Source organism: Eretmochelys imbricata, chromosome 5 (genome assembly GCF_965152235.1).
Source record: "Eretmochelys imbricata isolate rEreImb1 chromosome 5, rEreImb1.hap1, whole genome shotgun sequence".
Taxonomy (NCBI): Eukaryota; Metazoa; Chordata; order Testudines; family Cheloniidae; genus Eretmochelys; species Eretmochelys imbricata.
Window position 1 is genome coordinate 30,103,495 of NC_135576.1, and position 134,973 is coordinate 30,238,467.

Here is a 134,973-nt window from a genome sequence, read left to right on the forward strand (position 1 = left end):
GGCACACTGTTGACTCATATCCAGCTTCTCGTCCACTGTCAACCCTAGGTCCTTTTCCGCAGAACTGCTGCCTAGCCATTCGGTCCCTAATCTATAGCGGTGCATTGGGTTCTTCCGTCCTAAGTGCAGGACCCTGCACTTATCCTTGTTGAACCTCATCAGATTTCTTTTGGCCCAATCCTCCAATTTGTCTAGGTCCCTCTGAATCCTGTCCCTACCTGCCACCGTATCTACCACTCCTCCTAGTTTAGTATCATCCGCAAATTTGCTGAGAGTGCAATCCACACCATCCTCCAGATCATTTATGAAGATATTGAACAAAAACGGCCCCAGGACCGACCCTTGGGGCACTCCACTTGATACCGGCTGCCATCTAGACATGGAGCCATTGATCACTAGCCGTTGAGCCCGACAATCTAGCCAACTTTCTACCCACCTTATACTGCATTCATCCAGCCCATACTTCTTTAACTTGCTGACAAGAATACTGTGGGAGACCGTGTCAAAAGCTTTGCTAAAGTCAAGAAACAATACATCCACTGCTTTCCCTTCATCCACAGAACCAGTAACCTCATCATAGAAGGCGATTAGATTAGTCAGGCATGACCTTCCCTTGGTGAATCTATGCTGATTGTTCCTGATCACTTTCCTCTCCTCTAAGTGCTTCAGGATTGATTCCTTGAGGACCGGTTCCATGATTTTTCCGGGGACTGAGGTGAGGCTGACTGGCCTGTAGTTCCCAGGATCCTCCTTCTTCCCTTTTTTAAAGATGGGCACTACGTTAGCCTTTTTCCAGTCATCCGGAACTTCCCCCGATCGCCATGAGTTTTCAAAGATAATGGCCAATGGCTCTGCAATCACAGCCGCCAACTCCTTTAGCACTCTCGGATGCAACACATCCGGCCCCATGGACTTGTGCACGTCCAGCTTTTCTAAATAGTCCCGAACCACCTCTTTCTCCACAGAGCGCTGGCCACCTACTCCCCATGCTGTGTTGCCCAGTGCAGCAGTTTGGGAGCTGACCTTGTTCATGAAGACAGAGGCAAAAAAAGCATTGAGTACATTAGCTTTTTCCACATCCTCTGTCACTAGGTTGCCTCCCTCATTCAGTAAGGGGCCCACACTTTCCTTGGCTTTCTTCTTGTTGCCAACATACCTGAAGAAACCCTTCTTGTTACTCTTAACATCTCTTGCTAGCTGCAGCTCCAGGTGCGATTTGGCCCTCCTGATTTCATTCCTACATGCCCGAGCAATATTTTTATACTCTTCCCTGGTCATTTGTCCAATCTTCCACTTCTTGTAAGCTTCTTTTTTATGTTTAAGATCCGCAAGGATTTCACTGTTAAGCCAAGCTGGTCGCCTGACATATTTACTATTCTTTTGACACATCAGGATGGTTTGTCCCTGTAACCTCAATAGGGATTCTTTGAAATACAGCCAGCTCTCCTGGACTCCTTTCCCCCTCATTTTATTCCCCCAGAGGATCCTACTCATCAGTTCCCTAAGGGAGTCGAAGTCTGCTTTCCTGAAGTCAAGGGTCCGTATTCTGCTGCTTACCTTTCTTCCCTGTGAACTCGACCAACTCATGGTCACTGCCTCCCAGATTCCCATCCACTTTTGTTTCCCCTACTAATTCTTCCCGGCTTGTGAGCAGCAGGTCAAGAAAAGCTCTGCCCCTAGTTGGCTCCTCCAGCACTTGCACCAGGAAATTGTCCCCTACATTTTCCAAAAACTTCCTGGATTGTCTGTGCACCGCCGTATTGCTCTCCCAGCAGATATCAGGATGATTAAAGTCGCCCATGAGAACCAGGGCGTGCTATCTAGTAGCTTCTGCGAGTTGCCGGAAGAAAGCCTCATCCACCTCAACCCCTGGTCCGGTGGTCTATAGCAGACTCCCACCACTACATCACTCTTGTTGCTCACACTTCTAAACTTAATCCAGAGACACTCAGGTTTTTCTGCAGTTTTGTACCAGAGCTCTGAGCAGTCATACTGCTCCCTTACATACAGTGCAACTTGCCCACCTTTTCTGCCCTGCCTGTCCTTCCTGAACAGTTTATAACCATCCATGACAGTACTCCAGTCATGTGAGTTATCCCACCAAGTCTCTGTTATTTCAATCATGTCATAATTCCTTGCCTTCACCAGGACCTCCAGTTCTCCCTGCTTGTTTCCAAGGCTTTGTGCATTCGTATATAGACACTTGAGATAACCCGCTGATCGCCCCTCATTCTCAGTATGAGGTAGGAGCCCTCCCCTCTCAGATGTTCCTACCTGTGCTTCCTCCCGGTATCCTCCTTGCCCACTTACCTCATGGCTTTGGTCTCCTTCCCCCGGTGAACCTAGTCCAGCTTCACTGGAATGGGAGGGGTTCAAATTAACCCCTCCCCCACCATGAACTGTGCAGGGGAGATGACCCTCCCCCCACTCTAAGAACCCTGCAGCCATGTGGCCTTTGGGAAAGAATTGCAGGGAGAAGCAAGTCACAACCTGACTTGCCATTTGCCATCATCACTTTACATGTATGTTTTGTGCCTTTCCCCTACCATTTTCCCATCTTGTCTGTGTAGACTGTAAGCTCTTCGGGGCAGGGACTGTCTCTCCTTGTGTTTGGACAGTGCCTCGCGCAATGGGACCCCATTCTCAGTTAGCCTCTAGGCACTACCGTAATAAATATGAAGAATAATAAAAACAGCAAATGAGCAAATTCGCTCTGTGGAATTTGTATTTATTTAGTGATATGTAAGTGATATATTTCCAGGAAAATTGACTGGTTGGTTGCCAGTTATTGCAACACAGATTGAGACATCAGATGGCCAACTTTCCATAGCTGTCACTATTTCATTTACCAAGAAAGAAGAGTGGGGTATTGGTTTGGAGGTGTTCAATGTATAAGGCCTATATATATTGCCACTGAGCATCTAGGAAACAGTAACTCTGGTTTAGGGATGAACACAGAGTCTAGATGAATCAATCTTAGAACTGCAAACTTACCATTCAGCTGTGAACACGAAGACAGGTTTAGAACAGAAAGGCACGGTGGCTTTCGTTAAAAAGTCATCATTTGCCAACAGTTACAATGGAGTGGTATTTGAGATACTAACGATTCTTCCTGTCCTAGGATAGGAAACAATTGTGGTTACCACATTGTATCTGATGGCAAACTTTTATGTATTTGTGACAAAATGTTAAAATGTGGACTTTGGCAATGTCTACAGTTACAATCACAGACATCTTGCTTTAAAGTGTTCACTCTTTCTATCTAAACTACTGCGATCATTACTTTACGCTCCCAAGAGATGTTTTTAAGCTGACCTAAACCCAGTATAGACATCTTGGACCTAGCTGCCGCCTCTTGAGAGGGCAGATTTACTACAGCTATGGAAAAACCCCTTCCGTTGCTGTAGCAAGTGTCTGCCCTACAGCAGTGTAACTGCAGTGCTGCAGCTGTGTTGATGTAGAACTTGTAGTGTCGACATACCCTTAGTTTAGGGGGAAAAAACACTCTCAAAGCAACTGACAGAGAAGTACTAGAAAAACAGCTGTGGGAAAGGCTAGACAAACCAGGTTGTATAAGTATCAACTCCAAGCTTTGCCCAAGGTTCAATCTGAATCTAAACCCTTTTTGGGTAAGAAAATGTTTGGATAAATAGCCTCTACTACTAAACAAATTTACACAACCTTTTATAAAATAAAGATTTATCTAGAATACCCATAAAGTCTCAATGTTTGCTCTCTGAACACTCCTATTGTATGAACAGCACCATAACCGAACTAATTACAGAAGAATGTCCAGACCATTCTGTTCCCCTCATTCATCCCCCTCAAGCATGCAAAATTACCCCAGTCTCCCAGTTCCTCTACTGTAGCTTCCTAAGAAGTACTAGCCTTAAACCCTAATTTTGGCCTCTAGAGTAAGTACTTATTAACATCAGGCCATGTTCCTGTTTCACAGCAGGCAGCAGCTGTCAACCCTAATCTGGAAAAGCTTTTATTTTCAGGCAATAATTTTTCTAATTATTGCCCTATTTCCACCCTCTGTTTTTGGAGGGGGAGGGTGAAGCCTTTGGTGGATGTCATGGCACCCTACTTATTGGACTTAAAGGTAATCGGTTTTATGAGATGCTTCAGTCAAACCTTCAGCCATGTCATAGCTCTAAAACTGCCCTTTCCCTAGGAGGGTAACGACTTAGTAGTTAGGAAGAAAGCTTTTGAGCACTAATTGGCTTAATGCCGACGTAAGCAATGGAGGCAAGAGTGTAGGTATCTGACTTTTTCCTTTTCATTGTTTTCTAAATGTATGAATCTTCTAATGACACATTGGAGGGGGAAATGTAAACTACTTGTACACCTTACAGGGTTCTAAATGAACTGTATCAACTCAAGAGAGCAACCTAGGCATCATTGTGGACAGCTCAATGAAGATCTCTGCTCAATGTGCGGCTTCAGTCAAAAAAAAAAACCAAAAAACCAAGATATTAGAGTGCATAAAGAATAGTGTGGTGAGCTGGAGACTGTTATCATGCCTTTATATAAATGCCTAATCTGCAATCCTTTGTGCAATACTGGTCCCCCCATCTCAAAAACTAGAGAGGGTTCAGAGAGTTGTGGTGAGAATGATCAAAGGACTGGGAAAACTCTCCTCTGAAGAGCGATTGAAAAGACTGGGATTGTTTACTTTAGAAAGGAGACAGATAAGACGGAACATGATAAAAGTATATAAAATAATTACTGGATTAATGAAAGTAGATTGGGAATTTATCTTCTCCCTGTCTGATAACACAAGACCAAAAGGACAAAATTTCAATAAAAGTAAAAGGTATGACATTTAAAACTGATAAAAAGAAATACTCTTTCACACAATGTGGAATTAAACTGTTGAATTTATAGCCACTGTAAGTCCTGGAGGCCAAGAATTTAACAACATTTAAAAAGTGGATATTTCTGTGGATATCAGTAGTATCCAGAGTTACCATAAAACAAAACAAATTTTGGGGAAAATATATTAAATCTTATGCTTCAGGTCTTAAGACAATCTCTAAATATGAGAGATTGGGATGATGATAACTAATGTAGAGGACAAGATTACTACACAACTATCTCCTATTGTGGGTTCTTACATCTTCCTCTGAGGCATTTGGGGCAGGCCATTGATGGAGATGGGATACTGGATTAGATGGACCTTGGGTTTGATCCAGTCTGGCAATTTCTGTGACCCTACAAAGCCAATAATGCTTGCCATTTATATAGTACTATGCATTCAAACTGCCATAAAGGCATCATCTAATTCCTTACTAAGTAAATAGCAGAATGTCTGTGGAACTAAATTCATCTGGGCTGGGAATGATCATTAAGAAGAATCACACTGCAGAGCCAGTTTTCTTACATTTTCAATACCTCTTGGAAATCAGTGCCTTTTTTTAGTCTCTCGTTCAGTTTTACTTATCTCATTGGCCTCAAATCTAGACAGGTGGAAGAATTCAGACCCAGGTGTTTTTAAGACATTTCCATCTGAAGATCAATGCTTTGATAAATCAGGTGGGAGCAAACTTGTGAAACTTACCTCTTGAGTGAATACTTCAGAGGGTCGTGTGCTGGGATCTGAGCCCTGGCTGGGGATGGACTTTTGAAATCAGCTGTTTGTTTGCTGCTATTTCTGTAGCCTGGAGTGCCACATGAACGTTTCTGAAAATCTGATATGAACAAGGAATGGGAGGCTGTCAGCACTTCTGCTTTGGTAAAAGGAGCTAGACTATAGCGATGACTTATAATACACTGGATCGTGAGATCAATGACTGAGAGGTGTCCAAAGATACTGAAATCTAACAATGGTTTGTGAGAACTGGGATTTAAAATCATTGGTAAAGACCTTAAGTAATTCCTCAGAGCCTGAGTCTCCTCTTTATTTAAGATGGTTTTTATATCAGTGTAACCTTTTGACCACAATGGAGTTACTCCTAATTTACTCTAATATAAATTAGAACAGAATCAGACCCTTAGATTTAATTCAGTCCTTAACCAGGTGAACGCCCATTGACTCACGGGGCCTGATTCTCTTTTCTCAGTGGTGTAAATTGAGAGTAACGCCTGTAAAATCAATGGATTTACACCTGTGTAAAACTGGAGTTAGTGAGATCAGACTCAGGACAGTGAGCTCAATAGCTGAAGTAACTCCTGAATAAAGCAAGTGTCAGTGTGATGGAGCAACGACGCTACAGTCCAGGAGATCTCAGCCACAGGTCTACACCCGGCGAGGTGATAATTAAACCATGGCGTTGAGGCAGCTGCACTTGGAATGCTGCGTGCCGTACAAGAAAGATGTTAAAATACTGGAGGGGATCCAGAGAAGCGTAACAAAGGTAATCCAAGGACTGTAGAAACTGACAACTAAGAAGAGTTAAAAGAACCATAATCCTCAAAAATATTTAGGTGCCTAACTAATGGGGCCTAAACACCTGGGAAGGTCTTGGCCTAAGGACCTGATCTTGCAAGGTTCAGAGAGCTGTACACTGCTGCTACATCTTGCAAGATCAGGCCATGAATGGACCATATTTGTCCACAATTATATGCACACAACTCCCATTGGAGTTCATATACCAGATATTTCTCGTCTCTCACTAGGTTCTCCTTGAAGAAGAGCTGAGCTGTGATGAAATATCAGCCTACCTGGTTTCTGACTCTAAACGACCACAAAAAAGTTTTTTTTCTTTATGAATTTATTTGTCTGTTACCTCAGCCCTCATGCTGCTTAACTTTCCTAGGTGCACAACCTCAAACCAAAAGTTCACCCTCTGCAATGGAGACTGCAGACTTTAGGACCAAATCTTCAAAGGGTGCAAACTGGAGCTTACATGTGAAGTTAATGGAGCTCCATTGATTTGACACCAGCTGAGAATCTGCCCCATATGCCCTCTCTGTTGGATGCTGGTTTTGATGGTGTTTCCCAATGAACTGAATATGTCATCATCTAGAAGGCTGCATTCATGCCAGAAACGAGTTCTGTGTGCCTTTTCATAGGGTAAAAGTATGCGCATCCGCAAGCAGCACGAGCGATGAGGCCATAGCCAGAAACAACAAGCCTTTTGGAGTCATCTGTTAGTCATGGGCAGTTCAAGAGTACCTGCTGCTTTGGCATCAAAACACTGTCCAGCAGCAAACTATTTGTGCTGCATCGTGAGCTGCTGAACCACTTTGTGGATGGAGCACAAAAATAAATAAGCCAAAATTAGCTATCAAAAGCAGCACTCCATGCTAGTGCAATGCTCATCCAACAAGCATGGACCCACAACCACCTATTCCAGCTGTAATTAAGACAGACCTCCTAATACCGTGATGGCCTCTGAACTTAAACCTGACATGAATGGTAGAGTTCTGCTGTGCAGAATCAAGGACAACTCAAAGATTTACTCTACAGTTCAGACTTACAGTGGGAACATTGAACTGTGTGTTAAAGGGAACACTTTTAACCCATAGACCCCTGCTTTTTAGAGCACACGAGTTCGCAGGCTCACTTCACGGAAGGGTAGAATTTGAGCAGATTGAAAGAGGCTTCTGCTGCCAATAGGCCAGATCTTGAGAGTTGCTGAACACCTGCTGAGCAAACTTGGTTGTGACAGACCCTCAGCTCATGTAAATGAGCATACCTCTACTGCCATCATGGGAGCTATGCTGATTTTCACCAGCTGACTTACAAAACCTCAATCAGAGCTGTGGTGCTTAACATTTCTCTGGATTTGGCCTGAGTTAACAAAATAATCTTGCCTTATACACTTTACCTCTGATGGCAATACCCTGGCAAAAACACAAACAAACCCCAACAATTAAAATATGAATCTTTGACAAGTGGCTGCATGGTATCTGCATTTTTCACAGCTATCAGCACTTGTAATACAGAATGGGCACCTCTTTAATCAGATAGATAGATAAATATTTAACATTTTTACAAGGTGTGCTATTTATCTGATAGAATGCAGTAGCTCTGCCTTTTGGGTACATAATACATATTTAATAAGTTTGTACCGAATAAGTGACTGATCTGAATCCCTGTAACAAGGCTACCATGGGCTTCACTGGGCTTTGGAGTAGAGCCTAAATCAACAACTCCAGATGGTGGGTCTCTATTGAATAGCTTGTCCCTGGTCCTACTGGAACTGTTAACTAATGTGTATTTGTTGAAAGCAGTGGATGTATTGTTTCTTGACTTTAGCAAAGCTTTTGACATGGTCTCCCACAGTATTCTTGTCAGCAAGTTAAAGAAGTATGGGCTGGATGAATGCACTATAAGGTGGGTAGAAAGTTGGCTAGATTGTCGGGCTCAACAGGTAGTGATCAATGGCTCCATGTCTAGTTGGCAGCCGGTATCAAGTGGAGTGCCCCAAGGGTTGGTCCTGGGGCCGGTTTTGTTCAATATCTTCATAAATGATCTGGAGGATGGTGTGGATTGCACTCTCAGCAAATTTGCGGATGATATTAAACTAGGAGGAGTGGTAGATATGCTGGAGGGCAGGGATAGGATCAGAGAGACCTAGACAAATTGGAGGATTGGGCCAAAAGAAATCTGATGAGGTTCAACAAGGATAAGTGCAGGGTCCTGCACTTAGGACGGAAGAACCCAATGCACCGCTACAGACTAGGGACCGAATGGCTAGGCAGCAGTTCTGCGGAAAAGGACCTAGGGGTGACAGTGGACGAGAAGCTGGATATGAGTCAACAGTTTGCCCTTGTTGCCAAGAAGGCCAATGGCATTTTGGGCTGTATAAGTAGGGGCATAGCCAGCAGATCGAGGAATGTGATTGTTCCCCTCTATTTGACATTGGTGAGGCCTCATCTGGAGTACTGTGTCCAGTTTTGGGCCCCACACTACAAGAAGGATGTGGAAAAATTGGAAAACATCCAGCGGAGGGCAACAAAAATGATTAGGGGTCTGGAACACATGACTTATGAGGAGAGGCTGAGGGAACTGGGATTGTTTAGTCTGCAGAAGAGAAGAATGAGGGGGGATTTGATAGCTGCTTTCAACTACCTGAGAGGTGGTTCCAAAGAGGATGGTTCTAGACTATTCTCAGTGGTAGAAGAGGACAGGACAAGGAGTAATGGTCTCAAGTTGTAGTGGGGGAGGTTTAGGTTGGATATTAGGAAAATCTGTTTCACTAGGAGGGTGTTGAAACACTGGAATGCGTTACTAGGGAGGTAGTAGAATCTCCTTCCTTAGAGATTTTTAAGGTCAGGCTTGACAGAGCTCTGGCTGGGATGATTTAGTTGGAGATTGGTCCTGCTTTGAGCAGGGGGTTGGACTAGATGACCTCCTGAGGTCCGTTCCAACCCTGATATTCTATGATTCTATGATTGTATGTTTTGTTTAAGTGTTTAAGATATATAAACTGTAGAGAATGTAGAAATATTAGCCATATTTTGATGGTGCCCCTCTCTCCTATCTTTCACATGTCTCCGATCTCCTGAGTCCTGGGGCTGTCCATGGACAAGTCAGAGAAGTTCCCAGTGTGCGTTACAGCAGTTTTACACTTGGTGTCAATGGCTCTCTGTGGGGCTGCAAGAAATTCCAGAAGCAAGGCCATGGTGTGCACATGCCTATATTCAGAGGAGGCAGCTGTGGTACTCCCTCTAGTCAGACAGGGAGGGAGACATTTAACCCCTTCCTGGCAATCTTTGGTTGAGGTATACACATGCCATCACACTTCCCCATGGGACTCACTAACCACTCCTACACACACACCACTGTGGTGGTTAGTAATCACCAGTGCTCATCACCCCAGGTACATAGCCTTTCTTTAAAATCTTGAAACACTTAAGTGAGCATTTTAACTTTCCTAAGGATTCCGAGTGTGAGACTGTCTCATATCCTCTCCTCTGCCTACAGATGAGTAGGGTGAATGCCTCTATTAGATCTGCTCACCAACCCATTCCCATGGCATCAGCTCAACTTGAAGAGCTTGAACAGTAGCTGATGTCCTGCCCTGAAGAGGAACAGCAGCAGCATGGAGTACCCTCGCAGTGTCAATGGCTACTTCCATAGCTGCCCACCAATCTTTCCTGACCCAGTCAGACACAGGAGCATTTATAGAGCTGTAGAAGATGCCTGTATAACTTGCTGGCCTGAAGAAAACAGCAGTGCCATAATAAGCCCTACTCTGCTCATCCCATTCTAGTTTTCCTTCCAAGTACACACAACCAGGAATAGAGTAGGGATGCTAGTTAGAAACATTCACTTGCTATCTCTATAAGTATCAGGCATATAATGTTCTTTAATGTCTCCCAGTCAACTGGTAACCGGCTTGTGTCTGCAAAAAGCCCCAAGCTCACAGCTGTGGTTTTGAACTAGTTTAAAGCTGCATTTCTCTGAACTTTTGCCAATCAGCAAAGGAAACAAACGGAACACAATTTCTGCTGATCCTGCATCATGGGGTCTTTGCCAAACTTCCTGTCAGGACTTGTGGGAGGGAAATAAAATCTGTCTGTGAAATGAACTGCTTAAACAAACAGTGAGAGTAAAATCACAGGCTGTTTGCGGTACAATTAGCAGCCATCCAAAGGGTGAGATATACCACAAAACTAAGTATATTAGAAATCATATTACTTTATTAATAGTAATAATTGCATTTATATTTCTCCCTTAATTCCAAAAGATCCCAAGGGTCTTGATTCTGAACCCATTGAAGTTAATGATAAAACTCCCATTGATTTTAAGTACAGATCTGGTCCCAAAGTGCATTACAAATGCAAATAATATATTACAAACAGATCATGAGGGAGTTTCAGATTTCCTGATGCCAAATGTATGGTTAGGTCCTGCAGCCTTTATTCAGGCAAAACTCCCTGTGCAGTCAGAGGGAGATTTGCTTAGTGAAGGCTGCAGGATTGGGTGCATACTTCATGTAGTCAGGAACTAAATTCAGCCCAAGCTTAATATCACAGCTCCCATTGACTTCAATGGATGGTGCATCTCCTTTCACCAGGACTGGACTTGGTCCCTGGAGTTTACTGTTCCATGGAAAATTCTGACATTTTGAAAAAAAAATTCACTCTGAATTGTAATGAAAGCCCAAAATGTCCTGTGAAACAAAAATTCTGAAAAACTTAATCCAAAACTAAAATTTTTCAGAATCATTTCATTTTGATTTTTTAAAGAAGTGTTGATTTACTAAGGTAAAATGTCTTATTTCAGAGTTGTATCCAGTGTTATTGTAGCCATGTTGGTCCCAGGATATTAGAGAAACAAGGTGGGGGAGGGTAATATCTATTATTGGACCAACTTCTGTTGGTGAGAGAGACAAGCTGTCTCTATAAGATAGCTTTTGAGCTACACAGAATTCTTCCTTGGGTCTGGGAAATGTACTCAGAGTGTCACAAGCTAAATCCAAGGTTGAACAGATGGTTTGGTGTAAGTAGTTAGCACATACAGTAGAACCTCAGAGTTACGAAAACCTTGGGAATGGAGGTTGGTTGTAACTCTGAACTGTTTGTAACTGAACAAAAAGTTATGGTTGGTCTTTCAAAAGTTTACAGCTGAAGATTGATTTAACACAGTTTTGAAACTTTAGTATGCAGAAGAAAAATGCTGCTTTTAACCATCTTAATTCAAATGAAACAAGCACAGAAACAGTTTCCTTACTTTGTCAAATCTTTTTTTAAACTTTCCCTTTATTTTTTTATAATTTACATTTAACATGGTACTATACTGTATTTGCTTGGAGGGTGGGCAGCAGGGGTTGTCTTTGCTGCTGCCTGATTGCATACTTCCGGTTCCAAATGAGGTGTGTGGTTGACTGGTCAGTTCATAACTGTGGTGTTCATAAGTGTAAGGTTCTACTGTATTCTACGGGATCATTCAAGGTGAAGTGGCCCATTAACTACCGTGCAGTCCTAGGACAAAAAGGGAGCCGATAGTGAGTTATAGATCGTTGTAATAAGCCATAAATCCAGTGTCTTTATTAAGACCATGATTCTGAGTGTCTAGCAAAGTCATTAATTTAAGCTCCCAGGCATGACTTTTGAAAGTGTTGTGCACGTTTTCTTTGAATCAGATACAGAGTGATCACTTTGTGAAAATTATTCACCAACACATGATATGATGTTTTTGTCTTTTATTATTATCCTGTGTGAGTTCATTTGAGAGAGTAGTGATTGTGTGTTTTCACTGACATAGTTATTATTAGCAAAAAAATAAGGCGTACTTGTGACACCTTAGAGACCAACATATTTATTAGAGCATAAGCTTTCGTGAGCTACAGCTCACTTCATCGGATGCATACAGTGGAAAATATAGTGGGGAGATTTTATATACACAGAGAACATGAAACAATGGGTGTTACCATACAGACTGTAACAAGAGTGATCAGGAAAGGCGAGCTATTACCAGCAGGAGAGCGGGGGAGAGGGGTGGGGGGAGAGGAACCTTTTGTAGTGATAATCAAGGCGGGCCATTTCCAGCAGTTGACAAGAACAGTAGGGGGGAAATAAACAAGGGGAAATAGTTTTACTTTTTGTAATGACACATCCACTCCCAATCTTTATTCAAGCCTAAGTTAATGGTGTCCAGTTTGCAAATTAATTCCAATTCAGTAATCTCTCGTTGGAGTCTGGTTTTGAAGTTTTTTGTTGAAGAATTGCCACTTTTAGGTCTGTAATCGAGTGACCAAAGAGATTGAAATGTTCTCCAACTGGTTTTTGAATGTTATAATTCTTGACGTCTGATTTGTGTCCATTTATTCTTTTACGTAGCAACTGTTCGGTTTGGCCAATGTACATGGCAGAGGGGCATTGCTGGCACATGATGGCATATATCACATTGGTAGATACGCAGATGAACGAGCCTCTGATAGTGTGGATGATGTGATTAGGCCCTGTGATGGTGTCCTCTGAATAGATATGTGGACACAGTTGGCAACGGGCTTTGTTGAAAGGATAGGTTCCTGGGTTAGTGTTTTTGGTGTGTGGTGTGTGGTTGCTGGTGAGTATTTGCTTCAGGTTGGGGGGTTGTCTGTAAGCAAGGACTGGCCTGTCTCCCAAGATCTGTGAGAGTGATGGGTCATCCTTCAGGATAGGTTGTAGATCCTTGATGATGCGTTGGAGAGGTTTTAGTTGGGGGCTGAAGGTGATGGCTATGGCGTTCTGTTATTTTCTTTGTTGGGCCTGTCCTGTAGTAGGTAACTTCTGCGTACTCTTCTGGCTCTGTCAATCTGTTTCTTCACTTCAGCAGGTGTGTATTGTAGTTGTAAGAATGCTTGATAGAGATCTTGTAGGTGTTTGTCTCTGTCTGAGGGGTTGGAGCAAATGCGATTGTATCGCAGAGATTGGCTGTAGACAATGGATCATGTGGTGTGGTCACGGTGAAAGCTGGAGGCATGTAGGTAGGAATAGCGGTCAGTAGGTTTCCGGTATAGGGTGGTGTTTATGTGACCATCATTTATTAGCACCGTAGTGTCCAGGAAGTGGATCTCTTGTGTGGACTGGTCCAGGCTGAGGTTGATGGTGGGATGGAAATTGTTGAAATCATGGTGGAATTCCTCAAGGGCTTCTTTTCCATGGGTCCAGATGATGAAGATGTCATCAATATAGCGCAAGTAGAGTAGGGGCATTAGGGGATGACAGCTGAGGAAGCGTTGTTCTAAGTCAGTCATAAAAATGTTGGCATACTGTGGGGCCATGCGGGTACCCATAGCAGTGCCGCTGATTTGAAGGTATACATTGTCCCCAAATGTGAAATAGTTATGGGTGAGGACAAAGTCACAAAGTTCAGCCACCAGGTTTGCCGTGACATTATCGGGGATACTGTTCCTGATAGCTTGTAGTCCATCTTTGTGTGGAATGTTGGTGTAGAGGGCTTCTACATCCATAGTGGCTAGGATGGTGTTTTCAGGAAGATCACCGATGGATTGTAGTTTCCTCAGGAAGTCAGTGGTGTCTCGAAGATAGCAGGGAGTGCTGGTAGCTCCTGAGGAGGGAGTCTACATAGCCAGACAATCCTGCTGTCAGGGTGCCAATGCCTGAGATGATGGGACGTCCAGGATTTCCAGGTTTATGGATCTTGGGTAGCAGATAGTATACCCCTGGTCAGGGTTCCAGGGGTGTGTCTGTGCGGATTTGTTCTTGTGCTTTTTAAGGGAGTTTCTTGAGCAGATGGTGTAGTTTCTTTTGGTAACCCTCAGTGGGATCAGTCTGTATGGTAACACCCATTGTTTCATGTTCTCTGTGTATATAAAATCTCCCCATTATATTTTCCACTGTATGCATCCGATGAAGTGAGCTGTAGCTCATGAAAGCTTATGCTCTAATAAATTTGTTAGTCTCTAAGGTGCCACAAATACTCCTTTTCTTTTTGTGGATACAGACTAATATGGCTGCTATTCTGAAACCAGTTGTTATTAGGGCACTCAGTGCACTGGATGAGGTATACCACATTGTGATAGGCATGTCTTTCTTATTTCATATTTATCATTTTGAATCATTTTGGTTTTGATGTTTATATTATATGAAAATAACAAACATATATGTGAAATATAATATTGATATTTCATAAAATGTAAAAGTCCAAAGGAAATGAATCAAAATGATAAAAATAAACAAAATTGTTTTGACTTTATTGAAACAAAATGAGAAAGATGAAACCATTTGTTTATACTTTTCCCCATCAAAAATGTTGTCAGAATTGACACAGCGCCACAACATTTAGGTGAAACAGCATTTTTCAATAGAAAACTGGTCAGTTGAAATTTTTTCAGCCAGCTATAGCAGAACCAGCACCAGCAAACAAATATCAGGAGAAGTTTTTGTAATCAGGGCATTCAGGATAGCACTTGCATCACTTGGCAGCAGATGGTACATTGTGTTAGATGAGAAGGGACGCTATGTTCAGACTTGTTTTGTTAGTGCATTTAACTGATATGTAGCACTGTGTTACTGTTGTGCATTGCATGATTGACAGATAACTAAGAAATTAGGAGTAAGAAGCACAGAATGCTAAAATAAATGTAGACACTGCAATTAAGGATCCCAATGTAACTAAATGTGGAGTGTTGCCAAGAAAAATCTATGGAGTAGTTACAAGTCTGATAGTCACTTTACTGACTTCAGTGAAATTAGTCAGAGGGAATTTTACCTGTGGATTATAAATCCTTTCTTAACATTAATATCGTAACCCCTTTGACTCCAGTCGGAGCTGCAAGTGCTCACTATCTTTGAAAATTACACCGGGGATCTTAAGTTGTGCACGCTTAATCAGTGGTCACTTTTGGACCTTAATCTTGCATTGTCTCAGTTTCCCCATTGTAAAATGGAAATAATCATATTTTCCACTCCACTCAGGTGTTGTGAGGCTAAATTTACTAATGTTTGTGAGGTACTATAGAAAAACACCTATAAATTATTACAAAAACAACAAGGTAATTAGATGTTTGCATTTAAGCACAAGGTTAGTGCAGTACAAGTCTGAATCTGTGGTCTTTTACATGCAAGGAGCAAATATTAGGCAACAAAGGAAGGGAAGAGAAACAAAACAAAGGGAATCAAGATGAGCAGGACACAGATTAATGCAAAGTGAAGAGAAAGGGACAACAAAAATACGGAGCAAGCTACTTGATGGCTAGACCTTCACTGGATTATAATTTATAATACCTATGATTTAATTTTCTAAAAGTGCAACAGCACACTGTCAATAACAGTCATGTTGCATGGAAGAAGGACAATCTAGTGCCCAGGGGTGGGCAAACTTTTTGGCCCAAGGGCCACATCGGGGTTGCGAAACGGTATGGAGGGCTGGGTAGGGAAGGCTGTGCCTCCCCAAACAGTCTGGCCCCCCACCCCTTATCTGCCCCCTACCACTTCCTGCCCCCTGAATGCCCCCCTCAGAACCCTTGACCCCATCCAATCCTCTCTGCTCCCTGTCCCCTGACTTCCCTGACCCCTATCCACACACACCCCCTGACAGGCCCCCCGGAGCCCTGACCCATCCAGCGCCCCCTCACTCCTTGTCCCCTGACTGCCCCCTCCCGGGACCCCCATCCCTCACTGCCCCCCCAAGACCCAACCCCCTATCTAACTCTCCCTGCTCCCTGTCTCCTGACCACTCGCCCCAAACCTCCACCCCATCCAGCCACCCCCTGTCCCCTGACTGCCCCCCCGCCCGGGACCTCCTGCCCTTATCCAACCATGCTCCCCCAGCCCCCTTACCATGCTGCTCAGAGCGGCAGGACAGGCGTATTGTAAAGCCTGGGAGGTGGGCAGGCACAAGCTGCACTGCTCACATGGCAAAGTGGCTGCAGGGGAGGGGCCGGGGGCTAGCCTCCCCGGCCGGGAGCTCAGGGGCCAGGCAGGATGGTCCCGCAGGCCGGATGTGGCCCACGAGCCGTAGTTTGCCCACCTCTGATCTAGTGGTTAAAGCACAGCATTGGCACTCAGGAGTTAAGGAGTTCCATTTGTAGCTCTGCCACTGACTTGCAAATTGACCCTAGGCATGGCAATTAGCTTTCCACCCTGGAACAAAGGGGTAACACCACCTCCCTACTTCAGAAGGTGGGGATTATGAAGCTTAATATTTAATGTTTGTAAAGCACTGTGCTTTTCTAGAGTTTTCCACAAGAAGATCTTAAATATTAATGATCAAAATAGAAATTTATAAATAATTAGAATAATCACTCTGAGGCAAATCTTAGAAACTGCACACAAGCCAGGAACATGGCTGTGTGCAGGAATCCCCCACTTCCTCCAGGGGAAGGAATCCAGCCCTCCAGGCTTGTGAGCAGCAGTGGGTAGTGGGCAGGTATGTCGAGGCTGCAATTAAAAACCCACAGCTAGCCCATGCCAGCTGATTTGAGCTTGCATGGCTCAGGCTAAGGGGCTGTTTAACTGTGGTGTAGATGTTTGGGCTCAGGCTTTAGGACCCTGTGAGGTGGGAGGATCCCAAAGCTTGGGCCTGAGCCCTGTGAACACAAGTTAGCTGTCACAGGCCAGCTGCAGCGCTTAATTGCAGTGTTGACATATCTGAGGTAGTTAGTTGGCAAGTCATTGAACCAAAACACTTTCCATTCCCCTGGCTTATCAAGTCTCTTCTTATTACTGGGGTGCATGCAGGTGCCCCAGAGCTGTGCTCTGGCAATGTGCATTGGGTGCAGTCCCCCTTAGGAGCTCCCCACATCCTCCTTCTCATCCCAGTTCTGTTGCATTCAGGGCTTTCCGCACCAGCAAGTTGTGGGCAAAATTTGCCCATATGGACCTAATCAGTCCTTATTTGAGCAAATCCAAATTGCTTCCAATGTGAATACTCCATTAATATTAGGTCTGGGCCCTGCAACGTTCAATATAATGATGCCATGCCCTCGTGCTTGTTCACAAAGAGCGCACGATACCCACAACCCTTATGGTATGAAGAATATTTCAGCTCTATCTCCCAGCTCCTCCGCCTCTGTGACCCATGGCTCCAGGAAATGAAAAGTTGTTTTTCTCTGCTGAAAGCAGCTTTTCACTTCTGGCAGCACTGCCCTGGTTGAAAGGTGAATGTTTCCACCTCAAAGTGAAAATGGCAACAGTGAAGCCACATTTACTAAATTTCAGATCAGGTGCAAAATATGTCATTTGTTTGAGAAGCAATTATTTCATGAACGTATTCCTCACCTTTTGGCATGATGCTCATTTGCCTCACTCTGCTTTATACTGAAAGTGGAAAATACAAAGGTATTCTGACTCTCACAGGGAAAAGGCATTTCTCAACTATGTCCAGTATCTTTCTCCAAAAGGATTTTCTGACCTTCACCTCCCATGCAGCATTTTGTTTTATAAATGTAAAATTCAATAATGTTGAGAGAAATGTTATACAGCAATACATATGGATTATAGAGGGGTTTCCTGCTGAATAAATCGTGGTTCTGTTGAATTCACTGTCAAAGCTGCCATTGGTTGGAAATGTTTATTGTTTTGTATGCACTGTTAGGGGGCTTATTCCTTCACCCGTTTACTTTTCTGGTCTTTCTTGCATGAATAGAGAGCAACAATACCTAAAGTCCGAAGGTGCAAACAATTTGATGTTTATTGGGGTGAACTTTTAGTAAGCAATTATTTTAATTTTCTTCCTTAGTATCCCCCTTCCCAGCTTTGACACCACAGAGCCTTGCCTGTGACCCTGTTCCCATTCCCCCCACTTTAGCGAAACATAATTCCAATTCCCCATCCCCATTCCCTGTTCCTATTTCCTCCCCTTACTTTCTGATTGACTGCAGACTATATAGTAAAACTTGAGTTCAGCTTAGCTATACCTTAACCAATCATTTTACTAACATTTAACTAACCAATTCTAACATATTGTGACATAATTTAACCAATTATATTCCACCCTCTTAATTAACACGTTAAAAACACCCAGCAAAGTTAATTATACAGCAAACAAAAACAATCACAAAACCAAACAATTTATACAAACAAACAATAGGAAAATGAAAACTAAAGTAATAAAACAAAACAAAATAAAAATTTCACATCCCAGCTATTAAGAAGTAAGTTTTTGCCAAACAAAATGCTATCAGACTAAGTTTCCTTTTACATCTTCTAGGCTCTTCCCTTTCTCTAAAGGTGATAGGCATTATTAAAACAGAATTGTATTCTTAACAGCCCAATAGCACCTTATTTTAATGTAATTAGTTTAAAATGTAAGAATGTAACCATACACTTCCCAGCTTATGGCTGCTTCTGCTGCTTAGCCTAAGAACAGGGCCTCAAACTGTCACAGTAAAAAAACGCCCTAGAAGCAGGCGAACTATGATTTTAATTCTTTCTTTTATACCTCTATAACTAGCTAAGTAATAAAAATACACCTAAATTCTTAAAGTATAGGCCTTTGCAAACAGACCTGAATATCTATATCCTAATATGCACTACCTGTGAAAACTGTTTAGGTTTCTAGCGTAAATAAGGTTCTCTGTGAACTGAGTCCCTGAGGCGACATCCTGCTCCCCCAAACCCCTCATGAACAACACCCCAAACACTGAAGAGAACATGGAGAACTCCCCAGTCCCCCATCACCACAAAGCAGTGCCCTGGGAGCACTCTCTCCGTGAACCGGTGGAGCGCAAATTTGTGGGCTGGCCAGGGAAAGGGCATGGGCAGTATATCACACAGCACAGATCCACTGGCCTAAAGCCTTACATGTGTGGGAGGAGGCTGTAAATTGCAGCCCACATGTACTGTGGTACAGAGGAGAACTGGGCTCTACTTGAAGCCTTTGGACTGGGGCTTCGGACAGGGAGTTCTGGATTTGTCCTTGAGCTGTATATGTCTACTTCTTATTAATTCCAAGCCAAATCTACTTGTGAAATCTTACTCTGTTGCCTGTCTCCCAAAATTGGAATTCTCAGGTTCCAAAGTCAGAGTTCATCCATAATAGTTATTTTAAAAATGTAGCAGTCAGACTTTATCTCTACTGGTTGATATTAAAGTCCATAGGCCAATGAGTTTCTAGTTAGGTAGTAATGCAGTCAATTGGCCTGAGAGAAAAGGCCGGGATTTAAGATGAACTATTAGGTGTCTGCATGTATAATGTGTGAAATGGCAGAGCTGACAGAGAAATACAGTAACTCCTTGCTGAACTTTGTAGTTATGTTCCTGAAAAAAGCGACTTTAAGCAAAACGATGTTAAGCAAATTCAGTTTCCCCATAAGAATTAATGTAAATGGCGGGGTTAGGTTCCAGGAAAAAAATTTTCACCAGACAAAAAACATATATATACACACACAGAGTATAAGATTTAAACAATTTAATACTGTACACAGCAATGATGATTGTGAAGCTTGGTTGAGGTTGTGAAGTCAGAGGGTGGAAGAGGGTGGGATATTTCCCAGAGAATGCCTTACTGCTAAATGATGAACTTTTGGCTGAGCCCTCAAGGGTTAACCCATTATTGCTAATGTAGCCTCACACTCTACAAAGCAGCATGAATGGAGGGAGGGGAGACAGCACGGCAGACAGAGACACACACCTTGTGTGTGTGTGAGAGAGAGAGAGAGAGAGAGAGAGAGAGAGATGTGCATTGCCCCTTTAAGTACGCTGACACCACGGTAAGTACATTGCCTTTTTAAGTAGATCAGCAAGTTGAGACAGCAGCTGCTCCCAGGAAGCTCCCTCCATCCTGAGCCCTGTCGTGTCATCCCCATCCCCATGGAGATAGGGTAAGTGGGGTGCAGGACCAGGGGGAAGGGGGACACCCTGACATTAGGCCCCCCACACAGCAAGCAGGAGGCTCCTGGGAGCAGCTCCAAAGCAGAGAGCAGGAGCAGCACATGGCAGTGGGGGGAGGGACAGCTTGATAATTGATAGCCTGCTGGGCAGCTGCCGCACAGGGAACTTAGGGGAGTGGGGACCTGACAGGGGGGCTGCTGGTCCACTCTGGTTCCAAGCCCCCACCAGCTAGCTCCAACGGGCTGCTCTTCCTGCAAGCAGTGGGCAAAGCAGGCATCGGCCAAACGACGTTAGAAGGGATCATTACACAACTTTAAATGAGCATGTTCTCTAATTGATCAGCAACGAAACAACGTTAACCAGGATGACTTTAAGTGAGGAGTTACTGTAGTCCAAAGTCTTTCCTGCACCCTAACCTTCACATCATAAAATAAAGTAAATATCATAAGGATTAAAATTCCTTGCCCCGTTATTATCTGAAATGACAAAACTGGAAGATATAAATTTCCTAGTTCAACTACTTTTTTGCAGGCAGTGTTTCTGGCTCTGGAAACCTTTGTTCAGAAAGGGGGACAGCATTACAAAAGTTGTGGTGTAGTCTTACTAATGGTAATTTATCACATTTATCACTATCTGGTCAAATTTTAGGATTTAAAACAGTCTTAAGAGAATCACTTATATAATAACTGATGAGGATTCCTCACAAAACTGCAGATTTCTTCAATTCATTGCAGAGAGAACTATAACAATCTTCATTTCCTAAAATACTTTGTGCAAGCAACCAAGGACAAAACCATTCTGCCATCTCCAAAACTGCAAATCCTGGTGTTGTCAAAGAAGCTCCTTGTGAAAAATCTCATTTACCTCTGAAGATGCAATATTGTATGTTACAATTCATGATCAGGGATTACAAATATACACAGGTATATATTACAGTGAACACACATATAAAAATGCCATGTTATCTATGTATCTTATCTGAATTAGCTATGTCCTTTCTACACTGGGTGGGTTTGCTCTAAAGGTCTACCATCCACACAGTGACCCAGCCACTGCCTGCTGAATTTATAAGATGTGTTAATAAAAGTAAATAACATGAAAATGTTTAGCATTTACTTTGACTTCAGCACAAAAGGCTGCAGACAGCCCTTTTCAAACACTAAAACATTGCATTGTTCCTTTTTTAATGGTTTCATGGTTGTACAGTATTTACATTGTTCTTAGCCTTTTTGTCTTTTTCTGGACTGACAAGACAGAAAAAAGGATCGTTTAAAAGACAATACCATCCTCAGGAGAAAAATGCTAGAATTGCTTCCTCCTCCTCCCTGCTTCGTGATCACAACTGCTCACCAAAGGAAATAAAAATAAGAAGACACAATGTTGACCTCACTTACACCAGTATAAATTGGGAGTAACTGCACTGATGTCAGTAGAGTTAACGAGTGTAACTTGTATATGGGAGATCAGGATCTCGCCCAGAGTTTGAAAAACAGCAGAAACAACTGAGTAAATGTAAATGCATATCTTTGCTAACCACACCTTTCCTTTGAAAAATCTAAAGATAACAAAAGAACATGCTGACTCCTTTGCCTTACAGATGTAGCAGTTGATAATAGCTTTCTCAAACAATTCAGTAAATAAGCCTGGTCAACACTAGGAGTTGAGGTCGAATTTAGCAGCGTTAAATCGACGTAAACCTGCACCCGTCCACACGATGAAGCCCTTTTTTTTGACTTAAAGGGCTCTTAAAATCGATTTCCTTAATCCACCTCTGACAAGTGGATTAGCACTTAAAACGGCCTTGCTGGGTCGAATTTGGGGTACTGTGGACGCAATTAGGTGGTATTGGCCTCCAGGAGCTATCCCAGAGTGCTCTATTGTGACCGTTCTGGACAGCACTCTCAACTCAGATGCACTGGCCAGGTAGACAGGAAAAGGCCCACGAACTTTTGAATTTCACTTTCCTGTTTGCATGGTCACCTGCACCCTGCCACGCTGGCCAGAGCTTATCAGCAGAGGTGACCATGCAGAGCTCATCAGCAGAGGTGACCATGATGGAGTCCCAGAATCGCAAAAGAGCTCCAGCATGGACCAAACGGGAGGTACGGGATCTGATCGCTGTATGGGGAGAGGAATCCGTGCTATCGGAACTACGTTCCAGTTTTCGAAAGACCAAAACATTTGTCAAAATCTCCCAGGGCATGAAGGACAGAGGCCATAACAGGGACCCAAAGCAGTGCCGCGTAAAACTTAAGGAGCTGAGGCAAGCCTACCAGAAAACCAGAGAGGCAAACGTCCGCTCTGGGTCAGAGCCCCAAACATGCCCCTTCTATGATAAGCTGCATGCCATTTTAGGGGGTTCAGCCACCACTACCCCAGCCATGTTGTTTGACTCCTTCAATGGAGATGGAGGCAACACAGAGGCAGGTTTTGGGGACGAGGAAGATGATGATGATGATGAAGTTGTAGATAGCTCACAGCAAGCAAGCGGTGAAACCGGTTTTCCTGACAGCCAAGAACTGTTTCTCACCCTGGATCTGGAGGCAGTCCCCCCCAGACCCACCCAAGGCTGCCTCTCGGACCCACCAGGCGGAGAAGGGACCTCTGGTGAGTGTACCTTTTAAAATACTATACATGGTTTAAAAGCAAGCATGTGAAAGGATTAATTTGCCCTGGCATTTGCGGCTCTTCTGGATGTGCTCCCAAAGCCTTTGCAAAAGGTTTCTGGGGAGGGCAGCCTTATTCCACCCACCATGGTAGGACACTTTACCACACCAGGCTAGTAGCACTTACTCGGGAATCATTGTAGAACAAAGCATTGCAGTGTATGTTTGCTGGCGTTCAAACAAGATCCGTTCTTTATCTCTCTGTGTTATCCTCAGGAGAGTGATATCATTCATGGTCACCTGGTTGAAACAGGGTGCTTTTCTTAAGGGGACATTCAGAGGTGCCCGTTCCTGCTGGGCTGTTTGCTAGTGGCTGAACAGAAATGTCCCCCACTGTTAGCCGGGCGGGGGGAGAGTGGGGGTGCAAAATGAGACCTTGGAACGAAAGCACATGTGCTGTGTATGTAATGTTAACAGCAAGGTTTACCCTGAAAGAGTGTAGCCATTGTTCTAGAAAATGTGTCTTTTTAAATACCACTGCCTCTTTTTTTTTTTTCTCCACCAGCTGCATGTGTTTCAATGATCACAGGATCTTCTCCTTCCCAGAGGCTAGTGAAGATTAGAAGGCGAAAAAAATGCACTCGTGATTAAATGTTCTCTGAGCTCATGGTGTTCTCCCACATGGACATAGCACAGACGACTGCATGGAGGCAGACAATGTCAGAGTGCAGGAAAGGACAATATGACCAGGAGGAGAGGTGGCGGGCTGAAGAGAGTAAGTGGCAGGCTGAAGAGAGTAAGTGGCGGGCTGAAGAGAGGGCTGAAGCTCAAATGTGGCAGCAGTGTGATGAGAGGAGGCAGGATTCAATGCTGAGGCTGCTGGAGGATCAAACCAGTATGCTCCAGCGTATGGTTGATCTGCAGGAAAGGCAGCAGGAGCACAGACCGCCGCTCCAGCCCCTGTGTAACCAACCACCCTCCTCCCCAGGTTCCATAGCCTCCTCACCCAGATGCCCAAGAACACGGTGAGGGGGCCTCCGGCCTCTCGGCCACTCCACCCCAGAGGATTGCCCAAGCAACAAAAGGCTGGCATTCAATAAGTTTTAAAGTTTTAAACTTTTAAAGTGCTGTGTGGCCTTGTCCTTCCCTCCTCCACCACCTCTCCTGGTGCTTCTCTCCTCCACCACCCCTCCCGGTCTACCTTGGTAGTTATTCCCCTATTTGTGTGATGAATAAATAAAGAATGCATGAATGTGAAGCCACAATGACTTTATTGCCTCTGACAACAGTGATCGAAGGGAGGAGGGGAGGGTGGTTAGCTTACAGGGAAATAGAGTGAACCAAGGGACGGGGGGTTTCATCATGGAGAAACAAACAGAACTTTCACACCGTAGCCTGGCCAGTCATGAAACTGGTTTTCAAAGCTTCCCTGATGCGCACTGCGTCCTCCTGTGCTCTTCTAACCGCCCTGGTGTCTGGCTGTGTGAAACCAGCAGCCAGGCGATCTGCCTCAACATCCCACCGCGCCATAAATGTCTCCCCCTTACTCTCACAGATATTATGGAGCGCACAGCAAGCAGTAATAAAAATGGGAATATTGGTTTTGCTGAGGTCTAACCAAGTCAGTATACTGTGCCAGCGTGCTTTTAAACGTCCAAATGCACATTCTACCACCATTCTGCACTTGCTCAGCCTGTAGTTGAACAGCTCCTGACTACTGTCCAGGCTGCCTGTGTACGGCTTCATGAGCCATGGCATTAAGGGGTAGGCTGGGTCCCCAAGGATACATATAGGCATTTCAACATCCCCAACAGTTATTTTCTGGTCTGGGAATAAAGTCCCTTCTGGCAGCTTTTGAAACAGACCAGAGTTCCTGAAGATGCGAGCGTCATGTACCTTTCCCAGCCATCCCACGTTGATGTTGGTGAAACGTCCCTTGTGATCCACCAGTGCTTGCAGCACTATTGAAAAGTACCCCTTGTGGTTTATGTACTCGCCGGCTTGGTGCTCCGGTGCCAAGATAAGGATATGGGTTCCGTCTATGGCCCCACCACAGTTAGGGAATCCCATTGCAGCAAAGCCATCCACTATGACCTGCACATTTCCCAGGGTCACTACCCTTGATATCAGCAGATCTTTGATTGCAGTGGCTACTTGCATCACAGCAGCCCCCACACTAGATTTGACCAGTCCAAATTGATTCCCAACTGACCGGTAGCTGACTGGCGTTGCAAGCTTCCACAGGGCTATCGCCACTCGCTTCTCAACTTTGAGGGCTGCTCTCATCTTGGTATGCATGCGCCTCAGGGCAGGGGAAAGCAAGTCACAAAGTTCCATGAAAGTGCCCTTACGCATGCGAAAGTTTCACAACCACTGGGAATCGTCTCAGACCTGCAACACTATGCAGTCCCACCAGTCTGTGCTTGTTTCCCGAGCCCAGAATCGGCGTTCCACGGCATGAACCTGGCCCATTAGCACCATGATGCCCGCATTGCCAGGGCCTGTGCTTTGAGAGAAGTCTGTGCCCATGTCCTCATCACTCACGTTACCGCGCTGACGTCGCCTACTCGCCCGGTATCGCTTTGCCAGGTTCTGGTCCTGTATATACTGCTGGATAATGAGCGTGGTGTTTAATCTGCTCCTAATTGCCAAAGTGATCTTAGTGGGCTCCATGCTTGCCGTGGTATGGCGTCTGCACAGAAAAAAGGCGTGGAACGATTGTTTGCTGTTGCCCTGACGGAGGGAGGGGCGACTGACGACATGACTTACAGGGTTGGCTTACAGGGAATTAAAATCAACAAAGGGGGTGGCTTTGCGAGAAACTGAATGGTCCCTCAAGGATAGAACTCAAAACCTTAAGGATAGAACTCAAAACTGGGTTTGGCAGGCTGTTGATTTCACAGAGGGAAGGAGGGAGGGAGGAGAAAATGAATACAAAACAAATCTGGTCTATTTCTTGTTTTCAGCCACTTCATCTATCTTTATACATCTTGCTGGCAGCAGACTGTGCAGTATGACCGCTAGCCGTCATCATCTCGTGGGTGCTCGGCAGAAGACGGTGCAGTATGACAACTAGCCATCATCTTCTGCTGGCTGGAGATTAAAAGACAGTGCACTGCCGGTAGGACTGAATCGCCACGAGACGAAACTTAAAAGGGAAACGACCTGGCTGAGTCACTCCCATGTTTGCCCAGGCACCTGATTAAAAGAGCACCCAGGACTACGTCGATGACGGCTACCAGTCATACTGCACTGTCTGCTGCCAAAAGGCAATTAACTGCTGCTGTGTAGCAATGCAGTATCATGTCTGCCAGCACCCAGGAGACATAAAGTGACGGTTTGCTGAGCGGGCTCCATGCTTGCCGTGGTATGGCATCTGCATAGGTAACTCAAGAAAAAAGGCGCAAAACGATTGTCTCCCCTTGCTTTCATGGAGGGAGGGAGGGAACGGGGGCCTGATGATATGTACCCAGAACCACCCACGACAATGTTTTAGCCCCATCAGGCACTGGGATTTCTACCCAGAATTCAGATGGGCGGCGGAGACTGTGGGAACTGTGGGATAGCCACCCACAGTGCAACGCTCCGGAAGTCAACGGTTGCCTCGGTACTGTGGACACACTCCACCGACTACATGCACTTAGAGCACTTGTGTGGGGACACACACAATCGACTGTATAAAACCGCTTTCTACTAAACCGACTTCTATAAATTCGACCTAATTTCATAGTGTAGACGTACCCTAAGTTACAATTTTCTGAACATTTCATTTTATAAGCATAATTTTGACTATCACTAATTCTACACTTCTCTCCTCCTCCAGTGAAACAGAAAGCACAGATGGTGGAGGGGAAAGTGAACTGAGACTGGCCTCCTCTCTCCCCCATCACTAACACGGTATGAGGCATAGCTCACACAAGTCTCTTATTTCCTTCTGTAAGCAATTTAACCTGCAATCTGAAACCTGGAATCTCTTCACTATAAGCTGTTATTGAGGGGGTTTACAAAAAAGGATTTCCTCTTGCTTAACAGCATATGTCTGGTTTGCACTGGGAATGAAAATAAAGCCATGTCAGCCACAAAACAGCAATTCCAAGGTATGCATGAGACTATCTTGAGCTTTCGGATAACAAAAAGATTCATCACAAGTCCCTGAGCTCACTACAAGGCTAACTGAGTAAAATTCTATGGCCTGTGTTATACAGAAAGTCAGACTAGATAATCTAATGCTCCCATCTGACTTTAAAATCTACTAATCGCTGCTGCTGGGAAGTGATAGCCATGAAATTCTAGACCACAAATTGAACGGGGCTTCTAATTCAGCTCATTAATCCCTCACATATCCTTAGATCAGAGAATTTTTGGCAACAGCTACATCAAAATAAATAAGGGGAACTATGGTAACAGTTTTTCTCCCTGTTACATAGATCATACAAGTAGAATGTTTAGGTTGCTTTAAATGTTCATAGTTAGCACATGAAACAAATCAGTGGTGAGAGATATCTGCCACCCAATGGGAAAGGCTGATCCCACTCAATACATATACTTTCTTCAGTGTTCTCAGAATCATCTTGCATCTGGAGGCAAAATCTTTCCTTACTGAGGATTGATATATTTCCAAGATCCAGCTAAGTCCAGCTGCCCAGGAGTTTTAGTGCATCATACAAATGAATACAGCTTTCTCTGGACTTTTGCTGATGGCAATTGTGGAAGGGTCATATGATGCTGTAGTAAGAAAGGAGTGATAGAAAAATATAGAAGTGGTTAATGGTGACAAAAGTAGCAATGGTACTCTTTCAAAAGGAGGCAATGGATGTTGGAAGGGGGTTCAATGAAGTAGGCGATTTTGTTCATATAGGTATAGAATAAACTACTGAGCACAAAGAATAATGAGGTATTTCTCAGAGTTACAGTTAAACTATATTGGCTTCTAACAAACACGATAAAACATAAAATATATTTAAGCACTGGCTCTGATTCTCAGGTGCTGTCAAGCTATAAATAGCCCAGGACACAAGGAGGGGCAAAGGTGGCACAGTGTACCTCAGTTATTCTTGGACCAGCCAGAGGCTTGGCTATTTATAGCTTGACCCCCCCGTGCCAGTTAGAGCAGCTTCAGGGCCCAAGGTCTCAATGGGTCATTGCTACCCTGAGGAACCGCCAGAGATAGGTGGCACTTCAGCCACATCCTCTTTTCCCCAACGATGTCCGCATCGCTGGCTGTGAGCAGGATGGCATAGAGATGTACACTGTCTCTACACCATGCAGGGACTCCCTATGTTAGGAGGAGTCCCCAGTGGCTGGATCCACCAGCTTTATAGGCCCATTGTGCTGATGGAGCCAGTGCAAAAAGATTGCAGCTCAACAATGAATTGTGCCCAATATTGTATATAATAAATTAGTATTTGCTTGTGTCTATGATTTTATGGGCTTTCTAGTAAACTAGGCAGTGGGACTTGACACCTATCCTTTAGCTCTCTGGCCCTGGTTCTCCATCTGGGTCAGCCTCAGTTCAGCCCCTTTCTGGGTGTGTGTTGGCGGGGGGGAACACTTCCACGTACAGTCCCTTCCCTGGGCCTGTCTAAATTCCCTTTTCTCGGGGCATAGCCATTTTCCCAGTGGCTGTTGGGGGGACCTCCCCCAAGCCTGCCCATTACTCTGGGCCCCAACCCAGGGACCCTCTAAATACCAGCCACATGCCATGCCCCTTTAACATGTGTTTCCTTGGGCCACTTCCCCGCAGCCCTTATCTTTGTCAAGTCCCAACAGGCAGCCAGGAGCACCTTCCTTGTTCTCCCAGCAGACTGAATTCACTGTGGCCCCTTTATATGAGCCTGCTGGGCCCTGATTGGCTGCTCCTATAGCCTCTTTTCTGATTGGCTGTGTCCCACGCAGCTGCTCTAGGGAACTTGGAGGACCCTCTCCACTGCCCATTTTCTGGGCCCAGTGGGCCAGGCTGTATTCAACTTTGGTTCCACAGCCTGCCAGGTAAATCAGCTGGCAGCTCCTTCATGGAGCTGCCACGGGCGTGTACCTGGCGCAGTTCATCTGCATCCCCAATACCTGTCCTTTTTGAGGAGTGAGGGAGACCCTGGCATATGTTGGTTTGAAGTGTGCTAGGTACAGCCCCCTTTTCCGACTCCTCCAGAACCTTCTCCTAAGGTTTTCCCCACATTTCCTGATCTATGCATATCCAGTCCGTAGCCCCACGAAGTCATGAGACCTCCTCATCAACCTCCTCCTGGTGTTGGCCAAAGTGGCCATATAATACCAGGAGGGGGATGCTGGGCGAGGGGGGTGCTCTGTGACTGTGGGGCCTACTTTCATTCCTCCTTCGGCTCTTATATCCGGGCAGAGTTCCTCTGGGCAGCATCTGTTGGCTCCCTAAGACACTTTTGAGGAGAGGTGGGTGCTGTCTGAGGTTCTCTATATAAAAACAGCCATACTGGGTCAGACCAAAATTAATAGGCAGCAGGTTTAAAACAAACAAAAGGAAGTTGGTTTTTTTTCACACAATGCACAGTGGAACTCCTTGCCAGAGGATGTTGTGAAGGCCAAGACTATAATGGTTCAAAAAAGAACTAGATAAGTTCCTGGAGGATAGGTCTGTGATGGGTTGTCACCCCTGGGACGCAGTCTTGGCACTGTGGGAACCGCTGGGCCCCTCTAACCACTCAGTTGGGTTGGCCCTGCTCATACCGCTTGGGGACACAGCCAGCCTAACCCAGGTCCTGTTATCACCCAACACAACAGCAGGTGGCGCCACACATCCAAACTGAGCTACCAGCTTCACCCAAGCCACTCAAATAAATGCAACAGACAGCAGCCAATTTCCCCGCTTTCCAGCCATTACTTGGAGGCTGTCTGTAGCGTTTTCAGGGAGGCTTCCCAAGTGGGAGATAAGCTTCTCCTAAGGCCTATTGTTTTTGTCTATTGGCCCATTGCCCTGAATAGGCCCTTCCCCACCCACTATCTAGACTGAATGCATCTTGTCTAGTGGGCATTTCCCAGGTGTAACTACATTTGAAATATAGATGCATAGTCTATATTCATAACTTCAGATACAAAAAAGATACATGCATACAAATAGGATAATCGTATTCAGCAAATCATAAATTTTCCAATGACACCTCACATGACTTATCTTGCATAAAATACATTATAATTATGTCATAATCATATCATCATAATATCACTGCGAAGAACATGGGGTGCAGTGTCACAAAGACCATTAATGGCTATTAGCTACATTGGGAAGAGATGGTGTCCCTAGCCTCTGTTTGCCGAAGCTGGGAATGGGTGACAGAGGATGGATCACTTGGTGATTACCTGTTCTGTTCATTCCGTCTGGGGCACCTGGCATTGGCCACTGTCAGAAGACAGGATACTGGGCTAGATGGACATTTGATCTGACCCAGTATAGCCCTTCTTATGTTCCACCCCATCACAGGGTTCTAAAGGAATTCAGTAACAAAATTAGGCAGCTCTAAAGATAACGCACCATAAAGATAGTTTAAAATTGATTAGCTACCAATAAATAAAATAATTATGTAACGCAAAGATAGTCAAGTGGATATAGCTTCAACCTTATCTGTTATACTCACTGCAAAGGACAAGTACCACCTGCGATGTTCCAGACAATAGTAAGGAACATTTTTTGGAGGACAGTGGGGAGTATTGCAGGGGATGGCAGCTGGGTGGCTTCTGATTTTCTGGAAGTGCTTAGATTTTTTGAACATGCCTGGAAAAAAGTTGGCCCATAACTCTGTCACCAGAGACAAACTAAGACCCTTACATGGAGTAGCACCTTACCTCACAAATAGTCCTATTCATTTCTGTGGGACTATGCCGAGAGTAAGGTACTTCCAAAAATGAGTAGTATCAAAATGTGACCCAAAGTCTGATCACAGTAGCTGATGATGCCTGAGAGTCACAGTAGCACTTTGCGATCTTGTTTGCATATTGCAACTGAATTTAAAAATCAGTATTGGGTGAGTAAGGGTCCTTTCAATAGTTCCTCTACACTGCAGCACAAATGGATAGATTTTCCCTTTAATCCACTCCCCAAAATAAATAAATAGCCAGACAGCATGTCTTGAGAGAGGTCTGTCAGGTCCTAGCCCTGCTCTCATTCTCCTAAATTAAATTCTATCATGTGGGTGGACTGGTATAAACATCCATCATCCAGCTGTCCCCAAATGGGGCAATTAGGAGGGTAATGCAGGAGGTGAGAAGGAAAGAAATAAAAGCTACGAAAGATGGGGAGGAAGAGGAAAAAGATAGGACGACAGACAAAAATATAGACTAATAAATAACAAACAAACCTACCAAGATAGGGAAAAGGTGATGAGATTAAACCCTTTGTGGGAATGGTCAGTACTTCTTAATTGTTATACAGCATTTTGAGCCCACAGTACTAGGTGCCTTAGTTGTATTTCAGTCAGCTTGATTACATGCCATTCAAAATTCTGTTCTTTCAACAAGAATTAGACTCATAGTGATATTGAACAAACCTTTAGCTGCATTTTTGTAAAAACAACTGAGTGCTATCATGAAAGGACTCATCATTCCTAATGCAATTCAGTAAATTAGAAAACAAGAAGGGGACGGTAGACAATTTCTCAACCTTCTAGTCTAACCAGATCTATTAACAAGATATTATTGAATTTCATTGCACCAGGAAATCCGCTGTGCAATAAGAGAGGAAACAGAAGGAACATAAATTTGATTTTGAATCATAAAGGATCCAGGATATCTCTGGATCAAGAACTGAAACTAGCAGTAATTACGAAAATAACTTTATTAAACAAGCTCAGCAGGAGTTTTGGTTTGGTTTCAAGTTTGTAGCAGGGAAAAGGAGAAATGATGAAGAAAAGGGAGGGGTAAAAAATTAAAATTTCTTGGCTGAAGAGATGTAACTGCTCAACAGATGTAACTTGGCCAAATCTACAGTGTATGTGAATTGACACAGCTCCAGTAATTTAAATAAGCTTATGCCAGTTTACACCAGCTGAAGATCAGGCCTTTCTGTTTTCCGCTGACCACATCTGAAAATTAATGAGTCAGAGTTTGATTCTTCACTGCTTTCCACCTTGTCTGGTCATTTATACCTGTGACAAGTGAGTGCCCAGAGGGTGTAAAATACTCCCCAGTGAGAACTGCACGGACACCAGTGGTGGTATTGCACCAGCATAAAGAGGAGTAATTCCACTGAAGCCAATGACAATGATGTTAAATGTATATGGTGAAGTGGTGTTAGATCAGAATCTGGCTGTGGTGGAAGTGGAGCTGCTCTGTAATAATTTATTAATACTGTACTGTGACCAGGTTATTGTAATGTTTACTGTATGAATATGATGATATAACTGTCTGTTGGGAAAACAAGCAGGAAATGGGAAAATATCTTGAGAGAGACACCCTTCTGCCAAAACTTAAGGGACAATGCAAGAGCTATTCGCTTTGATGTTCTGCCACTGATCCTCTGCAGAGCTCACCTATCTGGTTTTGGGCAGCAGGGTCCAATCCTGGGAAAGTGAGAAGACAGAGGACTTCTGAGTAGACAAAAAGGTGACCCTTTCTCTGCAGGGAGGGAGTCTTGGGAAGCTGTTTGAGAGGCAATAGACTGACAACTGCAGACACTGCTGGGAGTGTCTGAAGAACCCTTTCTAGAGTGAGGGCTCCCATCAAAGGATGGTAGGGCTTTAGGTACAATAGATAATCATAAAAAGAAAATGAGTACTTGTGGCACTTTAGAGACTAACCAATTTATTAGACTAACATGGCTGTTACTCTGAAATAGATAATCATGTAGATCTTTTGCTGTGTGAAAATACTTTTATTATATTATGCCTAGTTCCTACTGTTAAGATTAATCAATACTTTGGTTTATGAATGCTGTCTGGTCACAGTATTCACTGCTGGTTACCGAATCCTGAAGGGAAGAACCATAGATACCAAACCCAATTGAACCTGTTAGGGAAGCACAGTTGATCCAGAGTCCGGTGTCAGATGGGAGAATCGTGGGCTTCCACCTTAGGAAAGACAAAGGCATAAGGCCTGAGTAGGGTTACCACCTGTCCAGGTTTTACCCTGACAGTCTAATTTTTTATTTACCTGGACAGTCCAATGGCTTGTGTCCGGGTGCTATTTTAGGGTTGCCAGATGCCCGTTTTTTTACCGGAAATTTCTTGAAGAAAAAAGTCTGGTCGAAAATGGGACCTGCCAGCGTTTGGTCAGATGTATTGACCAGACCAAAAGCCCGGTTACTGAGGGGTGGGCACTAGGTCATTAACCTGTGCCAGCCCCTGCTCAGCTGGGGCTGCTTCCTACTGCAGGCAAGCTCCTTGTCAGGCTGCAGCCACTCCCGTTCCAGCCCCAGAGCAGAGGGAACCCAGCGGGAGCTGGGGAAGGGAGGTGGAGACAATCCAGCAAGCGAGGGCAGAAGAGGAGCGAGCAATGGGGGCAGGACCTTGGGAGAAGAGACAGAGAAGGGCGGACCCTTGAGGGAAGAGGCGAAGCAGGAACGCAGCCTTGGAGAAAAGGTGGGGCAGGAGGTGGGACCTCAGGGGTCCAGTTATGAACAATTAGAAAGGTGGCAACCCTAAGCACTCTGATAGACTAGAGAAGGTACTAGGTAGGCCTGTAACCATAAGACAGGGTAAATTTGTTTTAAAACATCAACAGCCACAGGAAGGTAAGTGGGAAAAAAGCAAACACATTTATTTAGCTGCTGTATTTTATGTCGTTTCTAATTACTCAGGAAAGCAACTACATTTGTTAAGTCATTTCCAGAAAGACTGAATTGTTTTTCCTTGTTTGTACATGTATATGTATAATGTGGAATTGACATATACAAAATAATGGGGTGCTTTTCAAAACTGAATCCTACTTTATGAGAAGTTATTTGTAAAGTACCAGTGTCAATTTAGTTGCAGTCACAAATTGTATACAATAATTTGATCATCTGGAAATGATCAGAGGCCATAAAATCATTTCCTTATGGTTGAACTATTGCTGTTTCACATTTTTCCCAGTACAGTGCCAGGAATTGCATCTCTCCTACTGAAAGTTATTAATTTGACATTAAATTACAATTAGTTGGCACAAATAAAGCTACGGCAGCCATTCTGTGTTTTTATGTTATGAACAAAACAAGCTATTGAACAGCTGCTGGAAGCTTTGAATACCTAGGAATGCAGGTTTTGCCAAGGACTATTTAAAAATATTCAATTGAATTTCACTGAATTTTCATTTTGTTTGCTGTTAGTAGGATTTGTTCACTAACACACACAGTTAAAGTACAAGCAGTTATTCCATCTATGAACGAGAAGCGGAGCCCCAAGATAAGGGAGCCCAGGAAGCTATGGCCCTTGGGAAAGGAGCAACAGCCAACTGGCCATTAAAGATGAGCTCAGTAACATCAATTTTGCAAGTGAGCACATACGAACCTGTCATAATAGTCACAAGTCTGTGGGAAAGCTTATGAATGTGCTCCTTTTTTGCTAATATCCTAGACGTGCGGCATTAATAGCTAGTTTCACATTGCTGGGATTGTGACAGGGTATAGGAAGGTTGGTTGATTGGTGTTGATAGTGCCTGTGATATTGCAATCCCGTGCAGTAGCTTCGGGGACCACTGCAGTACATTTATGAATTATTTGTATATGACTGTGTTCTACTCCAGGGGGGAGGATTACTGCAACGCCACAGGGATTATTAAACAACTCAAGAGAAGCACCACCCTTTGGAGTAGTTTATATATACTGGTTCAGACTGGGTTTTCCAAAACTAGGAAACAAAAAAAAATGGCTTTTGGTATAATAGGATGACCTGGAACTGACTTGCAGTCTTTCTTTTGATTCAGCAGACAGGACCTTTGGTCCTAAGCAGACCTCAACACTGAAGAGCTCGAAGGGGTGTTGGCTTCCCAGATTCCCCACGTGGAAGTTGGGTGATTTCTGGTATGTTTAGTAAGAGTGCAAGAACTTTTTATTGTATTTATGTTTTCTCTGTATGAATAAATATACTTTGCTCTGGAAGAGCTGTGTGGTAACTTGTAATGGCTGACCTACACTGGTCATTGTCCTCAGAAAAAGCACATCCCAGAGCTGGTCTTTAGCAGACTAGCTTCCTGAGGCTATCACAGTGTATGGGAGGGGGGCTGTGCAGCCCTTAAACCCCAGTCAGAAAGGACTGGAACATAGGTCCCCGCTGAGAGGCAAGTGACTGCTGGAGGCTTGAGACCCAACTGGGCACTCCTGGAGGGGAAAATGGTAATACACATGTTCTTACCCTAAAATTGTGACATTGTCGTCTCGTTTTTCCCCCTCCTGGGCATTGAAATGTTATATCCTTTTGAGTCATCTAAGGCCTGGTCTATACTAGGAAATTAGGTTGATATAAGTACATCACTCAGGGGTGTGAAAAATCCACGTCTGAGCGACAGTTAAACCAACCTAACACCAGGCACTAGGTTGACAGGAGACCAAGCTACCACTTCTCGTGGAGATGAAGTACGAAGCCCTGCAGCTGCACTGCTGCAACATTTTAAAGTGTAGACAAGCTTTCTCAACAAGGCTCGTAGTAGACGCACCTCGACTAAAACCTCCTTCTCCTGGAGGAAGGATGTGCTGTTAATGGGTGTGGTGCTACAGGGGGAGGATTAGGCACAGATGCCAGTGTTGGTAGCAGGATCATGGCCGGCCGGTGAACTTGGGGAGACTAGCCCCCTGCCCTGCCCCGCCCCTACCCTGGCCTGAAGGGGGGGCGGGCAGGGTGGCAAAACAAAATTAAAGGTAAAAAACTTCAGAGCAGGACACTTGAAACAAGCTGGAAATACTGATCACGGGGAAGGTTTTCGGCAGTGTAAAGCCTGCGACCCGAGCAGCAGGCCGGAGGCCTGGTCGAGTGGGACTAGAACCGGCACTGTGCCCTGGGATGAGACACGTGGGCCCTCGCTAGGGAGCAGACAGCAGCCTCGGGGGCACTTCTAGCCGCCGCCCCGCTTCCGCAGAGCGGAGACCCCCGGCACAGCGCGGGCCGAGCTCCCGCTTCGGCAGCCGCGGTAGAGTACGCCCGAACTTGGAGAGCCCATCCCGCGGCTCCCCCCAGAATGCAACGCGCCACGCCATTCCTGGCGGAGATTACGACTCCCAGCGTCCCCCGGGTCAGTTGGACCCAAGCGTCCTGTGGTGCTAAAGGTCACCGTGCCGTCACTTCCGGTACGCGGTGCAGGCCGGGAATGCGAGTCGCGATTGGCCGGCGCCCTCCCCGCTTTTCGGCGAGCTGGGGGAGCAGGAAGCGGCAGAGCCGGCGAGACGAGGCGAGAGGCTCCTCGCAGTGAGTACCAAGCGCAACGTCCATCCCCCCTCGGGGCGCGCGCGTCTCCGGGGTGCGACCCCGGCCGGGAGGGGGATTGAAAAGGGATCGATTTAATGCGCGCTTTGATGACGTAATAACGACCACAGGGCCCGAGGCGCCGCCAGGTGCCTGGCTCAGGCTGTTCCTTCCGCCCGCCTCACGGTGGGGGCCCGGCCGCGCCAAGTCCCCGCTCGTAGCAGCCTGGTAACCCGTGGTTCTGTCGCCGAGTTATCCGACACCCGCGGGCGCGCCACACGTCTAGGCCTTCCGCCTTCCCTAGCGTCTGGCTCTTAGCGAACGTCCATTGGCTCGTGTCCTGCCTTGGTGTCACCCACTTCCTTGCAATTGGCTGGAGTGTATTTGATTGGCAGCAAGTTTTCCCTATTGGGGTCGAGAGTTGAGGTCATGTGACCAGCTTGGGCTGGGGCGCTGAAGTTCGAACCCGGAGAAGCTGCGCTCTTTGGGCACGTGGCAGCCCCGCCTGGGCCTGCTGGGCGTAAGGCAGGGGGCGCCACGTGCCCACCCCCACTGTGCTCCATGCTGCAGGGGACGCAGAGGGGACGAGACACTACCCACCCCGCCGTGCTTCTGGGGGTGGTCACGACGTGGAGGGCGTGAGACGTGTCCTGCTCCACCTTGCTCCATTCCTGCTAGGCAGTCACTGTACTGCGTCCCTGCTGCAGGGTCACAACGCCATGGGGACCTAACACATCCCACCCTGTCTCATGCTTCATCCATGCTGTGGGGTTGCCACGCAGAACGGAACATTATGTGTCCTCTTCCACTTCACCATGTTCCATCCCTGCTGCAATGGGACAATATGAAAAGGGAACATAGTGAATTACCAAATCTAATGGCAGATGATGATGCAGAGAGAAAAATAACACCTACCTCTTGGGGAGATGCTGAAAAAAGGAGCTGACTCATGTCATGGAAGGGATATGATCTAGTTTGCCTTGAATGAATGCGCCACAGAGAGAGGATGAGTGTCCTGTCTTGGCACAGTGCTGCAGAGGAGACTGTAATGCATTGCACACTACCATGTGCTTTCTTGAGGGTTTGCAGGAGGGAATATGGCCTTGCATATGATAATGCTTGACCTGTCTTCTGGAATTGAGCCACATACTATGCTCGGATGAGGATGGAACAATGAGCTCAGAGTCATGGTGCTTACATAGGGTGACCAGATGTCCCGATTTTTGGGGCCTTTTCTTATATAGGCACCTATTACCCCCCACCCCCATCCTGATTTTTCACACTTGCTATCTGGTCATCCTATGCTTACATGAGCTGTATGTTTCCATAAAGTAGAGGATGGCTGCAATAAACTGTTCTAGGTTAGCTTGACACGGTTCTTTGCCATTGTGACAGCATACACTGGGCAGTTTGGTGCAATGTTTCCTTTCTGTTGATTAGCATACAGCTCTTGGTGAATGACAGAAGTTCAAATAGATTTATGATTAAAAAATATTTTCTTATTGCTAAAAGAAAAGGAGTACTTATGGCACCTTTGAGATTAACCAATTTATTTGAGCATAAGCTTTTGTGAGCTACAGCATCCAATGAAGTGAGTTGTAGCTCACGAAAGCTTATGCTCAAATAAATTGGTTAGTCTCTAAGGTGCCACAAGTACTCCTTTTCTTTTTGCGAATACAGCCTAACACAGCTGCTACTCTGAAACCTTTGTTATTGCTGACAACTTGATTAATGCTGCACATGTATCCTGGCTTTTGAGCTAATAGATAACATAACAGGCTACATCTTTATTTAGTGATCACAAACTGATTTATCCTGCCATCATTACTTCTGTGACTTTTATTTTAGCAGTTCCTATCTATGTGTATTTATAGATTGCTTATATCCCTGTAGTAGCTAAACCAGGGGTCTCAAACTCCCGGCCCGCGGGCCATCTGCGGCCCGAGAACCTCCGCAATGTGGCCCGCGGGGTTTCAGCAGTTTTGGGGCCGAGTCTCTCCCTTGGCCCCACCTGCCGCCCTGGGCGCTCCCACTCGCCCCCCCCGTCCCCTGGGCGATTTGCAATGGTCCGGGGCCCTGCCCACCACTGGCAAGGGAGTTGAGCGGCTTCCTGCCAGCTTGCTCCATGTGGTTGCCAGCCGCTTCCTGCGGCTAATGGGACGCTTTGGGGGTGGTGCCTGGAGGCAGCAGTGCACGGAGGCCCCCCACCCGGCCCTGTCTTAGAGCCCCAGGTAAGCGCTGCACCCTCCAACCCCTCTCAGAGCCTGCACCCCCTCCCCACGTACCCCCTCCAGCCCCCAAACTCCCTCCCAGAGCCTGCACCCCCTTCCCACACAACCTCTCCCACCCCTCCTCCCTCCCAGAGCCTGCAACCTCAACCCCCCCTGCAGCCCCACCCCCTGTCCCAGCCCAGAGCCTGCACCCGGCACCCAATCTCCATCCCAGAGCCTGCACCCCAGACCCCCTCCCCCACCCAAACTCCCTCCCAGAGCCCAACCTCTCACTCCTTCTGTACCGAAATTCCCTCCCAGACCTCCTCCCCACCCAAACTCCCTTCCAGAGCCTTAGGCAGGTGCGGGGGTGGAGTTTTGGGGGTCCAGGTTCTGGGCAGCAAGAGTGACATTATTGGCCTGCTGGGAGGATTTGAGGATTGGCACTGGCCCTAAGGTAAATTGAGTTTGAGACTCCCGATCAAAACATTGAGTTTCAACTATTTCTTGTAATAATGCTGTCCTCCTATCTTTCAATTTATTGAGAGATTCGTTCTTTGGATTTTTTTTTTATTTTTATTTTTTTTATTCCACTTTAGCGTATAAATATTCTAAAAACTATGAGTCTTAGGGAATGAAGTGAAATATACAAAGCTCTGTTCTTCTGTGATTTAGAGAATTTGCCTTCAGAAAAATGAGCTGTGGATAAGTCCAGTTTGGAAAGTTCTTTGGGGCTTTCAGACATTTTTGAACATAGGAGGCATTCTACCTCTTACCCCCCATTCTGGAGAACAATTACTGTTCTTTGTTTCTGGGGATTCTTTACATATGTTCTGCATTTTTGCACTTTGGTGTCACTTGGGGATATTTTTCATATAGCTTGAACTTCCACAAGAGAAAAACATGGTGCAGCATGTAATGGACAAGAACCTTCCAAAGCATGCAGTGAAGCATGGTTCCTTTGAGGTAAATTCACTGCTGATCTAGGTTGGTGAAACTCCATTAGTTTCAGTGGAGCTGAGATTGCTTATGGCAGGAATTAATTTAATGGAATCATAGACTTTAAGGTCAGAAGGGACCATTATGGTCGTCTAGTCTGACCTGCACAAAGCAGGCCACAGAATCTCACCCACCCCTGCGATAAACCTCTCACCTATGTCTGAGCTCTTGAAGTCCTCAAATCATGGTTTAAAGACTTCAAGGTGCAGAGAATCCTCCAGCAAGTGACCCATGCTGCAGAGGAAGGCGAAAAACCCCTAGGGCCTCTTCCAATCTGACCCCCCTGGAGGAAAATTCCTTCCCGACCCCAAATATGGCAATCAGCTGAACCCTGAGCATGTGGACAAGATTCACCAGCCAGATACCCAGGAAAAAATTCTCTGTAGTAACTCAGATCCCACCCCATCTAACATCCCATCACAGGCCATTGGGCCTATTTACCATGAATAGTTAAAGCTCAATTAATTGCCAACATCATGTTATCCCATCAGACCATCTCCTCCATAAACTTACCGAGTTTAATCTTGAAGCCAGATAGGTCTTTTGCCCCCACTGCTTCCCTTGGAAGGCTGTTCCAGAACTTCACTCCTCTGATGGTTAGAAACCTTCGTCTAATTTCAAGTCTAAACTTCCTGGTGGCCAGTTTAGATCCATTTGTTCTTGTGTCCACATTGGTACTGAGCTTAAATAATTCCTCTCCCTCCGTGGCATTTATCCCTCTGATATATTTATAGAGAGCAATCATATCTCCCCTCAGCCTTCTTTTGGTTAGACTAAACAAGCCAAGCTCCTTGAGTCTCCTTTCATAAGACAGGTTTTCCATTCCTCGGATCATCCTAGTAGCCCTTCTCTGTACCTGTTCCAGTTTGAATTCATCCTTCTTATACATGGGAGACCAGAACTGCACACAGTGTTCCAGATGAGGTCTCACCAGTGCCTTTTAAAATGGTACTAACACCTCCTTATCTCTACGGGAAATACCTTGCCTGATGCATCCCAACCCACTCTAGCTTTTCTTAAGGCCATATCACATTGGCGGCTCATAGTTATCCTGTGATCAACCAATAATCCGAGGTCCTTCTCCTCCTCTGTTACTTCCAAATAATGCGTCCCAAGCTTATAACAAAAATTCTTGTTGTTAATCCCTAAATGCATGACCTTGCACTTTTCACTATTTAATTTCATCCTATTACTCCAGTTTACAAGGTCATCCAGATCTTCCTGTATGATGTCCCGGTCCTCCTCTGCATTGGGAATACCTCCCAGCTTTGTGTCATCCTCAAACTTTATTAGCACATTCCCACTTTTTGTGCCAAGGTCAGTAATAAAAAGATTGGTCCCAAAACTAATCCCTGAGGAACTCCACTGGTAACCTCCCTCCAGCCTGACAGTTCACCTTTCAGTATGACCCACTGTAGTCTCCCCTGTAACCAGTTCCTTATCCACCTTTCAATTTTCATACTGATCCCCATCTTTTCCAATTTAGCTAATAATTCCCCATGTGGAACCATATCAAATGCCTTACTGAAATCGAGGTAAATTAGATCCACTGCGATTCCTTTGTCTAAAAAATCTGTTACCTTCTCAAAGAAGAAGATCAGGTCGGTTTGGCATGATCTACCTTTTGTAAAACCATGTTGTATTTTGTTCCAATTACCATTGACCTCAGTGTCCTTAATTTTTTTCCAAGACCTTGCATACTACAGATGTCAAACTAACAGGCCTGAGGTTACCCAGATCACTTTTTTTCCCTTTCTTAAAAATCGGAACTGTGTTAGCAATTCTTCAATCATACGGTACAACCCCTGAGTTTACAGATTCATTAAAAATTCTTGCTAATGGGCTTGCAATTTCATGTGCCAGTTCCTTTAATATTCTGGGATGAAGATTATCTGGGGCCCCCTGATTTAGTCCCATTAAGCTGTTCGAGTTTGGCTTCTGCCTCAGATGTGGTAATATCTATTTCCATATCCTCATTTCCATTGGTCATGCTACCATTATCCCTAAGATCATCATTAGCTTTATTAAAGATTGAGGCAAAGTATTTGTTTAGATATTGGGCCATGCCTAGATTATTCTTAACCTCCACTCCATCCTCAGTGTTTAGCGGTTCCACTTCTTCTTTCTTTGTTTACTTCTTATTTATATGGCTATAGAACTTTTTACTATTGGTTTTAATTCCCTTTGCAAGGTCCAACTCTACTTGACTTTTAGCCTTTCTCACTTTATCCCTACATGTTCTGACCTCAATAAGGTAGCTTTCTTTCCTGATCCCTCCCATCTTCCACTCCTTGTAGGCTTTCTCCTTTTTCTTAATCACCTCTCTGAGATGCTTGCTCATCCATCTTGGTCTACAACTCCTGCCTATAAATTTCTTCCCCTTTCTTGGGATGCAGGCTTCTGATAGTTTCTGCAGCTTTAACTTGAAGTAAATCCAGGCCTCCTCCGCCTTTAGATCCATACGTTCTTCAGTCCAATCCACTTCCCTAACTAATTTCCTTAATTTTTTAAAGTTAGCCCTTTTGAAATCAAAAACCTTAGTCACAGATCTGTTTTTGTTTATCCTTCCATTTAGTTTGAAATGAATTAACTCATGATTGCTCAAACCAAGGTTGTCCCCTATAACCATTTCTTCTATGAGGTCCTCACTACTCACCAAAACCAAATCTAAAATGGCATCCCCTCCTGTTGGTTCAGCAACTACGTGGTAAAGGAATCCATCAGCTATCGCATCTAGGAGAATCTGAGCCCTATTATTATTACTAGCACTTGTCCTCCAGTCTATATCTGGGAAGTTAAAGTCTCCCATGATCACACAATTCCCATTAGTATTTACTTCATTAAAAACATTTAAAGAGGTCTCCATCCATATCCAAATCAGATCTCAGTGGTCTTTAGCACACTCCAAGCACTGTCCCAGGGAAGGCTCTAGTAGCTTTCTTCCCCAATGTGATTTTTGCCCAGACAGACTCTTACCCATTCCATCACTTCTTATTTCTTTACAGTCTACCTCATCATTGATATACAATGCTACTCCGCCACCTTGCCTTTATTTCTCTTTCCTAAACAGCACCTTCAATACCTTCCTTCAATACCTGTACTCCTGTCATGACTACTATTCCACCATGTTTTTGTTATCCCTATAATATCTGGTTTCGCTTCCTGCACCAGTAGCTCTAGTTCCTCCATTTTGTTATCTAGGCCCCTCGCATTAGTGTACAAACATCTTAATTTTTGCTGTTTGGCTTCGCTCACATTCTTTACCTGATTAGGCACAGACATTCTAATGCCAGTATCACCTATTAGACTGGTATCTACACTACCCTTCCTCCTGATGTCCATTCTCCTATCCACGGCTGTATCCTTTCTTACTTGGTTTTCTTCTCTCTTGATGTTAAAATCCGGCGTGGAGATTACCTAGACATCTCCCAACCATCTCTCCCAAATTCCTAGTTTAAAGCTCTCTTAATCAGTTGTGCCAGTCTCCATCCTAGAAGTCTATTTCCCTCCCTACTCAGGTGAAGTCCATCCCAAGAGAACAGTCCTCTGTCCATGAATTCCTCCCAGTGGCCATACATCCCAAAGCCCTCCTTATAGCATCACGGCCTGAGCCATCTGTTGATCATCATAATCTTGTCACACCTTTGTTGCGGTTCTCTGGGAACAGGCAGAATCCCACAAGAGATCACTTGAACCTCGATTTCCTTAAGCGTCTTCCCCAGCCTGGCATAATCTCCCTTGATACGTTCCAGCGAGAATCTAGCCATATCATTTGTTCCCACATTAAGGACAATCAGTCGATTCTTTCCCGGTCCCGTTAGGATCCTCTTCAGCCTCGGGCCCACATCCCGTATCTTAGCACCCGGCAGACAGCACACCCTTCTGTTCTCTGGATCAGCTCTGGTTACAGGCCTGTCTGTTCTTCTCAGTAAGGAGTCCCTAGTCATGTAGGCCTGCCTTTTCCTGGTGATGGTGCGATTCTCTGGTCTATCCCCTGTTCCCTCTGGCTGCAAGTCCTCTCGATTCCTATTTTCCCTTGCAATCCTCTGCAACCCATCCTGTATCCTCCTGGGGCTCATATTTGGTGTTATCTCCATTGCCTCTTCCCCTCTTCCTATAGGACTAGCTGCTCTTTTCTTCCTTGCCCTCTCACCTTCAGTGACCACCTGCTGTGCCCCTTCTTCATTTTCCAACTCCTCAAACCTATTCCTGAACTCTTTCTCCTTCACTAGCTCGTCTTTTCCTTTGCCTGGTTCTCTTATTCACATGCTTCCACTTTCCTCACCCAGCAGTCTCCCTTCAGAGCTCTTTGGTCCTGCTTCCATCTGCAAGTCTGAGCTTTTCCCTTCAGCCTCTTCATGTCTTTGCTCCATCATCTGCTCGAACCCCCTTCTAAACTCAACCAGAGTTTCCACCTCCATCTCCAATCCTCGGATCTTTTCTTCTATCAGCTCTATCAGGCGGCACTTCATGCAGACGAAACTCTTTTCAGGTCCCCCCTCCAGGATCATGTACATGCCACAGCTTCCACATCCAGTCATCTTCATTGTGTCTTCCACTGCTTGGGTCACTACCACTGCTGCCTCTGTGTCTGTCATAGCCTTCTCACCTAAGTCCTGTTAGTCTGGGAAACACAGACCAAACCAAAACACTACCACCCACAGCAAAACAAACCCCCAACGAGCACCAAAACGCTGCCAGACCACCACACACTCCCTTCACTCACCTGTCTGTTCCTCTGCCTGGTTTTCCTCGTCTTCCCCCCCAAAACTCCCCAACAGAACTTCCACTCAAACTCCCCCGTTTACAGCTCTGTTTGCTGGGTCCTGTGCCGCTGCATTTGTTCCCATCACTGCATTTTTTTCAGTTTGTAAATCTCTGCCGACCTGCAACTATAAAGATAAAAAAAAAATACTAAATGCAAAAAAAATCCAAATGAGTTTTATAATAGTGATCTGATTCCATATGAGGAAAAGAACGTTGTCATTACTGTCCACTCAGGCCAAACATAAGGCATTACTCTTGTGTTCTCTGGAAGTAGTAAAATATGCACAGAAGTAAGGGAGCAATGGTGTTAAAAAGGGGTTATATTACCTGTTATCTGAGTACAGCAAAGGGACCATTTCTTATTCACTTATCAAGCTGTCAGCTTCCTCCTCCAATTGACCCATGATGCCAGCCTATATTGCCCACTTGCTAAATTTTCAAACAAGAATCGCTGTGCTTTCTCCGATGCTGCCCCTTACACTTGAAAGAGCTTCCCAGATCCGTGTGCAAAGTTACTCCATTGGCCTTCAAAACCCTCCTTAAGTCTCTCCTTTTCCATGATGCCTATGGGTGTGAGACCCATCTATCATGCTGACCAATATTGTTTCCTTCTGTTTCCCCATCTGTCTGCATCCATCTTTTGGCTCTTCTTTTAAACTTAGAGTGAATTCTTTGGAGCAGGAATTGTCTGTTCTGTTTGTACTGTACCTAGCACAATGAGGTCCTGATCCATGACTAGGGTTTCTAGTAGTAGTAGTAAATAATAATAATAATAATAATAATAAAAGTGTTTATAAATTTACAACAGCACATATATATTTGACTATACGTATTTACTTACGTTATTCTGAGGTGGATTTGAACTACCAGTTACTACAAAAGATCTTCAGTCCTACTACTTTGTGGTGAGATTTGATCAGATCATACAAGTTAAGCAGTAGGTACTTGTTTGGGAGACTTCCTAGGAAAACTTGGGTGGGGAAACAGAGTAGTTGATACTGATTTTGGAGTCCGTACACAACAACGTGCTTTGGAGTCAGTACTCAACACCATGCAGCTTTGTTGAGGAGATACTGCGCTGCTGGAGAGGCTTCTGGAGGTGATAGAGAAGAGTCATTAAAGATTCCATCATGTGTTTTGTAGCAGGAAGCACTGATATGCACCGTATATCAAATAGGCTAATTTAAATCTTTATTAGCTGCATATGCAGTGCAATGTATAAGGCCCAAGGAGACTCCTGGTAGTTTGACCTGCAAACTTCAAAGCCTTGTAGCGGCAGCCTCACTAATTGGAACTAATTTCAATTTCTGAGATAACAGAGAGAGTAAGGTGTAATCCCTGTGTAATATACACTGCTGCATTTTAATAAACAGTGAGAGGGAATCTTAAGCACTTGAGTCATAGAATTAGAGATGCAACTGCAGCTGGCAGGAAGACAGAGAGCTGCACCCTAAAACAGGGGTGGGCAAACTTTTTGGCCTGAGGGCCACATCGGGGTGTGAAACTGTATGGAGGGCCAGGTAGGGAAGGCTGTGCCTCCCCAAACAGCCTGGCCCCTGCCCCCATCCACCTCCTCCCACTTCCTGCCCCCGACTGTCCCCCTCAGAACCCCTGACACATCCAACCCCCCGGGACCCCACCCCCTATGCAACCGCTCCCTGTCCCGTGACTGCCCTCTGGAACCCCTTGCCCCTTATCCAACACACCCCAGCTCCCTGCTCCCTTACCATGCCACTCAGAGTGGCAGGAGCTCACAGCCACGCCGCCCGTGCTGCCCAGCAGTGCGGCGGGCCAGAGCGCGGGCGGCATGGCTACGGCGGAAGGGGGACAGCAGGGGAGGGGCCGGGGGCTAGCCTCCCTGACTGGGAGCTCAAGAGCCGGGCAGGACTGTCCCGCAGGCTGGATATGGCCCGCAGGCCGTAGTTTGCCCACCTCTGCCCTAGAATAATCTCCATTTACTACATAGACACCCCAAGCTGTATAGAAATAGGATATTTTTAGCACCATTACTTAGCTTTTATAGGTTCTCCATTGTCTCCTTTGAGTCTGGAAAATATTTGTGTCACAAAAACCACTGTCACAATTGGCACTAGTTGGCACCCTTACTGGCAGTGTCAGCAGTTTGTAAGGATTGAAGGGGCATGGAGAATGGACTAATCTCTTACTCTGAGAAGTAGTCTGCCTGATGTGAGGGGTAGCTTTCACTCCCACTATGCTTACTGGACATGTTCTTTGGATAAATCAATGGCTTTTGACTTCCAGGACTATCAACCTGACACCTCTCACATAAACTAAATTCACACTTTTTTCTTTTTTGTAATGTATGAGCTGAGTTTTGCTGATTATCTGTACTTCCTTTCACAGGAGTGGGGACAAAGAGCATAATTTTAGTTTTAGCTTTAGCTAGCATTTTAGCTGTATATTCCCACCCCTCTACCTTGGAAAAATGAATGATAATTTCACCCTGTCAGTTAATTCCATTTCTGTTAGACTATGATCTAACAAGAAAAACTGCTGTTTGGAGAATAAATATGGTATCTTTGGTGTCCTGCCAAAATTTCAGCTTTGATCATTAATTTTGTCTACCTCAATTCAATGTTTTCCCCTATTGGTACACTGAATACTTCATTTCGTATTCCAAAGTTTTGTTGTTTTGCTGTGTGCTTGTTATAGTGTCACTGTGCTTCAACTCGGAGGTAGCATTTCACTGGTATCATTTGGCATTTGGGATCTTTCAGGATAAAGGTCACTCTTATTAGTTTATCTAAATCTTTTCAGGATTCTGTCTGCTATGTTTTTGAGTTTACCTGTGAGACACACAATGATTTATGAAAGCCACAACAGACACATTGTTAATGAGGATTAGGAATAATCCAAGTCCTTTTTCCAAAATAATTTCAAAACATTGTATTACTTTATGATAAGTTAACGCTTGCTATCAAATGCATTTCAACCCATGGAAATAAATCCTTCATAAGGTGTGAGTGTGATCACCTGGCTTATGTAATTCACAGGAATTGGGGCACTCCTGACAACTCTGAGAACTAGTAATGGAAGTATGGAGCTTACTTGTCAGACTGATTCTTAACCGTTGAGGCTTGTACTGTTACTACATGGATGAGGAAAATGCAGCAATGAGGAAAAGTTTGGAAAAAGCAATTTCTGGAGGTTAAACTGCTTTTGAATATATGGAAGTTATAAGAGCTGGGATTTGGGGGGGGGTTTCCTTTGATTTTATATTAGCAGAATCCTTAGGGAATTTTACCTGTAATTCCAAGTTGCCTGTCTATTTATTATGTATCTTAGTTTCTACTTCTTATAGTAGACATAGTGATGGCAAACAGAAATAGATTTCTTTAAGCAAGCATTTTTATTTTTTCTGTTTGGTGAGTTGGACATATTCTAAATAGGACATTTTCCTTAAACAAACATACAAACAAACAAACAAACAACAACCCAAGGAGGGATCTGTTCTATGGAGAAATAGGATAGCAACAGCTTTCCACCAACTTGGCATCTGTAAAATCTAATCCTATGCCTAGAGACAAAATGTCTCCTTATCATAACAATAGAGTTTTTTCCCCAGGCTTCCACTCCACCTTTTTATTTCCACCCCACACCAATCCGACACAAGCATGTTAAATACTTCCTTCCCTCCAACAGCCACATATGAGGTCTTGTCTACACTTGAAATGCTACAGCACTTCAGTGTAGACACTACCTGTGTCAATGGGAGGGGTTGTCCTGTTGCAATAGTTCTCAAACTGGGGGTCATGACCCCTCAGGGGGTCACAAGGTTATTACATAGGGGATCACGAGCTGTCAGCGCCCAACCCCGCTTTGCCTCCAGCATTTATAATAGTGCTAAATATTTTAAATATGTATTTTATTTATAAGGGTGGGGGTCACACTCAGACGCTTGCTGTGTGAAAGAGCTCACTAATACAAAAGTTTGAGAACCTCTACAACAGGTAATCTGCCTCACCTAGAGGCATTAGCAGGTCAATAGGAAAAAAATTCCGTTGACCTAGTGCTGTCTACAAGGGGGGTTAGGTTGGCTTAACTCTGTAACTTGGGTATAAATTTTTTGCACCCCTAAGATGTGTAGCTGAGCTGACTCTATCTTCTTAGTGTAGACCTGAGAGTTAGCAAGCTTGTTAATGTCAGATGGATAGTAGTGGATCGGTTCAAGGGATCGGCTCATGTTCAAAGGAGGAGGCTCTCTGATTCTGGTTGAGGAAAACCAGGCAGTTAGATTAATTATGAAGACTTTGTTCTAATCTTTCATGGAACTCTGTGGATTTCCACTTCGTGCACCCACACCATACGCTTCTGTTACTGCAGCCACCATGATAATGCAGCTGGCAATGCATCTCTAATTTAATGTAAGATACTCTCTCTTCTGTTGTTCTCCCACGTGCTATTCCTCCACGTACTTAGTACCTAAGTACAGATTAATCACTAACTATAGATATGAAATTTCATGAAGGAAACATCTTTGATGTGACTATTGCCTGGCACCCTACCGCGAGCAGGAGAAAAGGTATAAAGATACATTCAACCCTTTCTTTGTCTGGAACCAATTGTTCTTTGAGCTAAATTAAGTTCACTCAAAAGACATTAAGCTCTTGCATTGTTCAGATTTACTTCCAAAGAAAGTTTGGGTCTGCAGCAGAGGGCTTGCTTTTCGACATCCTTCAGTAGTGGGAGTCTTCTTCTGAACTCCATTTTATACAGTTCCACAACTCAGAAGAGCCCTAGGTTAGGTGCAAAGTCTTATTCCAAATTTCTTCGCTGCTGTACCCCACAGAATACTTCTGCTTAAATAGAGCCTTAAGGGACTTAAGAAGGAGAGTCTCCTGTCAGATTCACCTGGTTGAATTGAGCACAAGGATTTTATACTTCTAACATATGAAGAGCTCCTATTGACCTCTGTGTGAGAGCCACACCCGTAGGGGGAATAGAACATCAGAGATGGGTACTGCCATGCAGATCTGAACTTAGGCAAAATTCTTCTTTATTTGAGTGAAATGCTTGCAGTTGTAATTATCTGGACTGTCTCTCCAAAGGTATTAACGCATACCCAGCAGATTAACATCCGTTGTCCATGTTTTTTCATGATTTTTTCTGGTGGTAATCTCTTAAAGTCAAAAACTTTCACAGCCCTCTTCCACTTACTATAAAAGTATCAGATAAACCTGTATGATTTATTTGTGTGTGTGTGTTTTGAGAGGTTGACAGCGACTAGTCGATCCTGAAGGGAAAGGTTGTGCGGGAACTAGGGGAGTAAGATTTTCTTTGCTTTAGATAGTAACAAAATTTTCGCTCCTTTGCAACTCCCCTGAACTCATAGGTGAAGAAACACTTCCTTGGTGGATACCTACTTCCTTCATTCCTCTACCTTCTTTAAACATCTTCTCTTCACTGAATAGAAAATTAACTTAATCTGTGAGAGTATTGAAGAGCCATTCTGTCATCAAATGGGTTAGCAGCGTTCCTCAAAGTAACCGTATCAAGATGCTGATATTATCTTGCCAAATTTTTGTTGAAATTGCAGTAATTAGTTATGTTTCCACCATTTCTGATTGCTTTGAGGGAGGCAAAATTCTTTCCAATTTATAGAATAAAGAAGTAGGCTTGCAAAAATTTTAGTCTCTGTCTATAATAAAGCCATGTTTCTTTTTCGTTTTACTCTAGCACCTCCTGTTAGCTAAATTGAGGTACACCTATTGTTGATCTAATTTAGTATAGTTATTAACAATCACATTACTCTATTTCATGGCCCTTTTTAAACGCTGAATTTAATTAAAGCATTATGCTAATTAGTTAATTTTTTTGTATGGCGTACTGAAGATGTTAAACATTGAGTACTGCAGTATTCTTACTTCATTAATAATCTTTTGTAGACTAGTCCATTCACTATGGAAGCTGAAGAAACGATGGAATGCATTCAAGAATTCCCAGAACATTATAAAGTTATTTTGGACAGACTGAATGAACAGCGTGAGCAGGATCAATTTACAGACATCACTCTGATTGTAGATGGTACGTACTGTCATACCAATTTAGCTGATACACAGATGCTTTGGAATTCTTCATTTTGATTGCCATAGGTCAGACAACTGAAAATAAAGAATCAATGTATTTTATTCTCAATCTGGGCAGAACACAAACTAATGTCTTCCAGTTTTATATAGAAGTACTACAAATTCCAAGAAGACTTTCATCCTGAATGATGTAGAAGATGGAACCTTTCCGTAATTTTCAGATGTTATGCTGAAATAGTCAGCAACATTAAATAATAGTGGTGTTTGTTTACTAGTGTTCACAGCAAAACAGAAATTCAAAATTGAATTTCTTAATGCTTTGTCTAAACCAGCTTAGGCAAGAAGACTTACGCTCACCATCAGCAGATGTAGACAGAACGGGGGAAATAGCAAAGCTCTTGTGACCTCATTTCCCTTCTTAAAAAGGACAGTCTGCTTGAACTCAGTTCTTTTCCTGTCCCTACCAGGTGGAGATAATTCTCTGTTACCAAAGAACAAAGACTTCTTTGTTTTGTTTTTCTACCATCTTTCTTTTGGTGAATTCCCTGCCTATAGCCCAGTCCTTTTCTATTGGGATTAGGGCTTTATAGTGAAGTATTCAGTTTAGGGTTTTTTCCTTGTCCCCCCACCCCCCACACCCCTTTTTCACTCACCTGAGCACTCTGAAGGGAGGAGACTGCCTAGCTTTGGTGTGTTTGGACTCTTAGTTACCAAGCAAAAATGGTCCCACATGTAAACCGTCCTTTGGTTTTGATGTATCCTAATACTCATCATTCATACCTACATATTCTGGTAATTGGAACCAGAAGTGAAGGCCCAGGAAAATGTCTGCAGTAGCATGCTATGCAACAAAGGGCAGGCTCAGATTGCACTCTGCTACAATGTCTTCATGTACTGAATTCTATAGCTTCCTTTATTCTGAACCCATTAGCATCTAGCATGAGCAAGTGTATGTTGACTTAAAACATTTGATTTTTATCTCTTTCCTTTTAGGTCACCATTTCAAAGCTCATAAGGCTGTCCTTGCTGCCTGCAGCCAGTTCTTCTACAAATTCTTCCAAGATTTCACTCAGGAGCCGTTGGTAGAGATAGAAGGTAACCTGTTGATATGACTTGTATGACCAAAATACTTATATTTCTGTAATGTTAGTGATACAGATTGATATGCGGGCTTTAGTGGTACTAATCTCCTTGTCAAGACCTAGCTCCATGGTGGTTGTGAGGTAGCTAATGCCACCAGAAGGCAGCTTCTTTCAAAGATAACATCTGAAGGAACAATTTTGAGTAGAGGCTTTTTTCAGTGGCAGTAGAAACACGATGGAGACTGCTGTCTCTCTAAACTTCAGTACTAGCCACTTTAGCAGAAGGGGACTAGCAGCCTTTCCAGTGATAAAGATGATATGTTTTATATTATGGGACACATAGTTCTACTATTAAAACATGGCACAAACCTGAAGAAGCTGCATGCAGCAGTAGACTTTCTAAAGCCTATGAGAACATCTCATGAAGGTGATCTGCAAAAGCCAATAAGCAGGACATTGTGAACAAAAATCTAAATGGTGAAAGATTTGTAAGCAAAATTTACTACTTATACTTGTAAAATGTAACAACTAAAATCTGAAGAATTGCAAAAAAAAATGTATATTTTCTTCTAAACAGGTGTAAGTAATATGGCATTTCGACACTTAATTGAGTTCACCTACACAGCAAAATTAATGGTCCAAGGTGAAGAAGAAGCAAATGATGTTTGGAAAGCAGCTGAGTATCTACAGATGTTAGAAGCCATTAAAGCACTTGAAATTAGGTAAGCATGCAGATTTTTCATTCATCTTCTAGAAACATGGAATACATTATCTGAGGAAGATTCTTGCCAGGCTTGGTTGTCAATATTGTGCGGAGCTGTTTCTTCTCCTCCTGGAACCTGAGTAGAAGCTGTAGAGTCCTCATCCACTTCTTCTTCCCAAAGTCTGTAGTCTCCTCCAATGACGGTGGGATGGAAACCATAAAGGGTAAAATTGAGCCTCAAACTCTGTGTGCTGGAACTTTGTGTCAGGGGACATGGCTTGCAAGCCTGAGCAGATGTGAGAAAAACAGAGCACAACCCTTGGGTGCCTTTCCCTTCTCACTGCTCTCGGGAGGACCTTCTCTGCCTTCCCATTCTTTGAGTTCTGCTGTAATCTTCCCTTTAGCTATGCAGTTTCTCTCTCCTTATGAGAAGGAAGCCCATGACAGCCACCCCTACTTCCCATTCTGGAATTCACACAGGAGTTTCTGCAAGCTTGAGGAACATGAAGGGAAGCTGCTGTTTCCTTCCTATCCCCTCAAAAGGGCCTTTTCCTCACCAGATAACATGTTCCTTAACATTCAGCATAGTGGAGAGCAGACATAGGCCTATAGTACTTACAGTAGTAGTATAGACTTACTGTATTACTTTGCTTTATTTAAAAAAAAAAAAAAAAAAAGCTTGGTGACACTGCAGACTAGAAGCAGGGTTTTCAATATCAATATTTATTTTAAAATATTTGCCCTATGCTTAAACTTTGCTGCCAATAAATATAGGGGAAAAGTATGGTCTTGTGGTAGTAGCAGGGACTGGAATCAAGACTGCACAACTTCATTCTTGGATTGAAAAGACATGATGAGGATAAAAATACACATTTAAAAAAAGGGCAAAAAAGTTACTTATTGCAAATAGCTGCCGAGTTTATTCACACTGAAAAAAGTATAAAGCTAATATGATTACAGTAAAACCTCAGAGTTATGAACACCATAGTTGTGAACTGACCAGTCAACTGCACACCTCATTTGGAACCAGAAGTATGCAATCAGGCAGCAGCAGAGACCAAAAAAAAAAAAAAGCAAATACAGTACAGTACTGTGTTAAGCGTAAACTAATAAAGGGAAAGTAGCATTTTTGTTCTGCATAGTAAAGTTTCAATGCTGTATTAAGTCAATGGTCAGTTGTAAACTTTTGAAAGAACAACCAGAACATTCTGTTCAGTTACAAACATTTCAGAGTTATGAACAACCTCCATTCCCAAGATGTTTGTCACTCTGAGGTTCTACTGTATTTACAGTTCCTTTACTTATTACAATTCTCTCAGCTTGGAAAATGGAGAGAGTACAGTTTTATTTAAGGCCAGTTTCAGGATCGAAGGTACTAATGTAATGTTACAATGATTTGGGTTGCTAAAGTTGCAAGGAAATAACTATTTGCTTTAAAAAACAAAAAACTTGTTTAGTAGTTTTTCGAAATATTTTAATTAATCTTGGATTTAGTTTCTCCAAAAATAAGCTTTTTACAACATTTTGGAGCTAAATTTAACTGGACAGTGTCCATTTAGTTTAGCTGTTTACCCATCTCTAAACAAGATGTTGAGGCAAAAAGTATATAATGCTACTAAAGAAGGGCAGAATTTTTCAGACGAAATTTTTTTCGCTGAAAAATATAGATAAGGGATCGATTTAAAAAATTTTGAAAAATCGTATACATTTTGGCAAATTGTTCCAGCTAAAATAAAAAAAAAAATTGGGACTGTTGAAACAAACCATTTCAACATCAAAAAGGAACATTTTGAGATTTCAGGCTACATTCACAGGGGGATTTAGGCCTATTGATGGAAGTGACATTGTACTCCTTATGCCATATATTCATTGGAGCAGGGATGGAACATGGATATTCCCCCTCCTCCCAGGTGAATGCCCTAACCACAGGGCTGTTGGTTATAAGGACACCACCACCATCTCCTCCTCTGTTTTTTGAATTCCTTTGCATTTTATTAAAAAGGCCCAAAACAAAATGTTTCTGACTTCCAATTCAATGAAAATTCTGAAAACATTTTAGTTTTCATTCAACCTGAACTGATTTTTTTTCCTGAATTTTCAGAATTGCCAAAAATCCATTATTCGTACAGTTCTAAATGTTACTATGAGCTAAACTCCTTTGGCTCAAATGGGAGGGGATTGTGGAGAGGGGATGCACAGTGAGTTCCTTACCTCACAGATCTGCTAGAACCTGCATTTATTGAACTTCAGGTCATACTAAGAAGCTCCTATTTTCTCAGGCATTTCTAAGATATTGTTTTCAATTTTATATGGATTTTATTAGTTAAATGTTATATCAAATGAAGTGCATTTAGATTCTCAAATGAAATACGCTATATAAATGCATCATATTATGGTTTATGCCCTCATTAACATTTTATATAAAGGGGGAAGGGATAGATTGGCCTTCGCTCTTCACTACTCTGTAAGAGAGCTGTATACTCTTCCTTATCCTGGCTTCTTACTCGCAGGCTGGGCTGCCAGGAACTAGGATTGTGGTAAGGAAGTACCACTTTAACTCTCCACCATGCCAGCACTTACCCTATGTTATCCTTCTGTGGACTTGGAACCAGGACATAACCCCTCTCCTCCCGCCGCAACCAAAATAGTTGAATCGGTATGCAACTGAGTGTGGACCAATCCTAGACACACACAAATCTCACCCAGTTCCTATTTTGAGAACTAAAGTCCTTGAGCTGGCCCTTTGCATAGGGGTGAATTTCACATTTTGTGCTGGAAGGCTTCAGTGCTTCGGTATAGTACGATGGGTTTTGCACTACAGGCCTTGAAAACCAAATCCCACCACCACCATCTCCTGCTTGGTCCTTTTGGCTTCTCCACGTGTGTTCGTCTACAGCAGCCTGATGTTCCTGGGATCCAACACCTTTACTCATGGCCCTGGACTGAGCGGGGTGTAGTTTTCACAAACATCTTACCAGTTGCAGTGTTTTCTTCTCCTTTGGGACAGAATGCATGAAATACGCGCACAACAGTAGTTCTCGTTAAAAGGTGACTTATTAAAATAGAGAGAAAAGTGGAATTACAGTGTTTGCTCAATATCTCTAGATTTACACTTCATATAACCTAAACTAGATAAGGCATTCTCAGCTCAGTTACAGAGGAGATGGACAATCTTTTATGTTTAAGACAGTTCTCTTCTCTTACCACTCTGTCAGAGACTCAACCCCACGTTGTCTCCAAAGACAGACAGAGTGAGTTCCCTCTCCTCACCTCTTTTTCACATATGTGGTCCTGGGGTTGGTTCATTGCCATATCATGTGAGGTGGTCACCTTTTTTCCATTTCCCCCATTGGAGTTTCTCTCCACTGAAACCTCAAGTGCAGCATTTTCCAAGGTCTCTGAATTTCTGTCTAACCAGTGAGGCTGGTTGGTTTTTGGTGGGCCTGTCCATTCATTGTTCTTGCAGATAGGTATTAGATCAGTCCAGAGTGGGTGGAATATTTAAAATCTAAAACAAAACTTTGGTCATCTCACTTAGTTATAAAATAGGGGCGGCGGTCCAGATTCTCCATCCCAGGCCACACTCCATTAGCCCTGATGGTTCAGCAGTAAAGAGTATGGATTAAGGATTAATGCATTCCTGAATCTACAGTGTAACCATCTGCATGGTATTTCAGAACATGCATTCTCTTCAAACACTTTATTACTGATTTATTACCTATTTTGAATGATCTCATGTGTAAATTCAGTATATTGCAGGAATTATTATGTAGGTGGTTTTGGATCCTTACAATGTTCTATTACACACACTTTACAGGAACAAAGAAAATTCGGCACCACTAGAATCAAATAAAACACAAGGTAAAAACAAAACCAAAAAGAGGAAGATAGCCGAAACCTCCAATGTCATCACAGAAACATTGCCATCTGCAGAATCAGAGCCTGTTGAAATTGAGGTGGAGATTGCTGAAGGGACAATTGAAGTGGAAGATGATAGCATTGAAACCCTGGAAGAAGTAGCTTCTGCAGAACAGTCCATAAAGTATATACAGACTACGGATACGTCAGACGAGTCTGCTTTGGCTCTTTTGGCAGATATCACCAGCAAGTACCGTCAGGGGGAAAGAAAATGCGAGATCCAAGAAGAAGGTGACAATGCAACTGATCCTACATGCAAACAGGTAGAAGGTATTGAAATTGTGGAACTTCAGCTGTCACACATGAACAATTTATTCCACTGTGAGAAATGTAACCGTTCGTTTAAATTGTTTTACCATTTTAAGGAACACATGAAAACACACTCCACTGAGAGTTACAAATGTGACATATGCAATAAAAGGTACCTTCGAGAGAGTGCCTTGAAACAGCACCTCACCTGTTACCACCTTGATGAAGGTGGAGCCAGCAAGAAGCAAAGACCTGGCAAAAAAATACACGTATGCCAGTACTGTGATAAACAGTTTGACCACTTTGGACATTTTAAAGAGCACCTTCGGAAACACACAGGTAACGTTTCTGTATTTCAAGTATACATCTGTTCCTTTGGTTTTGTGTTTGCCTGTTTTGTGGGACTGGGGGAAATAAGAGGGGAGAGTGTGCAAGATTTGTTGCAAATATTTTTCTAAAGCTGTATAGTAGTGGTTCCCAAACTTGTTCCGGCACTTGTGCAGGGAAAGCCCCTGGCGGGCCGGGCCGGTTTGTTTACTTGCCGCAACCGCAGGTTCGGCCGATTGTGGCTCCCAGTGGCCGTGGTTCGCTGCTCCAGGCCAATGGGAGCCGCTAGAAGCGACAGCCAGTACGTCCTTCGCCCCACACTGCTTCCAGCGGCTCCCATTGGCCTGGAACAGCGAATCGCAGCCACTGGGAGCTGCCTTTGGCCGAACCTGCAGACACGGCAGGTAAACAAACCGGCCCGGCCCGCCAGGGGCTTTTCCTGCACAAGCAGTGGAACAAGCTTGGGAACAACTGCTGTATAGAATCGTGAGACTGAAGAAAGCTAGAAATGCTGGGCTTCCACTATGACAAAATGTGAACAATTTATTTACATAGCAGTGAATGTAGATCTTAATGAATGCAACTTACTTAAAATACTGACTCACGAATTTCACTTAGCCACCTACTGAAAAAAAGCCTACTAAAGAAATACATGTGTTTTTAAATTTAGTATATTGTATTTGTTTCAAAAAACAACATACAAAGAGTGACACTCATCTGAAAAACAAGTATCCAATTCAGGAATAAACTTGTGGAACCAAATTAACTTCCAGTTCGTCAAACAAAGTGATATTCAGTAGAAAATTCATCTGAAAAAAATACGTCCACTAAGCAAACCTACCACACTCTATCATAAACCAGCAGAAAATTCTTAAACAAATGCCTATTAATGTAGTAGTTTGGGTAAGCAAGTTATGCAAATATAGGCAACATACAGTAGAAAATTAACTCTTTTGATACTTAGTATGTGATTACTTAACCCAGTGGAGTTACACTGATTTTAAAAAACCCCTATGTGACTGAGATCAGAATAAACAACGAGGAGTCCTTGTGGCACCTTAGAGACTAACAAATTTATTTGGGCATAAGCTTTCGTGGGCTAAAACCCACTTCATCAGAGCTTGTGCCCAAATATATTTGTTAGTCTCTAAGGTGCCACAAAGACTCCTCATGGTTTTTGCTGATACAGACTAACACGGCTACCACTCTGAAACCTGAGATCAGAATGTTGCTTTTAGACTACAGTGGATCATTACAGGAGGTAACTTTTGCTTTTTAAATTACACTGCTTCATTTTTCCTCTCCTTATACAGAGATCGTTAAGTGCCTCTACCATGCTCTCTGTGGTCCTGCTGTAAAAAGAGTTACATTTTTATTACTTTACCATATTTGCAGTATTAAGCACCATACAAATACTTTATTAGCCCTGAGAACATGTGACAGTTCGCATGGGCCCTGGTCCTTCAAACACTTAAGCATATTTGTCACTTTACCTAAGTGAGTAGTCCAGTAACACGTTAGTGAGTAGATGTGGGGTAGCAGCACAGGTCTTCCAAGGCTACTATGCTAGGTTCTGAACTAAAACTTCTTTGCACCCATATGTGAGTTTCTTGGCCACGGGAGCAGTGGCCCAGCTCCTGTCTACTCACAACTAATGTAGAAAGGTTTTGGAAAAACCTCTTCCTTGTCCAAGCAGTATAGAGAGGGCTTCCGTTGCATGCTCCATCTACACCCTTTTTGCCTCCACCCACTGCTGAGCAGAGACGTCAGTGGGCTTGTGTAGGTCCCTGTGTAGTGTGGTAGATTTCATCCATTATGACCAAGCTATGTATAAACTTATTATAGGTTTCTCTCTTAGAAAATGTTCATGACAGCTTTAAGGACAATATTTGGTCAGATTGCCAAAGTAGCTGGTATGTCGTTACGCCTAGTTTGGTGTTCCAACAAAAGGGCTTAGTTTAAGGCCATTATATTGCAAGTATGTAGAAGGCAATTCCCATTTATTAATTGCTGCCATATCTTTTTGAATTGTTTCACATTAATGAAATAATTATTAGAAGGAAAGCAAAATTGGAATGTAAAAAAGAGGCAAACAAAGTAAAAGTAGTTAAAACCTTTATGTACGTTGGGCTCAACTGGATAGAGCACTCCACTATTATTGTTCATTGAGATCAGTGAAAAGACTCCCATTGATTTCAGTCATCTTTGGATCAGGCCTAGTATTTGGAGAGTACAGTGTAGCACACAGTGTAAAAACTGAATTTGAAGCAGAAGATGTAATTTTCTCCCCAAGTATTTAACACTAATAATGTTGTGCATTAACAGTGACAAGATAAATGCATACGTAATCAAGTGACAAATTGACTTCAGTTGTTACAAATTAACAAATTTCCAATTAGTACTAATAACTGCATACAACTTAATAATAGAAAAAGCTTTTCCTTTCTAGCTAAAGTTATAAGGCCAGCCATCAGCTGTCTTTGTCATAAGCTTCTAGAATGTGCTCTGTGTCTCTAAACCTAAATTGTTTTTGTTCAGATTAATCCTGTGAAGTACTAACTTCCAAAATTGTCATCGTAACTTACCAGACCAGGAAAAAGAATCCACTCACTCATCTCCTCTTTTATCATGATTTCTGATAATAAAGAGAAAACAATGAAATTTCAGTTGCCCATCATAAATTGCAATGGAATAGAATTTTACTGAGCTAAATTAAAGCAATAGATGTATGTATAGTCGGGCTAGTTTGGTATTACTCAGAATAAGAACAGTAGTTATTTATTTGGATGAAAAAATATAGCGCTTGTAACTAAGAGCAATTAACTCACTGTATTTGACTAAGCATGATCTTGCGGCAAAACATTGGGGTCAGCTAACAAAAGGAGGGACTGAACACCTACAAGTCTTACTGCCTTTACTGGGAATTATGGATGCTCAATGTCTCTCAGCATTGGGGTCTTTCTGAATTTTTAACAAAATAAAATTGGTGGGCGTCTCTAAATTATTTTATCACTTGATTAACAAATGATATTACATTCAGTGCATCTGACTATTTAACTAAGATTGAAAGAACTTTTTGGAGTTATTTTTTTTTTTAGGACCTAGACTATTTGAAAAAACTAAAAGAAATTTTTAAACGAGCCTCTTCATATCCTATATCTATGTACAATAGCCTTCTAAAGGATTTTTATATATAAAACACTCCATAATTTCTAATGCTAATAATTGGGTAGGGCAAAAAAGTTAATGCACAAAATTGGGGAGGAAAGAAAGATAATGCACAAAAATAGGAAATGAGATTCAGAGAAGCTTTATAAACTTCTAATCATGGTGAAAATATTAAAGGCAAAAAATAGGTCCTGGAGAAGTACCAGAAGCTGACTTATTTTGCTTGCTCTGTGGCAGTGGTGGGCAACGTGCGGCCCATGGGCCGCACACAGGGCAATCGGTAATCCGCTGACATGCCGCGAGGGTTTACATTGACCATCCACAGGCACGGCCGTCTGTAGCTCCCAGTGGCCACGGTTCGCCGTTCTTGGCCAATGGAAGTTGTGGGAAGCGGCGGCCAGCACGTCCCTGCAGCCCGCACAGCTTCCCGCATCTCCCATTGGCCGGGAGCAGGGAGCTGCAGGTGGCCATGCCTGTGGATGGTCAATGTAAACAGTGTCCTGTGGTTTTACCCTGACAGACCGCAGGTTGCCCACCACTGCTCTTTGGGGAAATAGATCATATTCAGGGAAAGCTGGTGGAGAGAGCTAATGATACTGTAACAAAAGTTAGACTTATTGAAGTACAATAATCAATTTCTGTTTCTACTTCAGTAGGGAATCTATATAGTAGTCATAGTTCACAAGGAGTACTCTGTCAAACCTGGGTAAGATTGTCCATAAAAGCATGTGGGGAAAACTGACATTTTGTGAAAACTTCAATTAATATTCCTAGAAACTCTACTTTATAAATAGTGTCAGGTATGTTTATGAGAAGTCCGAAATAACTGGGTTTACTAATAACTTTCCACTATCTAGACGTTATTTAAATATTAGTGTAGTAACTTATTGGTTAAAGATGCATTCCTTTGTATTTTGTAATCTTAAACAAAAAGTCAATGTGTATAGCTACTTGCTTGGTTCAGTTTCGTCTTGGTGATGGACAAATATCAAGTGCTGACTGAAATCTATCGGCTGTCTTTGAATGAGAGCTGATTTGCTAAAGCTCAGTCTGGATATGACTGAAGTATGCTTGTGTGTTGGTTGAAGGAATAGAAAGAAATGACAGACAGTCATGTTTACGGAAGTCTGGCCACTGTTTTTGTTACTGAGATTTTCAGCCCTGGGGATCGTGTTGACTCCTTGACTGTACTTGGAGCTCCCGGTAGCAGCAATGAGCAAGAGCACTGTTCTAGTTTCACATGACAAGCAGGTTGTAAACTTTTTAGGGGGGTGAGGGGGCATCAGACTTTGCCACAGTTGTCCATGATGTTGTCATCTTGAGATTATTACTGCAATGTGCTGTACATAAGAATATACCTGAAGACTGTTAAAGAACTTCCCAGCTATAATAGAATGAGACTGCCCACTTATTGAGCAGTGGTTTGCTCCGGACACACGTGTAAATGAGTCCTGGATTCAGATTGGATTACTGATGAAGTTTAAAGTGTGGGTTTGGCCTGATTTGATTTTGGTCTTGGTCTCCACTCTGGGACTTACTCTCCTTTCCCACATACGCTCCTGACATTGCTTCCGCAAAGCCCAGAATTGTTGACCTGCAAGATTGATGGCAATTTGCTGCCAGGAAACTGCAGTGGAGCAGAGGTCTCCCAGTGCAGTCTTGGCACAGGGCCAAGGCATAAGTTATCGCTGACCCCCAACACATCCCCTACAATACATATAGCTCTTTGGGCTGAGGATGAATAATGTGCAGATTGTTGGGGTCAGTTCCTTGTTTCTCTGGGGTTTCCAATCCCCCTGCATAAGAGACTATTTGGGCTAAAATTCATGTGCCCAACTCTTTGTGTCTACTGCCATTCTTGTCTAAATATTAGAGATCCTGGGATTTGGATTGTATGTTGATGGTGAATAGATTCCAACAGTTCCTTTGAATTTTCTATGCTCATTAACATTTTACTCTTTAATATTTCACTATTTTTACTTAACGTTTTCCTTCTGATTATTATTCTATTTTACTGTGGTTCTCAATCCCATTTTCAAAAGTGAGTTAGGCACTCACTGGGACTTGCACGCCTAAGTCACGTAAGCACTTTTGAAAATTTTTGCTGAGTGACTGACGGCCATTTAAATTTGAGTCCTAACTAGAATAACTACAAGTGCTGTTGTACGTGTCAATGTCTTATCCTCTTTGGAATTTTACTGAACAATTTGCTTCAGATATTATAGAATCATAGAAATGTAGGGCTGGCAAGGACCTGTGAGGATATCTAGTTCAGGGGTTCTCTCACAAATTTTTTGGCAGCCCCAGAGTGTGGTGACCAACTCCTGCTGGCGGCTGCGCTGACAATTTTTCCTAAAATACTTAATTAACTTTATGTGGATATTTATTTGTTATTCCTATACATATCCAAATCATTGTAATTTATTTATGTATGGTGGTTGTTTTTTTGAAGACTCAATAATAACAACAATGTGCAGTTTAGCCTCTGAGTGCAACCCCCCCATATAAATTAAAAACACTTTTTAATATATATTTAACACCATTATAAATGCTGGAGGCAAAGCGGGGTTTGGGGTGGAGGCAGACAGCTCGCGACCCCCCCATATAATAACCTCGTGACCCCCCTGAGGGGTGCCGACCCCCAGTTTGAGAACCCCTGCTCTATTCTTTCCTGGATCTAAACAGAATAGAAACATAAATAAGGTGCTTTGTCTTTTTTGTTGTTTTCTGTTGCCTTTTTTGGTTGCTTATTATTTTTAGACTTGCTAGCTAGTAAGTCCGCTGCTGTGAAAAATGATATTAACAAACATACAAATCTAACTTTTTCACAGCAGACTTACTCAGCCATGGCAAGCCCGGGGAGAAATTAAGCCCTGGATCAGGAGGTGGATAGGGAGGCATTGGGGGCCAGGGCAATGGAGGGATGGATGGGAGGACGGGGGACGCAGCAGGTGCCTGGGGTAATGGAGGGGTGAGCCCTTGGCAAGCACCTGCTGCCATGGGGCTGGGGTTGAACCCGAAGCCCCGTGGCCAGATCCTGGGGCCCGATCCCGAAGCCCTGCAACTAGATTCAGGGCCAAGCCTGAAGCCCTGTGACTGGATCCCAGGGCTGGGGCCGAGCCCGAAGCCCTGCTATCAGGAGACAGAGCCTGCCACCACATGGCTGAAACCCGGGGACAGAGAAGACAGCAGGGGCCAGATCAGATGGGGGAGGGGAGGTGAGCTCAGGGTTTGAGCCCATTGCCAAGGCGAAGGATGGAACCTGAAACCCCACAGATGGAATCTGGGGCCTGCAGCAGAGTCAGAGGCCTCTGGCCAGAGCCCAAAGCCCCAAGGATGAAGGATGCTCCTAGGAAGATGAGGAACTCGCCATCTGCCTGCTCCTCCAGAGCTTGTGTCTCCGGGGGGTGGGGAGCAGGGCCCAAAGCCCTGCTGGCAGCCCTGAGGGAGGGGCCACTGCTTTTCCTCCACCCCCCAATCATCACTCAGGAGGCTGTGGCCACAAGAAAAGTTGCTGGTGGACACATGCAGTGGCCATATTTGAGAAGCATTCTAGTTTGGGGGTGGCCAACCTAGGAGAAGGAGCCAGAATTTACCAGTGTACATTACCAAAGAGCCACAGTAATACATCAGCAGCCCCCCATCAGCTCCCCCACCCCTGCTCTGAGAACCTCCCACCCACCAGCAGCCCCGCCGATCAGTGCCTCCCCATCCCTCCCGGATCAACTGTTTCATGGCGTGCAGGAGGCTGGGGTGGAGGGGAGCGAGGGCACGGCAGGCTCAGGGGAGGGGACGGGAAGGGGTGGCGTGGGGGCAGGGCCTGTGGCAGAGCCAGGGGTTGAGCAGTGAGCACCCCCGGCACGTTGGAAAGTTGGCGCCCGTAGCTCCAGCGTCGTTGCCTATACAGGTTTCAGAGCAGCAGCCGTGTTAGTCTGTATCCGCAACAAGAAAAGGAGGACTCGTGCCACCTTAGAGACTAACCCATTTATCTGAGCATGAGCTTTCGTGAGCTACAGCTCATCCGATGAAGTGAGCTGTAGCTCACGAAAGCTTATGCTCAAATGAATTGGTTAGTCTCTAAGGTGCCACAAGTACTCCTTTTCTTGTTGCCTATACAGGGAACCACATATTAACTTCTGAAGAGCCGCATGTGGCTCCGGAGCCACAGGTTGGCCACCCCTGCTCTAGTTCATCCTCCAGCACTGAGGCAGGACCAAGTAAACCTAAACCTTCCTCAATAGGTGTTCGCCTAACCTGTTCTTAAAAACTTCCAATGACAAAGATTCCACAACCTTCCTTGGAAGTCTATTCCAGAATTTAACTATCCTTGTAGTTAGAAATTTTTTTCCTAATATCTATCCTAAATTTCCCTTGCTTCAGATAAATCCCATTACTTCTCCAGGTCCACTAAAGATAGAACAAGAACAATTGATCGCTGTCCTCTATATCAGTGTTTCTCAATGACTAGTCTGTGGGCTGGCACCGGTCCCTGAGATTTCCCTGACACAGTTTAGGAAGGCAACAAGCCAGTGCTTGGTATCAAAAAGGTTGAGAGAGACTGCTCTGTGGAACAGCTGTCAACTTATTTGAAGACTATTATCAGGTTCTCAGTCTTCTTTTCTCAAGTCTAAACATGCTCAGTTATTTTAGCCTTTCCTCATAGGTCAGGTTTTCTAAACCTTTTGTCATTTTTGTTGCTCTCCTCTGGGTTCTCTCCAATTGGTCCATATCTTTCCCAGAGGGTGTTGCTCAGAACTGGACACACTACTCTAGCTGAGGCCTCAGTGGTGCTGAGTGGAGTAGAACAATTACTTCCCATGTCTTAGGTACGACTCTCCTATTAATACACCCCAGAATGATGATATTCTTCACAACTGCATCACGTTGTTGGCTCATATTCAATTTGTATGCACCATAAACCCCAGGTCCTTTTTAGCAGTACTGCTGCTAATGAATTATTCCCCAATTTGTATTTGTGCATTTGATTTTTCCTTCCAAGTGCAATAATATGCACTCCCCTTTGTTGATTTCATACCAATTCTCTATTTGTCAGGGTCGTTTTGAATTCTAATTCCATTCTCCAAAGTGCTAGCAACCCCACCATTCTCCAAAGTGCTAGCAACCCCTCTCAGCTTGGTGTCATCTGTAGATTTTATAAACATACTCTCCCCACCATTATCTAACTCATGAATGAAAATACTGAATAGTCCCACTCCTAGGATATAGACTCCTGCATGACCCCACTAGATACATCCTTCCAGTTTGACAGTGAATCATTGAAAACTAGACTTTGTCAGCAAGTGTCATGGGTGGATTATCTCTTGAATTTCAGAAAATACCTTCTTATTTTAATTTTAAAACGTTCCACTTTTTAACTTCATTTCATGCATATAATTTCATTTCTGTATGATGAGAGAGACAAATAGGAATTCCTGATTTTTACTTTCATTGAGACTGATGTTCTTTTTGTACCTCAATCCTAGCTTCTGTAATTTTTTTTATCCTTTTCATGCTGAATAAAACAGCCATCTTTTGAATCTCTCCTGCTGTGCAAGTCTCTAATCATGTTTTTATTCACTGCTTCTCACTGGACTTTTTTTCTGCTGTATCTGGTTGGAAATGAGCTGACCAAACTGTATGTAGCATTGAAGGTTAGGATGACCCATTGTGGAATTTGTTGCTCTTGTTGTTTTCTCCCCCTCCGCCCCCCAAATGGTCTCTGCTGCCTTCTCAGTGTATCTTATGGTCTTATTTTCTGATTATCGCTGCATGTTGAGAGATGTCACTCAGTGAACTGCCCATGACAGCAGCTATATCTCTTTCCTGGAAGGTTTCAGCTATTTTTTAGGAGGATCCATACTGACTTCCTGTAACTCTAAAACAAAAAATAGTCTTCACAGTTCTTGGTACATGATGAATATTTCTGTATGTTAAACTGGACATGAGTGAGTAATGCAGAGCTCTAGTCATTGCTCTAGTCATTAGTTCCAGTCATTGCTTGTATTTCATCTCAGCAAATCAAGATAATACTTGAATGTAACCAAGCTCTTATCAAAAATGAGTTTTTCATGAAACTAAAGATTCCATTTAAAATGTAATCAGCAGTTATGTCAAAATCATCATAGCTCCCAGCTGTGGAAAAATTAATCTACTCAACCATTGTTTTCTCTGCCCTTTTGGTTTCTATATAAAATGTATTAAATGAAGTGGCTGTTTCTATTGGAACAATCCCAGTGACTGCCTCTTTAAAAGATTATATCTAAATCTTTAAATTATATTTACCAAGTTACTAAAATCTATATACACAACAAAAAACCAACTCCAGTAGAATTGATTTGTTTTCCTATACCTCCATAAATTCTTATCTGTCTTAACAGGTGAAAAACCATTTGAATGTCCAAATTGCCATGAACGTTTTGCTAGAAATAGCACACTCAAATGTCATTTGACAGCCTGTCAATCCGGTGCTGGAGCTAAAAAGGGAAGAAAGAAGCTGTATGAATGTCAGGTATGTAATGGAAGCAACAGGAGGAGAGAGTCTTGGTGGGAGGGAGGGGAAATTTAAAAAACTGTTGGATGCCAAGTAATTTTATTTTTAAAATTACTAAAATTGTTTAGTTTAGCGAAGTAAGAAACGGTAGGCATTGTTTCTCTTACTGCCAACAGAAGGGTGTGGCTCCCACTGTTTAAGTCACAGGAGTTTTTACATACCTTAGTGGATACCATTCATAAGACCAAGACAAGCCATCACAGTTATTAACCATGAATCTTTTATTATTAAAGAAAGGAAAAGAAAACGTTAAATAACTCACGTGACCGAACACAACTGATTAACTGGTTACTTCCATTACAATATCTACGGTATGTCTCTCTGTAGAGACCTTTTAACAAAGATTATGTCCTTGAGAGTGAACCACTTCTGGGGGGTGCTTTTTCTCTTGGTAAGTTAAGACCCATGTATATTGTTTCGCAGAACTATTTTAAATGCATTAGTGATATCATTAAATAGGCAAAAGAATTTTATTTCAGTGCTTGCAGACTTTTTGATTATTAATAAATAACCAGCCTGTTTATAGTTGGTAAAGTAAGCAATCTTAACTACATCCTAGGAAATAAAAAAAAGTATTTAAATCAGTTACTTAGAACAAGCCATTATGAATGTTAAGGATCCTAAATCCAATTGAATCCCCTGTTTCATCTCCTATTCAGGAATACATGATATAAACAAAAAGAAAAGGAGTACTTGTGGCACCTTAGAGACTAACCAATTTATTTGAGCATGAGCTTTCGTGAGCTACAGCTCACTTCATCGTATGCATACCGATGAAGTGAGCTGTAGCTCACGAAAGCTCATGCTCAAATAAATTGGTTAGTCTCTAAGGTGCCACAAGTACTCCTTTTCTTTTTGCGAATACAGACTAACACGGCTGTTACTCTGAAACATGGTATAAACATTTGATTAATGTGAGAAACTGCTAGCATTTTAAGTTACAACAGCATTTCAGGATTCCAACAAAATCATCATACGAGTTTTAAATTAAATCCTTTGACAGTTTCTTAGTTAACTTCCTCTCACCAATCCACACTGAATTCTAGGGGAGCTTTTCCTTGGGTTGGTTTCATCTTTACTCCTGAGGGCATTCTGAGCCAAAAAATTAAAAATTCTCACAATATTTTAAAATTCTGCAAATTTTATTTGTCAAATAAATGTGGAGGCTCCAGCATAGAATTGGGGAGCATAGGCCACTGGCTGCACAGAGATGGGAATCACCCTGCATCACCCCGCAGGACACCCACTCAGTGGTGAGGCTGCACCCAGCCCTGACGCAGCGCAAGGACTGGGCCTGCCCCAGAAACACCCCCGTGTCCTGCCCTTCTGCACCAGGTGCACTAGGTGTGGGGCAGGCAGGCTCAGCAAGGCAGGATCCAAATGTGGAGGGGCTTAGTTTGGAGAGATCCAGGTGTGGGTTGAGAGGGTTCTGTGTGTGGCAATCTGGGTGCAGGCAGCTCAGTGTTATGGGAGAAATCTAGATTCACAGGAGCTTGTTAAGGGGTTCTGGTTGCAATGGTAATGGAACTCTGCAGGGGGGTCCTGGTGAAGGTGGTTTGGGCTCATCAAGATGGGTCTGGGTGTGAGGGGGATGGAGTTTAGCAGGGGGGTCTGGGGTGGTGGGCTCAGTGGGCGGAGGTCCAGATCCAGGAGAAGTGGGGCTCAGTGGGGTGGGGATCCAGGTACAGCTGGTTGGGACTTGGTGGGGTGGGGATCTGGGTCCAGGTGCAGGAGAGTGGGACTCATCAAGGGGGCTTCTAAGTGCGGGGGGTTGAGGCTCCGCAGGAGGGTCTGGGTGGATGGGGGAGCAGCTCCCTGTAACAGGGATCCTGCAGCTGAGGAGCAGTGGGCGCAGGAAGCAGGCAGGGGGAGTTTGCAGAACTTCCTGCTGCTGGGGGAGAAATCTGAGGGTGGGTCTGACCCGGCCCTAGACACCATGCAGGGGAAGAGGAAGCCCTGTCCTCCCCAGCCCTGCTGGGAATAGTAGGTGAGCCCGGCACAGAGTAGGAGCTAGCAGCTGGTTCTTCCCCAGTCCTGGTCCCTGCCCCACAGTGATTTATCTCTCTGCCAGCTGCACACGGAACATACTGCACACGGAACATATCGCATGACTGCTCTTGTGGCTTTCCCAACAGAAAGTCATTTTTCTGCGGAGAAGCAAAGAAATCTGTGGGGGACATAAATTCTGAGCATACGCAGTGGCGCAGAATTCCCCCAGGAGTACATCTTGAATCTTCTCTGTTTTTCTTATTTGTGGGTGGCAGCTTCCTTGTGGAGTACACTGCTGTGCTTGAGTAGGGTAACTGGTGGGATGTGAGGGCTGCTCACTTCCGAGTGTTTGGAGCACTTTGGAGTGCTCTTTCTATTTCTACAAAATTATAGTAGAAAAATCCTCTTTCGGACTTGTTTAAATTCAAGATTGGTTGCTGTCACCCTTTGATTGTCTTGATGCCTTCATTAATGGCTTAGGTGACACATTCAGCTCCTGAATATGCAATGTTTCTTTAATTGCCTTTGTTCTTCTTGTGGTGGAAAAGAGTCAGGTAACTTTTTTTTAAATTTAGTTTTGTCTTTTCAGTCAGTCCATTTTCGCAGAGATTATTTCAATTTTTTTTTAAGAGTTAGCCCGGAAATGAAATTCTATTTTCGAAATGTCCAAACACTCCTGTTCTTTGTATACGAGTTTTTAGTCCTCAAAACAGATTTTAAAATTAAATAACTTTTAGAATATCTTGAACTTGAGTTTTGACCCTATCTAACAAGTTTTGGAATGATTATTTTCTTTTCTTGCATTAGGTAAGGGTTTGTTTGTGCACTGCTATAAATTAGTTCCCTAATAATATAAACATTCTATACTTAAATGGTTTCTTATATTAGCAATTAATTTAGCATCAAATAACCTTGCTGTATTTCTATATAAAACATCTTACTCTTCTACTCCTGGTGGAATTCTGTGCCAAAAAATAAAAAATTCTGCACACAATATTTTAAAATTCTGCATATTTTATTTGTCAAAATAACACAATATAATCACACCAATTTCGATTACTTTTGGTCATTTATTTCAAAATACCTGTTAGTAAGTATGTCTGTAACAATGCAGACAATAAAAAAGATTCAAAAAATGTTTTTTGACAAATAGATTCCTTACTAGGCATATTAATACAGAACTCTGAGTAATAATTTATTTAAACTACAATACAGAATGGTATTTCCCACACCCTTCAGAAGTAGTGCAAAGTCTTGGGGGAGTCAGGGTAATGGAAGGGTAACGGAGAGAAGTAAATTGCTGGGAAGGAGCCTGGGTGTGAACTTGGAGAGCTGTTCGGTATGTGTGGGAAAAGTATGGAACAAGTTTTTTTTGGGGGGGTGGGGTGGAGAGAGATTGTTAGGGAGCTTCCCCCATGCAGACCCTGGCTGACCTCTAGCCTCTCCCATTCAGTCAGGCACATCTGCCCCCATCACCATGTGTCTCTGTGCCCTCACCCAGTCACTCCACTGTCCCTATGTAGCTCTTCCACACCTCCCCCTGTGTCTCTGCATCTCCCTCCCCCTGTGGTCCTGTGCCTCCACTCCCATTCAGCTGCTGCCCGAGTCTGTCCTCCCCCACTAACCCTTATGAGCCCCTGTCTGACCACACCCAGCACCCCACAACCCCTGTCTCCTGACCTGACCTGACAAGCGCTGCAAAGGCAGCTCTCTCGCTCTCTTCCCTCCTGGCGGGTAGCTGCAACTTTGTTCTATCCCCACAGCACCCTCTGGTGGGCAAAAGGCAGAACTGCAAAAGTTATTTTCTGGGCGCTGCTGCTGTTCTTGAACCACATTGCCCTTGGCTGGGCAAAAGGCGGAACTGCAGCAACATTTTGGCAGAAGTTTTTTTCTGCGCAAAAAATTGGAAATCTGCAGGGCTCATTAAATGTGCGCGCGCGCAGTGGTGCAGATTTCCCCCAGGGGTACTATTCATATAACAATGATATCAGGTAGTTACTGTATGAAAACTTTCATTTAAATACAAAATATTTGTAATCTGGAAAAAAGATGCTTATGCCATCTTAAGAAACAAGGAAGGCTTTCATCTTTTAAGTGGAATGATGAGTTGGAAGTATTCAGTATTTTCTATAAAACGCTTCCTACTATACATGTTCTCCAGGTTTAAAGAGTGGAGACTTTAGTGTGTTTACAAAAGAAATCAGTTTCAGTAAGGCAGTTTCTTGAATACCTTGTGTGAGTTTAAACGCAGGTTTTTCTTTGAAAAGAGGGGTGAGGAGAGCTGGTATAGGCTCACTTTACAACCTAGATTTGTGGGTCTTATAACACACCTTACATTCCTTTTTTACAATTCGGTTTCTTCCTAAAAGTGTGTTTGAGGTTTGTGTGCTTGATGTTTGCTTGTCCTTGAGAGACAGAAGCAGAAATCCTCTGGAATTTCTTTGATTAGGTTTAACATTTGGTAATGTGCCTAGCGAAATGTATGTATTCGTTGTATTTCCAAGCATCCTGGCTATAACATTCTAGTAGCTATAGCTTAACGTTCAGTACATGTACAAACCAACTTTGTAACAACTTAATAAAAATAAGTTTTATAATAATTTTATTAATATTTTTGCATCAATATTGAGTTCTCACCCCCCCCAGTCTGAAAACGGTCACTTGGTTCGTGAGTTGACTGAGCTCAGAAGGTGGGGAAGGAAATGGGAGAGGGATAGCATATCTCAAAGAAGTACTTCAAGTAAAATGGATACAGGTGTCATGATATTCAGACAAGAAATGTCTATATCCATAATAGTGTCATTTTAAAATGAGAGTACTAATAAGGAGCTTTGTAAAGATGTATTAATCATCACAGCTCTCACGAGAGGTAGGCTAAGCATTATCCTTTTACTGAAGAAGAGGCAGAGAGATCAAGGCCCTGATCCATCGAACCAGGCCCTCTCCACTTAAGCACATGCCTCACTAAGTACTTGTAGAGTCCTGTTAAACTCATGAAATATTGCTGAACTTTTGTTGCTGTCCTTCCTGTTTTGCTGCTGTCCTCTTTAAACATACAGTTTACTGATTCATTGTCTACTGAGTCTTACCCATGTCACATAAACTTACAATAACCGCATATGCTATGTATGCAGCATAGGTAAAAATGCTGTTAGATATGCTCAAGGGTCTTAGCTACCCATCTATATTACATATGGAAAAAAACACGATAAAGCACTCAAAAGTTAGGAAATGCCAGAATTAAGGTTGCCCATGCTATCTTAATGGGCCCCATATGCATATGCATTATGATGATCACATAATTTTTCCACAGGATCCCTGCCTCATTCAGTGCATAAAATGATTGTTGCTCACTTAACGAGCAGCTATTCAATATTTAGTCTTCTCATTATCAGTGTTTGATACTAGGCCTTATTTACTGCACACTATTCAAATAAACTGCTCTGAATATGAAATTAATACATTTCTTCATGGGGTTTTCTATGGCGTTCACCACTGCAGTATCTGAGTGCTTCCCAAACGTAAATCTATTTTACAGCACCCATGTTAGGTGTGGGGGTTGTATTATCCCTATTTTACAGATGGGGAGCTGAGGAAAAGAAATTAAGGCCAAAAATATGATATCCATTAATTTTGGGTGCCCAATTTAAGACTACTAGGACCTCACTTTTCAGAGTATTTAGTGTTACACAGCATTTTAAATGTTCAAAGCACAGCTCCCACTGACTTCATCTGTAGCTCTGTGTGCTCAGCACTTCTGCAATCCATCTCCAGGATATCAAGCTGGGCACCCAGAAAGTGAGGAACACAGCGACCGCTCATGACTAGTCTGGTTTAAGTGACTTGCCCAGCATTTCATAGGAATGCTGGTGTAGTCAGGGTTAGGATCCAGTTCACAAAGGCAACATTAGACTGCCTTAGACCATCTTTTCTTTTACCTTAACCCCTGACTCATTCAGTATACACCTTCCAACTTCTATAACAGATAAGCTAGAGAGGTCCTACACACAACATTCTCCTGTACTATATGACCCTGATTCATCCCCAGACCAAGTCCATCCGTGGCACTAAATGAGGTTGGGGTCCTGTTGTGAAAATAGTGTGGGATGTAATTAAAGGCCATGTCATAATACATTTGAACACAGGAGCTGAATGAAGGTTGCTTGTGCAACCTTAACTCTGGCATGTCCTAACTTTTGAGTGCCTGACCTTTTTTTTGATAAATTGTGTCGCTAATTGCTTGGCCACTCTTTAGTTTGTTATGAAATCTATTCAAGAGCCCAAATAACCAATATCAGTCAGGTTTATTGGTAATAGCCAATAAGAGGCTAGTACAGGGAAAAGTTTCAGTACGATACCAGTCTCCAGGAAGCTATCTTGTGCAGCATTGTTCTATTCATCTTACATAGGAGGTGTGCTCCCAGAGTTACACCCCTAAAGCCGTCTTTTTATACCCTACATGGTTACAAGTAAAAGGTACTGTGTACATCAGTGATGGGGAAACCTGTGGCCCACGGGCCGCATGCAGCCCATCAGGGTAAGCTGCTTGCAGGCCGCGAGACATTTTGCTGACGTTGACCGTCTGCAGGCACGGCCCCCTGCAGCTTCCAGTGGCCACGGTTCGCTGTTCCCAGCCATTGGGAGCTGTGGGAAGCGGCCAGCTGCAGGGACGTGCTGGCTGCCGCTTCCTGCAGCTCCCATTGGCTGGGAATGGCAAACCGCGGCCACTGGGAGCTGCAGGGGGCCGTGCCTGCAGATGGTCAAATGTCAGCAAAATGTCTCGTGGCTCGCAATCATCTTAACCTGATGGGCCGCAGGTTGCCCGCCACTGGTGTACAACATCGGAAATGAGCTTTAACTTATCAACTTTCAACCATGATTTTTCTGATACTGTGGTCTACCTCTTTGTTCTGAACATAGGCATTCCCAGTACCAAGGGGCATGATGGCACCTCCTAGGTTTGTACTAGGGTAGAATAATCGCATGTCTTGTCTCTTCCATTGGGACATTTCAGTAGTGGCCTGTGAGAATAGCTGCCTGCTTGTTACTCTGGTAAAATAATCATATGTCCTCCTCCTGACAACTTGCCTATCTACTTAAGCCAAAGCTTACTTCAGCTAATGCAAGGTGTTATGGGATAATTTAGGGTATATAATTGTTATCAAATCTGTGCTTAATGTTATTTATGCTTAATGAATGTTAATTTTATATATATTAGTGCAGATATCATACACATTCATAATACGATATATAGATGTATGCTAACCAGCATATATTATTGGTCAACACTTTACAATGTTCTTTTAGTGTAGTTTTTGTGTATATTTTCCTGTCTTGTAAACTAACTGGAAAAAAAACAAAAAATCCACTATATAGCATCAGTTGACACTCCAATGATTCATCAGCAGAGTTGAAACCTTTAGATCTACTGCACAGACCTCTGCCTCTTGAACAAATGGAATAACTGATACCAGTAATAGGTTATCATCCTCTTCTATAGACCAGCACGAGATAGGGATGGGACGCTTTGCCAGTGTGTTTCACAGATATTTGCTGATAGCAGAGGAATGGTGAGACTCAAGAATCTCCTGTCCCATTCTCTGCCTACCTAGTCGCAGTCTCTACCTCTCGGGTTTCTGCTCCTGGTTTACTTGCCGAGCCAGTCCCAGTTGAGAGGGTAGAGCGTGCTCAGATGCCCTGGTGATGGTGCATGTGCAGTCTGGTCAGTTTTAGCAGCTGTGAGAGGCTTTAGTGTGCTCAGTGAGGATAGAATCTTCTTTGATTTTTAGCTGTTAAAATGAAGCCTCTGCTGACCATTGGTGAATGGTGACTTTTTTTCACAGTCTTACAACTTGGCCAAATTTGGGCAGATTTACATGAGGATGACAAAAGCCACATCCTTGACACACAGGCCACCCCCTGCCAAATTTCAAGTCCCTGCTACAAAGCGTGGGGGTGATAGAACTTCTCAAAGGAAAGGTCATTAGAATTTTTAAACCTGGGCAAAACAACATACTTTTCCGTTGCTGCATTCTTGGAAACAGCTGAACCAATTTGGCTGAAATTTTCCAAAAAAGTCAACCAGCAACAGCTACCCGGCATGGAAAATTTTAGCCCAAATGGTTAAAGTTTGGCAAAGTTATGAGCAACTGAAAACAGGATCTTATGATGCAAAGTCTTGGGCAACCTTAATAATGCTGCCAGCCCTGCCTGTAATAGAAAAAGTGCAACATGCTCACTCTGTGTGGTAACTTTCACACATAACGTGTACGTATCATTTCTTCATGCAGTATTATAAAACAGATAGCCAGAGCTCTAACATAAGATCTTTGAAGGGGGAGGTGGAATTCAATATAAGAATTGTACATTTTTTTAAACTGAGGAACATTAAAAACACAGTACCAATCCATAAATGCCAAGGTTGTCTGCATCTTTATGTATATGCACAAGGCCAGAATTAGAGAAGCACTGTCAACTTGAAATATAATCACTTAAAAAAAATTCAGGTACTAGACCTAACTCTGAGTTCTGCCAATTTTTTTTTGTTATTTAACAAACTGGATTTTTTTGGCTGATGTCCATGTAACTTGTTCAGTCATAATAGCAAGAAACTACATGGTAAGCGTTTGTAAGCTTGATCCAGAATATACAATGTACTTTGCTTTATCAGATTTTTATTGACATTATTTAACATATTACATCTTGTTGTTTCAGGTATGTAATAGCGTATTTAACAGCTGGGATCAATTTAAAGATCACTTAGTAATACACACAGGCGACAAACCCAACCATTGCACCTTATGTGATTTGTGGTTTATGCAAGGCAGTGAACTGAGAAGGCATCTCAAAGACATTCATAACATTTCAGAACGAATAGTGACAGAGGAGGTTCTTCCAGTGGAAGCTGTGGAAACTGAACCAGTGACATCAATGACTATTATAGAACAAGTGGAGCAAGTCCATGTTCTACCAGTAATTCAGGTACAAGTGGATCCAGCACAAGTAACTATGGAACAGGTGCATCCGGATCTGATTCAAGATAATCAAGTGAAAGGTGCACAGATGGACGATCTACAAGAACAGGTACAGATTAGTTATGTAGAAGTGGAACACATTCAGACTGAACAGGGTGCTGATGTACATATGGAGGAGCTACATGTTGAACATGTAAATCAGATACAAATGGAAGAGGTACAGGCGGAGCTTATAGATGAAACAGATCTAGAACAAGTGGAGTCTGAAAACATTAATCAGGGAGAGCTAGAAGAGAGTGAAACTGGTGAAACAGGTGATGTGGAGACAGTTAAAGAAGATCATGAACAAGCTGAAGATTTAAAAACTCAACAAATGGTGGACACACAAGATGAGCAAGTGGATGATTAGGACAAATTACTATACTGAGCAGGTTTAGGGATGAAATACCAAATTATTTTTGTTAATTTCTACATTGATTTTTATACCAACAGTGGTCTGCTCTCCAGCATCGCTGTCCTTAGGAAACCAGACAGGTGGACCAAATTTAGGATATTTCATATACAATTAAAATCATCCTATTGTACTTTAAAAAGAACTTTTCCCCGTTCGTGTAATGCCTTGGAGCAAAAACTATCCCAGAGGTCAGCAGCTTTATGAGAAGTGTAATATTTGGTTGAATAGACTGTGTCATTATTAAACCATGCCCCTATGTGTGCAGTTGTCACTGAGAGACTCCTCACCCCCCCCCCCCTTTTTACAAGCCCTTGATATATACTGGCAGAGGAAGAGGGATGGGTGTGTTTTGTGTGTGAGAGAGAGAGAGAGAGAGAGAGAGCGAGATGGTAAAATGCTAGAATATGGGGATTCTAATGTACGCGTGGATATTTGAGGACGGTTGATTGACCCACTTCGAAAAGACACAGATGTTTGTCATCCAGCAGCAGTTCCTTAAAATAGCAGCAATTCTCAATATACTTTTTCCTAATCTGAACAGCTTTCTTTCAGCCTAGTTTGAAAATGTCAGACCGATGGCGACAAGTGCTGTCACTAAAGTTCTTGGAGTGCAAAAAGTCTTGTGCCTTTTCAGAATTGACTAAATTTCCACAAAGCTCCTAGAAAATTTAAGAAGCTAGTGCAGTAAAAGGCAATGTAGATAATGCTATAGTGCTTTATATTTTTGCTTGTAACTGTCAGCTACCAACTCTTGCTTTAAAATTTAGATGCAGGGTAGAATGGAGCAAATTACACATTGTGACAATTGTTGAAAGGGCCACTTACAATAGGAAAAAATTAGCTGAATCCACGGTAAATGAAGCGGCTGAAAGATTGTACCGTCTTACCACTTTGTATTAAAAATGAATGCATTCAAAAACAGAGGAAATGTGTGTATGATATATCAGGTTCCTGTTTTGAAATGAAATTTTCTCTGAGACTTGACATAAAGATCTTTGTGCTAAAAAGATTTAAAGCCATAGGTATGAGTGCTAAACTGTGGATTTAAAAGTAGGAGTGTAAATATTTTAATCAGTATTATTGAACAATAAAACAATACCAACCACGAGCAAAATGTGACATTACTTGCTTCAGTCACTATATAAGGAAACAAGTGTTTTAGTTTGAGTACTTGTACTGTACAATGTACACAGCAGGTAACAGTGCAATTCAGTTTAGCTCTACTGTAAAACATTTCCTCTCTTTGCAATAAATAACTGTTGGCTAGACTGTGATCTTGGTAATGACAATGGAGTTAGTGCAGATCCACTTTGACAGAGTAACCCATAATGTTGGCCTGACTTTTCAAAGGTGATGGATACTTTCAGTTACCAATGCCTTTAGTGAGATTTGGCACTTCTGAAAATCAGACCACTTTTTCTCATAACTGAAAATGAAAACTTATACAGATGATTTCTCACAGAATTCTAGCAGTCCTGCAGACCCCAGACCTATCTTGTTCATTTTCCTGAAAGTGCAGAATTATTCCCTGTAGTATGGCTCTCAAGTGCTTTATCTAGTCTCAGTCTAAATGCTTGCTATCTGCCACCATTTCCCTTGAGCAACTATTCCACAGTAAACATGGATAGATGTAAGGTTCTGAAACATAACTTGAGACAACATATAGTGGGTGTGCTCTTTCTATGTATGCTGCTTTACACCCATAACATTTTAATTGTCTCTATTTTGTTTTTAAAAAAAGAATCAGTGAGGTTGTGTAGATTTAACTGAGGGCAGAACTTGGCTTATTGCGCTTCACAAAAGAGTAGAAACAGGAGTCAAACAAGTGTTAATCTCCAATTTAGGGTTTCTGTCAAATCACTGCAACCAGCTTCTATTAATTTTTAACTGAAAGTATGTCATTGATTTTCTAATGTAAATATTAGGAATATTAAATCTTAGAAACATTAAATAGGTAAGCAGTTAAAACCATCTTCAGAAGTTACCTTCTTGTCAGGATTTGTTAAAACACACAGGTGCAGGAGCTTTTAAAATTGTTTTCTAGTAACCACCTGAAGAAAAAAGAACCACAGTAAAGAGACAAAAATGAATATTTATAATGACAGCCTAAATGTTGATTTGTTTTGTGGATATTTATGTGCTAGTGCCCATGATCATGTAAAAATGGCAAAGTGTTCTACATGATCAGCATGTGCAATCTAAGGAGTCTCCTACTACTGCTAACAAGAATTGTTTGTTTTTAATTAATGACTACAGTAGAGAAGTGTGAAATGAAACTAAAATGAATTCAGGTAAATTGTTGATCCAGTGTAGATTCAAAAGGTGTACAGTATCCAGCAGTGAATTTTGGGGAAAGAGCCTACATAGGTAAGAGTTGTGGGGAGGGGTTTGTCATACACAGAAAGTAACACGAAGTCCAGAGGTAAATTCTGCATGAGAGAGAGTAGATGTGTATCTACCTGTAGCAGGCATCTTATGAACACCCACCAGCAGCAGATAGTTTACTAATTTACAGAAACCAAAGGCTGGTCTTGTATTATTTTGTCGGATGTGTAAAAATGACCAGGGCTGCTATCTCTTCCCCAGATCATATGATGCCACCTACTTGCAGTAACTCCCCACTTAACATCCTCTCGCTTAATGTTGTTTCGATCTTACATCCCTGCTCAATTACAGAACATGCTCCATTTAAAGTTGTGCAGTGCTTCGCTGTAACGTCATTTGGCTGCCTGCTTTGTCCACAGCTGGCAGCCCCCCTATCACCTCCTCCTGCCCGCGGCAATCAGCTGGCTTGCGGTGTTCAGGAGGGAGGGGGGAGGAGCGAGGACTTGGTGCGCATGCTCTCCCTCCCTCCCCTGCCTCTTGCATGCCACAAACCAGCTGATTGCTGTGGGCAGGAGAGGGAGGGGGGAGACTGCAGTCCGAGTACTCACTCCTCCCTCCTGCCCCCTGAATGCCGCAAGCCAGCTGATGAGTAAAGGGGGGGGGAGAAGAGGCGGGTTAAGGGTGGGAGTTTGGAGGAAGGGATGGAGTGGGCAGGCCAAGGGTTGAGCCCCCCACCCTGGTGCTTGCAGAGTAGGGGAAGCTGTGCAACGTGCTTCTCCTAGCTTACAGCACCTTCAGCCTCCTTGCCTGCCTCGTTTCCAATGCCAGTGGGCTGTGCCTGTGTGGGGTAAGGGGGGGGCACCTCCCAACTGTAGTACTGTACTGTATGGCAAAAAAAAATTTCCCTGGAACCTAACCCCCCCTATTTACATTCATTTTTATGGGGAAATTGGAGTCGCTTAACATTGTTTCACTTAAAGTCTCATTTTTTAGGAACATAACTACACCATTAAGTGAGTTACTATATGCCCTTCACTCACTCCTGCTCTCTAGACACACATTGCTCTCATTCCTGTTTATCCCCCAGCATATATTCTTTGCTAATCAACATGCTCCTCCACAGGGTAGGGAGCAGACCTCCAGTGGGACACCCTGAAATACCTGATTCAATGGTGGTGAAGAAGTTCTCTAGCACTAGAAGCAAGAATCAGAGGGGGAAGAAGAAAGGGACTGGTTTGGATGGGGAAAATTTGAGTGTATAAATGTACAGAACAAAGATAAAGATGTACAGAACATAATATAAGGAAGATGCATGAAATAAATGCAGCTAATATTCAAATTAAGAAAAGGAAACACTTATGTAATGCATAACTAGTATGGGGAACGCATTGGCATGAGAGTTGCGTTAAAGAACCTAGTAGAATTCATTCGACGTTAATTTGAAAATAACAGACCACAGTCATATTAGGCTAAAACTAAAATTAAGGATATAAAATCTCATCCTGCAGATCGTAAGCTGCTAATTGAGGGAAGTAGGAGAAGGTTCACTTGAGGGAAGGTTAATCCATCACATCCCTCTGTCAGGTTTCTTGTAACTTTGCAGGAAGATACAAAATATCTATACTGACCACTGTCAGAAATAGGGTACTCCACTAGATGGACTATAGCGTGACCCAGTATGGCAATTTGTGTTACTACGTAGGGACAAGAGAAGCTGGGAGAAGCGAGAGATCTGTCAAGAAAAAAATCTTCGGAGGCTCCTACCTCAGTTTAAAACACAAGTGATTCCCTCCCACTTCCCTCAATCAAACTTAACATAGATACAACAGGAGGAAGGGGTGGAGAATGTATGTATGGAAAAAATAGCAGGTGATCATGTAATTAAAGATCGTAGCACAGAAGCACAAGGAGTTTGAATTAAGATTGCACAGACAACCTTAATTCTGGTATTTTTTAACTTTTGTGGGCTTGACTTTGCATCCTTGATGTTCTTTTAATGTAGGGTTTTCAAGTTGGTTGGTTGGGTTGGTTTGTTTTATGTAACTTCCTAGGTTTTTAACAAAGCAAATAGAAATTCCATCATAGTAATACCAACATGGTTCTACAGCAAGGTTGGAACCTTGAGTTCCACAGCACAGACCATTGCCTCGTGAAATAAGAGTACTGCTAGCAGCAGTAGGCTATTATCCTCTGTGTGGGCCAGTCACTTGAGGGCGAGGAGAGCAACATTTTTCCATTGAGTTTCATAATTGTTTGTTGACACCAGAAGAATGTTGAGACTCAGAAAAACTGGGTTTCAGTCCAGTTCTGAAGGCAGTGTGTTCTAGTGGTTACAGACTCTTCTGCCCCATCCCTCCAGCCTGTCCTTTTCACACCCAGAGCTGTCCCTTCGGTAGGACAAATTGGGGCAACTGTTCTGGGCCCCATGCTTTGGGGGGCCCTACAGGCTAGTGCGATTGGCCAGTGCAGTGGGTCCTGGAAGAGACTAATCCATCGCTTCCACCCTGGGCCCCTAGGGATGGCCCTGCCCACACCCTCTCTAGCTTTTTGGCCCAGCCTTCTCCACAATCCTACTCCCAGAAAAGGCTTCTCACAGCTCTGAATTCTGGTCACGTTGTTTCCTTGCTCTTCGGGCTAAGCAGATTAGCATTGGGAACACAGGACAAAAAATTTCCCTGCTTTCAATTCTTGTGCCCAGTGCTATAGCAGTGCTTGGCTGTTAGGAGGAGCAAGTCCAGGATAACTCCTGCTTGGCCTCTGCAACCATAGCATGGAGTAAACTGAGCTCCGATGGAATCCTCTGCTTATTTAGCTGCCAAACTCTTAAGTCTGAGCATGTGTGAACTGAAATTTTCACAGGGTCACAAATCTGGGAGGATTTTCCTGGGCACGGCAAAAGAGCCATCCCTGACACCAGGGCACACATACCCCTGCTCTTCCACATCACAATCACATGTCAAGTCCCTGCTCCAAAGGATGGAGGCAGCAGGGCTTCTCACCAAACTGTAAGAATTTTTCTAATACGGCAAAACTAATTTTTCCCCAACATTGTTCTGAGAAACAGCTGGCCTGTTTTTGCTGAAATTTTCCAAAAATTTCAATGTGATGCAGACACTGAGCATGAAATTCTAAACAGATAGGAGACTGGTGTATTGTTCTTTTCTTTTAATCTCAAAGCTTAACAAATTTACCAGCAACTGAAAACAAGGTCTGAGGTGTCGGACAACTTTAACTGGAAGCATCACTCCCTGCTTCACCTATAATATATAGGCTCCCACCATTTATAGAGCCTCTGAGCAATTTGGGCTTCAAACTGCAGCCGATGCCTGTTACCAGAACCCCTAAAGCTATGCTAGGGCATATGGCTTTGGGGTAGGAATCAGAGAAGAATGATGGAGTTACAAGACTTCTGCAACATAAAACAGTCACTCTTTTGTGGGTGCAGTCTACACCTTCTATTGTATTGCAAACATAAAGTGAAGTATATGCACCTGTAACGATGTAATTTGTAGTGTTAGTCAATCCTGCAAGAATCCTGATTTTGAATACAATATAATCAATTCCCTTTGCCTGAGTTTCCTTATCTATAAAGGCGGGCATAAATAAATGCCTATTTATTATCCATGTTATGGGATTGTTGCCAGGATGAATTAATATTTTTCTATGAAAATGTATTATTAGACTGTTGGGATGTTTTGGGTTCCCCGAATCAATGCTGATCTTCAGTCCTAGTCTCTGAAACGCTTGATCAAGCCTACCGAGTTCAATGATCGCATTCCCATGGCTGCCGTGTTTCCCCTTGCCGGGAAAACCTTGCCTGTGTAATGTCGAGAGAGCTAACGGAGCTGTCCAAGGTTGTAGAGGAAAACAGCGGCTCGTTGGCTAATTGCATTGTCCTTTTTAAAGCACCTGCCCGCCCAGTAACTCTGCCCTAAAAAAAGATGCCCCTAATCTTGGTCCTTGAGCCCCACGCGTTTCACCAGCTGCCCGCCTGTAGCTAGCGGGCTCCCCGCGCGGCGAGCGGCCCGCAGCCCTGCAGCGCCCAGGCGGGCTGCGTGTGTGGTCGGCTCCTAGCCCCATCTCGCCGCTCCCGGGCTCGGCTAGATCCGCCGCGCCCAGCCCGGGGGCCGCCTCCCGCTGCCGCCAATCAACGCCGAAGGGCCCTTCCCACCGCCGAGCGGGCGCAGAGGCGGCTGGCTCCCCGCTTCCTGGGCAGCGGGGCTGCTGCGCGGTGCCTCGCCGCGCTCCGCTTCGCCATGCCCCGCGCGCGGCCCTCAGCCTTCCCCGGGGGCTGCTGCTCTCGCTAGCCCGGCCTTCCGCGGCCCCGGCGGCCCGCCCTCCCCAGGGCCCTGCCCCCCGGAGCCCCTCCCTCGCAGCCCCTTGACAGCGCAGGTCCCCTCGCTCCCCGCGCCCTGCGAGCCAGCCGGCTGCCCGGGGCTGCGATGAGTGCCCCGCGCAGAGCCCCGCCTGGGGCCGCCCTGCAGCCGGGCACCCGCTCTCAGCAGGTAAGGCGGCCGGGAACGGGGCAGCCGCCGCGCTCCGTTAACCTGAGATGAGAAGGGAGGGAGGCTGGAGGGGGCTGGGTGTGGAGGAGGGGGGCTGGGGGCGAGGGGAACGGTGCTGGGGGGGGGTGTGTGTAAATGGAGGGGCTGGATACGTTTGGCGTAAGGGCAGCAGAGGCTGTGGGGAAGCTAAGGGGTTGCCTGGGGAGATGCTGGGATATAGGAGGCGTAGAAGATTGGGATGGGGGTTGGGGCACTGAAGGGAGAGTTTATGGTGCATCCTGCCAAACTTTCAGACGTATTTTAAACAGTCCGTTGTTATGTGCTAGCATATTGGGATGTAATTTAAAAAAAAAAAAAAGTTTGCTGCCCTTAGGATGCCCAGACATCCCAATATTAGGGGCTTTGTCTTATAATAGGCAGCTATACCGCCGAAAAACAAAGTGTCCCGGTTTTTCACACTTGCTGTCTGGTCACCCTAGCTGCCCTTACAGTGCTTGCTGAGGTCGTTGCCTCTAGCATCCCTGGCTGCAGCTTGTTCCACAGCCTGTATACCAAGCCAAGCATTCCTAGTGTTTGTGGGGTCAGAGGGAGACAAGGTAACATCTTTTCATTGGACCAGTGTCTGTTGGTGAGAGAGACAAGCTTTCAAGCATACACAGAGCTCTTCTTCAGGTCATTTGTGAAGTCATGTTTTGCCAACGGAAAACTTAAAGGAGACTGTTGGCCTGATATTGCTTTAGTTCTACAAAGCATTTTTTGAGACGTTTATTCATCTGCAGTCTAGAGCCCACTTGCTCTGGTGGAGTATGGCAGCTGCTTTGCACTGTCCCCCCAGTACAAAGCAGCCTAAAGCTGGCAAAGCCAACCCAGGCGGGAGGGTGGAATGTCTCCCCAGCATGGGGGAATTCTCTGATGGCATAGAGCTGGCATAGTTGCTGCTGTCCTGTCCTCCTTCCCTGATGCTGACATCAAGGGCATGATCAAGGTTTTCTTACTTCCCACCAACTCCCTGCTGCAGTATGGGATCCATAGAGTAGTTATGGACTCTCCCAAATGGTGACAAAGATTTTGAACCAGCACACAGCCAGCCTAGTATTGGAGGAGTGCAAAGGCCGCCTTTTGCACGCCCTCCTCCTGAGCTGAGCTGTGTGTCCCTCAGACATAGTTGAGGATCTGAGCCTAAAAATGTATCAAAGAAGAAAGATGTGTTTATGTTGTAGCAGGGGTGTCTGCAATCATTAGAATTAGAGTTATTTAATAGTTTTCATTCTAAATCTCTGTCTTCACCTTACCCGTCTCTGTAAATTGAACATTTGGGGCTGAAATATCAGGGCATCACCTCTGCCCCCCATTGATTTTCTGTGCAAACTATTTGAGCAAAAACAGATCAGCTGTATTTGAAAATGAGAATGAAAATACTACTTTCCTCACTGTTAAAATGGAACAGTACTGCATTGGAACCTGAACCTGAAATGTGACATGCAGATAGACCCGCTTGAGCAGAAATGCCTTTGAGTGCTCCTGTGAAATTTGGTTTTGATCAAAAATTGTTTTTTCACGTGACTGAGTTAAAACCCTTTTAAGATCACATCCTGCTCAGGAACATGTTGGCTGTTTCTTGTTTGTTGGCTTTTCCTTTGCTAATCTTGTAAAATAAACATTTGAGGAAGCAGGCTGTGTGTTCTGCATGGCTAATTTCGCTGCCTATTGAAAAGAATATTAAATTTATACATAAACTAAGCAAGGAGCTCCACGTTATCCCTTTCTCCAGCTCCTTGTGCAATGCCTTGCTAAAGTGCACCATAAGGGAGTGAGCTGCTGTGGTCCCTCGCAGCTTTCCCCCTGGAGTAGGATCCTGTCAACAGGACTTGGAACTCCGCTGGACAGGCACTTTCTTGCAAGAGCCGCCCCATTCCCACTGTCTCCTCATTATATCTCACCATAGGGAGAGTTCCTCTGGCATTGGCAAGGTGAGAATTGATTGAGGGAAGGCTTTGGGCACCTTATAAGGGGCACTGGATGAATCCTTGCTCTGCCATACCTTAAGGTTTCTCCATCTGACAAAGGCATAAGGCTCCTTGAATATACAAGGGAGGGGCTCTCCCAGGCTGTATGGGACAGACTGTTCCAGCAGGCTGCTGCTAACTTGTTTCAGATTGTGGATTTTACCCACACTGTTGTCAGTTTTCACTGACCCAATAGAGCTAGTCAGTTTTGAAAATCCTGGCCACAATACATGAGTGCTTATGAAAATATTAATGTAAATACCATAGAAACAAGAGAAAGTATCTTACACAAAGTTTAAGTCAATAATGACATAGAGCAGGATTATGAGAATGAAGCTAATGAAAGAAGAATGAAAAACAATTGCAAGATAATATTTGTGAGAATCTACAATTGGAGGGAAAGTGGCACTATGTATGGTATGTGATGCAGTGTGTGATTTAATCAAAGGTTATACTGTAATGCATACAAGGGGGCAGTGACTTTAGAGTGCTTAATTGTGCGTCTTGAATGGTCTAACACAGTATTTTTTTGTATGTAATAGCAATCCTTCCCCCTACGTTTCTCTTTTAATTTTCTTAGTCGTGTAAAATAACTTAGGGGGTGAACCAAAGCTCCTTGAAACGATTGGAAAGATTCCCATTCACTTAAATAGGCATTGGATCAAATTCCTTTTGTCTGTACATCTGGAGACTCTTGACAATGGAAATACTTTGTTGTTTTTGTAGTTTTTTTGGTGCTGTCATTAAAAAAAAGAAAGATCTGTAGTAAAACCTTTTTTCTAAAGGGTACCTAACAATTTTATGTCAAATTTCTAATGACTCACATAAGACTACCTTACTCCAGAAGTAGTCCTGCTGATTAAATGGAGCTACTTTATGCAATAAGGTGGCAGTCTAGTTCCCAGATTTTTCTTTCACAACTCTGAGGTTGTGTCATGAATCCTCCTTATTAGGCAGAGCAGGATTAAAAGTAAATATTGTCTAAAACAAACTGACAAAAATATATTTCCCTTTGCCCTATGCCAACCTGAGTTTTAAAAAACCTGCTGCAAAGAATCTGGCTATGAGGACTTAAAAAAATCTGTACAATATATTCCCACATGCTGTGCTTAACTCTAGAATCCAGTACTATAATCTATAATAAACACATTTCTAGTTTGCTCAGTTTTCATCTACAATCTAAGTATTTTGGGGTAGCATTCCTTTATCTCTTATAGAATTACTGATCTTTGGCCCCTGTAAACCAGATAAAATGATTGTTCCCCTGACAAGATTTGCCTCTTCTGTTTCTACAAGGTGACTGGTATGTACATTTCCTTTGTATTACAGTACATATCATAATGAAATATTTCTACATTATCCATTTGTATCCACATTTATCCATTTATGATGGTTATACTGTCTCTGCTTGAGTCTTTATCCAGCACTTCAATTCCCTTCCTGCTTTCTTGCCCTTGACACTTTCTGAGTTACAGAACAATTTACGAGACTGACCAATTGCATTCAGAGCATCGCTTCATTTGCAATTGTCATTCTGAAGAGACATCTACGCAGCTTTCTTTGATTGATTACCTTGCTTTTACTGCTGTTCATAAGGAGAAAAAGAAAGTGCATCCCGATCTCTTCAAGCTATCTTTGATGTAATATTCCAGAGAGTTGACAGAAATTCAGGATTTGTCATGCAACTACAGTGTTCTGATGTTTGGAAAAAAAACCCTGCTATTAAAAATGAAGATAAAGGGACAATGTCAAGATGGTGTATATTAAAAATATTTCTTAAACCACTGCATATTATTAAAAACTGAAATATTTTTTTAAATTGAAATGATTCTCCCCGCACTTATGCTGATTGTAAATCAGAAGTAACTGCATTGAACTTAATCAAGTTATATTGGCATAAAAATGATGTAAATGAGGCAGAATAGGGCCCCCAGTTTATGCATTTAGGCCCCAAGCCATCAAAGTACCTATGCACATGCTCAGCTTTAATGATGTGAGTAGTTCCATATATGTTAATGGAACTAACAACATGCTTAAAGTTAAGCACATGGTTAAATGCTATGCTGGATTGGGGCATTATTAATATTTTATATAGTTTAATTGGTGTATATGGCAGCATCTGATAAGTGCAGTTATTTACAAGAAAATAACAAATCCCTGCCCCAAGAATTTTAAAATCTAAGGGCTCTAATCCTGCAAAGACATACACATAAGTTTAACTTTACACACTATGAGTAGACTCATTGAAGTTGCTTGCATCTGTGTGTGTGTGTGTTTAATAATTTAATTTTCCCCAGGGTAAGTAAGAGGGAAGATACAAGAGGGTACAATATTATATTAATACTATACATTAGATACATACAAATAATATAATTTTGTAACAACAAACATTATTCAATCAAATAAAATTTACTTTTAGTCATACATACAGACATCCTCTCACACTTCCTATCAGTACCGATTCAGTGGCATACTTCCAAAAAGCAAGACCTGGTTTCTTGATTTTTTTTTTTTAATATTTTTTCACTTTTCTTAAATGATTTTTTTATTCTTAAATAATTTATCGTCTAACATTTTCTGAGATTCAGAACAGTTTCAGAAACTGATCAGTCCAGCTGCTGAAGTTGGGAGAGAGTAAGTTTCCACTATTTATTTACCCTGACATTTGTAAATATTATGGTCCAAACTCTGGTAGCTTTTCTCCCATTGAGAGTTCTTCAGTAAGGACTACTTTATTTAAAAATAGTCCCACTGACTTCAAGCAACACAAATGATGATGCCAGTCAGTGAGACTATTTGGGGAAGAAGGTACTACTCATTGTAAGGGTATCAGAAAATGGGTTTATATAAAAAAGGTCTCATGAAGGCTGCTATTTCTAGATTTTTATGTACTAGTTTAGGTATTGTGACTTTTTGGAATCTTGTTGTATCGTATTTAAAAACTGCAGAAGTAATCTGCTGCTAGGTTTGTTTAAAGTTTTCTTTAAATTATAAGAGTCCCTGCCCCAAAGATATCTTTTTGTTATGTGTTTGTACAGCACCTAGAACAACGGGGCCATGATCCATGATTTGGACCTCAGCGTGCTACTGCAGTGCAAATAAATAATTATGATAAACTGTGTTGAAGGCAATTAATTTATACCAGGCATGAATTCACCCCACTTAATGTGATAGCATCACAAGAAACTGATTGAATAGCCTTTTGCTTCCAAGGTCAGGCTTTTCTGTGGGTCCTATCCACACTATTGTAGAGTTTTCTGGACTCTAAAATAACATGTCCTCTTGAACAAGTATGTCAGCATTTCCCACTACACAACGTGATGCAAGGCATAGGCATAACCAGATGTGACATGTCATCCCGGGTGAAGTGCTGAGCTGGCAGGAAATAAAAACAAAACAGTGGATTATTCTGAGCTGTATTTTAAAAATGCTTGTTTTCATTGGAGCAAATATGAACAGGAGCTTATAAATTGTGGCCATACTAATAGGGGAGAGTCCCATACAGCTGGGAACAGCACAAACAGCATCTGCATGGACAGTCTTGGCCTCTGGAAGATTACTAAGATTCAAAAATTTGGGGAATTGCCCCCCCCCCTTTTGCATTTTTAGAGGGGACCTAAACCATACCCCTGGTACTTGCCTCCAACAATGGCATGATCTTGTAGAAATTCTATGGGGAGAAACCTACAATTTCTCATTCCCTACGTGGGTTTTCAGTGTGTAGGACCAGAATATTCCTTAGTGCTTATATAGTGCTTTATTATTTCAAAGCACTGTACAGTTATTAATGAATTCAGTTTCTCGACACCCGTGTGAAGTAGGTAAATATTTATTATCCTGTACCAATGTGATAACTGAGGCACAGACATATTAAATGATCAAGATTAAATTAAAGCTCTCCAGGGAGTCAGTGGTGGAACTGGGAATAGAACCTGGCATCCTGACTCCCTTCCTATGGCCTATGAACAAAACCATCCTTACCTTCAAGGAAGCCAGGTTATTGGAAGAATTAGAACTCCACTCTCTAGTTCTCTGAGTGGAAAATAGATACCCCTGTCCCCTTGTTTGAATAAGCAAGGTGCACCTCTTTCCTCATCATTTATGTCAGGAGTACTGTATTATTTCTAGGGCTGTCAATTAATCACAATTATTTTTTAATCTTGTGATTAATTGCAATTATTTTTAATTTGTTTTATGGCCCAATAATTTGTTATTACTAGTTATTTGATTAGACTTATAAAATGATAAGAGCCTGTCTGAATGCTCTATTTCAAAATACGAACAATCTCATGGAAGTGAATTATAAATATACATTTCAAATAATAACCAAAGATCTCTCTTTCCTTCCAGTTTTGATCTTCTCACTGATTGTTAATTGCAGTGCATTTGCAAGTACTTTGCTATTTATTAAGATGTAAAGGGAACTACAGATTATACCTATCGAGGTATCTGAAATAAAATCATCCTAAATATGTCAGTGCTGGTGATAAATCCTGTTAATGCTACATGGAGACAGATCTGTTGAGAGAGGATTAGCAGGATACATTTTCTATTGGTTGTCTTGACAACCATGACTCCATGCAGCTGTAAAGCAGCATGTTAATCCATGCAGGTTAATCTAGTTTCAAGATTAGCTCATCAATATCAAGCCACTAAATAACAGGGGGGTTAAATGCCTTTTATTCTTTTTCTTAAAAAAAAAAAAAAAAACCTATACAGATAAATAAATTATATGATCCAGGAAAGTATTTACACATTGAATTAATTTGTTGATCCAAATTATTATTATTATTAATTAAAGCAGTAACCAAAATGTGCTAGGTATTGTACATATATATATTCCTCCCACCCCCAAGGAGTCCAGGGATGGGAATATGAATACAATCTACTAGCAACATGGTGAGATAAATGATGACTGGTTTATGTCTTCTTACTACCACGGTTGCCTGTTGTTTGTTTTGTTCAGTTATTAGATTTTTCATAAATGAATGTCTGGCTCATATAGATGTCATGGCAGAAGTGGATGTTGAAAAACAATTTGATATCCTGATACAGCACAGCACATAAGCAAATGCTTAACTTTAAATTTGTGAACAGTTTACTTCAATGGGACTACTCACATGCATAAAAGTAAGCATATACTTAAGTGCTTATTCAAGGATGGAATGAGGAATGGCCTGGTGTATAAGCTCTGGAAGAGTGTTCTGTTCATAATGCTAGTGGAGAAAAGGGGGTGGCAGGCAACACAACAAATACGGTCTAATCAATAGGATGGAGCAGAGTTATGCAGCACCTGAAAGGCCAGGACAAAAAACTTCAAGTAAAGTGGCTCAATTTATGTGATGAAAATTGAAAATTAAGCACTTTGTTTCCATGTGATGCAAAAGAAAATAAAAGAGTGTGAGAAAAGGTTCTTAGACTAAATAGTCTGGTGCTTTGGCAAAGTTGCGGGCTTTGGCAACGTTAGAACAGCCATCTAGGAATCTAGATTCTTGGGTTTCTTCCTGTCTCAGTCGCTGGCTTGCTTTTTATCCTTGGACACATCACTACGTTACAGTTGCTACAGCGGCACAGCTCTGGCACTGTACCTATGCCACTATAGCACTGTATTGTAAAGGCACACTACAGCGACGGAAGGGATTTTCCCATTTCTAGAGTAACTCCACCTGACCTAGTGACGATAAGTGGGTTGGCTGAGGCATTCTTCAATTGATCTAGCCGTGTCTACACTGGCGGTTCAGGGTCTTTATCTATGGTGCTCAGGGGGTGTGGATTTTTCACACCGCTGAGCATGGTACCTATGTCAAGCTGAGTTTTTCAACGTAGACCAGGCCTTAGTAGCTCAATTTCCCCATGTGTGAAGTGGGTGTATTAATACTTACTGTACCTCACCGGAGTGTTTTAAGACTTTATTAATGTTTACAAAGCTCTTTGTAATTCTTTGGTATAAAAGACCCTGCAGATATGTACATTTATTATTAATTATTATTATTACTATTATTTTATTAGTTAATAGTCTAATGTAATGGCACTACTTAAAAATGATCTGAGCTATCAGCATGGTCTTGACTATAATCATAACAGTTGGATACAACAAGCATTAATCATTTAGGTTAAATACAACTTAATTTTCTGAAATGTAGCTTACGTATGAGTTTTTCAATGAAATAAAATGCATAAAAAGTTTGAAGTTTGTATAACAGTGCTATTCTGTTATTGCTGGTTTTTTAAAAAAACATTTTTTTAAATGTTTATCATGGAAAAGTAAGAAAGTTTGTCATCCAGAAAATGAATTAGAAAATTCAGTTTTCCTTGGAGGCGCAATTATAAAAAATTTCAAATGAAATTCATTCATTAAACTATAAAGTATGGGTATTTTAGTCCTGCTTCCAGCTTCATGGAGAAGAGGAAAACAAGGGCCCAGGTTTTGTGTGGCAAAATGGCCACTTTATGCCATCCCATTGGTGTAAAGATGCCATAAGGGACCCCCACAGAATACACTCATTGTAGCCATAGGGCAGTTCTCCATACAGTGTAGAGCTGGCATAACAACTCTATGCCAGCCCTTCCCCAGGGCTGCTCTAAATTGTCCAACTGGTAACTGCCCTGTAAGGCCTGTTCTGCCAGCAAAGAAAAGGTGGATTATACTGCCTTCCAGTCACACTACCTTCAGCCCCCTTCTACACTGGCGGTGGGGGACAGTGTAGAGCCATTGTGTCAGCTGTATGCTATATTGAGAACCACCCTTTGATGGAGGGATTCTGCAAGGACCATTTAAGCCCTCCTTTTATGGCCCCTTTATATGGTGGAGTGTCTGTTTTGCCATATTAAAACTGAGCCCTTGTTTTCCTGTCTTCAGACAAAAAATTTCATTTCACTGAAGTGAAGGTTGAAAGTATTGTCAGTCCAGGAGATGCAAAATAGGAACAGAGCACTGCAGAATTTAGAACAAGGTCCCTGCTTGAAAGGGACAACTCACTGTGGATAAGGGTGGCACAACTGTGTCCATCGGGTGTAGATCATTTTGCAACATCAATTAAATTAATTATTACCTTTTTTGACCCAAGTAGGTCTTCTGGGTTGGTACTGTTAGGTGGAGAAATTGATGATGGAGTCAAGTATTTCTTTGGTACAATCCTGTTTATTACAAAGCATGTACAAAGTCCTGTTTCCCTGAACAAATCAAATGCAGGAGACTGTTTCTTTGCTCACACTTTCAAGCCTCCCAAACCAGCACTCTACCCAAAAGCTCTCTCTCTCAGCTTCTTCTCAGGTTCATGGTGCAAGTGGTTCTCCAGGGCTTCCTTGCTTTCTTCTCTGTGGGCTTCTGTGGTGTTTCTGCTGCTTTTCTCCACACACGCATCCAGCCACTCTGCCTTTGCATTCAACCCTCAGTGAAACCCCTTTGCCTGCGTAGCTGAGATTCTTCACCACCCTTGCACGTGGCCTGTATTTTGTGAGAGGGCTCCCATTATCTCAACTGTCTGTTTCATAAAGAAGCTTAATTGTATTTTTACATTTATCCTGAATGACAAGTGGTTGTCACACACCCCAGCTTCAGCAAGGTTTCACCCAACCCTCAGCATAGGAACATAAGGATGGCCATATTGGATCAGACCAAAGGTCCATCTAGGCCAGTATCCTGACTTCTGACAGTGGCCGATGCCAGGTGCCCCAGAGGGATTGAACAAAACACTTAATCATCAACTGATCCATCTCCTGTCGCTCATTCCCAGCTTCTGGCAAACAGAGGGTAGGGACTCCATCCCTGCCATCTTGGCTAATAGCCATTGATTGACACAGGAATATATTTCCGAAGGCACATAACTTAAAGCCATAGAGTGAAATGGGAGTTTTGCCATTGTCCTCAATAGGGCCAGGATTTCACCTATAATTTATTTTTTTGCCATAGGAGCAAGGCTCAATGTTTTGTTTTTTAATGGTTTATGTTTTCATAATCCAAAGGTATTGTAGAGTCATTTTACATACAGTACAGTTCACACTGATTGCATCCGATGAAGTGAGCTGTAGCTCACGAAAGCTTATGCTCAAATAAATTTGTTAGTCTATAGGGTACCACAAGTACTCCTTTTCTTTTTGCGAATACAGACTAACACGGCTGCTACTCTGAAACCAGTTCACACTATATTACTCTTTATCATTTCAGACATGTTAGTATAGAATTTCTTAATTTTCCATCAGTTTTACTCGAACAGAATTGATGCTCAATGCAGGTTTCAATGATAGGTTTGATCTCTGATAAGGTACCTCCTCTCTAAGTGACTGTACCTCACTGGAGTTGTGATGTGCTGGTCAGTGTAGTGGCCAGCCCCTGTGCTTGTGTGCTAGCTGGAAATCCTGCCCTGATGCTGTACTCTTCTCCCTCCATCCCTTCTCCATAACAGGGTAAGATTTAACCCTAGGACTCTTATGTTCTTGTTACAATTAAAGCAAATGTGACTTAAAGGGGCAATCATATTACTACTTACATCTCTTTCCAGTTGCTGTAGGTTATTAAAATTTCATAGCCTTAGGGCCCAGTTTTGTGATTTCCTGTTTATTGCTTCAGGGTAGCACTCTTTGGAGAGAGCTCTGCATGCCTAATTGCTTAAAGAGCAGATAATTTGGGCAATAGTTTTCTTTCCTTTAAGGCACTATATTTATTAATGATTTAATCCATTTCTGCATATCTATTCTGCCATGAGTGCAGGGGACTGGGCTAAATGACCTCTCAAGGTCCCTTCCAGTTCTATGATTCTATTGCTAATAAATTAATCATGTTGACATTATATAGATGCATCTGCACAGACACCATATTTGTTTCTTTTATGTTTTGTATTTATGACATTTTAAAATATACTAAACACAATCCAGGGTCTAGTAATCTAGAAGAAGTTTACCCCCACCACACCCTCTCTGCCTCAGAAAAAGTAATGATGAGAAGATGCAACTATCCATTGCTTAATGACTTCAGTGTTCAGAGATAGGAGTTCAAGAAAGAAAATGTTTACCTTTTAGAACAGGGAGCAAGGGGTGGAAGGGAGAGGGGTCGTCTACATTGAGTTTATTCTGGGCCTATTTTATACTCTTCAGTAATGCATATAGCCTGGTTGGATAGAAAGCTGTTCTTCAGTACTAATGGGCAAGTACCTCTGCAATATGTTCTCTCAGGAAGCATGGACTTAAGATGAGTCAGCAGTAAATCTCTTGAGTGTTTCATGGATTCATAGATATTTAGGTCAGAAGGGACCATTATGATCATCTAGTCTGACCTCCTGCACAATGCAGGCCACAGAACTTCACCCACCACTCCTGCAAAAAGCCTCACACCTATATTTGTGGTATTGAAGTCCTCAAATCGTAGTTTAAAGACTTCAAGGAGCAGAGAATCCTCCAGCAAGTGACCCGTGCCCCATGCTACAGAGGAAGGCGAAAAACCTCCAGGGCCTCTTCCAATCTGCCCTGGAGGAAAATTCCTTCCCTACCCCAAATATGGCGATCAGCTAAACCCTTTTTTTTCTCCATAGGATATCATCTAGTCCAACCCCCTGCTCAAAGCAGGACCAATCCTCAATTTTTGCCCCAGATCCCTAAACGGCTCTCTCAAGGATTGAACTCACAACCCTGGGTTTAGCAGGCCAATACTTAAACCACTGAGCTATCCCTCCCGGAGTGTTAGTAATTACTCTCTTAGCTGTGTATCAGAATTGACCTTTTTGCTGCTTAAACATGCTTAAGACATAGGGTTATGGCAATTTCATCATGGTTATGGGAATTTTTCAGTGTCTCTTTCACTGTGATACATTTCATTCGAATGCCCAGACTTCACAGAGCTAAAGGTCATACTGGCAAGTTGCCAGGAATCCAAAGTCTGCAGCTGATTTACATGTAAATGCATTGCACACTTATGGCACCATAAATAAACACTAAATAATAATTGCACTACATGTGCAAGTCTTTTTAAAAATAGCTAGTGCTCATGGGCATATCCTTGAACATCCCTGACAGAGCAATACAAACTTCTTCCTGTTTGAATTCACCAACAATAAACCCTTACCCAACACTGTGCTGTTACAGCACAAGGAAAGCTGCAGTTCTCATTTTAGGATGCTGCAAGCCATATTTGTCACTCGGGCTGCATTTGAGCAGCCCTAATCTAGGGCCTGATCCTGCAGAGTGCTGAGACCTGGAGCTCCCGTCAGTTTAAAGGGAGTGGAGAGCTCACAACATCTCTCAGGAGGTGTTCAGTAGCTTGAAGAATTGGCCACCTAATAAACATCAAAGGCAAGCATGTAAAACACATCCTAATGTAAACTTTGTGCTGCCACCCATTAGATAAGCAACTTTCTGATTTATATCATCTTAATTTTGAAGCATAATCAGAGCTTCATGTGAGGAGGAGTTTTTCTTAGTAGCAATTCACTGGTAATTAACTCTGACATGTTCTTGCTTCAGTACTAAAGATTTCCTTGTCTATTTTTCTCTCAGGCCTTCCCACCAATTCCCACCCTGCTCACCATTTTATCTCCCTGCTTCATTTGGCTGCTAGATGCCATTGAAACAACTGATGTCCTGCTACGTTAGGAGAATGATGCAGGGACTCCCTCCAGAGTCAAAAAACCAGAGCTCTTGTAAGAGGTAGGGTTGGCAACTTTCCCAGACACAGATTACATCCCCTCTTTGGTGTTCTTGGCCTCTGGTGACCCAGTATTTGATGAGCTTCTGAATGCTTGTTCGGCAGAACAATGAAAGTGCTGATTTGCCTGGCCACCACAAACTGGCCCCACATTTTACATGAAAATAGAGACTTCAAGAAAAAATACAGTATATAAATGAAGGTTGTGAGGCAGGACTAAGCTGGGCATTGCTAATATTCATTATACATATTGGACATGTCAAAAGAAGCAAATTACTGATTTAGTTTTATTTCTAAATAGGTACTGGGATCATCCCAGCCCATATCCTCACAGAGAGCCCTTCTTGCAGTCCTTTGGCTGCAGGCAAAACTCCTGATGACTTCAAAGGGAATTTTTTTATGTGAGGACTGTAGAATCTAGCCCATAAATGCTGCTGAAGAATTGTTATAATTCTATTGAACTGAAATCAGGTGATTAGATCATCCTTTTGGAAACTGTCTCTGATGTCTGGAAAGAAACAGGCTTGTGTGTGTGTGAATTACAGTAAATCACAGCACATAACATAAATCACAACATGAATCAAAGGCACATAAGCTCTCTTGCTTCTTTTTCACAATCCACAGGGAAAAGGCAGTCACACTTCCAGTATAGGCAGCATCTGTCAAAGAATCAGAGAATCATAGAATCATAGAATATCAGGGTTGGAAGGGACCTCAGGAGGTCATCTAGTCCAACCCCCTGCTCAAAAGCAGGACCCATACCCAATTAAATCATCCCAGCCAAGGCTTTGTCAAGCCTGACCTTAAAAATTTCTAAGGAAGGAGATTCCACCACCTCCCTAGGCAACGCATTCCAGTGTTTCACCACCCTCCTAGTGAAAAAGATTTTCCTAATATCCAACCTAAACCTCCCCCACTGCAACTTGAGACCATTACTCCTTGTCCTGTCCTCTTCCACCACTGAGAATAGTCTAGAACCTTCCTCTCTGGAACCACCTCTCAGGTAGTTGAAAGCAGCTATCAAATCCCCCCTCATTCTTCTCTTCTGCAGACTAAACAATCCCAGTTCCCTCAGCCTCTCCTCATAACTCATGTGTTCCAGACCCCTAATCATTTTTGTTGTCCTTCGCTGGACTCTCTCCAATTTATCCACATCCTTCTTGTAGTGTGGGGCCCAAAACTGGACACAGTACTCCAGATGAGGCCTCACCAATGTCAAATAGAGGGGGACGATCACGTCCCTCGATCTGCTCGCTATGCCCCTACTTATACATCCCAAAATGCCATTGGCCTTCTTGGCAACAAGGGCACACTGCTGACTCATATCCAGCTTCTCGTCCACTGTCACCCCTAGGTCCTTTTCCGCAGAGCTGCTGCCTAGCCATTCGGTCCCTAGTCTGTAGCTGTGCATTGGGTTCTCCCGTCCTAAGTGCAGGACCCTGCACTTATCCTTATTGAACCTCATCAGATTTCTTTTGGCCCAATCCTCCAATTTGTCTAGGTCCCTCTGTATCCTATCCCTGCCCTCCAGCGTATCTACCACTCCTCCCAGTTTGGTATCATCCGCAAATTTGCTGAGAATGCAATCCACACCATCCTCCAGATCATTTATGAAGATATTGAACAAAACCGGCCCCAGGACCGACCCCTAGGGCACTCCACTTGACACCGGCTGTCAACTAGACATGGAGCCATTGATCACTACCCATTGAGCCTGACAATCTAGCCAACTTTCTACCCACCTTATAGTGCATTCATCCAGCCCATACTTCCTTAACTTGCTGACAAGAATACTGTGGGAGACCGTCCTTTTGTCATCAGGTAGCAAATCTAGGGGTTGGTCCTGGTTCTCTCTATATCAAGTTCCCAGTCTATGCCCTGGTCTACACTAGGACTTTAGGTCGAATTTAGCAGCGTTAAATCGATGTAAACCTGCACCCGTCCACACGATGAAGCCCTTTATTTCGACTTAAAGGGCTCTTAAAATCGATTTCCTTACTCCACCCCTGACAAGTGGATTAGCGCTTAAATTGGCCTTGCCGGGTCGAATTTGGGGTATTGTGGACACAATTCAACGGTATTGGCCTCTGGGAGCTATCGCAGAGTGCTCCATTGTGACCGCTCTGGACAGCACTCTCAACTCAGATGCACTGGCCAGGTAGACAGGAAAAGAACCGAGAACTTTTGAATCTCATTTCCTGTTCGGCCAGCGTGGCAAGCTGCAGGTGACCAGGCAAAGCTCATCAGCAGAGGTGACCATGATGGAGTCCCAGAATCGCAAAAGAGCTCCAGCATGGACCGAACGGGAGGTACGGGATCTAATCTTTGTATGGGGAGAGGAATCCGTGCTATCAGAACGCTGTTCCAGTTTTCGAAATGCCAAAACCTTTGTCAAAATCTCCCAGGGCATGAAGAACAGAGGCCATAACAGGGACCCGAAGCAGTGTCGCGTGACACTTAAGGAGCTGAGGCAAGCCTACCAGAAAACCAGAGAGGCGAACGGCCGCTCCGGGTCAGAGCCCCAAACATGCCGCTTCTATGATGAGCTGCATGCCATTTTAGGGGGTTCAGCCACCACTACCCCAGCCGTGTTGTTTGACTCCTTCAATGGAGATGGAGGCAACACGGAAGCAGGTTTTGGGGGCGAAGAAGATAGCTCACAGCAAGCAAGCGGAGAAACCGGTTTTCCCGACAGCCAGGAACCGTTTCTCACCCTGGACCTGGAGCCAGTACCCCCCGAACCCACCTAAGGCTGCTTCCTGGACCCGGCAGGTGGAGAAGGGACCTCCGGTGAGTGTACCTTTTAAAATACTATACATGGTTTAAAAGCAAGCATGTGAAAGGATTACTTTGCTCTGGCATTCGCAGCTCTCCTGGATGTACTCCCAAAGCCTTTGCAAAAGGTTTCTGGGGAGGGCAGCCTTATTGTGTCCTTCATGGTAGGACACTTTACCACTCCAGGCCAGTAACACGTACTCGGGAATCATTGTACAACAAAGCATTGCAGTGTATGTTTGCTGGCGTTCAAACAACACCCGTTCTTTATCTCTCTTGTGTTATCCTCAGGAGAGTGAGATATCATTCATGGTCACCTGGTTGAAATAGGGTGCTTTTCTTCAGGGGACACTCAGAGGAGCCCATTCCTGCTGGGCTGTTTGCCTGTAGCTGAACAGAAATGTTCCCCGCTGTTAGCCACGGGGAGGAGAGAGGGTTGAGGGGGTAGCCACGTGGTGGGGAGAGGCAAAATGTGACCTTGTAACGAAAGCACATGTGCTATGTATGTAATGTTAACAGCAAGGTTTACCCTGAAAGAGTGTAGCCACTGTTTTATAAAATGTGTCTTTTTAAATACCGCTGTCCCTTTTTTTTTCTCCACCAGCTGCATATGTTTCAATGATCACAGGATCTTCTCCTTCCCAGAGGCTAGTGAAGATTAGAAAGAAAAAAAAACGCACTCGTGATGAAATGTTCTCTGAGCTCATGCTGTCCTTCCACACTGACAGAGCACAGATGAATGTGTGGAGGCAAATAATGTCAGAGTGCAGGAAAGCACAAAATGACCGGGAGGAGAGGTGGCGGGCTGAAAAGAGTAAGTGGCGAGCTGAAGACAGGGCTGAAGCTCAAATGTGGCGGCCGCGTGATGAGAGGAGGCAGGATTCAATGCTGCGGCTGCTGGAGGACCAAACCAGTATGCTCCAGTGTATGGTTGAGCTGCAGCAAAGGCAGCTGGAGCACAGACTGCCACTACAGCCCCTGTGTAACCAACCACCCTCCTCCCCAAGTTCCATAGCCTCCACTCTCAGACGCCCAAGAACGTGGTGGGGGGGCCACCGGCCAGCCAGCCACTCCGCCACAGAGGATTGCCCAAAAAAAAGAAGGCTGGCATTCAATAAATTTTAAAGTTGTAAACTTTTAAAGTGCTGTGTGGCATTTTCCTTCCCTCCTCCACCACTGCTCCTGGGCTACCTTGGTAGTCATCCCCCTATTTGTGTGATGAATGAATAAAGAATGCATGAATGTGAAGCAACAATGACTTTATTGCCTCTGCAAGCAATGATTAAAGGGAGGAGGGGAGAATGGTTAGCTTGCAGGGAAGTAGAGTGAACCAAGGGGCGGGGGGTTTCATCAAGGAGAAACAAAGAGAACTTTCATACCGTAGCCTGGCCAGTCATGAAACTTGTTTTCAAAGCTTCTCTGATGCGTACCGCGCCCTCCTGTGCTCTTCTAACCGCCCTGGTGTCTGGCTGCGCGTAACCAGCAGCCAGGCGATTTGCCTCAACCTCCCACCCCACCATAAACATCTCCCCCTTACTCTCACAGATATTGTGGAGCACACAGCAAGCAGTAATAACAGTGGGAATATTGGTTTCGCTGAGGTCTAAGTGAGTCAGTAAACTGCGCCAGCGCGCCTTTAAACATCCAAATGCACATTCTATCACCATTCTGCACTTGCTCAGCCTGTAGTTGAACAGCTCCTGACTACTGTCCAGGCTGCCTGTGTACGGCTTCATGAGCCGTGGCATTAAGGGGTAGGCTGGGTCCCCAAGGATAACAGTTATTTTCTGGTCTGGGAATAAAGTCCCTTCCTGCAGCTTTTGAAACAGACCAGTGTTCCTGAAGATGCGAGCGTCATGTACCTTTCCCGGCCATCCCACATTGATGTTGGGGAAACGTCCCTTGTGATCCACCAGGGCTTGCAGCACTATTGAAAAGTACCCCTTGCGGTTTATGTACTCGCCGGCTTGGTGCTCTGGTGCCAAGATAGGGATCTTGCTATCGCCACTTGCTTCTCAACTGTGAGGGCTGCTTTCATCTTGGTATTCATGCGCTTCAGGGCAGGGGAAAGCAAGTCACAAAGTTCCATGAAAGTGCCCTTACGCATGCGAAAGTTTCGCAGCCACTGGGAATCGTCCCAGACCCGCAACACTATGCGGTCCCACCAGTCTGTGCTTGTTTCCCGAGCCCAGAATCGGCGTTCCACAGCACAAACCTGCCCCATTAGCACCTTGATGCATTCATTAGCAGGGCCCATTCTTTGAGAGAAATCTGTGTCATGTCCTCATCACTCACGTGACCGCGCTGACGTCGCCTCCTTGCCCGGTGTCGCTCTGCCAGGTTCTGGTGCTGCATATACTGCTGGATAACGCGTGTGGTGTTTAATGTGCTCCTAATTGCCAAAGTGAGCTGAGCGGCCTCCATGCTTGCCTTGGTATGGCGTCCGCACAGAAAAAAGGCGCGGAACGATTGTCTGCCGTTGCTCTGACAGAGGGAGGGGCTTCTGACGACACGGCTTACGGGGTTGGCTTCAGGGAGCTAAAATCAACAAAGGGGGTGGCTTTACATCAAGGAGTATTTCAGGCAGGACTTCACGGAGGGTTCCAATAAGAAATGGTGCACCTAAGTTATTGTTCTTATTGGAACAAGGAAGTTAGTCTGGCCTCTGATTGATACATGGCTAGATTTACCTCTCTGCACCTTCTCTGTGAGTGACTGCAGTGTGACCTAGAGGAATGAGTCCCGTAGACGGGGGGGAGGGGTGGGGAGAAGCAAATGAGTACAAAACAAATCTGGTCTATTTCTTGTTTTGATCCACTCCATCTATCTTTTACATCTTTGGCTGGCAGCAGACGGTGCAGAAGGACTGCATGCCATCCACATCTCATGGCTGCTCAGCAGAAGATGGTGCAATATGACTGCTAGCCAGCCTCATCTCTTGCCTGCCCAGCAGAAGATGGTACAATACGACTGCTAGCCAGCCTCATCTCTTGCCTGCCCGGCAGAAGATGGTACAGTACGACTGCTAGCAATCTGTATCGCCTGCCTGCTCACCATAAGACGGTTCAATAGGACTGACTGCAGGACTAAAGAGAATGACTTGGTCAAGTCACTCCAAATTTAGTCCCTGCGCCCATGTCTGCCCAGGCGCTCCTGGCCGACGTTGCCAGGAGCACCTCGGACATGAAGATGATGGCTACCAGTCGTATTGCACCGTCTGCTGCCAGAAGGCAATGGGTTGCTGCTACTGTGTAGCAATGCAGTACCGCGTCTGCCAGTACCCAGGAGACATAGGGTGACGGTTACCTGAGCGGGCTCCATGCTTGCCGTGGTATGGCGTCTGCACAGGTAACTCAGGAAAAAAGGCGCGAAATGATTGTCTGCCCTTGCTTTCACAGAGGGAGGGAGGGAGGGAACGGGGGCCTGACGATATGTACCCAGAACCACCCGCGACAATGTTTTAGCTCCATCAGGCATTGGGATCTCAACCCAGAATTCCAATGGGCAGCGGAGACTGCGGGAACTGTGGGATAGCTACCCACAGTGCAACACTGCGGAAGTCGATGCTTGCCTCGGTACTGTGGAAGCACTCCGCCGAGTTAATGCACTTAATGCACTTAGAGCATTTTCTGTGGGGACACACACACTCGAATATATAAAACCGATTTCTAAAAAACCGACTTCTATAAATTCGACCTAATTCCGTAGTGTAGACATACCCTCAAACTAGGAAATAGCTCTCTTTACAAGGATGTTGCAGAACATAGTTTGCTTCAGAGAAAACCCTGGTTTGGCAGTTCTTTATTCTTCTTTGACATCTTTTGCTATCCTGTGTTATCTGAGAGCTTCTGATTTTACTAGTTAAATTATACTTTGCTCCTTCTTAGAGAATCTTGTGTGAATTGTAAATCCAAAATCAGTTGTATGGTTCCTTGAATACTTGAAAGAGCTGCATACATGCTGAGCTTTATTAGCCCACTGTGACAGAATGACCTTTAATGAAAAGCTGCTGTAACTGTAAATGCCACAAAATCCTGGGATTAGTAGTATAGCATTTTTCACTAGTAGAACTCAAAGTGCTTTAAAAAGGAGGTAAGTATCATATCCCCGTCCCTCACTCCCAGTACTCAAGTGAAGAATGATCATTCAGAAGGTCTGGCAGGATCCATATTTTGACATCACCTGCCAAAGGGAAGGAAACTGGGAAGCTTCATTCTTGATTAGAGACAGACGCAGAAGGAATCCCAGCGGATGCCATCTTTCCATGATTGGTGGCTTTCCTTGGCCGTCATGCATGCCTTTGTATAAATCTGGGTATCTAGACAGTAAATTATATATATTCATGAATTATGTATCGTAAGTTTTTTAAATTAAAATTTAGGTTTGAAATAATGCATATTTTAAATACCTAAAACCCAGAATTGTATACAGGTATGTTTAAAAAAAAAAAAACCTGACCAAGAACTCTCTGTCACGGCCTTTCTACTGACTCACCAAAGGACCAAAGATGTCATATGAATCAGTTAATGCTGAAATAAAGGGAGCATGCACTTTTATTGTGTACTGTATTTACACTGGAAAGAGCTTTCTTTCAGCTTGCTGTTGCCATTTAGGACATCTTATAGATGATCAATTGTTTATTGTCAAACAAGTGTAATTGACTGGAAAACTACATGAGAAAGCAAATGATCAGATAGTCTGTACTAGTTTGGGAACCCATATAAAGGCAAAACTAGGGCTGGGCCAATGGTTCAGCACAGAGATGAAGTTGTTGCAGGCTGGAGTTCAGCAGATTGTAACCTGTCATAGGTCTGTGTTGTGATATGATGTCAATTGTGTCATTACATCATCTCACTGGAACAGCATCCCACAAGAGCCTACTGAACTGAGCCCTAAAGCATGAAGAGAGGAAGTCCCTTCCCCAGGCTGCATGCTTGCTCGACCCTAGAGCTGAGATTTAATGGGTAGGCATTATGACTTCATGATAGTTAGTCTGCACTGCATTATTGCAAAGGGTATTGTACACTTAAACCAGTTTTCAGTCAGGATTTCCTGAATGCTAAACCTGGCTTGGATACTGATTCTCTGCAGTCTTGGGCAACTCTGTTAATCTCACTACCTCATTTTCCCTATCTGTAAAATGGAGATAACTAACATCTGCTTGTAGTGCCAATCTGAGGATTAATCAGTGTGTTTTAAAGTATTTCAGTACCTAAGTGCTAAGTGGTATGAGGTGGCACAAAAGCATGCTTACATGTTATCTGATTCTCATAACAAACACATCCTTCCAAATAACTGGATTATCTGGTGGGCCCATTTAAGAGAGGCTGGGGGAGGAGAAGCCCTCTCTTTATTTTTTATTAGGCGTTATTTTCATTATTCTATCTTGCTTGAAATGGTATTTCAAAAATGCCCAACATTTAATATACTTTTTTTTTTATTTCAAAGAGACCTTTGCTGAAACTCTTAAGGCTGGGATTCCTAAAGAGGGGCTGAGGGGGCGAAGGGCCCATCTCCCACTGAAAGTCAATGCGTGTTAGGCACCCAGCTCTCTTTGGCCCCATTCAAAGTCCCAGTCTAAATGCTTTGGGACAACCTTAATGGGATTGCAGTTGGTTTCTAAGAAAGCCCAGGATTTACTTTTAAAATAGAGTGAAGCAGCCAACATTAGCAAATGTTGCCAGGCCTCATTGACGTTGAGATACGTGCAAATGAGATTTATATGCCAGTGTTAAAACAAGTTACTCAGGGAAAAGGTAAAGGGATTTCCTTCTCCTAAATAATGAGACTGTGTCTATGAGCCAGGTATCAAACTAGTAACCTTATGCTCACACTCTGAAGATTAAGGAGCCAAGATCTACATGATAGTCACGGGAAGGGTCTAAAGTTTTTTATATATATTTGCAAATGGTTCACTGAAGCCATTATTATAACCTAGTTATTTTTCTGGAGGTAAATATGTTCAAACAATTTTTGTCTGGATGAAAGCATGTATTTTGTTTTGCTGGAAAGATATCTGAAAACACAAAAGCTGACTATGTTGGAAGGAAGAGAGAGCATCAAGTGAGGAGAAAGTTAATATGCAAACTCACATAAAACCCCTAAAAAACAGTAACCATCTCTACAATCACTGCTGTGCACCTTGTTAGCATGAAACCCTTTTTCAGTGCATTCCCTTCAAGTGAATCTGATCAATATGCATGTACAGAAATTGCATCTTATCTTCTTTTCTGAGAAACAAGACAATATAAGCTTTGGGATCAGATTTTTTTTCTGGTTTCACCTGAAACATATACCCTAGTTTTCTAACTCTAGGGTTGATTCATCAGTGTGTTGTTCCGGTTTTACATTGGTGTAACTAAATTTAGTACAGTCAGGATACACAGAAGTCAAACTTGAGTAATGCAAGAGTGAAGCAGATACTATGCTTCTACCATACTTACTTAACAATAGGTCAAAATAGAAAAGTGCAGAAAGAGAACTGTTTAATTCCTGGCATATCTCCATCAACTAGAATACAAGGGATTGGATTGAGAATGGATCCAATGTCCATTAAATTCAAGGAGACTCTTCTCATTGACTGCAATGAATATTGGATTTGACCCTAAGTGTGTATGTAGTGACTCCATAAAGCAAGAAACTAGCACAATGTGGAAGCAGGCATTTTTTTTGTTTGTTTGTTTTTGTGAAGCCTACAATCCATAGAAACTTCCAGTTCTGTTAAGTATTTAGACAAATTCTTCTGAGTTATCCATAAAAAATGTGACCCACTGCTCCAGATTTGACACTGAAACAAACCTCCACAATAATGGTTTCACATTTCTCTGGTTTTCTTTTTTAATTCTCCCTCTCACTTTTTAACCTGTAATCACTCATGTATGTTCTTACTGAGAAACAGAATTCCCATGTTCTGTGCTATTAACATCAAAACCTTGCCTAAATAGGAAACAGAAATTTAAACTTATGCTAAACCAGACTGTCTTTCCTTTAATCCTATTGCATGGAAAACAATAGGACTCAGCAAAAGACAGCACAACAAAAATGTTTCTTAACTTTTGATTAAAACACAGTTGCCAGAGTAACTGTTGTTCTTTGATTGGGTTGTTTGTATGGACCTACACTCTTGGGACAGATGCAGCTAGGTGTAAAAACTCAGAATCATTTAGAAAGTAGTGCCCCTTCGTCCCTTGTGTAGGTTTCCAAGCATATAAAAAGGGGGAATGGGGAGTTGTCCTAACTGCCTTCCAGTTTCTTTCATTAATTCAGGCCTTCATAACCCAAAGCTCCAAAGAAATGGAAAAAGTGGATCGCTACAGGTCATAATCTTGAGAGCACGACAGTTGCTATCTGTTTCACAGAGTTTTATGGCCAGAAAGGGACCGTAAGATCGTCTAGTCTGACCTCCTGTATATCACAGACCATTAATTTAACCCAATTACCCCGGTATTGAGCCCAATAACTTGTGTTAGGTTATAAAGCATTTCAATGCTCAGGAGCCTAAACTGACAGATTCAGGAGAGACCAAGGTGCCACGAGTGCCCAAGGCCCTGCAGGTGAGGTAAGCCTAGATGATTCCAGCAGGTGATCCATGCCCCCTGCTAAAGAGAAAGATGAAACCCTCCCCCTAACAAGATCCTTGCCAAACTGACCTGGGTAAAAATTCCTTCCCAATGACAAATCTGGTGATCAATTTGATCCTGAGCATGTGAACAAGACCCACCAGCCAAGTATCTAAGGCCTGGTCAAAACTAGTAATTTACTTTGGCATAGCTACGTCTCTTAGGGGTGTGAAAAATCTACACCCCTGAGAGAGACAGCTATACCAACCTAACCCCCAGTGTAGACCAGCGCTGGGTCAACAGGAGGATTCTGGGTCAACCTAGCTACCATCTCTCAAGGAGGTAGATTACCTACACCGATGGGAGAGCCCTGCTGTTGGCATAGGTAGTTGGCAAAGGCTGTGCCTTTGCAGCATTTTAAGTGTAGACAAGCCCTAAGAAAAAGGATTCTCTGTGCCAACTCAGAGCACTGGTCAGACCCAGCAGACCCAGGGAATTACAGACCAGCCAGCTGAATGTCTGTACCCGGAAAGATAATGGAGCAAATAATTAAGCAATCAATTTGCAAACACCTAGAAGATAACAAGGTGATAAGTAACAGCATGGTTTTATCAAAAACAAATCATGTCAAACCAACCTGATAGCTTTCTTTGGCAGGTTAACAAGTCTTGTGGTTGGGGAGACACGGTAGACGTGATATATCTTGATTATAATAAAACTTTTGATACTGTCCCGCATGACTTTCTCATAAATAAACTAGGGAAATGCAACCTACATGGAGCTATTATAAGGTGGCTACAAAACTGGTTGGAAAACCGTTCCCAGAGAGTAGTTATCAGTGGTTCAGAGTCATGCTGGAAGGGCATACATAACAAGTGGGGTCCCACAGGGATCAGTTCTGGGTCCAGTTCTGTTCAATATCTTAATCAATGACTTAGATAATGGCATATAGAGTAAACTTATAAAGTTTGCGGATGATACTAAGGTGGGAGGCGTTGCAAGTGCTTTGGAGGATAGGATTAAAATTCAAAATGATCTGGACAAACTGGAGAAATGGTCTGAAGTAAATAGGATGAAATTCAACAAGGACAAATGCAAAGTACTTAATTTAGGAAGGAACAATCAGTTGCACACATACAAAATGGGAAATGACTGCCTAGGAAAGAGTGCTGCAGAAAGGTATCTGAGGGTCATAGAGGATCACAAACTAAATATGAGTCAACAGTGGTCTAGATAATTAGTCCTCCCACAAGTGCAGGGGACTGGACTAGATGACCTCCCGAGGTCCCTTCCAGTTCTGTGATTCTGTGACCCAGAATTTGCGAACCGCTGCCATAGACCTTCAAATCAAGTTCAAGGTCTCAGTCCTTATCTTGAAAGTGCTCAGTGGCTTGGGCCTAGGATATCTATTAACTTGGGTTTGAATAGAGACTGGGAGTGGCTGAGTCTTTATACATATTGAATCTATTTCCCATGTTCAGTATTCTCACACCTTCTTGTCAACTGTCTAAATGGGCCATCTTGATTATCACGACAAAAGTTTTTTTCTCCTGCTGATAATAGCTCATCTTAACTAATTAGCCTCTTACTCCACCTTTTCATGTTCTCTGTATGTATATATATAATCTTCTTACTATATGTTCCATTCTGTGCACCCGATGAAATGAGCTGTAGCCCTCGAAAACTTATGCTCAAATAAATGTGTTAGTCTCTAAGGTTCCACAAGTCCTCCTGTTCTTTTTATGGTCAACAACTTCACTTCTCTGGAACAATAGAACTTTTTCTACAGTAAGAGTAAAGTAAAGTCTCTCTATCCATGCATCAGAGGGTGGAAAACTTACCAGCAGCCAAATGGGCCCTGATAGTTCAAAACAGTTTTGACTCTTTCAAATGTAATAGCTAATCTATTGGTAGTGATGGAAGATGGGCTGGGGTATACACCCTTTTGATCTGTCTGGATGGAGAATTCTTCCAATTCATCTAGTAGGTTCATCTCCCCAAAAGTTTCTGCTTTCTAATAGGATCTTGTGGACTTCATCAGAACACACTTAGACTTATTCTTTGGGGAATCCAGTGTGAAAGTAGAATGAATTATATTGAAATTATAATTCATTAAAGAAATGCTGCTTGAAAGGTTTGTTGAAATATAGTTGTCAGGAAGAGAAACATTAAGGAGTGTGAGACAATGGGTCCTCAAACTAATTAACTTAGAGCTCCTACTGAGCTAGGAGATTGGTAAACGTTAGTATGCAAATAAGATATGTATGTATATTTGTCAGTTTCTGCTTCCTTTTGTCTCTTATGTTAAATTGGCTTTGGCTTATTTGTATAAATAAGTTAGCTTGAGCCTCAGAGAGGGGCTCACATATCTGGGTGCATTGGCAAAGTGCTTTGCTAATAAACAGAATGGTCTGACAAATTATGTGAGTCCTGAATCTGACTTTGACACCAGCAACTGAATCAAGGATCCTTATTTAGATGTATAAATGCCGCTCCACTAATGCAGGCAGGTATATTAATCTTCTTTTCCTTCATTTCCAGTCCTAAAACATTGTCTGTCATGACAATGTACTGGTAAAACACCCATATAAAGTACACTGAATTTTTTTAGTGTGAAAGGTGCTTTTGTGAAAAGAGTTATTGGATCTTTAATAACCACAGATTTTTAAAGCCATCTCTCTCATGAAAGTATTCAGTGTTGCTGTAGCTGTGTTGGTCCCAGGATATTGAAGAGACAAGGTGGGTGAGATAATATCTTTTATTGGATCAGCTTCTGTTGGTGAGAGAGAGAGAAGCTTTTCAAGCTTACACTAGAGCCCTTCTTCAGGTCTGGGAAATGTACTGAGAGTGCCACAGCTAAAAACAGGTCAAACAGATGGTTTGGCATAAATAGCGTATATTCTAAGGCAGTGGTTCTCAAAACCGGTCCACCGCTTGTGCAGGGAAAGCCCCTGGCGGGCCAGACCGGTTTGTTTACCTGCCGCGTCCGCAGGTTCAGCCGATCGCGGCTCCCACTGGCCGTGGTTCGCCGCTCCAGACCAATGGGGGCTGCGGGAAGCAGCGCGGGCCAAGGGACGTGCTGGCTGCCTTTCCCACGGCCCCCATTGGCCTGGAGCGGCGAACCGCGTCCAGTGGGAGCCGCGATCAGCCGAACCTGCGGACGCGGCAGGTAAACAAACCAGTCCGGCCCGCCAGGGGCTTTCTCTGATCGAGCGGCGGACCAGCTTTGAGAACCACTGCTCTAAGGGACAAAAGTGTATGTGTGGGGGGGTTGTTAGTGGGTTACAGATTGTTGTAATAAACCATAAATCCAGACCATGATTTTTAGTGTCTAGCAGAGTTCTGAATTTAAGCACCCAGGCTCATCATTTGTAAGTATTGTGCAGGTTTCCTTTGAGGATGGGGATTGATAGGTCAGATATAAGAGTGCTCCCTTTGTGAAAATTGTTCACCTGCAGGTGATATGGTGTTTTTGTCTTTTATCATTTTCCTGCATAGTGATTGTCTGGTTTCACCCACATAGTTTTTATTAAGGCATTTAGTGCACTGGGTGAGATACACCACGTATTGTGATAGGCATGTATAAGGCCCATGGATCTCAAAAGGGGTGTTGTGGGGCGTGTTGATCATTTTAGCAGTGGAGCTATGTCTGCAGGCTTTGCATCTGTTTTTCTGGCAGGGTCTGGTGCTACTTTTGAGTTGGTGTGTCCTGGTCTCTGGGGAGCTTCCTTCTGATGATGAGCTTGGAGTGGTAGGAAGGTTGTTTGGCCAGAAGAGAGGGTTCAGGAAAGATTTCTTTCAGGATGGGATTCCCATTGAATATGGGTTGTAGTTGTTTGATGATATCCTGTATGGGCCCCAGTGTGGGGTGATACGTGACAAACCCCACCTCTGACTGCGGACCCCTAGTTATTTCTGTACTGAGGCAGGTTCTCTTGGGGTATTCGTGTGTCCTTTTCCATGATGCAATCTACTTCTCTGTGGAGTGTCCTTGTTGGTGTATGTTAAGGTATATATCTTGGACTTTCTTTTTGGAGTATATTCTGTAGTATCTGCGTGTCTGGCTGTAGATTTCTTGGTGTGTTTGGGGTGGTTACTGGATTTGTGAAGGTAGGTGTAGTGATCTGTGGGTTTCTCATATATGGTTGTGTGTAAGGTTCCATTGTTGAAACTGATTGTGGTGTCCAGGAAGTTTATGCTGGTGTGAGAGAGTTCCAAGAAGACTTGTATAGATGGATAGTAGTTGTTGAAGTTGTGACGGAAATCTATGAGGGAGTTTAAGTCATCTGTCCAGAGGATGAAAATATCATTGATGTATCAGGTATATCATTGCTTTTGTGGTGCATATATCCAGAAATTCTTCTTCAAGGTTGCCCAAGAGGAGGTTGGCATATTGAGGAGCCATCGCAGTACCCATGGCTGCTCCCATGGTTTGGACAAAGTGTTTGTTGTTGAATGTAAAATTGTTATGGAAGAGGATGAAATGGATGAGTTTGGCAATGTATTTGGGGTGGTTATCTGAGTGTTGTCCATTATCTGGTAAATATTTGAGGCAACCAGCAGTGCTGTCATTGTCAGGGATGTTGGTGTATAGGGAGGTGACATGCATGGTGGGAAGGATGGTGTTCTGACGGAGGATGTTAATGTTGTGGATATTGTAAATTTCCACCACAGCTTTAACAGCCACCACCCATCCATTAAACTCTCTCTAGAACAGCGGTTCTCAAACCTTTTTTTTCGTGGAAATTTTTCATTTGAAAATTGCTGAGGGTCTCAGCAGACCACTTAATGATCTTTCCAAATGCTGTTTGTACCGTTAGCTAACTATTGTAAAGCATGTTGGATAAAAGCACTATATTCAAAAAACCATAATAATAATTAACTTTTTTTTGTTCTACAAATAATTGTAAAATACAATTCATATTTTAGTATCAGTAGTCTTACCTTTCTAATGCGATTGATGTGCCCTCCCTTCCCTGCCACGGCAGGAGCCCCCGAGCTGGGGCTGGGAAGGAGGGGGGGTTCTCTCCCCCACCACAGCAGCCACAGAGCTGTCTCTCCCAGCAGCCGCAACCGTGGAGCTGGGGAAAGTCGCCTCTTTCTCTGGCCGCTGCAGCCCTGCATGTCCCAAATTCCCCCCACTCCCTCTTCTCACCCCACTTTCCCCTCCCACCTACCCCCTATTCTCCCCAAGGCCACCACCTCACTTTACATGTGCGTCTTCTCCAGGGTCATGCGTGGCTCCACTAATTAGGTGGGTGGCCCTTCATTCTTTTGTGTGTGGCCGCCCAGGTGTGCACCTTAGAGGGAACTATCCGCGACCACCTGAATGGAGCTTGCAGACCACAGTCTGAGAACCTCTGTCCTAGAACACAGCATTTCCCTCTTTCTTTCCCCCCATGAATGGAGAGATTTTAATGGGCTGCTTCACTTTGAATGTTCCCTTGAAATATGTGTTAATTACTTACGCTAAACAATCTGTTCTGCTTTGTATTTATCTGAGACACTGAGTGCATTTCCCAGACCTGAACAAGCACTCTGCATAAGTTCGAAAGCTTGTCTCTCTCACCAACAGAAGTAATAAAAGGCATTCCTCATCCACCTTGTCTCTCAAATGCTGTCTTGGCATTTCAACCTGATTTCAGTTGCACCATCATAGAGCTTGGTCCAACACCACCAAAGACTCTCATTGACTTCAGTGGGCTTTGGAGTCAGCCCACAGTGCTTTCTAGCACCTAACTGGGATATTGGTTTAATCTGATTCAGAGCCTGTTTACACTACACAATTAAGTTGATCCATGTTAGGTCAACTTACAGCTACCACATGTCCACACTGCCCTCCATAGACGACATGTGGGGTGGCATGTGGGGTCAAATGCCCCCCAGATTTCTGCTCAGCCTGCTGGGGGGCAAGGAGAGGGGCTCTGTCTTTCTCCCACTGCTCCTAGCCCCCATCCCCACCCCACGGTACGTTTGGCTCCTGTCCTTGGCAGCTGGGCCCTGGCAGCGCATGGAAGGTGCAGGACAGAACTGCTTCTCACACCAGCTGAGGGTGGATGCTCTTGGTCACTGCTCTGTGCAGCACAGCGGCTGCCTGTGAGAAAACTGCTGGGATGCAGGGAGGCAGCTGGGCTCCCAGCTGGAGTACCCCACTCACCCCAGAGTGACAGCCCTACCAGCCTTTCTTGTCAATTTCACAGCTGCCTCTAGCTCAGAGCAGCAGTCTAGCTCACACCTGTGAAATTGACAAGAAAGGCTGCATAGGAACCATGCTGTGAAACTGAGCCAGGCACCAGGCTCACAGCTGGGGCTGTCACCCAGTGACTCCAGCTGTCAGCCTGGTGCCCACTGGACAGCTGGGGGGGGGGCAGCTGTGAGCCACATTGAGCTGGGCTCAATTTCATAGTAGGGAGGCTATCAACCTTTCTTGTCTATTTCAGGGCTCCAGCTTTGAGCCAGGTGCAGCAGAGCTGAGCTATGAAATTGACAAGAATGACAGCCAACAGCTGATGTAAGTAATGCAGTGTCTACAAGGACACAGCTTCGCCCTAACTATGCCAACATAAGCCCTACACCTTTTGTGGAGGTGGAGTTATTATGTTGGTGCAGTAGGGCATTTACATGGGCAGGAGCAAGGCTGTAGTGGAGACACTGACATAATTAGGTCCATGTAAGGCAACTAACTCTGTACTGAAGACCAAGCCTCAGAAGGAAGAACACCACCTACTGAATTACAAGCACCACTACTTGGAGCTCCCAGATTATGCTTAGAAGTTCTTCATCTCGTTTGATCTCGTTGGCCTTGTGTGACCCTACTTAGCTGTGAAATGTGAAGGGGTTATCCACCCCTATTTTCCAAACTTTTACCTGTTCAGAGATTCAACCGAAAATGCTGATACATGTTTACATATGCAGCCATTGCTGGAAGTACTGAAACGAGCATTGCTTTTACCCCCACCACAATAAGTGGTTTCGTTCTTTGCTTTAATATTTAAAGAAACAGAATTTCCACTAGTATTCTTTATGTTGCTGTGGGCATGTAGCTTTGTGTGAATACATTTTAAACAGCTATACTATTCCTCTATGACCTCAGCTACACCCACACCTATGGCTTTCACATGTTGTTCTCCAGTTTCTAATTTAGTAAATTATAAACATTTTTTAGTGTTGTATGTTTCTAGACAGTTGCCACCATGGTAACTTTATATATCTTTTTAATAGTATGATTTTAAAACCCACATGTTAAAAAGTATATAAAAAACTAGCATGTATAATTGCATTGCATATTTTGTCAGACTATTTTCTCAGAAACTAAAGTGAAACTAGAGAAGTTTTCTTTCTTGATTTTTGTTTTGTTTTGTTTTGTTTTCCCTTACAACTTCTCTCCATCTAATTCTGCTCCACTCGTGCCTTTCCATGTGTTGGTGGCAGGTTGTTTTGAAGAGGCACAGCATTAAGGAAATCCAGGATGGATTAGTCAGTGAATGAAGTGCCAGAAGCACTGTTAATATCTATGTAAAAATAGCTTTGGTTATTTCAGAACTTCCATCAAGCAGTATTAGCTTGTAGATTCTATTGCACTTAAAAGACTGTACCTCAGTTCTCACAATTTCCTTTGAAGTCTGGATTCTTAGCCACAACTTTTATTCAAGATCCTGGGGAGGAACGGAGTCCGAGTGACTTTTTTTTAAAAGATTTTTACACAGACTTTTGATATTGGGCCTGTGGTACTAGCAGTGGTTCTACAATTATGAAGTATTGCGTATAACATCATCAAGTAAGTGCAAATATCAGCAAGAATAAAATGTAGGGATCTTGAGTGTTTGTAGAGGAATTGGAGGTGAAGTATGGTAAATTTAAACATACTAGTGTGAATTTTTCTGACCCAGAACTCTAAGTGTATATCATTCATAGGCTGATCAATAAGAAACTGTAGTCTCCTAAAAATAAAGGAATGATTTTGATCTCACTTGTAACTCCGTAGATTCAGTCAATGGATTTACTCCTAATTTACACTCTTGCAAATGAGATCAGAATCTGGCCCCAAACCTTTAGGAAGAGATTGTATTTTATTTTCAATGTAAAAGTTTAAACAGGTATAATCTGTCCTACCTTCTAGAAGAACATACCTTCTGGCTGTTTTTATTGTTTTCTTTTTTGTGGCAGTTCAAATACTATATTGTACAAATTTAGCAGCTCCAACATCCTTTGGAATAATATACATAATCTATGTTTTTAATTAGAAATCGCTGGTCTCCTACAAATTACCCCATTATTGTCAGATATTCAGGCTAGTGTTGCTCTTTAAGGATGTAAATGTGTAGGAGTCTTCAGTTTATCCAAAAATAGTATTGGACCTTTGAGTTTCTAGGCCAGATACTCAGCTGTTGAAAATACCTGTAGCTCATTGAAATCAATAGAGCTGCAGCTATTAATAGTAACTGAGTATCTGGCACTCTGTGTTTTGTTTGCTTAGGTTTTTTGGCTGTTCCTTTTTATTGTTAATCAAAAAATCTCATTCAGATCAAGCAAACTGTTGTGTTGGGCTTTTTAAAGTGTGACATGGGGAAACTGGATGTCTGTAGGGATAGGTACTGGAATATGGAGCATTTAACCTTTAGTTACTACTCTAGTTTATAGGTGTATCTAATTGTATGCCATTCTACCTTATAGTTGTACCTCTGATTGGTACTTTCTGATGAATCATCTTTGGCATCTGACTCTTTGGTGGCCAACAGAGAAAACGTTTTTGACGCTTCTGCCCCTACCCCAGAGCTGCAGAGGAGAAAACACATGCACACATACCTACGGCGCCCCCTGAAAGATAGCGCCCAGAGTGACTGCTCTGGGTGCCCACCCCAAAACCAGCCCTACCTGTCTAAAGTAAGTTTCAAGGTCTCAGTCCAGCCAGCAGAAATCTACATCACAAAACTCTTGACATTTAATTGGAACCTTTTGGAAACTGAGCTGGGCTGAAACCTTCCGAAATGGTCCTGCCAGGACAGAGTGGAGGCACAGTGGCAGGGCAGTGTGGGCAAGCTTTCATCGCTGCTGCATGTGCAGAACTTGTTCTGTGAACACATGTAGGTCTCCAGGGCTATCAATTCAGCATCTCTTCAAAAAGAAGTAAAAAATGTCAGATCTGAGGCTTCTGTTGAACTTCTGACAGAGGCATGTTATATATTTCAGTATTTTCCTAACACTGGAAAGTATAAAATTAATGTTTACATCCAATATGATGAAATGACCTCTTGGAGGTCAAACTGTGTGTGAAATTATATATTTATCAATGAGAAGGTGCAGTGTTTGATCTCCCTGCTTGGACATTATTAGAAATTAAATGGGGAGGTTAATCTAATTCTTTGATAAACGGAATTTATATTATTATATCATAAATGGTGATCAGATTCTGATAATCTTTTCTCATGTTGAATTATTCCATGAATAGCCCCATTGAAGTTAATGAGTCAAATTGCGAGGCCCTTACCCACACTAATGCTAAGTTATTCAGATGTAAGCAAGGGGGTTACTGTCTGCCCGCAAAGTTATTTGCTGCGGCCTGCCAAGCTCCCTGCACCCGCCCCCCTGAGTTATTTCCTGCGACCACCAAGCTTCCCTCCCCTGCTGCCTCTCGCCCAGCCCGCTGTGTCCCAGCTCCTCTGCCTACCTGCAGGCGCTTCCTGCTGCCAAACACCTGTTTGGCGGTGCTTAGCACTTTCCAGGAGGGAAGAGGGAGGAGCGGAGACCCGCGCGCTCAGGGGAGGAGGCGGAGAAGAGGCGGATTTGGGGAAGGGTTTGGAATAGGGGCAGGGTGGGGGCAGAGTTGGGGTGGGGACTTTGGGGAAGGGGTTGGAATGGGGGCAGGGAAGGGTTGGAAAGAGGTGGGGCAAGGGCGGGGCCTCATGGAAGGGGTGAAGCGCGGTTAGGGGCAGGGGCAGCCGTGGGAGGGGTGTCAGTGATGTGGCTCTCAGACTAATGTGCTAGTCCTCACGTGGCCCTCATGGTGATTTGAGTTTGAGATCCTGGTCTGGACCATTGGGACTATTTGTGAAATCAGAAACTACTCAGCATGAGCAAGGCTATCAGAATCTGGCCCCTAAGAACTGAAAGGCAACAATTCAAAAAATGTAGTAGAAATCATCTTCACACATTGATACTCACCAGATAAAGTTATAGTTTCTTCTTTCAACCTCCATTCACTTCACTTCTTTCTTGTTTTGAATATTACTCATTATTTCCTTTCCTCACTCTCCTTAAAGAAGGTTTGCAGACAGGTCAATCGGCTAGCATAGCAGTACATTGCATAGTGCCAAGAAGAGCGACTCTAAAGAACTTGGAGGTAACATGGCATTACTTGCAGGGAACACTTAAATATTTAACATACACCCACATTAAGTTGCACAGTTATTATTCATTGTTAAACTAGTTGCTGCTTCTGGGGAGCAAAGCAAGCTATACCTTGGTTTGCTCATTTTAGGGAGTGTTTTTCATTGCCACATTAAAAAGATTCTAATCAGATTTGTTTTCACCAGCCCAAAAGTTTCCAAGTATAATCAAATCTCAAGTCATGGACATAGAATTCCTTTGAAATTAAACTGCTTCTTTGGTATTTGTTTTGTAGGCTTTTAAAAATGTACAGAATACCTAACCATGATAGGGTCTGAACTTTTGTTTTTAATCTCTTATTATTATATTTTATTAAATATGTCTAAATGTAGCTCTTGAGAGAGGGCCTGGGGTGTGAAGTCCTCTGTTAATCACAGAAGAGGTACAGCCTGGGTATTAGCCGCACAAGCTTCCCCTCACTACCTGTTTAATGTGTCCCAGCCCTGCTATAGAGGCGTTATCTGTAGGGATGAGATAACATTTCTAGCTAGCTAAGGTACTTAGGTGGATCCCATTACTGTAGTACTGGAACTTTTAACAATCTTTTTAAGATATATATCCTCGCTATGCCCCTGTGAGGCTGGGAAGTACTGATGTGCCCATTTCACTGGTGGGGAACTGAGGCACAGAGGGACAGACTTTGAAAGGTATTTAGGCACCTTAGGATGCAGTTAAGGGACTAGTCAGGTTTTCAAATGGGTGTTTAGGCACCTAACTCCCATTGATTTGAAATCAGTGGGAGTTAGGCACCTAGGCTCATTTGAAAATCCCACCAGGTACCAATCAGTATCTTTAAGCACCTAAATACTTTTACAAATCTGGCCCAGAGAGACTCCAATTGAAGTCAGTGGGGCTTACGCACCTCACTTGCTTAGATGTTTTTGAAAATCCCACTAGATGCCTATCTGCATCTTTAGACACCTAAATACCTTTGAAAATCTGGCCCTAAATGTCTTGCCCAAGGTCGCACAGGAAAGTCTGTGTCAGAGCAGGGAATTGAGTCCAGGTCTCCTAGGTTCCAAGCTAGCACCTCAGCTACTAGGCTATCCTTCCTCTCTGTTCAGTCTCTATAGCCCCTTCAGCCTTTGGACTCCATATTGCTACAGGTTGCCTGTTAGTGCTAAGCACCAAGCATGGTGATGGTTATTGTGATTTGTCCACTAATAAGTATTGGTCTGAAACCACCAACTCATTTTGTGAAGGCTTCTGATAGGCCACTGTCCATGTGGAGGTTAAAACTCCTATGGCATTGTAAAAAAAGAGTGGAGGGTATCACTGGTGGCCTAGCAAATATTTCCTCTCTAAGTGAAACAGGTTCTGATGCCCCAGGCCATGCCTGTGTAACAGGGTTGCCAACTTTCTAATTGCACAAAACTGAACACCCCTACCCCACCCCTTCTCTGAGGCCCTGCCCCTGCTTGCTCCATCCCCCCTCCCTCCATCGCTCACTCTCCCCCCACCCTCACTCACTTTCACTTGGCTGTGGCAGAGGGTTGGGGTGCGGGGGGAAGGGTATGGGCTCTGGGCTGGGAGTGCGGGCTGCAAGTGGAGCCAGAAATGAGGGGTTCAGGGTGTGGGAGAGGGCTCTGGGCTGGAGAGGGGGTTGGGATGCAGGGGGGTGAGGACTCTGGATGGGGGTGCATGCTCTGGGTGGGGCTGGGGATGAGGGGTTTGGGATGGAGGAGGGGGCTCAGGGCTGGGGCAGGGTGTTGGGGTGTGGGAGGGGGTTCGGGGTGCAGGGTCCTGGCAGCACTTAACGTGGCTCCCAGGAAGTGGACTCCAGGTCCCTGCAGTGCAGCTCCTAGGCACAGGGGCGGCCAGGGAGGCTCCATGCACTGCCCTTGTGCCCACACGTGCTGCTCCCGCAGCTCCTATTGGTCACAGTTCCCAGCCAATAGGAGCTGTGGAGCTCGTACTGGGGTGAGGGCAGTGCACAGAGCCTCCCTGGCCACCCATGCAACCACAAGGACCTGGCAGGCACTTCCGGGAACCGCGTGGAGGTAGGGCAGGCAGGGAGCCCCCGCTGTGACACCAACTGGACGTTTAACAGCCCAGTCAGTGGTGTCAACCGGAGCTGCCAGGGTCCCTTTTTGACCGGGAGTTCTGGTTGAAAACCAGACCCCTAGCAACCCTACTGTGCGAGCTATTGTTGGTTGCATGATACCTCTACCACCTTTGGTCTACAGTTTCAACACTGCCAATATGTTATTGCTTTGTAAAGCACCTTGGGAATTTATAGTGTAATAAGTGTATGGTCAACCCTGAGTACAGATATCACACTTGTTGGCTAAACTGCGCACATGAAATATAGAAAATAGAGCAGGTCTGAGCCAGTCCAGTAGAAAGCAATGTCATACAGTCCCTACGTCTGTAGTATGAATGTGCTACATGAAATGATATTCAGGATTTTTTCAGTTCCAGTGTTACCCGGGGTTATCTGAACCCAACGCTATGGTAACTAATCTGTTTTCCAGGCCGTTTCAGGAAATAAATCAGTGGGGGACACAGCACCCCTGTCTGGTACACACCAGAGTGCTTCCACTTGTTTCTATTGAGTACAAAGCACATATCAAAACTAGCAATACTCTAGAACAGGTATAGGCAACCTATGGCACGCATGCCAAAGGCGGCATGTCAGCTGATTGTCAGTGGCACTCACGCTGCCCAGGTCCTGGCCACCGGTCCGGGGGGCTCTGCATTTTAATTTAATTTTAAATGAAGCTTCTTAAACATGTTAAAAACCTTGTTTTCTTTACATACGACAATAGTTTAGTTATATAATATATAGACTTATAGAGAGAGACCTTCTAAAAACGTTAAAATGTATTACTGGCACGCGAAACCTTAAATTAGAGTGAATAAATGAAGACGCGGCATACCACTTCTGAAAGGTTGCCGACCCGTGCTCTAGAAGCACATTCAGTTACCCAAAGTCTGAGGTGGTGTCAAATGACAGCAAAAGGATTCTAGTGGCCTGCCTTTCTCCTAGCCACTTGGGAGTTTGATGCCAGTCTCCTTGCTTGTAAAAAATCCGAACTTCTGCAAAGTACAGTCTAACTAAACTCTATAGATTTTCTTCAAACCAGGCACACAACTCATAATGGCCCCGATAGGCTAACAATCCCCTAGTAACAGCAAATAAAAAATTATTATTCTATTCATCAGGAAAGCAACTTAGGCACCCAGACCAAGGGTCAGTTTTCCACCCCCGCCCCATGAATCTGTCCTTTTACTGTATCTATCCTGTTAGTAATACTGCAGCTTTGTGCATTTGTTTTTGTTCTGTCTGCCTAAGCCAAGGCCAGATTTGCTGACTCTGTGGCATCCTTGCTTCCAGTTTTAAGTGCATAAGATGGCTGCAAGTTATGTCAAATCCAATTCTTTCATTACACTGATAGCTGCCTCTATGGATCAGAAAATAGTCCAGTACCAGTGCACAGTTGCCATGGTTGCTCCATCCACTGTAGATCCAGGGACACTGCTGAGCCACAATGTTCCCATTGCTATGCTTCCACGGGAATTGTAAACCTTAGTTTCTCCTGTGAGTGGGTTTTCAATTTCCTGCTGATCTAGAGCACATGTAATGGAGCTGCCTTACTGGAATTGCATTATGTGTAACTGGAGGAAAAAATCAATGCCATCAGTAGAGAAACTGATGCGTGTCCTTGATGTCTGAACTCCTGGAGTAGGCTATTTATAAAGTAAAACGTTCTCCTGAGACTTTTGAGAAAATACAGAATCCTGCTTGGGGCTTCATTGCTCAAGTTACATGTGTGCTGTATATTGATTCAGAGGGGAGAATATTTGTTTTGTAAGACTATTTAGTCTAAAGATTTTTAATATTTTATGTCTCTTATTTTGTCCTGTTTGGATTGTTGTTGAAGATAATATGGGAGTCCGTAAGCATGCTTTGTATAAAAAGGCCATTTCTATGAAAACGATTGGGTCTTCGTAAAACTATACTGTCTGGTGTTCTAAATCCAAATAATTTCAAATTTATCTCCATGCCTCTCACCACCACCCTCCTGATCTGACTGTTTTTAAACGGTTTTGATCTTTCATGCTTCAATAGCTCAGAAATGGCTAAATAGATTTTCTTCAAACTTTACAAAACAATTCCAAGCCCAAAAAAATCTCAGTCTGAAAGGTAATTTGTGGAGAAACTGATGAAACTGAAAATCGGGCTTGAATTTAACGTCCCATCTTGGTTGTAGGCATAGTGTGACTTTCTGGTAATTCCTGTGGAATAATCCATTGTATTGTTTTCAGCCAAACCATTTTTATCCAAGCGAAAAGGATAATATGTTTTGAAAATCAAGACAAGAAAAGTACTGAGAATTTATGCTACACAGGGAAATTAAACTGCAATGCAGTGATACTGTCAATGTATGAATGGCAGCAGGGTAGCCAGGATTCAAATGTGTATGTACACCCTGGCTGATCCATTGTCTTCAGGCACTCATCAGAGTATATCTGTAGTTTTGCAGGGTGGGTATACTGTTATGTACAATGTATGAAATTCACCCTCAGGTAGACGACCCACACAAGGGTCTATGTACCATGTAAATCCTCAAAATAGGATTTAAGTGGGATTTAATTTGTTCATAACTAGATCTCAATGAAATTTTTTGACTGAAACTTTTTTGGCAAAAAATGCAGATTCAGCGACCTGTCTGGGCCAGCAGGAGCATGCAGCTGGCCTTTGTGGGGTAGGGGATGTAAGTGTCTGGGCCAGGGAGGGCCCCATGGCTGGGCTCTGGGGATGCGGGGGTGTGAGTGTCTATGCCAGGGAGCGCCCCACGGCTGGGCTGTGTGCGGGAGGAAGGGTGAGTATCTCGCCTCCCCGGGTGGGCTGTGAGGGGGTAGAGGCAGAAAAACAGGAACTGGGTTGTCATAGGAGTTTCTTTAAATTTCTACTCCTGGGGGGAAATTTGTGTGTGTCTGTATTGTTAAAGACATACTTGTTGACAGGTATTTTGAAATAAATTACCAAAATAATTGAAACTGGTGTGATTATATGGTGTTATTTTGACAAATTTGTGTGCAGAATTTTTAATTTTTTGGCACAGAATTCCTCCAGGAGTAACATTAGCAGTTTGTTAATGCACTTTGATCTAGTCCTGTTTCAAAGAGGACCAGATCAAAGCACATTAACAAGCTGTTAATACATGTCAGCAGGGTCTACATGGACAGTTCATCCTTGGCAGGCTAATGCCTGAGATGTCTTGTGACACAGTGTCACTGGAGTGTTCTCTCCTCTAAGTTGCTTTGAAATTTTCTGGTAGGTAGGAGTTGTCTTCTAATCTTGACCTTTAACAGCATATTGTACTGCTCTGGCACTGGTGTCTGCAAGCTTCTGCAGCCTACTCAGCTCACAGAGCTGAAATAACGTTTGGGTTGGCTGGGACCTTAGGGTCTTCACCACATAGTTATTTAAAACTATTTAAATTTTTTTGCATCAAGTATCCTCAAACTGAACACTCATGTAAAGAATGTGACTAGTTTCCCTATACATTTCACTTAGAGAATAGAGTCCTAGTCAAAAGTTTGAGTCTTCAGTGGATAATCTGTGCAAACCAAGGATGGTGCAATTTTATCTGCCTTCCAACCCCCATGCCCATCAAAATGACTCAGAAAGGTCTGATACTAGTGATATCTGAAGTTAGGCAGGAAAAGCAATTAAAACCAGTGTTTATCCTGTGTTTAAAGTGGTCTTAAAGAGCTGCCAGTCATTTCCTACCGATGGAATTTCATCCGTTTGTAACACTGTTAGGGCTCCAATGGCTTGTTTAAACTCATGTGTAATGCTTCCTCACCAGCAATGAGTTGGTCTAACACCCACCTCAGAGATCTCCGTTTATTTTCCCTGATGGCCCTGTGACCCTGTATGACCCAGTCTACTTTCAATCTTCCATGAAAGCTCAGAGCCAATTTGCCAGAAATCAGTAAAGATCAGACAATATCTGACACTACCTGGAGTGGCCTGCAGTCAGAGTTTTACTAAATAAGACAAATGCCGTCCCTGTTTCCAGACGAGAGAAAGAAGTTTTGAAGAAGGGTTTGTCCTTTATGTGATGTCAGAGTCTAACATCACTGTGCAACTTAATATATGGAGAACTTTATGCCACTGCTGCCCTTTGTCATATCAGCAGCTGACTGATTTCAGCACACTTCTACCATTTAAAAAGCAAAAGGGATTTTGAAAAGCAGATTAGTTTTAATATATCCTCTCACTAATTCACATTAATTAAGGAAGAAGTATTTTTCTTTTTTGGAAGGAGGGGCAGATCATTTAAGAAGATTAGTCTTTTATGCCCACTGTTGTGTCTTCTGCTCTTTACACAACATATGTTATATGAACAGATTACTAAGTATATATACTATACAAGGACAACCTATGTATACACACTGCTTCTCTGGCAGGGTTTGTGTGGCTTCTGAAACATAGTGAGGGCCACTAGAAGGCTCACAAACTATTTAAAGAGACACTAACCAATTCTTTATACACTGCACCAGCCTATCAGTTGTTTCAGACAGGCCTTTTGCCATGCTTGAATATGTTTGGAGCAAGGAGGGTGGTTTAAAAGTGTATGCCTCTGTTATATAAAGTTGATACAAAAATTCAATTGGGAGCAAACATGATGAGGAAGACCTAAGCAAATCTCACCGGGGATGGCAGCCTGTGACCTTACCCAGAGTACAAGCTGGACTGTTCTCCAACCTGGGGTACCTTTTACATTGCTTCGCTATGAGAGCAACCACTCCTGGCCTGTTCACACACAGCCCCCAGCATGTTCCATTAAATTACCGCTAGCTAGATTGCAAGAGTGCTTCAGGCAGCCAGCCTGCCACCCTTGAATTACACTGCAGAGTAACACCAGCAAATTCTCAGCCCCAGACTTTCCCCCAGAAATGTGTGTCTTGTAGTGCCCAGTGCCCTCCCGGGCAATGCAAGCTCATATAAAGTGCATCATTTCATTAATAGAAAATGATATTCACAAACCTTGTTATTGCAAATGGAGTTCCCCAAACACTTCAGTCCAAACATACTCTGGCTTATGTAAAACAATAAAATATGTTTATTAACTACAGAAAGATAGATTTTAAGTAATTACAAGTAATGAGGCATAAAAATCAGTATTTGGTTACAATAAAATAAAAGATAAAAACGCAACTAATAGCTAATTTAACAAGCTAAAGTGAATTCAAAGCAGAGGATCTCTCACCACATGTTCTAGCAGTCTTACTGGCTGAATCTTTCAGCCAGGATCACCCTTCAGTCCAATGATACTTCCTTTGTCTTTCAAGTGTCATTGATGCCACGAATAGAGATGAAGGGAGAGATTATTGTGTCCTCTGTTCTCAATTTTTATAGTTATTTTCTTCTTTGAAAATCATCTGCAGTTGAGGTTCAGGAGACGGAGAGTCTATTTGTACAGGAATTTCCAGCTGTTCCATTGCCAAAGAATGCTTTTCCTGCCAAAGAATGGTCGCTTAAACAGGTGATAGTTCATCTGATTTTGTTGACACTTGGTTGAGGCATCAGTTTACCTTGTCTCTGAGGAACTGGTCTGTGCCTGCTTTTCTAAACTTGGAATATGTCTCAGTAAAGTCCTACAGTAGAATCTTATAACTTTACATACAAAGTTGCCACACATATTTTACCAGGACAATAATGACCAGCAAATTATGAGTTTTCAGATGATACCTCATAAGGCATACTTTGTCTTATAAAAAGGGTGAACATAAAAATACAAACTGTCACACAGCCCCTGATAAGTTCATCTTTAGATGGAAGGCCAGTGGGAATAGTGTGTGAGCCAAATTGCACTGGACCAGTTTGGTAAGATTTTAAAGGATCTGTGGTCAGATAGGACTTCAGTTAACACCTTAGCCACCCCAAATCCACAGAAGTGAGCAGGGATAGAGCTTCAGTCCTTCTGCTAACACACAGGCTCCTAACACAAGATCTAAAAATGAATCTTATTGAGGATTCAATCCTGCAAGGTGCTGAGCAGTCTGGCCCTGGTCCAGCAAATTGCTTAAACAAATTTCCCACTGTCTTCAGTGAGATCAAGAGGGGCCCTTTGTCCAGTGGTGATGATACTTGGTTTACTGAAGGGGCTTCTCATTTGTCTAGGTTTGCTATTAATTGTGTTATTAAAATATCAGTGGCAAGAAAAACAATCTAGGGAACAGAATACATCCTTCTAAAAATGAAGGGCCTGGTCCTGGCTGCAACCAAGGAGCATTGTGAATTGTTGGTCTTTTTTTTTTTTTTTTTTTTTGGTAGATTCATAGAGTATAAGGCCAGACGAGACCATTGGATCATTTAGTCTGAACACCTGTATATCACAGATTGTTAAATCTCACAGTTCCCCCTGTACTGAACCCAATAATTTGTCTTTGACTAAAGCATAACTCGTATTTGCCAAGCACATATTTTCCAGAAAGGCAGCCCTTCTTGATCTGAAGACATCTAGAGATGGGGAATCCATCCTTTCCTTTGCTAGCTTGTTCCAATAAAAATGTATGCCCTATTTCTAATTTGAATTTGTCTGGCTGCAGTTTCCATTACATCTGCACAATTACCTTAATGAACCAAACTTGTAATTTCCTCAAAGAATGAAATCAGGTTTGTTTGACAAGACCTATTTTCCTTAAAACTATGTTGACTGGATTTATTATATTTCTATCCTTTAATTTTTCATTAATTGACTCTTATATCCTCTTTTCCATTATTTTGCCTAGGAATGATGTCAGGCTAACTGACCTGGTCATTCCACTTGTTTTAGAATATTGACACAATATTAGCACTCTTCCAGTCTTCTGGAATTTCCCTGGTATTCCAAGATCTATAAACTATTAATATCAGCCGGCTAGAGAACTTATCAGCCAACTGTTTTAGGACTCTTGGGTTCAACTTATCCAGGCATCCTGATTTTAAAAATGTTTATCCTAGTAGATGTTGTTTAACCTCCTCCTTGGTTATTAATGGATTGGAAAGTATTCCATCTTCATGTGATAAGAGTACATCCTCCTGCTTCTTTCCAAATACAGAACAGAAACATTTACTGAACACTTCTGTCTTTTCTGCATCATTATTATCAATTTTACTATCTCCATCTAGTAATGGATCTATACCATGCTAGGATTTGCACCCCAATATACTTTAAAAAATCCTTTTTATTGTTCAGAACCCTGCCAACCATGGATTTTCCCCTTGATGTCTTTAGCATCCCTTATAAATTTTATACACTTAATAACTTCTAATTTATATTGATTTCTATCTATTTCTACTTTTTTCCATTTGACGTATATTGCTTTTTTATTTCTAATTGCTACCTTCACTTCACCAGTGAACCAGGATGGGATTTTAGCCAAAGACATCCTATTTCTTGAATGTGGAATCATGGCTTTTTGGCCATCTAATAAACTCTTCTTAAGGACCTCCCATTTTTCATTCACATTTTTCACTCTAAACTATTCCTCCCAATCAACTTCACTCATTTTCACAATAAGAAATTAGCTCTCTTGCCCATTGCACTCCCCCCCCCGCCCACCTCTGATTGGAACTGTCTTCTGTTTGCCCATATTGAATGTAATATTACTGGTCCCTTGGCAACCACCAACTTCCAGTCCAGCGATTAATTCATCTTCATACTACTTGGCACAGCTCAGAAGGGATGACACGAAGATGTTCTTATTGTTCCCCTAATTCTAGGTTGCCCAGGTGCCAGAGTGGGTCCCAGCATGAGTTAGGACAGTCTGAAGGCTGCTCTAATTTATGGAGGCTATTAACAGCCCAGTGGGTTTTCTTTTCAGCCATGGATTGATGGGGCACGGAGATGGACTGTGCTCCTTTCCCAATTTTTCCAGGAAGGAGTGACTCCCATTGAGCATGCTATGAACTAATAAACAAGACAGTCATGTACTGTACATATGACATTTGCTGTGAAAAATACACAAGATCAGAGTAACTATCGGGAGATAAAACCAGAAAATTCCCACTGAGAGGCTTCAATTCAAGGACACAGAGATTAGCCAAAGCCAGGTACTCTGCTAATCCTCCATTAGCGTCATCCATCTTATTCTTGGATAAATTCTTTGCAAAACAAATCATAGGTAAGTGGACTAATGAATCTGCTTATTAAGACATTTCTTTCTGAAATGCATGCTAAATGTTTAGGATTTGCCGCTTCCTGAATTAGGAAAACCATCATTTTATATTTTTAGTGATCTGGGTTGCATTGGATAGTGAAAGATGGGGTGGGTCCTCTCCAATTACAGCAGGCCAAAGCCAGTTTTGGAGCCCAGGGCACAATACACATAGCCAGACTATGCATAGGAATCTCTGTGGGACCAATGGAAAAAGGAATCATCTTCCTCCAAGCCATGAAGCAGCAGGGAAGCCACCCCATGATCACTACTGCATCTTCAGGACAGCAGTCTGTCTGCATGCCCCCTATATGGGAGAGACTGGCTAACAGATCTCCTTGGCCATGTGGCCACTCTCCACTCCATGCACTGTATTTGCAAAGGGCAATTCTGTTTATCCTGAGAGGTCTGCATCAGAATATTCAATACACTACTAGTAGTTTCACTTTCTGTTAAATCACAATGTTGAATTTCCTTGAGTTACATCAGTGAAAGCCAGGATTAATGTTACAGGCTGCTTTAAAGCAGATCCTGCCAACAACATCCAGAGATTAAAAGATTGTCAAAGAGAGATCACCTGAGGTTTTAATAATTGCTATATGAAGTCTAGACAAAATAATGGCTATTTTTCTTAGTATTTTCACAGCTGCGTACAAGTGGATAAAAACAAGTCACGAAAGCTCAGTTTTCTTTGATTTTGATTAGTTTTCTGACTACATACTTGTTTCTTGAAAATTGGAGTGAAAGAGCACACAAATCAATACGGGCAAAATTACCCTTTCCAGCTTTTACATAATCTGCATCCAATCTGAATTAAATTCACCATGTCTGTAGAGAGTCAGAACACGACCAGTACACCACTTTAGCCCTTAAATAGGTCTTATGTGGGGTGCATAGTCCTTGCGCTGTTTGGTTCTCTGTACCTTCAGCCCCCAATTAAAACCTCTCCAGCGCATCATCAAAGATCTACAACCTATCCTGAAAGACAGTCCCTCACTCTCACAGATCTTGGGAGACAGGCCAGTCCTCGCTTACAGACAGCCCCCCAACCTGAAGCAAATACTCACCAGCGACCACACAACAAAAACACTAACCCAGGAACCTATCCTTGCAACAAAGCCCAATGCCAATTCTGTCCACGTATCTATTCAAGGGACACCCTCATAGGACCTAATCACATCAGCCACACCATCAGGGGCTCGTTTACCTGCACATATACCAATGTGATATATGCCATCATGTGCCAGCAATGTCCCTCTGCCATGTACATTGGCCAAACCGGACAATCTCTACGTAAAAGGATAAATGGACACAAATCAGACATAAGGAATCCATAACATTCAAAAACCAGTAGGAGAACACTTCAGCCTCTCTGGTCACTCAGTAACAGACTTAAAGGTGGCAGTTTTGCAACAGAAAACCTTCAAAACAGACTGCAACAAGACACTGCTGAACTGGAATTGATTTGCAAACTAGATACCATTAACTTGGGCTTGAATAGAGACTGGGAGTGACTGGATCATTACACAAATTGAATCTATTTCCCCATGTTAAGTATCCTCACACCTTGTCAACTGTCTGAAATGGGCCCTCTTGATTATCAATACAAACGTTTTTTTTCTCCTGCTGGTAATAGCTCATCTTAATTAATTAGCCTCTTAGAGTTGGTGTGGCAGCTTCCACCTTTTCATGTTCTCCGTGTGTGTATGTATATATATATATATATAATCTTCTTACTATATGTTCCATTCTATGCATCTGATGAAGTGGGCTGTAGCCCACGAAAGTTTATGCTCAAATAAATTTGTTAGTCTCTAAGGTGCCACAAGGCCTTCTGTTCTCTTTGTACAGTGTGAATATCCCTATCTGTAGGCAGAAGTGCCATTGACACCAATGGAAGCCGCATACATGGAACAAGTGCTGAGGAACGTACTCTGCAGGGATAAAAAAGTTCTCTACAACAACAACAACAAAAAATAATGATCCCAGCCTGTGCCCCAAGTCGAACCAGCTGATTTGCTGATTAGATTATTCCTGGTCCTGACTTTTGGCAGCAGTCTTTTTTAGACAATTGTAGTAAGGTAAGTCAAAGAGCGATTTAGTGGTACACCAAATGTAGACCGGTTTTGCCTCATGTTTTAGTCATTTTCCTTTGAGGAAGGTGTCTAACTCATGTTTAGCACTTGTGTTGTGGAGGTGGAAGATGCTCAAAACTGTCTTAGTCACAGCTGGTGGATAAGCTGCTCCAGGACTTTGAAGATGACACACAGCAGAGAGATTGGTCAGTAGCTTGCCGCATTGTATGGGTCCTTTCCAAGTTTTAAAAGGGCAATCACTTTTTTTGACATTCTCCAGATCCTTGGCAGGTCACCCTCATTGACAACTTAAATCAGGAATTTGGATAACCATTGATGGACATTGTTTCCAAGGTGGTTCAGAAATTCTGGTAAAATGTTGTCATATCTTGCTGCCATTCTGAGTTTGATGTTGCTCAGTACAGTGTCTAATTCAGCACTTGTGAATGGTGCTAATTCAGCAATTCTGGACGAAGCCAGAAGTCATTGAAGGCCATTTGTTTACATCCAGCAGCAGAATTTGGCCTAGAGTCAATTAATATACAATAGTCACAAAATCATGTCTATAGACTTATTTTTAAAAAAAAGTGTCTTCCCATCCTCTCCCCCAAATGTAAGGTTTTCCTGTGCCCTGATGTGTGCTTGTGGTACACCTCTACCCCGATATAACACGAATTTGGATATAACGAGGTAAAGCAGTGCTCGGGGGGAGGGGGCTGCACGCTCCAATGGATCAAAGCAAGTTCGATATAAGGCAGTTTCACCTATAACGCGGTAAGATTTTTTGGCTCCCGAGGACAGCGTTATATCGGGGGTAGAGGTGTACTTGTTAATGTATGGTACATGTGCACATTGAGGGTGTGTCGATACTGCAATGTTCAGGCTCAGGTTACAGGCTGAGCTCTGGGACCCACCGACTTTGCAGGGTCCTGGAGTCTGGGTTCCAGCCCAAGCCAAAATGTCTATACCACAGTCACAGTTAGCCCAAGCCCAAGTCAGCTGGCAGGAGCCAGCTGTGGGTTTTTAATTGCAGTGTAGACATACCCTAAGGGGCTAGCAGACTGCTTTGATTTGACTCAGTGTTTGGGTATGAATCAGAGAACTGTTGTTTGATGTTAGGGTCTGTGTATATGACTAAGCATAGTTGTTCTAGGAGGTTTACAACTTGACTGGGAAAAGCATTAGTTAATCAGCTGTAAAGATCACTCCTGCAAGGACAGGGCAGAGGAATTCCAACTCCATTTTTTTTGTTATTCTTTGATTCTAAGTTAGGGGCATAGTCATGCTATTAGGTTTTTAGCAAAAAGATAGTGTTGCTATCTTGTAGTGTGGTAGCACCCAGAGGGCCCCAGCCAGGGATCAAGGCCACCATTGTGCCAGGCGCTGTGAGACCATGGGAAGTTCTGCTTAAAAATTAATGGTACATTCTGGCCCATAGTTGCATAAACGTTGTTATAAACCTGATACCTGAGTCTGTCAGAATTGCAAACATATGTTCAATTATATAACAGGAGAGTGAATGCTATAATGCAGTGCACATGACGTACATTATTATAAATTAATATGGCACACACATTGTGTTGACCAAGTAGACTTACACGAATTACTGAACAAGAAATGAGAATAGAGCATGTGATCAATCTGCTATAAGAGGCTTATCTCCCAGGTCACAACAGTCTAATTAATTCTTATATTCACCTGGCATGACACACCTATAGTATGGATAAAGGTTCGTGTTTTTAAAAGCTCTATGCTATTGTCTTAAATTGCATTACCCATTAGGCATGTCCGCTGTGTGTATTAACCTTATGTACGAGGAAAGCCAACATACAATGATGGTTTGGTTTTGGATTTTTTAAATTACAGGGCCTCATCTGTGTCTCAGCAAACATTGAGTTACAGAGTGATAGCTCTGTGCTAAATGTAAAAGCAGTACTTATTCTGGGATGTAGTTAAGTTGGCAGCATGTGGACCTGCGCAAAAGAGCTAGTTTAGTTATTGCTGTAGGCTCTTCCAGCTGCACTCAGGACATTGTAAATATTTTCTCCTACTTGGGTTGGCAATGTAAAGCAATCTGAGCTCAAAGGCTGAAGTTATGCCCACCAAACTGTCTCCCTACCCCCTCGTTTCATCTCTTGCATTTGGGATGTTACCTTGGAGCATCCCAACGGGCCCCGAGGTGTTTCCTGTTGCTTGCATTTTTCGGATTTAAACAACGTGCTTAGCAAAGTTTGAGGACAAACATTCAGCAACAGGAAGTTTATGTGGTTTGTTCTGTCTACTTCAACCATGAACTGAACCAATATAACACAAGAAAAAGAGCAAAATTGGGCTACTTAAAATACTTTCCCTCTGCTTAGAAGAACATGCTGTGCAGTAACACCAGAGAGGTTTTGTGATGCTTTCAGCAGATCTGGTACCTCTGCTAGTGCGCTGTCACCTTCTGTCAAAGCTAGGCCTTCAAAAATAGAAACAAACTAAGACATCAGTATTTTCTTGAATTACCCAAATCTGGAATGCTGAATTTGGAAAGTGGAACCAGTGTTTTCTTATTAATCCTATCAAAAACTCCTATTTGGAGTTCAGTTCAATTCCTAATTTGGTTCACAGTAAATAGAGGAACAACTTCTGCAGTAGTAGAAAGAAGTCCATTCGATAGGGATCAGATAGCTAAATCTTAATCTCTTGCTGTCTGGGAAATACCTCCAGGATCCTGCTATCTTTAGAGACTGTAATGAGGGACACTTGTGAAGTTAGCCTTCAGACCTGTGATCTCTGAAGGAGGGGAGCCTATCACCAGTGACCTCCTAAAGATCTCTAAAAGAAAAGGAGTACTTGTGGCACCTTAGAGACTAACAAATTTATTTGAGCATAAGCTTTCGTGAGCTCACAAAAAGCTTATGCTCAAATAAATTTGTTAGTCTCTAAGGTGCCACAAGTACTCCTTTTCTTTTTGCGAATACAGACTAACACGGCTGCTACTCTGAAACCTAAAGATCTCTGTAGCACCAAAATCCTGTGCTGTATTAGGCCATCTTATGTGTTCTTCCATATTTACAGTTTTAAAATATATCTGTGGAGAAACCGCTCCATTTTCATTATACAACATGCACTTTACATGCCGTGAAATTAAAAAAACAATGACCAAAGTTTTCAAACTGGGTGTGACAGATATGGCAATTTCTTCTTCTAGTGCTTGCTTATGTTGATTCCATTTTAGGGGTGTGTGCACCCATGTGCACAGTTGTCGGAGATTTCTTCCTTAGCGATATCCGTAGGGCCGGCTGTGGTGCCCTCTGGAATGGCACTCCCATGCGGCAGTATATCAGCCGCCGCCAGCCCTGTGCCCCTCAATTCCTTCTGACCGCCTGTGATGGTTAGTTGGAGCACCTTGCCTTGCTTCGCAAGAGGAGTAGCGGTTTTTCCATAGACTTCATTTTGTTGTTATTATACATAGTTTCATTGTAGTTAGTCTACAGTGTTAGTTAGTCAGTGGAGTCTCAGTTAGACTCGGCCCAGCACCGTTCCATCTTGCCGGCACCAAAGAAGAGGAAGAAGAAGCAAAGCCCCTCGGCACTGAAGGACAGAGGGGCTTCAGGCAAAGGACCTACGTCAGGCCATGCATCTGCTACGGTGCTTCACAGGGGTACCACTGAGATCGGACCCCCCAGCCTGGCCAGGGACCTGCACCCCACCCTAGGCAGGGGCAAAGGCTCCAAGCCACTTGTGGGGCCTTCAGTGCCCGAAGTGGTTCCGGCAGCTAAAGAGCAAGGCCGATTGGCACGGCAGGTGCCAGGCCAGGTGACCAAAATGGCTAAGCTTGCAGCACCGAAGGGGAAAACCACCGGGCTTCTGTAGTAACATAGACTGGCGGAACACCCCAGGTCACGGACTGCAGGTGCAAGTCCCCGTCGCTGCAACCTCAGACCCCAGCACCGCAACCTAGTTCCCCAGCCAGAAGGCCTAGGTCTCCGTTAAGATCCCCTCCTACTAGGCGAGGGACTCCAGACTCGTGGCACCGCTCTCTGTACCATTGGTACTGGCAACCGTCTAGTCATAGGTCACCAGACGCTGGTCACGCTCTCCCAGAAGGTCTCCTTGTTGGTCACTGTCCCGGAGGGGTTGTTCAGGATTTCGGCCTAGTATGCGCTCGCCTCAGTACCATTCCTCTGGCAGGCGGTGCTACTCCCAGTCTCCCTGCCAATCACCTACCAGGGTCAGTAGGAAAACCCAGGCCTCAACAGCCCTGCTGTGGTCACTGGAGGGACAGTGGTCAGGGTCGGACCGTGATTTCAGCCCCTTGCCAAGAAGGGGCGACTTCCCAACAACGCGGGAGACTGGGGCAGCACCAGCCATGGTGCTGATGCAGCAGGGACAGTGGCCCCCCAAAGTGGCCATACTGGTACCCGTTGCGGGTGCCGGTGATACCTGTCCAGTACTCCCATGCCACATATGACAAACCGGCCAGGGCACCGCCAGTACTGCAGTCAGAACACGGCACCAAGGAGGAGGCCTAGCCTGCGCACCGTACTCCGGCACCGAGGGAGCCCTCCCCTGACAAGGAAGGGGATAACACATTCCCTCAAGTGGCCCACACCAGCAGTCCCCTGAATGATTTTAAGGAGCACCAGGCCCTCCTTAAACGGGTGGCTGAAAACCTTGGCCTGCAGATCCAGGAGGTTGCTGAGGAGGCCGACAACTGTTCAATGTCATCTCAGCCACCACACCGGCAAGCATTGCATTGCCTGTCAACCCAGGGGTGCTCAGGATAGCCAAATCTTTGTGGCAAACCCCCTCTTCTATTCTGCCTATGTCAAAGAAAGCAGAAAAGAAGTACTGTGTCCCTGCAAAGGGCTTTGAGTATCTATATACTCATGCCCCTGCATCATCGCTGGTCATGTCTGCGGTGAATCAAAGGGACAAACAGGGCCATGCCAGCGGAACACCAAAAAGTAAAGATGCCAAAAGGCTAGACTTGTTTGGCAGGAAAATTTATTCAATGGCCAGCTTACAGTTTAGGATCTCTAGTTACCAGGCCCTGCTGGGACATTATAACTCTAACCTGTGGGACTCCCTTAATAAGTTCACGGAGGCCCTCCCACAGGATCATGCCCAAGAGTTCACCGCGTTGGTGAGTGAAGGCACGGTGGTGGACCAGGGAGTTCTCCAGATGGTTGCATTGGTGGTGGCCATGAGATGCAGCTCCTGGTTGCAGGCTTCTGGGCTGTCCCAGGAGAAAGCAGGCCACTGTCCAAGACCTCCCATTTGAGGGTTCGGGGCTCTTTTCTGAGCTGACTCCAGACTCCAAGGGCTCAAGGACTCCCGAGCCACTCTCTGCTCCCTGGGCTTGCACACCCCAGGAAGCCGTTCCGGCCTCTGCCTCCTCCTCCTCCAACACAATCTAGGTCCTGGGGGGGTCCCAAGTCAGACTCCTACAGGCGGAAGGACAAGGACAAAGGGCCTCAGAGATGCTTCCTGTCCTCTTCCCATTTGGCTGCCCAACCTGATCCTCCCAGAAGTCAGGGAGGCCAGAAGCAGTCATTTTTAGGGTGCACTCAAAGATGATGCCCCTGCCAATGTACTGGATCCACTCCCCTCCTTCCTCAACTGCCTTTGGCCTTTCCAGTCAGCCAGGTCCCATATCACCTCAGACAGCTGGGTGTTCGATACAGTTTCTTTGGGTTGCATCCTGCAATTTATAGCCAACCATCCCTCCCAGCCCCCTTCCCCATCCCTCGTCAGGGACCCTTCTCATGAGCAACTCCTCATTCAAGAGGTCAAAAACCTCCTGTATGTAGGGCCAGTGGAAGAGGTTCCTCGGAACATAGAAGGAAGAGGATTCTACTCCCTCTACTTCCTAGTTCCGAAGGCAAAGCGGGGCCTCAGACCCACCCTAGACCTGCATTGCCTCAACAACTCTCTCAAGAAGTTGAAGGTTCATATGGTCTCCCTGGCCTCCATCATTCCATCCCTGGATCCGGGAGACTGGTACGCCGCCCTCGATTTAAGGAACGCATATTTCTATCTTCCCAGGGCACCGGCGCTTCCTCCATTTCATGTTGGGCCAGCGCCTCTTCGAGTTCACAGTGATGTCTTTTGATCTCTCATCAGCCCTGATAGTCTTCGCAAAGTGTATAGCGCCAGTGGCCGCTTACCTGCAACATCGGGGAATCCAAATATATCCGTACCTCAACGACTGGTTGATAAGGGGACGGTCCCCAGATCAGGTGCGGAGGCATCTCCATCTGGTCTGTTCCCCCTGTTGCGACCTGGGGTTGATAATAAACAAGAAAAAGTCAACCTTAACCCCAGTGCAATGCACAGAATTCATCGTAGCGGTCCTTGACTCCAGTTGGGCCAGAGCCTTCCTCCCCGAGACTTGGTTCCAGGCTATAGCGGACCTCATATGGGGCCAATGGACCCACCCACTCACCACCATCCACACATTCCTGAGACTGTTGGGCCACTTGGCAGCATGTACTTACTTGGTCCGGCATGCACGACTCCGCCTCAGACCCATACAGGCATGGCTGGCGTTGGTCTATGTCCCCAACCGGCACAGGATGGACTGGATGATCAGGATTCTGGACAGCATACTGTCATCTCTCATCTGATGGCAGGATCCCATGTCGGTGCTGGAAGGCGTTCCCTTCGCAGCCCCGGCCTCGTCGGTAGACCCTTGTCTCTGATGCCTCCAACCGGGGATGGGGAGCACACCTGGGCAATTTCAGTACTCAAGGTTGTTGGTCCAGATCGTTCCCTGCATATCAACGTCAGGGACCTCAGGCCGGTTCGATTAGTCTGCCAAGCCTTTCTACCCTCTGCACTCTGCCAGGAAGTGCTCTGGCTCTGGGATTTCTGTCCGCTGCACATCCATCTCATAGCTACTCACCTTCCAGGGGCCAAAAACACTTCGGCAGATTGCCTCAGCGGGGCATTCTTGTCTCCTCACAAGTGGTCCCTTTATCTGGAGGTGGTTGGTTCCATCTTCCA

General features: G+C 43.5%; 1 protein-coding gene across 1 annotated transcript; it reads left to right on the top strand.

The window, feature by feature from the left end:
* Window positions 1-36,015: 36,015 nt before the first annotated feature.
* On the top strand, window positions 36,016-76,669 carry ZNF131 (zinc finger protein 131). Its single transcript, XM_077816804.1, has 7 exons — window positions 36,016-36,121; window positions 50,001-50,139; window positions 51,135-51,236; window positions 51,801-51,945; window positions 55,744-56,432; window positions 65,966-66,096; window positions 74,842-76,669. The coding sequence occupies exons 2-7, from the start codon at window positions 50,016-50,018 to the stop codon at window positions 75,508-75,510; spliced, it is 1,860 nt and encodes a 619-aa protein (XP_077672930.1). The 5' UTR covers window positions 36,016-36,121; window positions 50,001-50,015; the 3' UTR covers window positions 75,511-76,669.
* The last annotated feature ends 58,304 nt before the right edge of the window (window positions 76,670-134,973 follow it).

Bases quoted from the DNA above. Each gene is read 5' to 3' on its own strand.
- ZNF131 (XM_077816804.1), top strand. From the start codon at position 50,016: ATGGAAGCTGAAGAAACGATGGAATGCATTCAAGAATTCCCAGAACAT. The intron at 51,946-55,743 runs GTAAGCATGCAG...CACACTTTACAG, and splicing joins ATTAAAGCACTTGAAATTAG to GAACAAAGAAAATTCGGCAC. The intron at 56,433-65,965 runs GTAACGTTTCTG...CTGTCTTAACAG, and splicing joins GCACCTTCGGAAACACACAG to GTGAAAAACCATTTGAATGT.